Below are 144,179 nucleotides of genomic sequence, written 5' to 3' on the forward strand. Positions count from 1 at the left end.
ACAGACACTGGAATGCACAGGATGGTGTTGTTTGCTGTGCGTCAGCACGATTCTGCCTGGAGGCAGGAGGTGCTTCAAGAGATGGAACCTGTGAGACTGAAAACAGAACCCTGACCAAACCATCTCACATGTGCCAGACTGATCCGCACCGAACACACTGGGACGTGGCGAAGCGCTCAACTGGGATTTTTCCTACCAAACCAAAAAAAAAAGACAAACATCTTCATTTAAACGTGATGACTTGAGGCGCCGCCCCCTAAATCCGCCTCGGCTCATGAGGCAGTTAATGTAACGGCGCAAAACCCATTTCTTTCTATTTAGATCCCCTGTTATTTGGGGGGAGCTTCAGCAGCCAGAGCCCTCGACGGCGCTGAGAGCCCTGACGTCAATGCAGCTGCCTCCCAGGACTGTGTCATTTATAATGAAAGGAGTCAAGCAAAGCCCCCACACAGACACACACACACACACACACACACACACACACACACACGCACGCACGCACACACACACACGCACACGCACATGCACACACATACATACACACACACATACATACACACATACATACAAACACACACACACACACACACACACACGCACACACACACACGCACACGCACATGCACACACACACATACATACACACATACATACACACACACATACATACACACACACATACACACACAGATACACACACACACACACACACTGAGGTCAGATGCTCTCAGGGTGACAAATGACATACATCAGTCAGGGAGAAGAGGAGTGCTGGTTGGCCCACTCGTTTTCCTTAAGTCACCTTGTCGCTTCTTTGTGTGTGTGTTGCACAGTGAGTATCACACAAAAGGTGCAGCTTGTCACCGCAAGGTATTTTTTTCTTCTTCCCCGTCTACATTCAGAGCTCGACCATTTCTCACCAAGTCTCTTTTGTGTGCGTGTGTGTGTGTGTGTGCGTGCGTGCGTGTGTGTGTGTGTGTGCGTGCGTGTGCAGCAGCAGCTCTCATCCTGAGCAGTGCTGTGATCTCCCGCTCGGAAAGACGCAGTAGGATGTTGTCATCTCCCCTCCCCCGGTTGTCATGGAAACCATTGATGTCATTACAGTATACTTTGGCCTGATGAGCGAATAGGTCCTCTGATATTGTGATATTTTATTGGGGGAGAAGAATACGAAAGAGAAAGGAGAAGATTGTCTGTCTGTCTGTCCTCGCATCATCTTTCTTTTCTGTGTCTCTTCCCCCCAAAGAGTGTCGGTGAAACATTCTATAAATAACTTCCTTTAGGTGGAAAATGCTGCCGTCGCTCAGGGACAATTTGCCATGAGGTCGCTACTTTTCAAATAAAGAAGTGAAGTGTGTGAAAAAATATCCCTTTACATGTTTGTTTTCTTGTCATTCCAGAAGAGAGGGCCTTTCTTCCCTCCTTGCAGAGCACAGCTCATGGATGGATCCAATTTAAGCGCCGTTGTTTCGCTGCTCCTTCTTTTTTCTTTTCTTATGCAGCGTCAGATGAACTTTGCATTAAAAGGCGACGGATGCAAAAGACGCGAGGCTGAAATCTGATCCAGCCTCAGCGCAGAGTTCCACTCCTGCATGGTGTGAGTGACCCCCACTATCACCAGTAGCGGGTGGTGCACACGGTGTGACCCCTGTGACCCCCCCCCCCCCAGCTGTTCTCGGTCTGATCGGATCGACGTGTTCTCTACATGACAGTTTCCACACCACAGGGTCCTTTTGTCCTTTCACCTGCACATCTTCCTCTGACAATCCACCAGACCACAACTTGCAGCCCCTCTCCTCTCAGATGTGTTGTTGTTGTTGAGGGAGCAGCCAATCAGAGCAGGGCTGGGACAGGCCCCCCCCCCACTGCACTTTGCTGTCTTGAAAAAAAGAGTTTTAGTAGTTGTTGTTGTTTGTTGTTGATGTTTGATAAATATTGACAGGCGGTTGCCATGGAGACGAGCTCAATGTGAAGTTTGAATCAGTGATCTATATAGCCACTGGCCATGGCTCCAGTTTTGTGTGATCCGTGTTGGTGAACGATGCAGCCCATCCCCCTCCTGCCTGTTGCGTCAACACCACAGTTCTTACAGCTGCTCGGACGAGAGGAGCAGAGAGTCTGTTCTCTGGCTCGTGTCGTGTGCAGCACATGGGGAGATGTGCAGGGATCTACTAAAATTCGGCCTCTCTTGAGATTTCTGCCTCTGTACCCCCCAAAAAATGGATGTGAACACAATTTTAAATGTGGTGTTCACTGTTATATGAAAACACCCCTAATAATAATAAAATAAAACAAACAACAAAATAAATAGGGCTTTCAAAAATGTTGACAGCAATTATCCAGGTACAATATTGGAGCTCATTGTTTTGTTTTTGAATTTAATGTCTCCAGTAAATTTAAATGATTTTTTCTTAGACTATGACACTTGTGCAATTTCTATATTTATTCTCCATGTGCAACTATTGCTACCGCTCTGTTTATAGTATTTATCTATCATTTTATATTTTCTGTTATATTTTGAACATACCCATACATAAAATGTCTTTCTATATTCTTCTGTCCACTTTGCTGCTGTAATATCCAAATTTCCCCATAGTGGGATGAATAAAATTATATCTTATCTTGCCCTCATATTCCCATTGTTGTTGTTGACGTCTGTTTGTTAAGGTTTGTCCATATGGCCCAGAGATGTTGGCTTGTTCATTTTTTTGGGAAAGTGGCCTGCAGTGATGGATAGATGCTCATCACAAATCATGACCAATGAAACCTGAACAATCTGCTCAGTTAAGTGGGATAAATCCATTTTTCCTTTGATTTGACCAGAACGTTTAATGTCCTCTGAACACTTGTCAGATCTAATTTGTCTGGGAATCAAAACACTTTGTACAAACACGTGGGAAGGAATCGACTCTGGTGATATCTCCCCTGTGGCACAAGCTGTGGTTCAGGGTTGGATGTGTCTGCGTCATCAACTCAGCACATGCTCTTCTTTTTCCTCTCACCTATTCGTCAGACCAGACTACTGGAGTTCATTGCCTCAGGTAACTACTCTAAACATTGCACCTTTCCATCCCTATTCTTTTGTTATGATTGGAACATGTCTAATCATCACCCAAAATTGCAAACGTGCTTATTTGGTAGTTTAAGTGTTGCATTACAAAATGTAAATATTCAAAGAATGCCACAAAACCAGCCCGGCAGCTCCTGCCGCGTTGACCGCCTCGGTTGCTTTAGTTTCTGGTTGAAATGATTTCAGGTTCAGCGATGACTCAAAAGTTTATAGGAAGCACTTGGTGTGATTCATTTGTGCAGGTCTTTAACTCACGCCCACACCACAACACCCTGGGGCGCTGTCGGCCGGCTGCAGTTTGTCGTTACAGGACAAGTGGATTATGCAGAGGAGACGGTGGCAGGGTGTGGTGTGGTAGAAAATACTTAAGTGTCAACTCCATAACCATGTTTAAATAGCCAGACCTTTTTTAAACCATTGTCAATGCACTGACAGATTTTGTGACTCAATAGCACACGCACACAGTCACACGAAATAAAACACCCACATAATTTTGTTCAATAAACCTTTTTTTTCTTTCTTAAATCTCAACAGCAAGTTAGCTTATGTGTGGTCAACATCAATGAAGGTAAATATAAAACTGGATTTCTATTGATAGATGGATGTTTTTGTTTTATCAGCAGGAGGTGGAATTATGATACTTGGAAACACGTCCACTAGAATCTTCATGACTTTAGTCTTCAACTAGAGACATATTGCTATAATACTTTTAAATGGCGTACACTGATTGACCAACAAGAGAGAGCACAGTAGAGAAGCTGACAGAGAAGCTCCAAAACTCCACACGGTGGGTTGTACAGGGAAACTTCTGAGGGACTTTGGTTTTGTACCTTTGTAAAACCTGGCTCTACTTACTTTTGGGGGAATATACAGAAAAGAAAGAAGTAATTATAATAAAATAAACAATAAAAGGGTCCAACCAGAAATAACTGTTCTATTCAAAATCTTGAGTTTAGACTGAAAATTATGAAAAGTAAAAGGCACACTGAACACTTCACATTCAACACAAAATTCACCTCTGTGCAACTTGAGCGTGCACAGAAGATTCACTACATCCCTAATTTTGTACAAAGCACACTCGTCGTTAACTGAAGAGTGTCACTCCTCCTCACATTAAAATTCAACAGTCAGATGTTACTATGTCTGGTCTTTCTTTGAAAGACATGTGTTTTGTGTCCATTATTGGCGGGGAAGAGAGAGGAGGAAAGGTGCTTCCTACAGATTCGTGGCTCGTTTCATCTGCCAGGAAACGGCAGAGCAACACAGACCTTTTCCATCTCCACCGCGCTCGTCACCTCCTCCTCCTCCTCCACTCTCGCTACATCTCCCCTTCCCCTCGTTGTCAAAGTGCTCCAGTATTCAACTTCCACAGATCATCCTGTAGCTGTTCTCGCCTGACCACTGACAGAATGAAAGAAAACAATCATCAAAAATATTCACATAAAGGCGAAATCCACCCTTCAAATTCTCTTACACCGTCATGTATTTACAATGACACATTACCTCATGTTGGACCTGCCGAACACTCTTCGGTTCCTTCTCTTTCTCCATAGAACCCACAAACTGGGCGTGACCTTATTCCGGTCAATGAAAGCGTGTGAGCATTTAAAAACATATCCAGCCAGCAAACTATTCTTCACTCACTTCAGGGTGGAAACAGCCACGAGACCTGTTATGCAAGAAGTCTTGTGGCTGCAGTTCACTCTGGTCCACTTCGGCCATCGTTGATGGATTTATTAGTATCTGTCACAGATCTGCACGGTGACTTACAAAGCCAGATTGGATGGAAAGAAAAATTCCAGAAATACCGCAAAGTCAGTTATACTCAGGAATTATAACTGATAATCAACGTATCGGTTGTAGATTTTTTTTTAAACGTTAAAGTACCAAAAAGTGACAGAAATTAGTCTTAAACTGAATATGTTTGGGGTTTTAGACTGTTGCTCTGACGACAACCAATCTAAAGATGTCATCTTTGGCCCTGAGAAATTGTGATGCAATTTTTTTTTTGTTTTTTACTGTTTTCTAATATTTGAAGGATCAAACAACAATTTTATCAATCAAGAAAATAATGAGCAGTTAATTCATTAGTTTACATCCCTTATCTGTAAAACGGTAAAAGCGTTTTAGGGTGGATTTTTCCTCATAGCACAGGACTGCAACCACAGTTGGTCCACATTTTCTAACCATCATTAAAACTATATGAGTCCCTGTCCGACCACATCTGTTCTGAAGAGTCAGATTGTGGACTCGGAGAGATCTGCTTGGACCAGACTGAGAGCGACTGCCTCGTCTGGAAGCCGATCAGAATACAAACACTCACGACCGCTGACGACCACACACACAGTTGGGCAGATGGTCAGAGTCCAACAATCTCATCTTTTGCCGTCCTGCTAAAGTTGTTTTTCCCCCAACATTACTTTTTCAGAGAAGATACATCTGTGCACTTCAAGTAGATTGAAAAAAAAAAAGAAGAAAAAAAAAAGATCTTGTTGCTGGCTTGCTGTCAGTCAAAGAGCGGTGGAGAGACAATAGTCACAATCCAGTGTCAGGTGACCGACGATATTCTGCTGGTCTTTGTCTCACAGCAGCCGCGACGTCAGAGAGGAGACATTCGTTCATTACATCTAATGCAGGGAATCTTCAAGGGGTCATTTCCATCATCATAAACAAAAGTAATCATCGAAACAACGCAGAGACATGACCGGAGCATTGAGAATGTAAACCAGAATTAATCTAAAAGCTACGACTGTGCGCTGAGGGAGGAGCACAGTTTGTGCTGTTTTGAATGATGGCGTCGATACAGTGTTTCTCAGTAATGACTACAAACCATGTGATGGATGCAGAAAGATTTGAAGTCTGAATTGTGCAAACAGACATAATGTCACTAACACACACACACACAAAGACACCCCCACACACACACACACACACACACACACACACACACACACACACACACACACACACACACACACACACACACACACACACACACACACACACACACACACACACACACACACACACACACACACACACACACACACACACACACACACACACACACACACACACATTGTGTCTCCAGGCTTGTCCCTGCGCTTCCAGGGCAAAGGAACGAGAGATTATCTCCTGGTTACATCATCAGCTCAAGTGATGTCACTGCTGACGACTCAGAGGTCCCCGGGAACCAATCAGAGCTGGCTGTACAGGTGAGGCTTCCATTGATAATCCCTTGACATTAAGGATTAATATTGCTTCAGTATTGCCACAAAAATAGAATAATATTGACTGTCTAACACAGCAACTTCTCAACCAAACACATCAATTACAATGTCAGCCCTCATTTATCAGGCATGCGCATGAGCCACAATTCAGTTGTTTAACAGACACGTGGCAGTTTTGCCCGAAAAAAAAAAGAAAAGGTGGTTGTCCTCATTGTGTTGAGCGTCATGAAACCTGGCGAGTGTACGCAGTCGGATGGAAAAGTGGAGAAGCAGTTCAGTAGTGTAAGAAATAAATCAGGATCAGTAGTTACAAGTTACAAAAACCACGTGGAAAACAAACAAAACAACTGTATTATTTATGTCACATAGCCGACACAGAAGCCTGCAGCCATATCTATTATTTTCATTAGTTAGTTAAGTTAGCTATAAAAAAAAATAGCTTGGAAAGACCTGTTGTTTTTTGCAGGAAAACTCTGAATGTTATCGTTGAAAACCTACGCAGGTCGTCACGTTAAGCCATTGCACTCACATTAGTGTAAAACTGACACTGAACACTTGGAATTTGTGGCGACATCCATGGTACCGTGATAAATGAGGGCCATTTTCTCTAGTTCACTTGTCTTTTATCTACCGAAATTGAAATAAAAAAATGCACAAAAGTGATTTGAGATGTGTAGATGGTGTCCTTTTCTAAATACAAAAACAAAACAAAACACTGCCAGCCATTGTGCTTTTGGTTGCCAGTCAGTCAGTCTGAAACAAGTTCACTTTCAAACCATTTGTAGATGAAACACTGCACCCCGGCAGCCTCCAGGATGTGCAGTCCTCACAGGTGGCACAACGTCCGCGAGTACAGCCAACTTGCCGCGTCAGCCCAAACTCTGCCACATATCTGACCTGCTCCGGCCTCACAGAGCTGATGAGAACGAGAACAGAGGAGGAGGAGGAGAAGGGAGGTAGACTAAGGGAGGAGTTTGGTAGAAACGTTGTCTGAGGTTCATCACAACTAAGAAATTAAGTTTGTATTAGTTATACAAAAATTAACACTTTCCCTTCCCTGTTGCTATGCTTACGGCCTCCGCTTATATCTCCATTCTCCCCGGCTTTAATGCTAGGTAGGTTCTCATTGCTTAATACCGCTTTGTATTAACCACGGGCTCAGCTGGCTTTAGTTAACCAGTACGAAGCCATGCTGGGAGTCCACAGTCTCCATCATCTCACTGTCCAGGAGGGAGCTCTGCAGCTCTGGCAAGCTCAGGCCGTCTGACTGCCCTGGACCAGCCAAACCCCCAGCCTCAGCCTTTCCTGGAGGGGGGATGACCAGAGAGGTGGGGTCCAGCGGGAACTCGTACTGCTCTAGGTGAAAAGCCTCAGTTGAAGGCCCGAGAACCTGCTGCTCACAGCCTGCAGTGAAGCTGAAGCCCAAGCCGCCGGCAGAAGCTTCATGAGGCTGAGGGTGGTGGAGCTGGTGGTGGAGGTGAGATGCAGGGGGCATGTGCTGGGTGTAGAGGTGGTGGCTCATGTAGGGGTCATAAACCAGGCCCTCGCACGGTTCCATCAAGGGGCTTAAGCTATGGGGGTGGCTGAATGGAGGCGAGGCCTGAGGACTGCCCTGCTGCTGGGGTTGAGGCTGATGGTCGGCCAACATGGCGGGGCCCTGAGGGGAACTTTGAGACGCCGTGGGGTCCAGCGCAGGGCTGCCTGTTGGGTATGAGCCCTCAGCTATCTGCATCTGGTTGAAGTAGGCCTGTAGCCCCGAGCCCTGTGGCTGGTGCTGCAGGTACATCCTCTTCTGGTTCAGTCTGCGGGGGAGAGCAAAAGAGCCCACTTAGATCGGGATAACACAATCTAAACAAGAGAAAATCTTGCAGAATGTTAAATAAGCACTCATGGGCAAAATTTTGCATGACAATGGATAGGGAAACTGAAACGCTGAAATCAAACATGGTATTTTTATATGTGGGGGTGATTGTTAGCCTGTTCAAAAACCAGTTGATCACTGATCACCATTCTGGTCAGGGATTTAAAATGGTCTGGTGTGTTCGATGATGGTTGGAGAAACAGTTGACCAATGCTTAGTACATGGGATTTAAAATGGGGACCCAGTCTTTGTACAGTGGTAGGTTGTTTTCCTAGCAACATCCATGTAAAGATTGATGCAGCTGTACAAATACAGCATTTCAAGTCTGATTATGAAGCTATGTAACTGTGGCTCTGACTTTCCTTCTTGAGTGTATGAAAGTGTTCCGCTCTTTTTTTTACTTGGATTTATTTGCAATTGCCTCTTTCGATCATAATTCTTGAAGTGAAAGGCCGCCACTACTATTGAAAAAAACATGCAAGTATAATATAAAACGTTTGGAGCAGACATTTACAGCGTGGTTTACCTGTGTTCCTGCAGCTGCTGCTCTAAACTTCGCGGAGTCTCCTTACAGAAAAGCTGGCAGCTAGCTGGACTGTTAGCCAAGACGCTAGCCTTCTGGGCAGAAGAGAGATTGGGACTTATTACTGCGCTCAGGATAATTACCATGGTAACATGGCAGAGCTGATAATCATTACATTTCCAAACAGTGTCACTGAATGTTATACAAATCAGCCATTCGGCTTGATAAGACATGTCTGGTATCAGGCATAAACTTGCATCGCTGAATAAATTCATAGTGAGTGAGTGAGTATAGTTAGTGTGAGACTGTACCTGTAGTCTATGAGTGAGGAATTGTGTCTCCAAACTCTGTCTGCGGGAGAGGAGAGGTGGCTGTGGCGCGCCTTGGTATAAAGCTAGGCCCTCTTGCTGCTTGGATGCCTCACCCTTTGATCGAAAACATAAAGCGTTAGAACTTGGGATGTGCACGCCCATGTGTCTGGGGACATGTAGCCAAGATCCCCTCTCCTGTGGGTTAATAAAGCCGTGTCCCGGTCCTCAGTGCTTCATCGTGTGGTACTAACTGGATTACCCATGCCGTCTCCTGCCCAAATGCCTGCGTGGTGACTGATCAGCCAGATGCTTTTCTCTAAATGGCATGTACCACTGGGATTACACATTAGTAAAATGAAATGTAAGCAAATTAAATGGATGATGGGGACGGAGCATCATAACTAACAAAGAGCTGTGTTATTACATTATAAGAGATGGACAAGAGGAAAACAACTTGATCTTGTCTGCTTCTACGAAAGTGTTTTTGTTTTTTGTTTTTGGAAAGCCTATGGTTCTTTCCTCGAATGGTTCCCGTTGCTGTGTGCATCATTTTGTGTATATGTGTGCCCGTCTTTGTGCGATTGCAGCTTTGCCTACTGAGTGCCAGTCACTACTATGTGGGTAAGTCTGACTGCAACAATGGCTGCATTCACTTTGGCCTAGGCTCCAGGCCCCCAGGGACAAGGGGGACAGTAAACAAGCCACAGTTGGCTGCCTCTACTGATGTTACACAACAGCCTGGGTGCTTGCATTTTGTTTTTCTTCTGGGCAACATGGGATGAGGATAGTGGAGGAACAGGGGCTGAGAACGGGGTTGGGAGGAGAAAGATCTTGAATGTGTTTGAGTGAAGAATGTGTGTGTCTTTTGGGTGATTATGCAGTAGGACTAACCTCTAGGAGGTTGTGCAAGTGGTGCTGTGGTCCCAGGGGGCCCATGACGGCCCCTTCCCCAGAGCCCATCTGCTCCACCAGCATCTGCACTTTGTTCAGCTCCAGTATGCCTTTGGTCCTCGCCAAGTTCTGGAGATGCTGGCGAAACGCAACCAGACCTGGGAGCACAAACAAATCCACACAAAACAGAGTCACTTTGCAGCTGATTAAAATGAACATTTTCTCTTCATAAGAGGATGTGAAAGGCTCTATCCCAGAGAGAATCAGGCCCGATCCTCACTGACGTTGCAAGCTGGTTGACTGGTTAGCACTTTTCACTGCCCAATTTGACAATGTGACTGGATGTACGTCATGAGCCACCGTGGGTGTGTGTTTGTTTGTGCACATGTGACTGTATCTGTGTGTGTGTGCGCAACAGCAAGTAGCTCTGGTAAGACCCATCCAGTGGTGACGGGCTGTATCTGTGAACGATAGAACCTGACTCACTGCGATGGCGGGAGTTATTTAAAACCAGAGTCAGCATCTGACGCAAAAGAATCCACTGCATCAACAGTCTCCAAAGAGAATTATGAAAAATAAATAAATAAATAACCACAACTACCAACTGGGAACACACAGTTCAGGCTGTCAATGAGGACCTGGAGAGGTAACGTGCATTTTTTATCTATAATTATAGTATTGCTCGCAGGTGATTTACAACCAGCAGGCCCAGAATAATGTAGCTGTGAAGGGGGAAAATGGAGAGGTAGATAGATATTGTTTAACATTTCCTCTTATATTTTAGCTCCTCTTTCTCTCTGAGGTGGAGCAGAGGAAAATCCTGCCTGCCACAGACTGAAACTTACAGAGAAAGAAAAGCAGAAAAGAAGGGAGACGAGGGAGAAGGAGAGTCTGTTTAAAAAGAGAGGGAAAGAGGGAGAGAGGGAGATATGTGGGCTGAAACCTTCAAATATCTGTCCGTGATTCACAATGTGAATCATCACCGCCGCAGTCGTCACTGGAGAGGATGAGCGAAGGGAAGAGAGAGGAGGAAGAAATGGAAAAAAGAAATGTGTGAAAGAGGGGAGGGGGAGCAAATAAGAGGACGGGAATGAGGCACTTTTATCCAGAAGACAGTATATGTGTGTGTGTGTGTGTGCGTGCGTGTAGAAGAGTGTGCAAGAGCAGCTGCAGCAGGGGTGTTGCGTCTCTGTCATGAGAAACAGATCTCTTCTCTCGACTAGTGCTGTGTGGCCCCCGGAGCCTCAGACATCCGACACTCTGCAGCTCACAGTGACTGGGCTTAAGGAGATGTATCGGATCTGGCGTTTAATCGACACTTATATATGACTAATCAGTGATATCAATGCCTTTTTTCTCAGCCCGTCGAGACCGTTTCCACTTCTGACAGTGATTTTCTACAAGTTATCGAAACAGAAGTCAAAATGTCTTGAGACTGTTTTTCACTTTGTTGATTAATGCTGCATGTCCGAAGGTTTGAAGTCAGTCCAGGGTTTCCAAAGTTAATTTTTAAGACCTTTTCAGTACCACACAAAAAACTGTGCTAGCTGAAGAATGAAAGTTTGATGGAAAACCAGTAGAGACAATTTGGCCAACAATTATTTATCATTAAATGACTTTTTTTCCCCCAATGATGCCCAGCAATACATAATAATTTATAATGATATAATGAAATGAATCAATTTGACTTGAGTGCTGTAAAATGTAAAATGGATTAGCCAATTAAAAATGATAATTCAATAATTCAAAGTTTTTTTAAATAAACAATATTATGAAGCATGAAAATTATCTTACTGGTGACTTCAGCAGTAGTGGCAGTATTTGCTACAGGTTGACTGAAGCACCTCCTACTGCACAAAACATGCTGCCTACATTACCCAGAATACAACATGACCAACAGTGATTCAGGTGTATTATGATACTTGTAACTAAAGCAACTTTAAGTAAAGCAGAGATGAGAAGTGATTGATTCAAGTGACATCACTTTTTATCTAACTTTTTTTTTTGCATATGCAGGAATACTGTCCAACAAACCCACTGATTTGTAAAGATTTGTCTCTTATTTCCAATTGTTGGTGAGAAAATAAAATTAATCACCTTTTAATTTCCTCCTCACAACCTTGTAGCGTCTGCCCTGAAAATACAATGTTGCATAACACAAGCAGCAAGACTAACACTAGTTCTGACCTTGTGTGAGGGAGGTGTCGGAGGCACGGCGTCCTTCTCTGAAGCTGATAGGGGAGCGGTTGTGCGTGTCCCTGTGCTGGGATGTCAGGGCCTCCATTGCTGGGTTGGCGGGACGAGCACTCAAGAACGGCGTAGGAGTGACACCAGGGGCCAAGCTGTTGGCTGGTACCACTTCACCAAGAGAGGGAGGGTCCTCCAGCAGACCGAGGTCACTGTGCATGGAGCCCATGTCGTAGCCCATGTCCGAGTCAACGCTGCCCATGGAGGGGTTGTGGCCAAGAGTGAATAACTTACCTAGAGGACAGCTTAGTTTTAGCACTGGATAAATGTGAAAGAGTCTAAAGGTGTGTGTTTCATAAGGACACCTTGATACCTTGATACACCTTGATACCTTGGTTTGGTTGGTTGATGACTTCAGAGAGGGTGTGTCGCCGCTGGCCAAACCGAGCCGTCTGATAGGCCGTGAGAAGGTGGGGCGGATCATCCTCTGTGTCGGGCTCCTCTGTCTCGATGCCTTCATCGATAGACGTCTCCATCATGTTGCTAGGCGACGAGGTGGAGGACTTGCGGAGGACAGTGGTGGGAGGCAGGGGGTCCAACAGGCAGCCATTCACCTGGATGGGGGGAGAGATACAAGAGACAATGAGAGGTAGTGTGCAATAATCTTACATTCAGTATAGACTATGCTGGGGAAAAACAACTCCACCCTGAAGAAAGCAGGACACATTCACAGGCATCTTCACACAGGTTCCATACACAAACAAACACAAAAATCCATGTTTTGCACATGACCACTTGGACACGAGGCGACCACCATACCGACAGTCAGGGCTCCATTGGTTACTCTCCTCCCTCTATTTCCCATAAACTCACCACAGTTGGTCTGTGAGTTTGTTACAGAGCACAGGCCTGCGTGTGGCTTAGAGGTGGAGGGTGGGGATGTAGGAATGCAGGACCAGGAAGCGAGCTTTGACGGAAAGTGCTGTATGACACACACACACACACACACACAAGAAAAAAAAACAACACACGCATTCACTTGCACAAAGATCATCTGCATGAGTTGCTCCAGTAACCGGAAAGCCTGGTGTTGGTCTAGAAAGAGCAGCTTTGCCCAGTTCCCCATCTGCTTTCTGTAGTGTGTTGGGATAGGAATGCTGTTACTCAACTGACACAGAAAAAAACAGAGAAATATTTGACGAAAAGCGGAGGGGTGTGTAGAGAAAGGAGAGTCAAGGGATGTAGAAGAAAAGAAGAAGCTGAGAGGAAAAGGAAAAGGGCAAACAAACAGGAGGAAAAAAAATAGAACCCCCCCCAAAAAGAAAAGAAAAGATGAGCTGTTGGCTGATGGGCAGGAAGTCACGGCGGCGAGATCGCAAGAGCAGCACAGCAGCTTCCCGTCCATGTGTGTTCACTCAGCTCCACATTAGCTCACATCATCATCACAGGACCGCTTACATAACCATGCTCCATTCATGCAGATAACAAGCACTCAGTCTCTGCTCTGCTCTGCTTACCAGACAGACACATGCACATAATGTACAAAACAATGTACACATCCCTCTTTAGTGGCGCCAGGAGAGGGGCTAAGAGAATAAATCATTATGTCGTGCGTGTGTGTGTAGACCTGCAGGTGTCGGAGGCTGTCAACTCAGACCACTGGTGTCTGTGTTCTGTAATAGTCGTTCAGCTCAACAACAGGCCTGGAGGAAAAGGTTGCTGGTTGGCACGGATAAACAGAAAGAGGAAGAGCCCAGTGTGTGTGTCTGTCTAGGAGATGTGCAGGACGGGCAGCTGTCCTGTCTGATGCGAGTGGTGCCTGAGTGCTTACATAAGAGAACAAGTCAGTTGCACTCCAGCAGGTTGACGGAGCCAGCCAACGCTGGAAACTTCAGAGGAGTCTAAGCGTGTACTCACGCGGGCGTGCACAAACATTCCTGATTCACAGGGAGAGGGTACGCTTATCAAAGCAAATCACTGTCAAGCTCATCGGGATAATTCTTTTCAGGACATACTTGTGCAAGCTGATAATGACCGTAATAACTACGACTTCCATAATCAGAAGTCCGGATGTGAGTGAGCCGTCATATGATAACAGGGGACAAAAGCCCCAAAAAAATGCTTCCTTGTCTCTGAAGCTCCTGCTTTATTGGTATTGGACCTACTTTGGGCGTGTTGATGTCCTCCACCATGAAATTCTGCTCCAGGGGAGAGGCCGTCTGGGGGAAGGTGAAAGCATCAGAGGAGACTTGGGGCACTGCAGGGGAGCGCAACAGACGAACACCCTGCAGGAGCAGACCCACCTGGGCTGAACCACTGGTCGACTGCAGAGAGGGAGAGAAACAGGGAACAAGAGAGTATTTGACATTATAAACATCTCATATGAATGGCCAGTACTCAACAACATCCGGGATAAAAATACAATTACGCCAAAGTGGAGCTGTGAAGTGAATTGGACTTTATAATCCAAAGAAGACAAAAAAGCCAGATCGTAGAGGGTGAGGGAAATGAAAGAGAAATTACACAGAGTCGGAAGGAAGAGACAGTGCGCAAAGAAAAGAAAAATAATGAATTATGTAAGTGAGGGAGAGGCATTGAGATCAAGGCATGGCGAAAAAGACTGCAACAGAGCAGGTAAAGACAAGAACCAGTCTGGACAAATAAATGAATGTATCTATCCGTTTGTTTGTTCTCTGGGTGCAGGTGTGAAAAACAGAGCTTTGATCAGGGAGACATGGGGGATAATCTCTGTATACTTTATTCAGATCGCCCTCGTCGCCCCAGACGCCATGTGGTTACCTTGACGACGGTCTGTTCGGCGATGGTGCTGGGCCGTCGCTGGCGGGCATCGAGCCTCTGCTCGACGGGGAAGCTACAGCGATGGGCCTTGAGCCGCTCCACCAGCAGGTAGTAGATAGCAGCAAAGTGGTTGTAACTTTTGTTCTGCAGAGACTAGAGAATGACAGACAACATGAATGGCAGTGTCTGTAACTGAAGTCAGTGCTGAGGCACACCTCTTAAAAAAATGCTCAGATAATTCAGTAATTATTCCACTGTTACACTGAGTGTTTACTGCATCAGAGAATCGAATAAATGTAATAGCGTATTACAAGAAGAGACCGGACATAGAAGCATCAGGCTCATCATTTCTCTAATACAGAGAAAGAAAAGACTCAAGTGGTGGGAAGACCTCAGATGTATCAATGTGTATATTTTACTTTCCCCAATCAGGGCTAGAAGAAACCTTCAATGATCATGACTAATATTCTTCTGAATATTATAGAATGATTTTAGCAACAAAAGCAAACATTTGTATATTTACATTTGTACAAATATTTAAAAAAACATTTATGATGTATTACATAGCCGTGTACATCACCATTCAAATCCATTTAAGTCTGGTCCTAAATTTTAGTTTTTGTCCAGTTTCTAGTTATGGTTTTCATTTTATTATCTTCCTCATTTGAGTATGTTTATGCTGCTTGTTTTGTGGCTCATATGTGACTTAGTTGCTTCAACCATAAACAACTAAATAAATAAATAGTAGTAATTAGTAATATATGTCAAATGGACATTAAATAGACATACTCAGGTAACGTACAAGTACGTCAAAATGAAACAATAGTACTTGAGAAAATGTAATCCTGCCCGACTGGCTGGTCATTTTAGCATCCAGTAAAATTCTCAAGTAAGGGGGAGATTGAGGCACAAGTGTGGCCCCATGTTGGGGAAATCCACCCCTTCGCTCCAAAATACTGAGAAAATGATTCTACATGTTTTTATCCTTCTGGTAACCGTATGTTTCTGCATTACACTTCTGAACATACTATGTAGAGCAATGCATATCCAGTTTCCAGCTTCTTCACTCTCTGAAGCTTTGACCTTTACACCTCACCCCTTCTTTTCCCTGTTGAATAAATAAAGATGACTCCTCCCTCCAGCTCAGTCCTCACCTCTATTGTTTTGTGCTGGTCGATACCAAGGCTGTGCATCAGGCGGAGGACCTGTTCGCTGTACTCTCCCACAACTGCCTCGCCCTCAGTAGGCAGCGGCTGTTGGTAGAGGACAGGCCTCTGCACTGGAACATCCAGAACCATCCACTTGTGCTCCTTGATCTGGGCCACGGACAGACGCTTTGACGGGTCGAGGACCAACATCCTGCGGATCAGGTGCTCACAGTCTGTGAGGAGTGGAGGGAACAATCATGATGTGACAGCATTTTTATATCCTCTCATATTTTATATCACAGCTTTAAGAAAAAAAGGAAGAGGGTTGGAAGAGTTCATTCAAGTTTGAGACACGTCGAGCAAATTAAGCCACAAACCATCATGCCTTCATCACTGTCGCCCAGACGAAATGGAGCAGAAAAAACACTTAAGAGCTTCAAATCTGCTAAAATATTTTCTTAGGTCCTTCTGTCGTCACTTTCTGAACAGTGTCTACTTTCTTCTTTCCTCCCCTCCTAATGAGAACTCTTCACCTCTAGTTAGTGGTTAGATGAGTTTGACGTCAGACACAGCTGGGTTCTTAACAGGATTACAGCTCCCCTGGCTGTGCTGCTTTGGCCTGCCTGCACCCCTACTGCCTGCACTGCATTCCTGCCTGCCACACAGCATCCTTACCCATATACCCTGCTGCTACAGTCTCAAAAGTAAAACAGATGTGGTTTCAACAAATAAGCTTTGCAGTTGGTCATCATTTTCTTGCCCTTTAATGCATTAGTTTTTTCCGAAATGAATTTTCTGTACTTTCATTTTAAATTGAAGATGAGCATTTCAAAAATCTCATGATTAAATGACGAGTGATTCAAATTGTTGTCTTTTTGAAGTACATCTTAAAATCAAATTGTCATATTTTCTGTCATTAAATGTGCAAACTTTATAGGTAGAGAAAATAAACTTGCCAGATATAAAACAAACATCAAAGATCAGTCGTATTTGGTAAATATGATTTAACTCTAAGCAATTTTAGAAAGGTCGGGAGGTCAACTTCTCCCCTACTATTGCCCTGCTGATCTACTAATGCCTGCTTACATCACATTTTTTGTACCTCGTGCCTGCCGTTTCAGCCAACATAATTTGTTCCCCCTTCGTTATGAGCATAACCAGTGTGCACTTTGAACCCACACTGTAGCAACTGAGCAGCTTGTGCAGCTGCAACCTGCTTCAAAGACAATCCTGTGCATTACACTACAATTCGTTTGACCCAGACGTTAGTCAGGCTCTGCGTTGCTACAGCTGTGTTTACAGCAACATTCGAAGCTGAGCACATTTTTCAAAGCTACTAACCACTGGGGAGGGTTGGACTATGTAAAGGGGCCAACACTGCATAACCGTCTAGTTGATTGATTGGCACACTGTTCTTAGCCAGTGCATTACACCACCATGACTCAACCACAGAACCATCCCACTTAACACTTGTCCCAGTGGTGTAGAGTTGCACCAAGTCCCTCAGTGAAGGATACCAGCACTCTGTTTGCAGCTCCAAATGTCACTCAAAGCTTTCAAATATCATCAGATTTCACCTGAATATAAAGAAAAGGTCGGTGTATTGTTCCCGTGTGGGCTGTGATTAGCAAGTTTTACTGCTGCAATGCAATACGGAAGAGAAAAACGCTACGAGCAACAACGCAAGTGGCTGAGCTTTACAAGAAAAAGCTGTGTGTGTTGTGTATTTTGTTTATTTTCAACTGGGAGTCAATTAGCGCTGAACCAATTAGCAGATAAACTGACTTGTTAATCAACAAAACCATCTTGCAAATCATTTTGACATTTTGTAAAGCTTAAGTTCCACATGTGCTTTGTATGTCAAAACAAGAAACTTGACATCACCTTGGGCTTTAGAAAAAACAACAACTCTATTTTGTAGACCCAACAATTTATTGATTAATCAACAAGATACTAGTTTATGCGCTGACCTGGGTGCTTCTTTTTTCTGGAAGACATGAACATGATTACTGATGCTAGCCAATTCTGTACTACTATGTGCCCGTCCTGTGCAATATGCAACAGCAGCGGAAACATAAGACAACTACTGTACTTATTGAGTCAATAAGTTGGGAGAAGAACAAAACATTGTTGTTCTGGTAAAAGTTCACTGTGTGGTGCGAGGCTGTGCTGTGTGTCCAGTGAGAGGAACATGAGTAAACGAGATGGACTGTTCCTGTATGAAGAAATCGGCACACTCTGTTCTCCTTGTTCGGGGAACAGGGGCTGGACTGGGGGTTGGGTTTGAGTGTCAGTCTGGCTGAGGAGCTGACATTACACACCTACATTCCCCTTAGGTCTAACAGTAATTGTTTCAATGTCCTGAACAGAAAAGAAAAAGAAAAAGAGAAATCTGGTCGACTCTCTCACCGCACCCCCTGTGGATAAGTGCTACAGACTTGCAGATGGGATATGGAGAAACAAGATAAGAGAAACAGACGGGGCCACAGACGGACAGGAAGATGTCGCACAGACATAGCGTGAATCAGACAAACATGCAGGCAGGCAGGCAGGCAGGCAGATTCTCCTCTAAGAGACAGGCAGACAAACTGCTGGAAGGCTTCACTGGCCCTTCCCCAGGTTACATAAACAGCTCGAGCTCTGGACTTAATCTGTCGCAAACAGCAGGACTGCTTTGAGACAGTTGGCCAACCTGACTCACTCTGCAGCATGCGTGCATGCACATACACACTGACACATTACAGAGGACAATGGCAGAGTGTCTCTTACTGTATCCCCTTCAAATGCGTAATAATACTCTCTCGTTAATGAAATGACCTCTGACTGGTTACAGCCACAAGAGGGGCTGCCAGGGAACGATCAACATTATGGTGACTCAAAAAGTGTGATCTATTCATCTGAGCAGCAGTATCCCTCTTTCAATTACATTTTTGCCTCAGTTCAACTATGAACCAAGAGGAAAAGGGACTGGAGGATGTCTCACAAATACGCTGCATGCGTGTGCATTTACAGGAATGTGAGGAACTTAGGAGATGGGAGATGGCACCCCTCGTCTCCGGTTTTATTTCATGTCCCATATCCCCTTACCTTCAGTCATGAAGTATGGGATGCGAAACCTTCCTTCTAGGACTCTCTGTCTGAGCACAGGCAGAGTGGGACCATCGAAGGGCAAAGCACCACACACCAGCACATACAGCACCACCCCCATACTCTGTGAATATGAAAAGAAGAACATACATAGATCAAAGCCAGGGACACAGAAGCTTGGAAGATGAACCAATCAGAGGTTTAATTCACAAACTTATAGCCAGTACACACAAATGCATGTTCTTTCACACAATCGCACACAAAAATGTTGTAAATGATTGCAACATACAACAGGCTGTAAACTGTGGTTGGAAAATTACATTCCATATCACCACAGCACCATATTAAATATATAGATGTTTATCAAAAATTCCAAAAATGTACTGTACCACTTGATATCATGTAACTTATTAGAGTGAATGTCACACAGGGTCTCACATAAAGTCAATACATGTATCGCTGTAGATTTAAATAATATTAAACATGATCTGGTACAGTTATCTACTTTATACAACCAGTCGTCTTACCCAGATGTCAAGCTGCGGGCCCTCGTACTGCTGTCCCTCAAAAACCTCTGGAGCAGCATACGGCGGGCTGCCGCACCATGTCGCAAGAGGCTCCCCGGGCTGGAAGAAGTTCCCGAATCCAAAATCTACACGAGACAGAACACAAGGGGTGAGTCTGATAACTGACCACAGCAGTTTCTGCAAAAAGACAACTTCTAACTGACTGTAAAAAAGGGGGTAAGAGTTAGACCCTAACCCGTAATATGTGAGCCACACATTTTTACGTTGAGGAATTAGGCCTTTGAATGATGTAATCTCCCCTGGAGACAGACATGAGGTCATAAATGCTGCATTCTGATTGGCTATCGGTAGAACGGTTAAAAATCTGATTTTAAAGGTGGGTTGACATAGACGAGTCTAACACACACACACAATGCTGTTCATGTCTGCCTTTCATTAAAATCCAACTTAAAGCTGAAGTAATATCTGCCAAATCACAGTTAACTTGCGTGCCTGCAATCACTCAGCCAACCCCCCTCCCCCTTTTTTTTCTTTTCCTGTGAGTTCATATAATTCTCTCTCCTTCTCATCCAATCTCCCTGTTTCCCAAACCTTCTCCACTAAATGACCATTTGTCTCCTCTACTCAATTGGCTTAACAAGATTTGCTAGTGCTTACTTCTGGTGCTGAAATCATTAATCAATGACTATATTAATAAATGGTTAACATTTGCGCGTTGTAGCTTCCGAGATGTGAAGATTTGATTGTTTTCTCTGCTCCACGTGATTGTAAATGGAATATTTTCAACTTGTAAGGGGCACTGGCCTTTCCATCTTTAAAAAAAACCAACTAAATAAATAATCAACAAATAACAGATGAGGAAAATAATTCCATGCTGATTTAGTTCATTATCAGTGGGACCTTGTGATGGTGTCATGGGACCTGAAAGCTAAAAGAGCAGACAATCAGGCTTACTTAACCCTCCACCCTTTTCCATAATTCAAAACAGTTACTTAAACTGAAAAATATATTGCAAAACAATGAATAGCACTGATTAAAAAGAAAAAGAAATCTTAGTTACAGAATCAAGTTTGAAGTAATGGGGGTTCACAAAACACACACACACACTGAGCAGCATGAGCACAATAGGGCCGATTTGTGTAACCAATTCCCTTTTCATTGGTCTGTTCTACATCGTGATCCTTGACAATTGACAGGAAACAATCTACAACCCACCGTTATATCAAGACTCACACACACACACACACACACACACACACACACACACACACACACACACACACACACACACACACACACACACACACACACACACACACACACACACACACACACACACACACACACACACACACACACACACACACCAGATGTAGGATTAGTGCAGTACTAATTGAAAACGAAATTGAAAAAGCATTATATACACTATGTTTGTTATTGCATGTATTCAATACATTGAATTACTTCAGTGCAGGTAGCGGCAGGTGCGGTTTACATAAATTGTGGAGGGTAATGCAGTGCACCACAGTGAGGTATATTACAAGTATGTTTTGTCGTTTGATGCTGCTGTGAAGGTGAGATGCAGGCAGAGCGCAGCGGAGCAGTTCGTTTATCGTCAGAAGCTGTGACCCATTTCATGCAGCTGAATACTGAGCAGACTGGATGACGTCAAACGCTCCAGCACGCTGCAGGCGACAAACAGCACTCAAAGCTCAACAGGAAGGGCGGGGTGGGGGACGTGTGTGTGTGTGTGTGAACGTCACACACAACAGTATTAGCATAATATTAGCCTAAACACGTCACACTGGAATACACTGCAAAAAACGGCTTATAAAACTGTGTATGTGTGTGTGGATATGACAAGTATACGAGTAAAGATGACAACAACCAGCAGTTAAAATTGTATTGTTTCTAATAACTAGGTGTGAGCATTGATACAGTTATTGCTGCAGCTGAGGTTGCACTGCACTGTTCTCACTCTTCTCATTATTTCTCATCTCTTTGCTATCACCTCTAACTTTCCCTCTCTCCTTGTCTTCCTTCTTGTATTCTTCTGGTTCCCAAAACCTCAGCCACAGTCACTCTTATTACAAAAGGTCATGTCACTGTTTGGGATGAGACCTTGTAGCTTTAAAATTCTTCCCCTATCATGGAAAATTTAATTCACAAGCAATGAAAATGCAAACCTCCTCATTTCAATAGACTCAGGGGTTTTGCCAGTAGAGTCTTAATTGGTTTGGTATGACGAGTTGCTCATGTTGGCAAACTTTTGAAAGAAATGTCCTCATGGCACGTCTCCCTTCATGCACAAAGAAAACCTTACAGATGGTCCAGGATGGTCCAGTGCGTCTGGTCTTGGATCAATCTAAAAGGGCACATGTCACTCCGCTGCTCATCAACCTCCACTGGCTACCCAAATCAAATTCAAGTCACTAATGCTGGCCTCCAGTTACTTCTGGGTCTGCGCCCATGTACTTGAACTCAATCAAACAAGCTTTTGCTCCCTCTCGGGCCACTCCGTTCCTCCAAGGAACATCGTCTGGCGTCGATGTGCCTCTCTTCTCCCAACACCTCTAACACCACAACATGCATAACTCACATTTACTGTGCACCCGATCGCCTTGCAATTTGTCTTATTGAACAGATTTAGCACTTAGTTTGACTCCACTTTCAATTCAGTGCAGTCTTCTTAAATATTCATATTTGGTTGTGATACTCACACGAGCATACAAATTTAAGCCAAAGTCCAAAGTGTCTCTGTTATTTCGTACACACACAGATTTCTAGTTTTTGAGAGTAAAATTCTAATTCCAAAACACACACACACAAACACACACACACATATATATATATATATTTAGGTGTTAACCCCATTTCTTTTACTTTCTGTTATTGCACATTTATTAATATTTAATGTCACAGACAAACCTCTTCAAACGTCTTTGAAGCTTTTTAAATCATGTGATATCACTAAAAGATTAAAAAAAGCAGGTAAATGGGCCTATTATTACTGGGTGAAGTATGGACTATGAAGCTCAATGGGAATACATTATTAAGGGTAATTAAATAAGTTGATTAAAGTGAGAAACTGACTCCATCCCACTGTTGCTCACTGATCTGCAATGTAGACCACAAAGATCCAACATAATCAGAGATGATAAATGAATAGCTACAAAGAAGAAGACACGCCAGTAAACAAGTCTCTATCTCTACAACATCTGTCAATGATTGTTTACTGCGTGTTGTCATATTGTCCAACCCTTGTGTTTTTTCCTTCTTTTTTTTTTCACTATAGACTCCAATGGGTCTACAAGTAAAATGATTCTCCAATAGATCTGTTTGTACTCACCACATTGAGCATGAAACACCTTTCAGGAAAATTTGGGAATAATAGTTAATGAAGTCAATATATCCCTGTTGACACTTTTGGTTGTATGAGGCAACATACAAAATATCGGATCTTGTTTGGGATAGTGTTTCTCTGAGACCATATTTCTGGGACCACAGAAACTCCACCCATCACAACCCGAAACATCGGAATATATATATATATATATATATATGTATATGTACTTTTCTGGTAAGTCACAAAGGCTTGCCTCCTCTGATACAGCAACTCGCTTATGTTTTTGTTATTTCTGCTCTCTCCTTTCCCTGCAAATGTGTCAACTTGAACGTAAAAGCGCTGTTTGAAGTGAAAACATGAAGGGCACCCCCTGCTAATGCCGCTCCCCTCGCCTCTGCAGCCACCATGAGCATGACCTTTCTTTGACTGACCACTGCCTGGTTAAGCTTCACAAAGACTGATCAGCGGTGGCCTTAAGAAGGCGGGGTGGCATTACTGGATTGCAGGAAAACATAGGTACTCTGTCTGCACATGCATTTTCTTTGTATTATATCGTTGTAAACAGGATTTTATTAAATTTTAGACAGTAAGTCAGTAAGGTTAAATTACCAAATACCTAGCCCAGAGTAAATAATATGAAAAAATATATTTATAATATTAAAACTAAGATATCAAAACGTGGCAAACACCATACCATATTAAAATAAAGTTGATCTGAAATATAATAATATCAAATAAAAGCAATGATATAGACTAATGTAATCAAAATGTGATGATTTTAAAACTATTCTTAAAACATTTTTTTTTTCTTTTTTTCTTTAAATTGTCCTAAGATGGTGTCACTAAATGGAATCAGTGCCCCCTCAAGTAAATGAATCCTGTTGGCAGGACAAAACAACCAACAAAACAATTGTACAGTCAAATCCATCATTTCTAATTGCAGATCTATCCAATTTGCCTTTTAAGTCTAAAAATAATCAACAGATGAACTGATAATGAAAATGCAGATTAACTCAGCATGAACAAAAACAAAAAAGGACATCTTTACACTTCCCCTGGTTGAATGGATGTCTCAATGTGACTAATGCAGATGGGAAAATTGAGGAGAGGACTTTCTTTCTCATGTACAGAACCAATCTGACATTCTTTTCTTCATGTACCATTTACCAAAGATGTCAGAGCAAATTGGGGGTAAGAGAAGTACATAATGTACTTTTGCTGATTATGTCCACCCCAGGGATGTTTTCTCTAATCACAAGCCAGGTAATGTTCTGTTCATTGTTTTTTCCTGCTTCAAATCTAATCTGCCGTGCGGACAATCGTCTGTGAGTCAGACATGTTTGTGAAAATTACTGCTGGGGTAATAACATGGTTATCATCTTGGACCCTTCTGAGAAAGAGTGGAGGTGACGACGCAAGTAATGATGTAGGTGAAACACTCATTTCTCTATCAGTTATTGCACAGCTCTGTCTTTATCGGACTTTACCTCCTAGAACAGTTAAAAGCCACTGAAAACTGGCCACGACTTAAATGAAGGTTAACTAGGGTGCTCATCTCTCAGCCCCTCCCCAGGAATAAACATTTTTCTGACCAATAAACAATGGTTTTATTTGAAGTTCATGATCTAAAGTCCTTTAAGGACAAGAGGGCATTTTCCCCAGAGCACACCTACTTGTTTGGTATTCATTCACACCTGTATATTTAGTTGCCCTCATGTGATCAGCTCACCTTAGATGGATGTCAGAATCAGCTCTGAATAGAGCCTAAGATAAACCCGGGCCTCTTTCGGGGTATTGCCACAGCTGCAGCTCTAGCACCCTGTAATGCAACATTCTTCCTTCAGCCTCTCATCTGATAGTCTGTCACAACAAGTAGCCAATCCATTTTCTCACCTCTACTCCGCTACCAATTAAACCCAAATTCTTTCCTCCCACTCCCTCTCAGCCTCCACCTCCTCCACTCTGGGACGCAGTGGTAGGGTGACATTCTCAGTAGCTGGCTCTAAATGCCAGTTGCTTAATAATCACACTTTGAAGCTTGTACTATAGACCTCCAGCTTAGTCTCAAATCTCTGCCTCGGGGTCTATTCCTGTTTTTGTCCTTTATCGTTAATGTCTTGACATCAAAATTAAAGCTAGGCGTCACTGGGGAGGGATTTCTGATCTCCTCTGTTCAACGGTTTTGAAAGGGATGTCTGTGGTGTCATCTTTCAGCCAAAAGCCATCTCACATAGCAACCTCAGTCCACTTCTCAACACTGTGCAAATGGCCTGGGCAGGCAGTTAAGACATTTATGAACTTCACCGTCACCGATAACATGGCAGGCATATCCTATACCCTCAACCAGCAGTGAGCTTTTGAGTAGTCCTGCAATATGCCTTTATGGTACCTGCAATCTTAATGTTCATGTGGCCATCCAGCAGCAGGTTTTCTGCCTTCAGGTCCCTGTGGACGATGTTGCGGTTGTGGCAATACTCAACCGCCGACAGGATCTGCCAGAACTTCCTCCTGGCCTCTAGCTCACTGAGACGACCATGCTTTGCCAGGTAGTCTACAGCCAGAGAGAGAAAGAAAGAGACAGATTGAGGTGATGCATCAGGTTAGAAGTATATGCAGAAAATGCTTTACATGGACTTAGATAACATGGCTTGACACTTTCAACCCCAGCATAAGGTTATCACATTTTGTACAATTTAAAAGAATGAATTTGTGCACACACTTCATTCCACTGATTGTTGGTGGTTGTGATGAAAGAATAATTTACTTTTGATAAGGTGCAGGATTGGTGCTAATAGACGTTTACTGCTGCTCTTCTTCATTACAGCCTTCTTTGTGAAATGATTCAGTGCAAGATGTACGATTTAATTTCAGAAACCCCTATTCAAACCATATGTGTGTGTGTGTGTGTGTGTGTGTGTGTGTGTGTGTGTGTGTGTGCGCATGGATGAGTAGACAATGGTCGCCAGTGGAGAGTGAACTGTGTTGTCATAGTTGGAGGAGGAAAGGGGAGGGCGAGATTTGGTACAAGTTGGAACAGGGTACGAGCTGGGATGGGGTGGGGTGTGTGTGTGTGTGTGTGTGTGTGTAAAAAGTGCAAAACCAGAAATATAAACACATTTGACAATCAATGGGGCATATCAAGATGCCTATGTAAATATGAACCTGAGTTCTTACTCAAGGAGTTGCTGAGCACGAGATGTTTACAGAAAAAATAAGACAGAGAGACTTTGTGGTTGTTTATAAAGATGCTGGGGGGGGGGGGCGGGGCGCAAAGTCATTCATTTTACTGTCGTCATTTTCCAAGCATCCAGATCACTGACCTTTCTCACATTGTCTGCTAATAGTTTTTCAAACCTTTCACACTCATGTTCACTAATTTTTACAAAGTCGGCCTGATGGTCCCATGATCTTTGGAAAGTGTGGTGTTTGTTGCTGCCGACAGGGTTCCTCTTCACACCTCTCTGTCCAGATAGCTTGCTAACTCTTTAATTCACACTTTGTGGCAAACAAGATAGGACACTCTGTTGGTTTTCTTTCCAACTGGCATGGATACAGACCACCAACCAAACCTGACAACAACCACAACAAACCCGGCCAATATAACTACATATAGGAGAAAACAAAGTGTGCAAAACACATTAAATGCAATTGTCTGAAGATCCACTAGGACTATCTCATAAAAAGAGCAGTTTTGTATCTCAAAGCAGGCAGGGATTTGCAGGTTGCTTTAGATATTAAAAACAACTTTTTGCTTGGTCTTTGCATTTGTATGGAAACCTTCTTTTCTTTTCTTAAAAAAAACAAACAGTAAGTCATATTGCTGTGATTTCCCTGGTGTGCACGCACTGCACATACCAGGGAAATGTGCAGTACATTTGTACATTTGTGTGAAGATAAGATCACTGAGAGAATTTTGAAACTCAGTCTGTCAAAATACAAGGAGATGTCACATTAAGTCAATTTCACAGCCCATTAACATCAAAACCATTGTGCTCTCAACAAAACATGAGATATTTAAAGTAGAGCAACATATGTCCTGAGGCAAACAACATGCATCACGTCGTAATCACCTCATCTTAACAGCTCTGTATTGTCTCAGTTCAGGGTTGACCAAAAGGTCACAAAGGGGACAAAGACTGCATAATAAACAGGACTTAAGTTGCACTATTACGCTTAAAGGAGATGCTGCTGCTCCATCATCCAGTGTTGCTTATCAATGGCAAACTTCTGACAGTGAGGAAACCTGATTAGAGAGTTGCTGGCAAATTCCATAGAGGAGGCCATTCAATGACCAGGGCAGGTTTCATGCAATGCTGCTAATCAAAAAACACACTGGGGAGGGGAATGTGTCGAAGAGGTCCAAGTATGTAACAGGACTCTAAAGTAAAAAAACGCACACATTCACTTGCTTTTTAACCACATATTTGTGTAGAAAGTTGGCATCATCCTAATTGTTCACATGTGCTATGTGTGTTACTGGAGAATATATCAAGAGGACACACAAGAGAGCTCAACCAGATTTACTGATTGATGTAAACAATAAAAATGGCTATACTCAACGAGGTTACCATTTTGTTAATTCAAGGCAGAAAGAAGTGATGGCAACGCCAACGAAGAAATAATGGCGAGTTTATTTCCTTCTTGGTGAAATTGCTTGTCGTCATGTGGATGCGTATAGTGTTTATCCCGGAGGACAAGCACAACCAATGCTCCAAATGGGCTGAGTATGTGTGAAGACACCACCGCACGAGATTAAAAGCAAAGTGTAAAGTGTATCTGTGGCCGAACACAGTTATTTTCCTTAGTCTTTGACTACATTAACACATTTGGGGCTGTAAGAGACAATTATTTCTACAATTAACATAACTGATAATTATTTCCTTGATGAATTTGTTAAAAATGTCAAAAAATGTCCATCACAGTTTTTTCAGTGTTCACAACCAATGCCTGTTACAAATTCACAAGAATACAAAGAAAAACTGAAAATGTTCAGTTCAAGTGAATGAATAAACTAGTGAATTTATGGCCTTTTCAGCTTACAGTAGAACATTATTAAAACTTATCAAAACTGTGGCAGACTGAGCAATCAGCTGATTCAACTCTAAAAAGAATCCCGCCTGTCTGTATAAACACTGAAATGTAGTTAATGCCGAACAATGAACAGCAGTACTGTGTTGCTACTGCTTGCTACAGTAGCACATTACTGTTTGAGTAATCAACAGTGTGTGCCACACACACACACACACACACACACACACACACACACACACACACACACACACACACACACACACACACACACACACACACACACACACACACACACACACACACACACACACACACACACACACACACACACACACACACACACACACACACACACACACACACACACAGCGGTATGTTGCCCCAGTGGAAGGATGAGTAATCCACTGATTCAATGTTGGCGAGGGCAAGGACCTCAGCACAGTGAGGCATGCAGAGATGCATTCTGGGAAAGTGAAGAGAACAAGTATGAATCATAGGGGTTGTAGAAAACAGCTCAACAACTACTGTGTTCCACTTTTGCCGAGAGCTGGTTGAGGAGCTAAGTCTCTTAACAGCTGCTCAGGTTCTGATGGGACAATCATCATGGGTATGAACTGGCTTGTTGGACAGACCTCTGGCTGGACTTCAAATAACCCCACGGGGAGAGACTGTGATGTGTGTGTGTGTGTGTGTGTGTGTGTGTGTTTGGAAACAAATTTCAAATTTAAGACCAGTTAATTGGGAATTTCTTATAGAATTGGGGACAAATTCTGTGTCTTGTCCCCAATTGGAAAAAGGGTGGTCAGTATTAAGGTTACTAATCCTAGTACACAATTTTATTACCTAGGTGCGTTGTGTTTTTTTATTTCTAATACTGTATTTTAATGTTTTTGTACTGCATTATTTTATTCACTGATTTTATCTGCCTCACTCCTGCATGTTTAATCCTGTTTCAACCATGCAAAGCACTCTGTCCCTGTGTTTTGAAAAGTGCTGTATAAATAAAGTTGTTTGTATGTGTGTATGTGAGCAGAGAACAAAAGGCAAACACACAGTCACACACACTCGGTAACGGACAACACATCACACATCAGTAACTGATACCCAAACCACTTGAATACAGCAGCCACATAAAAGTCAAATCTATGTGCATGTTGATAGATGTTGGGGCTGATTTGATACTGGCTGGCTGCCCCCCGGGTTAAAATGGACCGGAGTCAGCTGGAGCTGAGCACTGCCCTTCCATCCAAGTCATAACCTGCCAAAAATCAGATGCAGCTACTGGTCGTGACACTTATTTTCTCTTCCACACTGTATTCTTGCAAGTACTCATTCATAAAATATTTTAAAAAACAACTCATAATTTACTGCTGCATAACCTGGCAATCCATCATACTCTTTCAATTCTCTAATCATGGGCCAAGGGGTGAGTAGAGTTCACATGTTCCTGTCGGCTGCATGCCAACATCCATTCAACCAACAACTTCTTTTGTATTTGAGGCCAAATTACCCGAATTTAATGAGAATTCCACCACCAGAATGTGCGGGCCTGCATCAATGGACTTTAAAAAACACAACGAAGGCTGGATTACTCTGGATTATGTCTGAAATGATCTAAAGAATTTTTTTTTAAAGTAATGACTCACACTGCATGGCTCCAATGTTCACTGAATGAATTCATTTATTCATATATGTCAGTGCAGACATGTCCATCACCAAAGCCCTGCACTATTAGACAGTGTAGATGTTAATTTTCCTAATAGAATTTAGTTAGAAAGGGTTGAATCTATAAAGCTAATATACATTGCACACATATTGAAATATTTTAAAATAGTGACAATGAATGCACAAAATGAATGTCATCAATTTTTGCAACTGGAAAAAAATACAATATGTTAACATCCAGATTTCAGGTTTTGCTATTATGCATCAGTTTGGAGACATTTATATATATCTGGAAATATTTGCTAAATTAAAGTGACCTTGCCGTGAATCAGTTTCATGGCATATTTGTTCACTTGAAAATGTATTAATTGAAGAGATAGAATATTAAGGCCTTTGACATTGTTTGGTACCAAAGAGCCCTTCCTTTATTGATTTTTTTCTTCTTTTGGTCCTTAAAGTCAAAGCTGCCACAACCTGTCAGCTGACAGATGAAGACAACTGACCCTGTAATATGAAGGATGGTTTGTGGTGAAATCAAATTGACATCCTAAGTATAAAAGAATGTCTCTCAGAAATAGCCGGAGTATTCCTTTGAAATCAACCAGCCTCCCTGTCTCACTCCCTTCACATCAGTCAGACACGAGATCTGCATGAGTGATTCTACTCACTGCCAGCTATTATACTCCCCTCTCTCCAGCAGTTCTTTCTTAAATATGCGTGCCCTACATTTCCCCACCACCCTCAAAATTCAGATGGATGTCCCCTGCTCTCGCCTCTATCTCCTCTCTTCTCTTGCTTCTGCTCTCTGCTATTCCTTCTTTATTTGTGGTTGACCCAATTTCCAGGTTTGATACATCCTGCGGTGTCCAGACAGACAGACAGAAACACACACACACAGATAAACAAACTGGCATGGATGCCTATGCTGTACCCAACCTGTTTCTTTGTCAGTACAGCTCCACACACACACACACACACACACACACACACACACACACACACACACACACACACACACACACACACACACACACACACACACACACACACACACACACACACACACACACACACACACACACACACACACACACACACACACACACACACACACACACACACACACTACACCATTTACTGTTGGTGGTGGGGGGGGAATGGTGGTCTTGGTAAGCATCCACAACAACTTCACAATCTCCCTCTCTGTAACCTATGGCAAGAAGCAGACCTTACAAATTCATCATGTGAGAAAAAGAGCCAAATCTTGAGGGCGGCAGTGAAAGACAAGGTTGGAGAGTTAACTTGGCAGCTTATCTGTTTATCTGAGTGCAGCATGACTGGATAATTTGAGCCATCTCCAGAAAGCATATTTGGAAATCAGAAATGATTGTTCAATTTGGTGAGTTTGAATACTGTAATACTAGTCAAGTGCCGCATCTACCAGCCGGTGTCTGCCTGGCTGAATCCAAGCTGCTGTTGCTGCAGCTGATGATGACATATGAACGCCTTATATAACTACTATTACATTGTGCAATCAGGGCAGAGGGGTCTGAGGAATCAGGACAAAATAGTTTTATAATACTCTGAGATGATCCATGAGAAGAGCTATGGATTATGGAAAAGTAGGTAGACTAATCATGATTGCTTATTGATTAAGTTATTGATAAGTTACAGTTACAGTTGAACATTTGGGGAAATATTTAAACTGTTACAGAGAGTCAGATGAGAAGACAGATGCCACTCTCATATCTGTAGGGTAAATATATAAAACTATAACCAGGAGACTTATCTGATTTTACCATAAAGACCAGAAACAGCTAACCTGGCTCTGTCCAAAGGTTTAAAAAATCCTGCACTTCCTCTAAAGCTCACTAATTAACATCTTATATCTTGTAGAAATGAAGGTGAAAATGAAAATGGCCTGCCGTCTCCCTCTGCTTCTAGTCTTTAAGTTAAGCTACGCAAACCATTTCCTGGCCTTCATATCAACACCAAAATATGAGTGTTGATTTTCTCATCCAGTTGCATGTCTAGGCTAACAGAACATGCTGCTTGGTTGGACAACGCTGAGCTGCAGAGGCTATAACATATGTACTGATACAGATGAACCTCTCTGCATGTCTGTATTTCCTGACCATTTTCAGCCACACTCTTTTCTCATTCATTCTTTCTGTTGTCTGCTTCCCAGCTCTCACTAGGTCACAGGAGAAGGAGTTGCTGCTGCTGAGTCAACATCACAAGTGGAACACTGGCCTCAGAATTACAAAGACACACACGCACACACACACGCACACGCACACACACACACACACACACACACACACACACACACACACACACACACACACACACACACACACACACACGACTATTAAATTTATCGTAGACTATTGCTGGAGTAAGCCTCTCGGCTACTGTGTCAGGAAGTAGGTAAGAGTTCAAACATTCTCAGACGGTCTAATAGGTGAGGTCAACAATCTATGTGGAACATGATCCACTTTAAGTCCACCACAGACAGGTCTAAACTTGTGCTGTAATTCTTGAAATATTTGAACGTAAAGTATTTCATGTTTGCACGGTCAGTACTGGAATGATTCTAGGAAATTTGGGATTATGAAAAGAATAATCCTGGGATATTTCATCTGAACATTTCTGATCAAATTTTAAAAAATATCTATGAACATGTGCTTAGGGTTCACGCTTTTGCACTGGGTTGGAGATTGCATTGTACACATTGTACAAATTGATGTGTTTGCAAAGAAGCGATAGAGTGCATGTGGCAGACTAAGATAGCTTGTTATCTTCATGTGCTATTCATGCTATGTTCTGAATTGTCTGTCCCAGCCAACAAGTTTCTTAATTTGCATTTTTACAGTAAATTATTTCTATGGATGTACAGTAAAAAAAATGATATATATTTATTTACTTTGTTATGTGTTTTGTTATGTGTCATGTTCATGTGGCAGATTTCAGCCTACTACCTTATTGGGCATTTTTGTCTCTAAAAAAACTGGATAGAAACTACTGTCTATAGCAAGGAAACAACATTATTTTTTTCAATCTGTCCTGAATGTCCAAAATAACGCTTCCTTTTTACAAAAGAGTCCAAATTTCCAAATCTAACATCATTTAAAATCATTCTGTACAACCATCAGGGGCCCCCAATGATTCACAGATTTGTTTATGTGATAGCTATTTATGCAAAGCACTTAATCCAACTTGTGTTCTGTATAGATTTCTGACTGGACCGTTCATGGTTCATATGCTGTAAATTTACAACATAGTTTTATGCCATTGTTGCATTTTTGAAAATCAAGAATACTGTATCAAGTTTCCAAGAAGATTATTTGTGGCGTTTTTCTTTTGCCTTCTTATGAGAGAGAAAACTTTAATCTAGCTAAAAAGATAAGATCATTAATCAATTAGTTGATCATGAACAAATCTTGATGTCTTTTTAAATTTATTTTATGGGTAGTTGATTGGGGAAGCATCTGATTGTGTAATGTCATGTTTTCACCTTTGTATGCAATTTTTTCATTTATTTTTTTAAGCTCTTGATTTGAGGAAGCGTCCAATCTACAGCCTTCAGTTCCTGCCATGTTTCAATTTGACCTTTATGATATTAATAAAGGTACATGTAAATGCAAAATGTGTTTGTGAAACAGTTTTTTTATTGCTACTTTTCATAGATCTGCTCTTTAAACATCCCTCAGTTAAAGTTAAAAGCAGAACAAGAGTTTAACTTACAGTGTACTGAATTTAATCTAAGTATCATGGAATGGTCATTGAACCAGGAGGAAAGACGCCGTTGTTCGTCAGCAGGTACAAAGTAATCTTTATATCTTGCATAATCTGAACATCTAAGCAGTAAACCAGTGAGCGGCATGTGATTCTGCCCCACATTCAGTAATAAAATCTGACTTTTTTTCTCTTTGAGGCTGCCTCTCTGTGGCCTTCAAAGGCCGTCAGTGATGTCATTTACATGACAGAAAAACGATGTCAGCACTTTTAGCATGGCAATTACTTGCCGCTAATGACAAGGACCATATTGGGACACTGTTCTCAGTTTTCCAGCTCTGACCTTTGAGATTAAGGCCAGGATAACTGTAAGAGTACTGCAAACTCAACAAGACTTTGATACTTCCTTGTTTGTCAAAAACTCGCCTGACGCAACAGAGCGGATTTTTTTGTGTGCAACTGATATGGGGAGGACATACAGTAAGTGAACTGGGTGGGGCAACATGTGTAAGATACTGAGGTCAGACTGATCTTGTACTTGAGAAGATCACTCACCGAAGATCTCTCCATTCTTGGCATACTCCGTGACTAAGTAAAGCATGTTCTTCGTCTCCATCACCTGAGAGAGGGAGGGGAAGAATGAATTGGGGTCGAAGGAGGAGAGAAAAGAGTGGGAGAGTGAATGTGAATACACACAGAAGACCACTTTTCAAAAGCAGCATCATTGGATATGAAAAGTCTCCTGCAACAAGACAGAATTGGAAAAAAAACTACAACAGATATAAATCACCAAAATATTACACATCTGCCCACAAGGCTCACACACACTGTGTTTAAACCACAGCTTCTGGCATCCACAAAGTCATGAGAGAAACAAAATGCATGAATGGCACAGGGTCTAAATATGGTAACCATGTAAGAGAATGGAGGTGGACGGCTGGTGTTGCAGAGCATATTTGAATGGTACTTGAAACCTTTCAGCCCTGACATGGTGCCGTGTTGTGTGGGAGGAAGAGAACCGATTTAGAAACAGAAACACTCGGGGAGATGAATAGAAATAAATGCGGACGGGAGAATCAGATGGAGAGGGGAGGATGAATCAGACGCAGTGAGCCAGACATTCACACTAGAAATCCCACGCTCATTGTTTATGATCAATTTTTCATCTGTTACACTGACCGATTCATGGATTTAGTATATGAAAGTCAATTTTGTTTTCCCTTTTGTCGGCCCTGGTTGTGTAACAATTACATTGCCTTCTTGGTATATCGTGGAACTGAAATACAACTGATGAATTAAGCACAGCATCAGCATCTAATCTGGCAAATAAGCCTTTCTTGCAGTGGACATTTGGCTTGTGGCAGAAGGAGAAGCACAGGTATAACTAATAGTATTAACGATGAATCTGTTTCATTTAGGTGTGCCAGTAAAACCAGCAGGTAGTCAAGCAAAGGCCCTGGCATTGACACACGAGTGGAATGCAGCCATTATTAACGTTAAAAGTTACACCTGTGCTTGACAAAATAAAATGTCCTGTGTGAGAGAGGTAGGCAGATCTCTTCGACAGTATTTATGACTTAAAATTAATACCAGATTCTTTACTTGCTTTTACTGTATTTGTTACTCATTGACAAAACAATATTATTGACGCGAGTGCGATGTGTCAGATTTATCTATTAGCAGGTTGATGTTACACATAAAGACCAACTTTCCATTTTACTGATAAAAAATAATATACTTTTTCCAGTATCTTACTGCAAACGTTATTAAAAGTTAAATGTTGTCTATTCACAAACTGTAGTTGGAGAATTTTGCCTGAATAAAAAAAAATCCTTTTATTATAAATCAGGAATTACCTGATCATTTCAACATGCAGTTTTTTTTTTATCATCCAGACCTGCTTGCAAGGCCAGATGTCCAGCCAATATAATGATAAGTACTTAACAGGATTTGCCTTTGGAAAAAATGACAAAATGAATGAATTGTAGAAGACAGACAGTAGAAAAACAAAGTGGCTCCTTACAAAAACTTCCATTTACATTACATGCCTGCAGCCAGCTACAGCAAACACTGACAATAATTACTGTAAGATTTCAATTCAGTGAAGATAACACATGTATACACAGTAGTACACAGTATTTTAATTACACAATATTTCCGGCTGCAGGAAAGTAAACAATTTGCTGTTTGTAACTGCTATTAGGCGAATACATGAATCCACATATCTGTCATGTTATAAATCCTAATACAAGTAGATGATTCATAGTTTGAATTCAATATGCCAAGAAATGCAAACTGCACTAAGTGTTCAGCTGCATGCCACATGGTCTGAAACTGCCTTTAGTAAAAGGTGCTATTTAACACGTTGCACAGTGTAAAACATGACTGCTTGTTCTGAGAGACTAACCAAACTAATCATTTTATTTATATGTTTTATTTTCAATTAGCCAAATCAATCAAACATAAAACACAGAAATAATAATCTCTTGTTAGGTTTGACATGATTATTAAGTTTGAGGACCATCTAAATGTGTTTTAGAGTGATCACGTGAATATCAAGCAGCGAGGTATGGCAGCCGTCGTCCCTGTGGTGAGTCACATGCTGTATACAGGCTATGCTTTTTGATGTTTAAATACCAGACTGTGATTGAATAATTCATAAATTTACATGTAATCATTTCAATGCTTTTAGCAATGTGGGCATTGATCGTAGTGTGGAGGATATTGACTTGGTGTCAGGATCCATTCAATATCCTAAATTTATTCCAAGGATTTCCTGTAACATGGTTGATATCAAAATGAAGTATGCATTTTGTACTGGCGTCACTAGTGTTGCAAGACAGTGGTTTTGTAATTTTGAAAACAGCATCCACTGACAATTTTACTGCTTAAAATCTTTGTTAAAATCTATCCAGTCTAGAATAACAGAAAAGTAGAAAGCTCAAGAGAATCAGATTGTTGCAAGATTTTCTAGGGGAAAGGAAGTGAGGACTGGGGTCAACGGAGAAGAGGCCAACTAGAGTGGGGTCCACCGTTTGGTTGTCTGTGTCTCTGTGTCTTCATCAGGTATAGGGTTTTCCCTACGGGCCACAAGGGCCAATCCCAGTTTATGAGACTGGAAAGGAAATCACAAATTGACCTGTGCTGATTGGATGGATGGGCCGTTGGAAATAATGATACATACTAAAATAACACTGCAGGAAGATGGAGCAGTGCCACATGGTTGTGTAATGATAATGAACACTCATTTACTTCCCCTAAACAAAGTAACAGGACCCAAAGGCTTATGTAATACAACTGCATAACCAAAATTGTTGAGTTATTGGTGGTTGGGCTATAGTGTGCCAGACAGTGGACATCACAGTAACTAGATGAAACAAGTTTGCTATTGCCTAGCTAAGACACCAATAAAGTGTAACAACCAGAACAAATTACTTTAGAATATAAACTATGACATGTAAAATGTATGTGAACTTTCCTTTCACACATTGACATGCACGCAATTACTATTAAAGCTGCCAAAGTGGTAGGACATAAAAATCCTTGAAGCACACATCACTCTACTGATAGAGACACTGAGCGACATTTTAATAGAACAATAACAAAGACCACCGCAAAGTAAGATTATTTCCTTCTCGACCTGAGAAAAAAAAAGGTCTACAGCCGGGACAAAGAACTGAAACATGAACTGAAATGTGGGACTATGCATTCTGAGGATACAACCTGGACCCGCCACTTAAATGAGCATAAAGGTGCGGCTTATTCAGTTACAGGAACTTCACCCAATCACCCAATTATTAGCTTAGTGATGCTACAGTGAAACTCACACTAGTCCTCAGACATCGATTCTCAACATGTCTCGATGAATTCCATCTTGTTGCAGCTCCAGCTTCCACCTTTCGTCATGCTCGTTGGGCAAAGAAACACTAAAAGAGCACTCAACGCTGTAGCATTGCCTGTTGTTGTTGTCCAGCCACAAAAATAAAGCACTTCAGTTCAAGCACATTAGATGCTTTAAAGACAGGGGGAACAGACAAGAATTAATAATGTTGGTTTTTTTAAACAAGGAACAAATCTTTTCTGGCCTAAATTAGACAATTTAAAAAGTAATACAAGTAACTCAAACACAGCATAAATAGAAACTGACACGGCAAACATTACATTTATATAGTCATACTAACATTTAGTTTTAATCAGGCCAGTAGCACCTTCACAAAGTTTAGAGACATACAGAGTGTGTCAGTCAGTCAGTCATTAACCAAGACTATGCTCTCATATCTTAAACTATCCAGTGGTGGCAGGCTCTGCTCTGCAGCAGTTGTTTGCTAATGCATCACAAAATGACCTGGATTGGTCCCGTGCTCCAACACCATGACCGCTAAAGTACCTAGAGTGAAGATCAACAAGGAGAAAAGGAAAATTCTGCCCCACGAAACTGATTTGTTCATAGATAAGCCAGGGACTCTGGTAATTCTAGGCCTCCTCAACAGATGTTAAACCCGGCCCACGCTGCAATGCTTATTTCATTAGTACAATATAACCCTGAGGGGGCTCACAATGCCCCTTAGAATAGTTCACACCAGACAACAAACCAAGAACAGGTGAGGCAAAAATAAGTTTGTGTGAACTCAGGCAGACTCTTATTCAGTGTCCAGATGGACACATTTAAGGATGGGAATTGCTAACATTTTTGATAACAATGACATTAACGATTCTGCCCATCTTAATCGATTTATTTTACAATTACTGATTCATTTTCTGTCTGGGAAAACCTTTTACCTGCGAGTATGTGTCTCAGGTTTGCAAAAGCTCCACTGGTTAAGTTTTCTTAGTCAAAGAAGAGACCTGCTAAGGCTGTCGGTGTGGCACAAATCTTACTATAACAGAATATGTACCCTGACTTAATACATTCTGCTCGGTTGGGAGGCGGTGGCACTTGTCGAATACCTGGCATTGCAGGTATTAAGGCCTATATTACTTAGAAAGATGTTTCAGCATATTTATGGTGTTTCAACTCTTACTTGAAACTACCATTTTACAAACATTACAACTAAGACTTCTGTCATCTTTCTTCTTGATATGATGCCATGCTTTGGACCGTTTCCTACTCTACGCCATGACTCCTTCTTGTTGTAGGTTTCTATCAGGTTATAGACGCATGAGTTTGTTTTAACTGTTGTTGTAATGTACAACTGTCAGAAAAACAAAACATGCCGGCAATTGATAAAAGCAATTAGCAAGCTTGGAGGCATATAATTATAATGGTAGGGACAATTTAAAACGGGTTCTGGATTCCCATCCTGGGAGAGGTTTTGTTTATGGATAATGATTTAACAAAAACTTCCCTATGTGTGGTATACTAAATGGATTAACTGCAGTATATATATATATATATATATATATATATATATATATATATATATATATATATATATATATGTCTTGTACGGGGAGATTCTTTTAACATCAGTGCAAGGAGTAATGAGATTTGTCAAAGACAGATATAAGCACCAAGACAAAAACAAATTATCTTTTCACTGACAAAAATAAAACCACATAAACCATTTATCACTAAACATCATTACAACATGTGTAACAGCAACTTACAAACATATTTCCATTACAGATAAACAAAAAAAGCGACAAAAGAACCGAGATAAAATTACAATATATATACGTTAAATCAGTGAAAGCAGAGAGAGGAAAGCAACACCACTACAAAAGATGATAAATGCTGTGCACATTTTGCATACTAGGCAGTGACTGTGAGAAAGGTATTGATAAAGTCACCTGATAGAGCTTGATGATGTGGGGGTGGTCGAGCATCTTCATGATCTGAACTTCTCTGTAGATCTTCTCCAGGTTCACAGCGTCCAGTTGTGTCTTGTCGATGATCTTGATGGCCACCTGCAGAATGATGGGGCAGTCAGTTTCTCAATAACGTACATCAGACTCATTGTTAGTTCTCATCAGACCTGGCAATATGAAAGACCACCCCACACTCACACGAACAGAAAGTACAGAAAACTGTTTAACATTCTCCAAGTAGCAGGAGGATACAGTGTGTTATTTTCAGCTGTGAGAGCAGAGAACTCTTTCTGAGACACAAGATAAACACCAAATTACAGCTTGTGCTGAAAGCATCATAAACAGTTTTAAAAATTGAGCCATGATGAAATATCATATGAAGGTACAGCAGAGGCAAACACATGCCTCACACACAAACACGCATCCACATACACACACGCTCACAACTCCAACACTCTTGGATTTGAGTAACGATGTCCGGTGCGCAGAGAGGCAACATCAACATCTCTCCTTCACGTGGTCTCATAAACAACATTTCATCAGTGTGAAAGTGTCCTAAGCTGAGCTGGAAAAGCAAACAACAGGAGAACCCAGTCAGTGAAAACTAAAACTAAAGACTCAACTAAAAACAGGACTGTGTTAAGGGTCTGCATAAATGTGTGTGTTATTACAGGCACTAGTCAGACTTGAGCTGAATGGATTAGTTGAGAACGTTGAGAAAATGAATCCATAACCTTTTTGATAATAGGGTTAGGGTGGCTTTTGGTGTGTTGGTTGGACAACAAAAGCCATCTGAAAATGTCTACTTGGGCTTTTGGGGAAATGTGATTGCATTATTCTCTAAATGATTAATCAATAACTGAGCATCTGCAGCGATAAATCATGAGGGTAACCATCGCTGCAGTTGTAGGTGAGACGATGAAACAGATCCATGAGTTTGAAGAATTACCGGTTACCAAAACACTGCATGGCAGTTTATAATACAGTCTCTTATCACATTGACGATCGTGTTACCCTCCATCTTGGCAATCATCATATAAACACCACAACTGCCCTGTTCACATAAAAAAAGTATTTTTACCAGGAGTGTGCATGTACTTGACTGAAATTCGTGGTGCGTTGCCCAGCTGACGTCACACACTACATTGAGGCAAAAGTTGAGCAAGGTGTAACATTTTCTGTTAGATTAACCTGCATTATTGTTGAGCATTCGTGCAGCGGCATCTTTGAAATAAATAAGTGGGCTGCATTTTTTTCTTTCATGCTGTGATTTTGTCAGTCAGAACACAGGCTTACGTTTGTTTTTAGTCTTCAACTGAGGACCGATACCTCCATCGCTCATTTATTTCATCTATTTGTAGTTAGCACTTAAAGTGCAGTAATGGCTGTTATGATGTTAAACACTTCACATTATAATCTCCCAACCCAAAGTAAAGATGGAGTATATTTGGCGTTAAATTCTAGGAAGAAATCCAAATATTTAACGTCACTCCAGCGGGAAGTCAATACCTCGACTAGAAACGTCTATTAAAATAACTGGTATAGTTGAGAGGGATTACAGTGCAAGATCTGAGCTAACTGATTACATTGTCAACTGTAAACACACAACAAACTACTTCTTAAAAGATCTCTTGGAACAAGGTTGTTTAAGGACAATTCAGTCAAAGGGGTATTAAGCCTATTTAGCATGATGCGTTGGTCAGGATGGATAATGTACGGGACCACATGGGAATGGAGCTGCACTATTTGAACCCCACAAGCTGCCAAATGCACATAATGGGATGAATGGGTCAAGTTATGCACACACAGGTATACTTATCTGGGAATATGCACACACATACACACAGACACATCAGATCTGCTGTTTAATGTGTGGTTAAACTCTGGTTTTCCTCACACACACTTGACAGGGCAGACTAACTCTCTCTTTTGCACTTGCATATTCTCAAGGCAGATGGCATCGCATAAAGTTGATGGCCTGCCTCTCCAGCTGACCTGGACCACTCTTAAAAAACAGTCTGACTCTGGCAGAGCCCAGAATTTGTAGTGTCCATCTGTACCAACCAGCGCTGAGTGATATCTACCAAAAACCAGCGGCCTGAGAGCCACCACCTTAGTTCTCCGTCGGCCCGAATACCACACCGGCTGGAGCAGGGGTGCAGCCATTCGGTGACATCACCAGGTGGATTGAAAACCAGCATTCACACAGCTGTTAGTGTTACACGGCTGCCGATTACCAGACTAGACTAACTAGGCTACACGACTTCACAGGCGTTAATAACTAGATTAACACCATAAGAGTATTATGAGCCAGCTATTTGTTAAACCTACCAAGAGTCTCGTCTGGATGGATGACGTAGATCTTTGTTTTTCTGTACAGTATGCTCACGTTCAATAACAAACAGCTGGCGGCTTTGGAGATCAAAGATCAAAGTGTGCAACTGTGTTTTCACATGCCCCCCCCCCCCCCCCCCTCTGTTTCAAACAACACAGGCTGGACACTCTTTACAGTCTCATGTCTCGGTCATTACAATAAAGAGTCAGGGCACTCTCACATGGCACGACACCATACATTGTCTCTCTGCACAGGGCGGAGATGGCACAAGAAGTACACTCAGGCAAATGAGAAGCTCCATTCTCTGTGTGCACATGCTGCATCGTCTGAGAGGTGACGGTATCAAACCCCTCTCCAAACTGCATGAGGACCCCCGGAGCAGTGTCAGCGGATCGCCGTCCGCGTGCACGACACTTTGCTTTTTCCAATTACACAGCTCTCCCTGGCATGCCCTGCTCCTCGGAAAGCTCGCGGCACTGCTGGCACAAGTCACCACTAAATCACATCATTATTTTGGATTACATAATGGGACCACCGACCCATGCCGCATGGCCCAGATACGGCAACGGGTGTTAACACGGGCCGGACTCTTGGAGGGGGCACACCGACCGTGGCGGCTGTCTGGGCCGTCGGCAGGAGGAGTGCAGGTGTGCGACGCTGGCGTGTTTCCAGCGTGCGCTTCCCGGCAGCGCCGGTGGTCAGACCTCTTACCGGCAGTGATGCTGGTCTGAGCGGGGGGTGAGCGCGCTCCTCTACCTGCACCGGGACCCGGACGCACCAGCTGTTGCTCGCGCCGGAGCCGGAGCCGGAGCCGCCGAGTGGCCGGCCCGTTACCCGAGCCAAGTTTCTATTGGCGCGCGACGGGGACAGCGTTTCGCTATGTCGCCGTGGAATATGTCTGGGGGGGGGGGGGTGTCAACTAGTACATACATACGGGAAAAAAAAAAAAAAGTTATGTAACTCGGCTGAACATTAGCCCAAGTTAGCATCGCGGGGGCTAACCAGTTCGCCAGCGCACTCACCTCGGTCTTGGTGATGCGGTGTCGGGCCAGCTTCACCACGGCGAAGTTGCCCTTTCCCAGCGTGCGCTCGATGTCGTAGAAGCCCACTCGGACCGGACCCCGGATCTGCGGTTTCTGGACACCGTCAGCCATGACCATGCTGTTCCGAATGGGACTGTCTGCGGACGGGTAGGACGAGGCAGCCACAGGGGACACGGGGGACACACGGGGGGCTCCGCGCGGGCTCGAGCGGCTACAGATAAAGACGAAAGTAAAACAAGCCGCCTGCCGCCGCCGCCGCCGCCGCTGCTGCTGCTGCCGGCGCCGCCGCTCGAAGCGTGTCCATTAAAAAGAGACAAAGTTGACGTCGCCCTGTCAGCCCGGACGCCAAGTGTGGCGACACTCTCCTTCCTCTCTCTTTCTCTCTCGCTCGCTCCGTCAGCGCGGCGACACGACGCAGGCCATTCGTTGAGCGACGGGGCCCGTCACGCCACGTTCGCCGCGACAATGATGTTGCAGCTCGAGGTGCCTCTATCGGCCGCGGCGCGCGCGGGTTGACATGCAGCGAGGCATCGTGTTCTCCGGTTGACGTGGATTGACGTCAGAGCCATGGGGGTATTTGTACAGGGGGCGGGGCCACGGGGCCGCTCCGCACTCCGGTGCCAATTGGTTGCCAGGACAACCAGACCCACCTCTTACGTCAACCGGTAAAATTGCTATTCTGAAATCTGCTCGCTCGTCTGCCCTTCTTGGTGGCACGCAGAGGTAACTTTGTCGTTTTTTTCCCCTGCAGGTGTTTCATTAGGCCTTTGTGAGGAAAATTATAGTAGTAATAATAATAATGATAATATTAAAAAAAAAAAACTGCATGAAGCTGCATCAGTTGCTCCCTCAGACTAATGCTCGCTGCAAATATGAATGGGAAAAAAATACATTTGAACAAAACATGCCAGGATTTCACAATATAAAATTCATTCTTTTAGTGAAATCATCTAGAAACAAGTACATTGGTTATTACGAATCCTAAAGGAATATATGATAACACATACCCTTATATAATTTAACATGCTGGTCCTCGTGTAACGCCAGACATTTTATCAACCCCAAAGAATTTGTCCAGCAACATACCGGCGCCATCTGTTGGCAGAAGTTGAAAATTGAAGCAAGGCCACACATTCCCTTTAGGCCGGTGTTGGATTCCAGGTAGAGTCCAGGGGATGTGAAGCCGGTTTCCCTGCTGATGTGTGAACACTCATCTGAACCCATTCTAAACAATAAGCCTAAGAAGCTGAGTCTATGCTTAACCTTGCCCCAACTTTGTCCTATCTCTGTCCACTCCTCAGCATTGGTATCTGATGTTTATCATTTCCTTTTTAAGAACTTGTGCTCAGTATAGTACAGCTACTACTTAAGAAACATCCGCAGACATTCTGCTACACAAATACACTTGAATTAACCCCTACTTTTGAGTGACCAAACTTTATTACACGCCCAAAAATCATGTCATGTTCGAGGTACAGCGCACATCCACGCCCAGTGGTTGTTCTCTTGAGCCCCCGCAGAGACAGTCAAACAGAGAACAGCGGATTGCTAAGCAGGCAAGCAGAGCAGCGCTCCAAAGGCCTCTGCTGTCACGCATAGACTTCCTGAATGTAAGAGTTCCAGATGTGCTTTTGGCATTTCCTGTCTAACATTCTCCAAGAACACACTCAGCCTCTCCTTACTGGGCTTACTACATCTTTCCAACACACCGACCCAACGGCCCACTCGGTGCAAACTCAGACATAACTGTGATATCTATACACGTTTATGAGACAGGTATATTCTTTTGCAAGAAAACAATGATGAATAAATCCATGATAAGTTCAAAACTGGTCTCTCCTAAATAATGTGTGCGTGTTGAATCAGTGGGATGTTTGAGTTTCTTGCACAGTCAAACGGAGACGGAGGAGGCCGCAGCTTCAAGGTTAGCTGGGGTCAGCAGAGTTCTGTCATCAGTGTTTCCGCACGCACTGTCCTGTTCCCTGACATCAGAGTCCAAACAGGAAGCCTTAAACGGCGTTCACACCGCTCTTCAGATTGAGAGAAAAGGTCAGAATAGTCCCTAAATAGGACATCTCCACAGCAGTAGAGAGCTAACACAATCTCTCTGTCCTCGTGCCTCATAGAGTGATATCTAGTGACGTTGCTGGAAAATGGCTGAGTAGTTTAATTTTGGATTGTTTACAAGATGAGTAACCTTGCGTGAGGCCTCAAACTTGTACATGTTCCCAGGGTTGGATGTGTCATCCACCATGCTAAATGTAGTAGCACTTGCTAGGCCACCACGCTGAACCTGGCTCATTAATGCTAAATTTAATTCATTAATACTACTTTGCCTCTATGCTACTTCTACATGACTCGTCAGAGATGATGGTTCAAAACTGGACAAAGGAAAGAACTATAGGTTCAAGTCAAATTGAATAAAAATGTATTTTCTTTACACTGTCAGAATAAGATTTCCTATGCTGACTGAAATTTGTTTGATGGATTTTTTAATAATACTTTATATTAAATAAACTTGAAATATATTAGTGTTGTCCATCTGTCCACCATTTTGGTCCACGATGAAATATCTCAACCACTATCACAGTAGATGGATGGCATTTCCATTAGCCCCACCTGTATCTAGGATTTAGTTAATTAGCAAATATTTGCATTACAATACACTAAACTGGTGGCTATGGTAAAACATAATACAAGTTAAATATCAGCTGGTTGTCGTTGATCTTTTTATGATCATCTGTGCAATGTTCATCATGTTGCAGCTAAAATCACAACTGTGCCAAGATTGACCCTCATATATCTGCTATCGTAACTGCAGACTTGTCTTAACAATTTCACAATTTGTTTGATAATTTGACCATGAGAATTGTCTATTGGTGGGGTTCTGGGAAGAACTGCCCCTAAATATGGAGTCACATTTTACCAAACATTAGGAAACACTGCATTAAGCATTAATGGGACTTGCGACATTGAATGCTGGATGCTCACAAAGCTGCACTGGAGATGCACACAGGCGATGGGTCTATCCTCAAATAACCAGGCTGACACAGCCGCCTGTTTAGTAAACTTACACCACACAAGTGACCAGTGGGGTTCAAAGAAAATGGGATGGAGAACAGTGTGTTCTTCTGTCTAGCTGGGTCACTTTCTTTAGCTGCTATGAGGTTGACAGACACCTGCAGAGACCAGAGAGGCACCAACAGTGTTATCCATAGATCTCGTTTTCCACCCAACCAGTCTGACTCCGGCTCTGAGCTCTGCAGGTCTCATAGATGTCGTTGGTCACGAAACCGCTCTCCCTGTACGTGCATGACACATTCTCATAATCGTCACACTGGGAGTCCTGGGAGGGAGCGCAGGGGTACTTTGTCATGATGTCTGCGGGCATGCTGCTGTCGAGGGCGGTGTGAGGCAGTTTGGTAACATCACGAAAGGCATAAGGTCCTTGTACGGGGCAAAGTGAAGCTGTTGTCGACATCCATGGTTGTGATGTGCTGGGATAGCTTTGTGTTTCTGCCTTCCTCCTGAATATAAAATAAATGATATTATAAAGAGCATGGTAGCATCATTGCAACATTGTACACTTTGTACTGCTAATCAGTGAAATAACAACTTAACAAGCCACATACACTGAGAAAACACATTTACCCTGCGTGACACAGGACACAAAAGGTGTACAGGTTATATACAGTATATCCTCAGGAAATGTGAACTTACATTGACCAAAACTAAATAACTACTTCGACAAGAGCGGCATCATTGTGCCATATTTTTATCTGCAAGAAAGACATTACTTATCTATTTAAAAGCAACTTAATTTGCTATTTTATTAATCCAGAAACAGCATGTTTTGTTTTTGAAGAACATGGCAGAAAGTACATGGCATGTTTTTTGTACGACACCTTACACTACTTTCCTCCATTTACCTCTTAGCATGCTGTTTGTAGCAGAAGATCCCAGCAGCTGCAAACAGCAGCAGCAGGACAGTTGGAATAGTTCCATAAAGGATGTAGGAAACATACTGGGTGTTGTCTGAGAGAGATACTGCAAAGGAAAGCACATTATTTGACATAACTTATTTTAACATGAGCTCTGCCCTTGATTATTTAGGGCAAGCCCCTGCACTTTCAGGACAAACCAATCAAAAATAAAATGTTTTTCTTTTCTTTTCTTTTCTTACCTGATGACTCAGGTAGCACTATTTTTGTCCTCTCATCACTTTCTGTAGTTGAGAATAATTTTGGCCTCAGGGATGGAACTGGAGCAATCAGGAATATGAGAAGACAAAATATGTCAAATGACATGGCTATTTAACCATTGCAGATTTGAACAGATTTCTACCAAAGGAAACAACAAACAAATCATGTGAGTGTGGTTTAATACAGAACAACAGAAGTATAACATCTGATAAAACCCATGTATTATACGTAGTTGTTTGAATTTCTGAAGATTAAAAAAAATAATTCTTGAACACTTACAAATTAATGTAAACCATACATGAACTTTACTACAGGAGACCTAAAGATTATTCAAAATACAAAATAAAACAAATACCTGTGATCAACTTTGTTAATCTATGTACTGTGTAAACACATCTTCTGTCACTTGTTATATACAGTATGTCTCACAGAAACATGATGCACACATGGAAAGTACTGTGTGCGGGGTTGTCAAGTGCATGTTGTACCTGCATGTGTCATGTTCCTATCAGTAAATACTGGTACCTTTTCTGCAAAAGACAGACGAGATATATGTCAGTTCACATCATTAAGCGAGATATTTTTCAACATTATGCAATTAATCCTGCCTCGTTCAGCTAATTAAAACACTTTAAATGCATAAAGACATGCTCAAAAACCATTTAACATTGGAAATAGAAAGTAAGATAAAGATGTATAGCACAAACATTTATTGAAGGTTTTAGGTTGTTAAAAAAGTGTGTACATGAATTCAATGATTTATTTTTCTTTTTTAGCTCCCTCAATAAGGATGATATGGATAAGGAGGACTAATATTTAGGGTAACAGGAACACCTTAATCACAAGCAGATTTATCTTTGAAGGTTGCCAGAGAGCAGAGCATTACAGTAATCCAAGCAGCCAACTTTAAAATTGTACATGAAATGTTTAGTGCAAACTGTTGACAGCATTAGTCACATTTTAGTAATTTATCAGATTCAGATTTTGTGAAACAAATGAACCCAAATTATTCCCAATAGCCTACTGCACAACCAGGAACAACAGCCCGGTCAGTGTCTGTGATCTGCTGGCTCACCTTCAGGGTATTTGCAGACAACCTTGTTCTTAGAGTTGCAGTTATTCCACTGGAACAGGAAATGACCTTCTTCGTCAGGTGGTGCAGATGGCTGGTCGTACAGAACCACGCACATTTCACCACGACAAGACGCTTCATCCCAATGCCACTTCCTACAGCAAATAAAATTCACAAAAATTTTGACTCTTATCACTTATCACTCATTTTACTTAATATTTGAATTTCTCAGTCCCAAATTTTGGACTGTACAGGACTGTACACATTCCATCACTCCCGCGCATACATCATTTAATCCAATAATTTCTTTTTAGTCACAGTTTTTCCTTTTTTTCCATCCCTTGTCCGTCATACATACATTAATTTCACTGATGCAGCTGAAAAAAACAGTGACATGTTGAAAGAAGAAAGAGAGAGAAAGACCTGTATTTGGCCTTGCTTCCATCCAGCCAGTAGTACTGCGAGGGGCAACCTGGGTTTGTGTTCCCTGCCCTGTAGCGCTGGGGGCTATGGCGGAGAACAATCCAGAAGTCTCCATCTCCAGCTTGCAGCTGCTGTATGAACCTCTCTATCAGTCGCTGCTCGCTTTCTGTTTCAATGCTGAGCAACTCGCCACCATCCAAGCCACAGGCCTGCCTGGCATCCTCAAAGGTCAGTCTCCGTCTGCTGTCCTGGATGTTGGACACCTTGTAGCATGGTCGCTCTGTCCCACGCCGACAGATCATTTGGCCTGCACACCACAGTCAGCATCAAGGAGATAACAAGATGATGAGTGCAGGGTTTTTGGTTTCTAAAGACTTCCCATTGGACGCACGTGTCAGAAAGATTATTAACTACCTAAAGTATACCGTGGACAAATTAGGAACCAGAATTGTTGGGTCACAGTGCTTTGCCTAATGCTTCCCATATTTTCCTGCCACATGGGAGGGATAAACAATATGGTAGTAAAGCTAGGACAAATACTATATTTTCAAGGGCTTAAATTATATATTTTCACTCTGCATTGCTCTTGTGCCAAATAGTAACTGATGCTCGAGTGCATCGTGACAGACAGTGAAAAGAAATTTTTAAATATATGAACCTGAACATGTCTGAAATGCCGTGGTTTGCTGAGGTTGTGCAATGTGTACGTTATTTTTGGGTGAAGTATGAAATATTTCAGTCATGCCACTTCAACAATAAGTGAATCTTGATTGTCTAAAGGCACATATTCACATATCTCTTGTAGGTGATCTTTTCTTTTTCATTTGCTATGAACATAAACAGAAAGACAAAACATTGCAACAGTTGTTCCCAACCTTTTTTTGTAATTGAGACCCCTTAATACATAGCCATGTCAAATTGTAATGGACTAGTTTCTAGTGTTTTTTGACTACCCAAAGCGATTCACACAGCGCTTTTTCTATCACACATCATTCGATTCAGGGGTTAATTGTCTTGCCCAAAGATCGAACCATCGAACCCTCTGGCAAGCCCTCTCGGATGACCCTCTCCCTCTAAGATAAGGTAAGGTAAGGTAAATTTAAATGAGATAATCCTTAATTCATCGCACTATGAGCAAATCTGTCGAGTTACAAAAGGAAAGGAGAGAGTAAAAAATAAGAAAGCATCAGTAATAAGAAAATAAATAAGTAAATGGGCAATGTGAATGAAATGCTGATCCCTTACAAGCCAGCTCCTCAGGTGGGTCTGTACTCGCCGTTCCAAAGTGGAGGCTCCAATCTAAGGGTCACCGAGCTTTCTTCATCAGGGCCCTCGACCTTGGAGGAGATAAGGCTGGCGGCGTCTGTGCCTTCTTTTAAGTCACTTTTAAAAACCCATTGCTATAGACTTGCCTTTAAGCGATGTCGTCTTTTTATATCGACTTTAATTATCTTTTTTTATACAGATATGTGACCTGAAATTTGTATGTTTTTGTGAAAGCACTTTGTGAAGCCACTTCTGAAAGGTGCTATATAAATAAAAGTATTATTATTATTATTATAACAAAATAAATATAAAAAAACGACACAGTTTGATGACAGCTCGATGATAACACCGCACAGCAAACAAATATGAGAAAAATGAGGGAAAAGTACAAATAATGACCAACTATTTGGTAAAAGTTATTCAAACATCCGTGATCGTGGGGAGCCCTTGTTGAGACCCACCCTCTTGCAGAACTCCTGGCCCCGGTGCCACTGTTCCATAACACACAGTCTGCTGTGCAGCAGCTGCTTGTGGGTACGTGAAAAGCGCTTCATAAATCAAACATATTATTATTATTGTTATTATTGTGCGCCGTGCAGTCCCACACTGGCGGACCGGGCCCCTCCACTGTCACGGGTTGCCAGTCGTCCACATCACGTGCCGCACGATGTGCGTCTGTTTATCACTATTACAGTTCCAAGTATTACAAACACACAATCCGCCATTGTTTCTAAATATTTCTTCTATTTAGAGAAACTTGGCTCGGTGGTTAAGAAGCCAAACAAAGAGGCAGCGGCACACGAACTCCTCAAAAGGCACCTTTTTTTTTCTTCTTGTTTTTCCTTCTTACCATTTACTTTGGAGGCGGATGCGGGCTGGAGGAGGAGGACGGCGACGGCGGCAAACAGCCTGACAAAATCCATCTCTACATTGTTCACGAGAGTGTCCCTCCGAAAGTCAAACCGCCTCGTCGGGAGACGACACTTCGGATGGTTCTGAGCCCCGACGACGACCGACAGAGGCAGAGGAGACGCTCCCACCGGGGAAGAGGGGCTCGCGCATCATGGCGCCTGGATGGGAGGGGGGGGTTGCGATCAAGGGTGAGACAAGAGTCGACGGGTTTTACTCCTTCTGTTGGAAAGCAGACTGTTGCTTCTCTTCCCTGTCGATGCAAACTCCAACCACCGAGGTATGAGTTTGTGCTGTGCAGCCTGTGTCCCCTTATAATTCTATTTAGTCATTATAATGGGCTCTATAGACTGCTTTGTGCATACAGCATGCATCATGCTCCCTGTAATCGAATGAAGGATGGTGGTGTGTGTGTGTGTGTGTGTGTGTTGGGGGGGTTAACAGCAAGCAAGACAGTAGAAACTTTTCAAAGTCAGTTTTCCTCTGTTTCTTTAAAAGCATGCTGATCTTGTGTGACATGCTGCAGCCGGAGTTTACTGACTGCTCGTCTGATGGTGGCTGGTGAGTCCCACAGTTATAACATACTGTACGCATTCAAATCTCATTTCAGCAAGCATAAGTCTGTGGAAGGAAACGGAGCTCACAGGCGTCCACAGGAGACGCAGCCAGGACAGACCTGAGATATGGTGACAAAGTGGCAGATGCAGAGGAAGAGAGTGGGAGAAAGAGAGAGATTACCCGTGGAGCAGGAAAACATGCAGGGGGAGGAAGGGGAAAGGAACTTTTTTTTTTTTCCCTCCTCAGAATCATACTTCCTGTTCATTATTGCTTTGGGTTGGTTTCCAGGCCTTGCAGCTTCATTTCCAGAAATGCGAGTGATTGTGACAGTTTGGAGCACTCATGTAAGTTACGCAACTGAAATAATTGTGTCTGGCCCCAACGAATAAAGAAGAATTACAGAGAAAACATCTTTTCGATCTTCTGCTCTTTGTTCTCTGGGCTTTGCTTAATAGACCTTTAAATGCAATTTTAATGTCGTCTTAATGTTTTATTTTTTTTATGCATTTCAATGCCTCTGTATAGCACTTTGAATTGCATGATGCCACAAATACATTTATCGTGCCTTGCACAAAATAATCATTTAAAAAAGTTATAATTTTGTGAGGCTTAACCCGGCAAAATTACCAGTATGAATCTTTTCCCACGTAAGACTTGACAAGTTAAGTGGAGGCCTGCGTCAATAACAGTGTTTGTTGTTGGTGTTGCCTTAGAAAATAATGTCTTCAGCACGCCATTGCTGTTAAACTGTTAAACAGGCTAAAGCTGTGGAAATAAAACTGTGTTGGATTTCAACGAGACCTTGTTTCATTTAAATGAGGCTGATTGTAACGTTTACTGTGTCTGTGTTGTTCATGTGGTCAGTTTATTGGACTTTTCCCAGCACTAGCAGCAAATTGTGTAGAAAAAAGATCAGCACGTGGGGTCGGCAATAGATATGTATATCTATTGTATCTAAATTATAAGGTGTAGGTGTGGTTTGAAAAAAACTTTTTTTTCAGATTGTCAATTTTCAGATCGACGGGCTGCTATTTGCCTGCTACATCATTATGGGTACAGGTCACTGCAAATGAATGCCGTTATTCGTTTTGATCAGCCTTTGTCCTGTTATATACAGAGTACAAGGGTCACTGACCGATTGGGTGGGTATGAAAATGTATAATGTGCTATGGGAGATTTTACCATCCAATTTATCAGCTCACACACCCTTCTTAACATAAACCACAAGTTCACGAGTTTCACCAAGCTACAGTATAATCGTATTTCACTAAACCTCACATTACACCAAAATCAATAATTACTGCCGCATCTTTATAAAAGATAGATGCCCCAACCTAACGCTCTATACACCAGACTGGTATACTGCCAGTAAAACACACGCCTCCCAGTTCAAAACATACAACGGAACACAGTCTGAAAATAGCCCTGAACAATTTACAGTAAAATACACGAGTGAGAAGGTTCAGCCAAAACAGCCACACGTGTAAATGTGGAAAATACAGATGAGGAAGGAGAGGAATTCAGGTAGCAAAACACGAAAATGATTTGTAAAAGAAAACTGAAAAAACTAGAAAAGAAGCTCAGAAGATGATGGTGGGTTAAACATTTGATGGAGATATGTTGGAAGATTAAAACCTCGTTGTTACGAGTCAAGGCACATCTCAGACTCATCCCACATGAGGTGAACTTTAATCAGCACAGGCTGTAGTTTATCCCACTCTTCCCTTTGTTGTGTGATTTTAATAACAGCCATCAACATGATGACCTTGGGAGCAGAGTAATGAACAGATCGGACAGACAGTCACAGGCTGTTTTTCTGTGTGTGGCTCTGTTGTCTGCTTCTCTCGCTCCACTGGATACACCAGTGTGTTTGTCATGCAGGAGTGTTGTTGTCAGATGGCGCCTCTGGATGCTTGTCACATGCTACCTGGAAATATTTTTCATATCTGGCCTTTCGAAGCCTCTGTGATTAATTTGATTATTGGCTGGTGCACGCAGAGGGTCTGTCATGGGAGGAAGAGTTGTGCCCCTGTGTTATGAACACTGCCCCTGTGGAACTTTTCAGATATCATTGGTATCTTTCCCGTGGGGCAACAGGGCTCAAAGATTATGAGTGCTAAACAGAAGTGCACCAAGGATAATTTCACAGCTGGATTTTAGTTCCCAGCTGTATATACACTTGTTTTGTAATAATTAATCTTGTAGAGTTGCATAAGAGTTTGAACATTTTTATAAACAAATGTATGAGCAGACTTTTTAGGATCTTTTTTGTTGTTGGTTTAAACACATCTTGCCTGCGTTAGATTGAATTGCAAGCTAAAATACTGATTTACTTTCCTCAGTGTGCAATATGCGCAGTTTTTATTTACCACCTGGACCTAGATTAGCTATGTGGTAGTTATAAGGTTATTAAAGATAACCTTAATCAGCACCTCAAGATCAGGATCCACTTCAAGGTCCTTGTCATTGTGTGGGATATAATCTCCCACAAATGTTCAATTAAAATTAGCAAAGAACTGTTCACTTTTTGTGATCCCCAGTTGCTCACTTTTCACATAATCCAGTCTTGGCCACAGAGTCGCTCAGTGATTTTATTGAAAACTCATTAAACAATTTGCCGCTCACTACGCTGAGTTCACGGAGGGGGACGTTGTGTCTCTTGGCTTGCCCTCCTCTGCAGGAGTGAATCATGAGTCTATTAAATCCGAGAGATCTGAGCTCTATCTACGTTTGGCCAGCAGATGACACCAAACTACTCATGAAACAACTTTCACTCACATTTGAAATGAATAAGTTATTGATGCCATTGATGGAGAGTGCCATGCACTGTACATGTAATGGAACTCTACGTCAGTCCCACAATTTCATGCTACTTTTTACTTCTACTCAAAAAAAATTCGGAGGGAAGTAGTCTCCTTTTACTGAACTACAGTTATCTTACTGGAGTTGTGATAATGGTTATGATCAAGACTTCACTTCAAGAACATATTTGATAGGCTTATAAAATACCACAACCGATGTTTCCCAATCTTTTTGACTGAATGTTTATTTACAGTGCTCCCCATTACACATGTAACTTAGTCAAAATCAAAGAAAATAAATCTGAAAATAAACTCATGAAAACTCACATGCACACATTCACAGCTGCACGGCCTCACTTTGTTCTTTCTCCTCGAGAAGCAATAAAAAAAAAAAATGTATCTGAATATACAGGGTGTTTACTTAACACCTACAGTCCTTCAACCCGTACCAGTATTTACTGAGGGATGAAACATACCGTGACTGTAACACCAGGAAATATAAATGATCATTTAGCTCCTTTTCCAAGCGCATTACATTTGTAAATCACTATCTGAAAGGTACGCATCGCAAAAGATTTTACTAACAAACAACTATGAAACTAAGCATTTTGACTAAAAAGAAACCCCCACCAGTTGGTTTAACCCATGATGTCAGCGATGACATCACCAACACCATAAAAACTGGGAAATGTTGTATGGGGCCTTTCTCAAACAATAGACCTGCATGGTGGCTCTGAACAAAGGAACAAACAATTGTAAATATGGACAGAGAAACAAACAATTAAACAATTTCCAAACCTGCAACTTAATAAAGATAACTGAAAGTAACTTTTTGGCTGTGTGTTTGCGTTAATTGACATAGGTTTCGATGTGAACTGTAACATAATGCTAACACAAACAAACTCGGGATAGTGAGTCAAGCAATGTTACCTTAGCAATGCTAAATTATAGAAAAATTAACACCTGTAGAAAGTAATATGATGATGTGCAAGATGACTTGTAGAAAGGGTGTTGGGTTCAGAGATCTCACCCACTTCGTCACACAATGACTGCTTAAAACATTTTAGAATTGTGTCTTTAAATATTTCACATGGTTTTACATAAAAACTGTTTCAATTTTGAGTTTCCTCTCTTTCCTCTCTCATATTCATAGAGATTCATATGAATCTCTTTCTCATTCATATGAGAGATTTATATGAGGCATATGTATATGGGTTCATATGTATATGGTACCCCTTTCGGATGGGCCTCACTCATTCCTTATTCATTCATCAGCATTAATAATACTAATCTAATGCTGACATATGCAATAATATATCAATTATCTGTGAGACACTGTTCTGTAAAATGACTGTTTTTTCTTTTAATACTTTAATACTTTTGCTAAAAATACTTTCACAACTTCACCTAAGTAAACATATTTGGTTGAGTTTTTGAAAGGTGTTTTACAGCGCTGTTGGATCAGAATTCTTCTAACTAAATGATCAATATAATCTCAGCAAAAGCTATTAAAACTGACCCAGACATAGGTTTCTGTATGTTTCAAGAATATACCAGCATTATGTGGAGATGTATAATTATCATATAATTAACATTTTGCTGTCTCTTGTTGGCAAAACAGAAAAAAACCTCATGTTCACCACTGTTTGTGATATTCACACCCTGAGGGATCATTAGTTAATGATCGGCTTTACTGTACATGCCAGTACAGTAGTCCCCTCACGAGCTTCCCAGTGTATCCTCTTTCCTCCAAAACTAAATCTGTGTCCTCCCCTGGGCCTTGTTTCATTGTTTTCTAATGTGTGTCAGTAACCACCGTTGCTGTTTGTGAAAGGAACCAGTGAAGATGTGCTCCAATCATTATACCACAGCACACTTTCAGAATGATAATAGTCTGGTCCTTCTAATTTTAGACTTTAGCCTATGAAGCGAAATGATTCATTTCAATCATGTCCTGTTCTATAAATTGTACATTCATGTAAGCATCATGTGTTAATAGTATGTCTCAAACTGCTGCTATTCTGACAGCTATACATTAAGTGCCAGTCATAATTTTTTTTTCAGTTTTGTGAAGGTACATTTGAAAAAAAATGATTGTGCATATCAGAACATTTTGCCACACCCCGTAAAGGAACACGTGCTCCTTCAGTTTGTATATCAAAGTCCCTAAAATTGGCTTAATATGTATTTTGTTGTGGAGCAGTGTTATTTGCAGTTCCCTATTTCATTCAGAATTTTTATTTTTCTATTTTTTTTATTCGGATCCATCAACCCCTGGACAAATGAATAGCATGTCCAGACGCTCTTACATAACCTGCCAATCATCTCTGACCCTGCAGCAATAAGGGATTATAGGAAGACAAGATGGAGAACGTGAATGCAAAAGAATGGCCAACAACATGGCCCGGTTCCAAACAGGTGTCCAGGGAGGTTAAATTCTCGCATGCAGGTGAGGACTGAAGAGATTTTAAAAGAGTGATGCATGCGTGGATAGTGTGACAAATGTCCTCTCTCACCACGGGCACTTTGAGAGAAACACTGACGCTCCTTTTCATTCTGTACTTCTAAGAGACAATGGGGGCTTCTCAGTTGAGCGGTAAGAGTTGTGGCCCATAGCTATGTAGACTACCCGCAGTGCAACTATACAGAGACAATAGAGGTTTGTCATGCAAGGGAAATTAACATTGGCCACCCCTGGTTGGCTGTGTGCTTCATTGCTTGTGGCAAGCATGATCACCTTTCATGTATTCAAGGTGTTAAATTCTCAGGACATGACTCTGTTGTTCAAGGCAAGGCGTCTCTGCACACACAATTCACATTGCTTATAATAAAGTTTTGAGGATATTTTGGTTCTGACTATACACTTGCAATCAGTATCAGTTATTAATAAAAAAAAAGGGGTTATATGATTGGTACATAAAATCAGCATATAACATTCAATATCTAACATTAATTCTGCATGTTGAGTTCCCTGAGTCTGTGTGGAAAGTGTTTCAAATGTGGAGGAAATCTGTCAAAACCCAACAGATAGTTTCAAAATATGCTTCTTTCCTCCATGTACTCCATGAACTTATTTAACAATAAATATGTACATTGGTTCTTCACTGATCGCTTTCGATAGATGGAAATGCGAGACAGCTGTAATAAGTAACTTGGGGGATCCATGTCACATTAATCTGCCGGGTGAAGATTTGACAGTGAACCCTGCCTGGAGCTGCTGCTGTCAAATAGAGAAGTCACAGTAGAAACACAGAGAAAGTGTGTGTGTGTGTGTGTGTGTGTGTGTGTGTTCTTGCATGGTCGTCTATAATTAGCTACAGGGAAGACTTGAGAGTCCCACCTCTATGGTCTTGAGGTCTAACACTATAAAAGTCACATCTCATGACTACATCTGTGACAAACACCTGCTCAGGTACCAGCAAGGTAAGGCACTCCTCTGTCGCGTTATTTTATGAATTATTGCAAAATTTAAAGATCAACAATTACAGCGAGGTAAAACAAAATGTCCAAAAAACTATTTGATACTGAAAATGATAAACATCATCAGAATTTTTATACATCCGCTCAGACTCAGTTGTAAATGTTGGTCAAGCATTTTCTTCTATCTTTTCTTTATTGTTGATATTGATATTCTTTTCTCCATATGAAAACAGGACAAATCAGTGTGACTTGACCTCCTCTGGGCAGCATGACTCTTTACTTGTGTCTCCCTCTGCTGGTTGTACTCCTGCCGCCTGCTCTGTGTCTCTACAACTGCTCCTCTGAGTATGAGAGGACCCCAGGTGGGTTCAGTGTAACTTTCACTGTTTATTTTTTAACATGCGCATTCAAACATTAGCATTCTTCACAAATCAGAGTTCCAGTGGAAAAATAATAAAACCTCAAAAAATTTCTATACCCTAAATTCTGTAACTCCCTCTGTCATAGACAACGCGGACTTGACAGTCGACTGTGGCATTGGCGTGATCACCCTGGAGATCAACCTGTGCACGGCTCAGTGGGCAGGCTTCAACACCACAGACCTGGCCCTGAACGGGGCCCACAACAAGACGGAGTGCAAGGGCTCTATCGACACTAGTGTGGACCCTCCAGTCATCCGTTACCATCTCCCAGTCAACAACAGTCTGGATAACCCCTGTCGCCAGTCTCTTCAGGTCAGAAGGTTTCTGGTAGAAGATGCAGAACAATATTGACAGATGATGGAGAGAAATGACAAGCACAGTGTGCAGATGTTAGATGGACAATCCTCTGGGTAGTCCTTTATTGTTTGGCAACACAAAAGAAGCCCGTGTGATGTTAGTGTCTTTTGCTGTCTCGTTCAGATTGTGGATGAGACCCCGGATCCCACAGGTCCCTTCAGCAGCTTCCTGAGCATCCAGTCAGTTATCATCACGGGGTACATTGACACGCCCAGATCTGACCAGGGGCTGATTAGCTACTCCACAGACCTCTACTATCACTTCTCCTGCCGCTACCCACTGGAGTACCTGATCAACAACACACAGATAGTGGCGTGAGTCATTAGGAACACTTACTTTGTGATTATTTAGGCAAGTTAAATATTGACACTGCTATGCACTTGAGGAACATTTCTCCCTTGCACCTTTTCCATGGATTTTTAGCTCCTCTGTCTCGGTGGCGACCAAGGATAATAATGGAACCTTCATTAATGCACTAAATATGGCTGTTTATAATGTAAGTATAAGCTGGCATTCAGGTTATTGAGGTACATTCAACAGCTATGTCTCTTAATTTATTGTTCACTAAACCTTTTTCTCCAGGACTCTAACTACATGCACCCGTTAGCAGTACCTTCAGCAGGACTTGAGCTAAAGACCAACGTGTATGTGGAGGTCAAGGCTGTTAACCTCACAGGAAAGTGAGTAAAACCCATTTGGATATTGGCGATGCTCCTAGTAAATATATCTATCAGAAACCATAATATTGAAGTCAAAGTGAGCACAGTATGTTCTTGTGGCAAACTGTAAGTTGTTGGCCCACTGTCCTGTTTCCAGTTTCAACATCCTGTTGGATCATTGCTTTAGTACTCCCACGCCTTACAACATGTCGCACAGTGAGCAGCACGTCTTCTTCACCGGGTATGGAAGCACACACCATTTAGTAAAGCCGCAGGAGTAGCGGGGGGGAAATATGACTTTCACATGACTTTTTAAAATATTCTCTGAATAACTCTGCTCTCCACTAGCTGTTCAGTGGACCAAGGGACGTCTGTGACAAGCAATGGCCTCTCCATGGTTTCCCGGTACAACTTTTTGGCCTTCCGCTTTGTACAGCACCGTGACCAGGCAAAGTCCAGCCTCTATCTGCACTGCTTAGTGAGACTCTGTGAGCCCAATAAATGTCTACAGCTGCTGTCTGTAAGTCAACACACACACACCATTTCTTTTCAATTTCCTCATCAAATAAACAATGAAGTCACACATTACTTCTTAACCCTGAAATGTAGATTGGAAAGCTGTACATACAGTAAATATATGACTTCAATATGACTGATCAATTATGACTTCAGGCTTGTGGTTCAAGAAGAAAAAGATCTATTATTCCTTTTGGAGAAGAAAGCCAAGAATCAGCCACTGTTTCCGTGGGACCTATTTTCACTGCTCAAGAAGGTATGAGGTTTAAAAATATAAAATAAATATATATATGTATACTTTTTAATTTTTTCCTATCATTTTCAAACAACACCAACATGATGAACTTTTTCAGTGACTCTTTTTATCTTCCCTCACAAAAGACAGGCCATTTGCAGCTGCCTACAGTGAGTAACCTTTATTCACGCCATATATTCAGAAATACATACAAAATATTGGAAGGATTTGGTTTAACTCCTAAAATAACCTCCATTAATCTCCTCCCTGCCTGCTTCAGGTAACGGCATGGCACCAGAAAAGGATGACGTGAATGTGACGGGCCTGGTGGTGGGCGTGGTGTTTGGCTCAGCTGCTGCTGCGTTGCTGGTTCTGGGTGGCTGGTTTGTCCTGAAGAAGTTTTACTGGGCGGGAGGGTTACATGCCTTTGACTGACGGATCGACCAGAAAATTGTCTTTGCCTCGTCACCTCAAAGCTCATAAAATCTCTTGTGATTTTTTGGGTAATAACCTGATGTTCTTGTCAGGTGACTATGGAAACAAAGTAAATACTCAGGTATCTTATATAAAACCATGTCTTTCTTTACTCATACAGAAGCATGAACCATGAAGTATGTATATAAAAAAATAACTGTGGAAGCAACTAATAAACTGAGTAATTTTTAAAATATTTTATAAAAGTATACATTTGACAAGGCCATTGAGTCTGCCAAATCCATTTTTTTCTACAATTTTACGTGTGTTCGGGTATCTTGGACAGGATTTTGATGGCATTGTTTAAATATACTTCAATAATTTGAATATGGAATATATGTTTTGTACAGATTCAAAATAAAGTTTGAACTAAAGTTGATTTTGCATTTTGTGGCTGATTACGCAATTGAAAAAATAACAACAGGTCATTTGTATCAGCAATAACTTTACTCTCCACAGGCAGCATCTTTTCACATGATACAGTAAACAAACACTGACACAGTCATTCACACAGAGAAGGAAACAAGTACATCAATCAAATACATACATTTATAAATATTTACATAAAAAAAACCCAAACCAACAAATTTACAGACAAAAATCACTTTGATAGGGCAATAATTACAGTTGATATATATATATATATATATATATATATATATATATAAAGCCCAGCTTTCTCTGTCTACACTGAGTGCAGAATGTCCTTAATCAGAGCAGAGAGTTTGGCAGAGAAGTCCTCCTGCAAAGAGCCACCAGGCTGTTGGGACGAGGAGGCGGGTGAGGGAGACAGGCTGGAGGCTCTCTGGTCCTCCAACTCCTCCTCCAGCCCCTGAAACAGCTTCTCCAGTCGGACCTGAAACACTTGGTTCTGCAAGGCGGCCTTTTCGCAGAACATCTCCACACTGGCTGTCACTTCAGCCTTAAGAGGCCGTGCAGTTTCTGGAAGAGCTGCAAACTCTGCTTTGAGAGCCCCCACCCTGTTCTGGGTCTCCACCCTCAGTAAACTCACTTCTTGTCCGAACCTGGAGCTCATTAATCTGGCTGCCTCTTCCTCATCAGCACGGATCTCTGTCAAATGTTCAATCACCCCGACAGTCTTAGTATGGAAGTCGCTGATGATGTCAGCCAGCTTGGAGCTGCTGTGCTCCAGGGCTTGTGTCATCCAGTGGACGGTTTCCTGGTAGCGAGCCGGACTGGCCTCTGTCTGGACATCAGCTGTCTCCAGGCCCTGGAGATAGAGGCTCAGCTGGCCACACAGATCTTGGGTGTTGGTGCTGAGAGAGCTCTGGAGGTGCTGAGTGAGGGGAGCCAATCGCTCCCTCATGCTAGCCAGGGTGGAGCTGAGCTGGGCTGGAGAAGTGGACAGCCTGTCCTGCAGCTCGGCCAGCTCTTGGCGCAGACGACTACGCAGGCGCTCTGACTCTAAGTTGAGTTTGTGCTGCATCTCCACTGCCACAGGGTTTTTGTTGTCGTCGTCATCCTCTTGCTTGTAAAGGCTACTACTGTCCAGGTGACTCTTGTAGAGATTACTGTGAAAAGACACACAGAAACATTCAATTATAAAGTATTTGACATTTCAAACAGTGTATGGACTGACATTTATTTGAGGTAACAGAATGGTTTACAGTATTTGATTTGGTAAACTTACTCCACGTCCTTTGAGAAGTCTGTCTTGTCATGAACCTGGTTGGCTTTTGAATGATTCCAGGTTGCTTCCCTGGTGTTACGTTGGAGTGGGTATGCTATAAACAAAGAATCAGACATTTGAAAAAAACTCACTTCAAATCACATATTGAATAATATTTAATATATATATATATAAATATATACAAATATATACCTGAAATTGTCACGAATGACAGGGCGAAGATCACGACTTTTAGGTGCATGTTTATTTTTCTGTGGAGGAGCAAATGAGAGAAATATATAAGAATGTCACACTAGTATTAACAAATGAAACTGAATACCGAAGATGTTAATAAATTATGTGAAACTCCTTGGGCATAGATTCCCGTCTCAGCCTAAGAGTGGCTGGTCTTTACCTGAGGATCAGAGACCTGCAGAGTGACTTCTCTGCTCATCTGACTTATAAAGGTCCTTGTTATCAGAGCGGCTGCCCAAACTCTGCCTGTGTCAACAGTCAACACGTGGAGGGTCACACTGATGACAGGACACAACATGCATATACACAGAGAGAACAACACACACACACACACACACACAAACACACACACACACAAACACACACACACACACACACACACACACACACACACACACACACACTGCTGAACGCTCATAAAACATAAGAGCATGTCAATAGGGATATATCACTTTGAGATAAGGTCTCAAAGGGAGAGAGTGCCTTGATAACTAGTGAGAAAGATCATAAGTAAAAAAAAGCTTAAATTGGGTGAAAGATTATTCGAGTGACCCAAAACGGTTTGTATCAAGTTTGTATGCTCACCATCAGATAAGACATTTGGCTGGATTTCTGGCCTTTTAAGTCAAGAGCCCAGTCTTCCATGCACCAGAATTATATACATTTTTATAGTGGGGTCATATTGGTTCATTGTTCCTGTTGTGGTTTTTAAAAGCATTATGCAAGACGTGGGTTTTCATCTTTTGTGTGCTTTAAATTGTGCAAGAATTATCCAGTTTTCGCCTTATAGTGCCATGATTGTTATTGCTTGTTTTGGATGCTTGAAAATCAACAGATTACACATCATTGTTTGTGCTGCTGCTGGTCAGAACAGGACAGCCCAAAACAGCCTGGATAAATATTGCTGATTATGCTAAACTCTGTGTTTTCCCCTCTTAAAATAACAAGTAATAGCAATTTACTGGACAGCTGTAGGTGCAATATTCGATTGGACGCTTCTGTTTGAACGATATAAGGTGTTTTTGCTTTTTCTCATTCCATACCTCGTCATATAATGGATGTATGATTGCAGTGATCTTCTTATCTAATGATGCTATGTGCATTTGTAAATGTGGAAGGTTTTTCCACCAATGACATGGATATGTGGGTGAGAGTTGAATCCTCTTCAGTTAGGTAAGCTAGCAGTCGTCACTGCAGGATCATAGTTCATGGCTAGCGTGATGAAATAAGTAGGTTATTCCAGTTATCCAAAGTCCAACTTTTATTTCAATACAATAACAGTGCAGCAGAATGAGAAAGGCATTGGTTACTATACATAAAAACAGACCTGACCTTTGAACAGTTCACGTACATTAACATACTGTGTGCGCTCACAGAAGGGCGTTAACTCTAACCCTTGATGTGCTTGACTAGACAGCTATATATCATAGTGGGATAGAACAAAACTCCCCTGTCAAATTGGTTCATTTGCAAATGAATTTGAAAGTTGCAGGTGGCTCAGATGAACGCAGGTATCTGAGAATTCTCTGGGAAGTTCTGAGTCCTAATATACTCCTCTCAAGCAAAGCTGTGTTGATGTAAAGTACATTGGTAGGCAAATCATGAATCAGTTTCATGGTACGATTGAGAAGAACAAATGCAGTAATGTGATCCGTCAGCCAAGCTTTTCACTGCTGCTTTCCAACAGCAACTAGTCCCGAACCCTGTCACTGTCACTTTACCTCCTGGGCCTCATAAATCATTCAGCAAGTCATCGAAAGTCGTGCAGACTAACAAGCCTGCTACTTACCTTGCAGCTCTGTTTTCCAACGGTCAGATCAGGTAATGTGTGCTGAACTACGGCAGACATCAGAGGTTTATTGAGGTAGCAAGTTAGCTGCGGCATCTCTGTAACTACTTTCTTGGCCAAAACAAGACAGGCCTCTAAGGGGCTGTTTACACAATTGGATGAAGAATTACAACTATCTCCTTGACTCTGGACATAGCACTCCGTGTCTCATTCACCTGCCCTGTACTTCAGCAGGTGGACATGATAATGCAAAGGACAAGCATATACAAGAGTTCCAGGTGTTTGTGGTTGCTGTTTGCTTATGTGCTGCAAACTCCGGCACATGGAAACAACTTTACTCAACGTAACCAGGAGAGGCTGCCCTGCCAGCCAGGTAGGCCATCCTAACAGCATTACACGTTTTTGTAACATTTAGAAAAAAGGGAAAACATATACATGTTTGTGTGTGTGTGTATATACATATATATATATATATATATATATATATATATATATATATATATATATATATATATATATATATATATATATATATCAAGAATCAAAATGAAGTAAAATGATGGGGATTGCAATTAATATTTGTTTATTTGTAGTATTTGTACTTTATTTTACTTAATATAATCATGTATAAAATTATTAAATAAAAGATCCCCATGCACAGCAGGACCTCTTCTGGGTGCCAGCTGGTGCAGGATCAATCACAATAAGGAAATAGAAAATTGCAGCGCACACCTGGATGTCAGGATTGACACTATTTACTCCATTAACATTTTACAATACGACAGATGGAGCGCACAATGCATTTTGTATATCGCTTCATTATGTATAACATCAAGTTGGTCGCTGAGGGATATTAGAGACACAGTGACAGTAGAGCAAGACAGGAATGGGAGATGGTATGTGTCTCACACCGCCTTCAGGATGCCCCCCCCCCCCCCCCCCCCCCCATTGTTTCTGGTAGGTTTCTACTGCCCAGTGGGGAGCTTCACGTCAATACCCTGTCCTAAGGGGACCTACGGGCCGACAGCGGATGCTGTGTCCATAGACAGCTGTCTGAAGTGTCCTCCTCACCACTACTGTCCTAGACCAGGCTTGTCTACATCCCTGCTCTGTGGTGCCGTGGCTCAGCAGCCTCTCTCTGGCCAGGACACCTGCATCTGCCCTGGGGAGGGTCAGAGTTTTCAGGTGACAACGTGTTTTCACACCATAGAAGGATTAACCCAGTCATTTCTGGAGCATGTATGTTTCCTGTGTTTTTTAAAAATATCAGCACCACTACCTCCCACTGTACCAGTGGCCCATACTTCAAGGGATAGTGTGAGCAAACCAATACAGTTGCTACCTCACTGTCAGTAACTTTAGACTGAACAATCTGTAGCTACACGCTGAAAGAGATGTAGATGAAGTTACCACGCAGCAGTGTCTCGTTTTCTAGTCTGCTGCAGTTTGCATGAGCCTTGAGTCCTCCACTCACCGGCACATAATCAGAAGAATGAGATTCTTCTTTTTTTCTGGGGGGGGGCTGACTTTTCGTGAGTATTGGTGGGAGAAAGTGAAATGAATGAATGATGAAAGTAAGGAAGGAAAACACATGAGACAGTCAACGAGGGCAGGGAGCAAAAAAGCAATTAATGGGAAAGTGAAAGGAAAGAGAAACAGAACAGAAGTATTCATGGAGAATGGAATGAAGGAAAATGGCTGACTGAATTAATGCAAAAAACAGTGAAGAAAAAGGATGAAGGGTCAAAAAGGGAATCACTAAAGGAAGATGTGATAGAAGGAACATCATAGCAGGAGGAGAAGAAATGAGAAACAGAACAAGCAAAGATGAAATTAAGTAAGAAAGGAAGGAAGGAAGGAAGGAAATAGAGTCTGTGAATGAATGACGAAATTTGGATATTACGTAACTATCTGACCGCAATGTGCCCCGTCTATACCATTACCCAACAGCGTTTGAATGTCTGAACTTTGCTGCCTTTTCTTCAGACGAGTGATGGGCGGTGTCAATGTACCATCGGCTACCAACCTACAAACCATGGAGATATGTGTGTGCACAAACTGTACGACGTCTGCAGAGATGGACAAACACGCACACAGTATGGAGACTGCCTGGACAGACATCAGTGGTCATTTCACTGTAGGCTGCAGGTCAGTCACATACAGAAGTATGCACTAGTGGAAGAAAGTAGGACAAAGGCAATTGTCACAAATCGACACTTGACAAGAAACTCACCCCGTTTGAATGATGCTTCTTCTTCCCTGTCTTTAGTCTGTAAAACTGGTCCTAGTGTTTTATCATGTAGATCTTTGTTGTTCTTTTCTTGTTCGTTCTTGGTTTTTGGGATATTTTTAATGCACAGCACTTTGGTCAACTGTTGTTAAAAATCTGCTAGATAAATAAATTTGATTTGATGCTTGAGAAACACAAAGGAGGTTGTAATCTGCCTGTGGTCTGTTTGCAGGAAACATTGACGAAAACAAACAGACAAGGGAAATGAGCACAACCCGCACGCTTTGCCCTTTTCCTTCATTAACCTCACATGAGTTTATCTTGCACTGGGCTGTATTAGCTCCAAATAATACATTAACCATAAACGGTTTCCTGTGACTGTCGTTTAGCGAAGCCTCAACTGTTCTCCGGATGCAGTGTTTATTTTTGTCAATGTCCTCCATAGTGCCCTTTGGTACAAAAGACCTTTCACCTAGTTATACACTCAAACTGAGCATAAGTTATTAGATAGATAATGCTGCCAGTGTTTGTATAAGTCTGCCCAAGCAGTGAGTAGAATAATTAATATTTGCCTTGTTTGAAAAAAGGTTTTGAGTTCATTAATAAAGTCTTTTGCTGATACTAGCTTCACACTGGTTACTCAATTACTGCAGGTTTGCCAATCTGCAGAGGACTACCGGGGCTTCGATGGAGAGCTGGGTCTGTGTGTTTGCAGAGAGCCTCTTGGAAAACCTGCATGTGGCAGCATGTGCAGGAGCAGGTCGACTGCAGCTGAGCTGCAGCTCCGGTGCCAGTCCAGCGGAAACTTGGAACTGGTGTGGAGCCGTGACAGTACGGTGAGCAACACACACACATAAAAAAAACATATCCTATTCATCCACTAAAGACAAGGATCCTGAAAAGAAAAATGGTATTTTGGGCCAGTAAAAATGAGATACAGCATATATGCATAAGTGTTTTTGCTACTCATGTTAACCCATACCAATATCTATACAGTAGCTCCGCTAACAATGTCTTTGAATGAACACAATGAATAGTCTAAGCTATTCTACCTTGACTATACAGACAATGCATATAAAGCTTTAACACAATTCGGTCTTTATTGCACCAGCAGTGAAAGCTTCAGAGAATTGGCTCTTGTGTTGCAGTGACCTATAAATGGTAAACACTTTTATTGTTTGTGTGTGTGTGTGTGTGTGTGTGTGTGTGTGTGTGTGTGTCTGTGTGTGTGTGTGCGCAGGTGTCGGGCATCTCAGGCAGCGTGCTGGAGACAGCTTTTAAACAGTGGGACCCCCAGGGGACTCTGCAGTGCAACAGCCATCTCAACTCCCATCGTCCTGTCTACATTGTTCTGACAACAGGTGGAGAGACACACATTCACTCGTGCACAAACACACACAATGGCTTTTCTGTCCTGCACTTTGTCATCCTTTCTCCACGTCCTGTCTCTCTCCAGACGCAGGCTTCCTTGGCCTCCTGAGCGGCCTCCCCAAGGAACTCCAGCAACAGTTTCCTGTCACCACGCACGGGGTCTCCCAAAGCTCAGCCGGTTTGTCACATCAAAACAATGTTTTCTCATCATTAAAACATTAATGACAATGTACACGTGATCACATTTTGCAAACTAATGGATAACTCCTGCAGTAATGGAGGTGCCGTTCTTTTGAATTTTAGAGGACGATTCTGACTTTCTGTGGGAGGTCACCAAAGTTGAAAATATCAGTCATGAAGGTAAAGAAAGGAATTCCAGCAGGACGAGGGGAAACAAGAGTGACGTGAAGGAAGACGTGAGAGAAGTAACTGGAGTTCTGAACCCAACAACATGTCTCCATTTGGGCGACGTTATATTGTTTACTGTCGACACACATCACTATCCTCAGTACGATCTGTAAGTCAGGGGATAAGACTTTCATGTCCATTTTTGTGTTGTGAATCTGTGTCAGGACAATCCTCATGTCTTTCAGAGACAGCCTGTACAACACAAACAGTGACTTTGACTGGGGTGCGTTCAGACAGCTCAAAGAGGAGCTGACTCTTTCCTGGACTCCTCCCAGCTTCTTCTCCGTGGTCTTTAGCCAGTCTGGCGTGTATGTTTTTACACTGAGCAGCCATCAGCACAAACACTTGGTAATGTAATGGTTTGAGTATATTCACCAATGAAAAGATAAATGTCAAATTAAATGAATTAGCAATGCCTAATTAAAATATTCCCAAGTACTCTTCCACTTCCTACCTTTTGTAATTTGCTGTGATATGAGGATGAAAGGAGGGGAGCTGTTAAATACAGAACAGCTTTGCAAACCCTTGATTTTAATTGAGAAATGATCACATTCTAATAAGTATACGGAGATAAAGACAGAAATGAAAAAAAGATAGATAGATAGTTAGATGTCTGTGGCTCAGATGGTGGAGAGAGTCATCCACCAAGCCAAAGGTAGGCGGTTCGATCCCTGTTTCCCTCAGTCCGCATGCTGATATGTCTTTGGGCAAGATACTTAAATACAGTCCAGTCCATTTACCATGAAATGATAAATATCCATCAGTGTGTCAACGAAACTAACCCTTCTATTTGTTCTTACTCAGTATGTTCGGGTGATGCCTGCAGGGTGCCAGTGTTACGAGCTCGGCCCCTTCTTCCCCACCATCCCTCGTCATGTGACCAGGGTGGGGATCAATAGAAGACGCAACCTACTACTCCGGCCCGATTGGTTGGTGACCGGAGGATTGCTATTTGGAGCTGTGGTCATCCTCTGTTTATGTGTTACAGTCCTGGTTAGTGTAGATACACAAACACGTCCTGCCACTGTGTGCAATATATACGACACATTCAAGAATCTGTCCCACATGCAGATCCTGTTTCGTGAGTACGGATGGCCCGAGAAGAAACCAATCAGAGTAAGGTATCGCTTGTTGCAGTTGGCCTACCACATGGATGACTACTCATCAAAAGGTTCAAGGGTGATCTCACGTAGGAAGGCTCACCGCAACCAACAAGGTCGAATGACACAAGACTCCATTCAAGCAGGTGCAACGCTGTGACCTTTAACCTTGGATATCACACACAAACACGTGACCATTGCTCATTGAAAGCCTAAAGGCCAATAGTTACATAACTTACATTCAAACATAATCTGCACTGCACCTGCAGCTTGCACACTTGACGGACACAAAAACACACACATACACACACTGACACTTTCTCGCTCTCTGAGGGCCGTCATGGCTTCTTATGTAACACTGACAGTGACCCATGGGCATGGCTCCCACCCAACCAATTACTGATGAAAAGGCTCTAATCATAGACCTCGTATCATGTGCCATGACTATCAGTAATAATTACAACAGTCCAATTGTCACAAAGCTAGTGAAATCACTTCAAATGACAATATCTGGAGATATACACTATAAAAAACATTTAACCTAGCTTCAAAGAGTCATTGCCTCCAGAACAGATTTCCACGAATCGTGGTGGAAGGATGGGGCAATGGCCAAGAAAGAACCCGTTTACATTTTGGCACAGATCTGGACAAAGGAGCAGATCAAAAAAAACATTTCCCAGGGAATACTTATGGCAATATCTATAAATGCGTAAGAGTGACGCACAGTTTTGCGAAGATAAACCTTCCAAAATAGCCCAGTGAGACAAGTGGAAGCTATTTGCTTGTAAAACATAAAAATATTTAGCATAGTTTATAAAGGTCACACATGTTCCAAATCCACACCAAAAGTGAAAAGTGCACCAAAACATGCAGATTAGACTCCTTTAAAATCTGTTTTCCTAAAATTCGATGATCCATGTCTTTCTGTCTCTCCGTGGTTCACTTTCGGAATGGTAGTCTGCGCGGACACCTTTGGGGAGTTCTGGGATTATGAGCACCAGGTGGATCTGGAGGCATTCAACAGCAACACCTTCTACAGCCTCCTGCTCAAACAGAGTCTGTCTGTCACCATGCAGCTTGGACAGCTCACCACTGAGGTCAGCATGCTCTCTGTTGATATGCTAAATAAACATACAGTTCAATAAGGGAATGAAAAGTAGCTCCTCTTTGCCTTCACATGTGCACTGAAGCATCCTTCACTCTGAGGTTTCTCTATCATGTGAAACATCAAAGTTTCCCTTTGGAATATTTCACACACAAAGGGAATGTCCAATATTATCCCTTATTTTCTAATGTATAGTTTATGAATCGTTGAATGCAGTTATATTATATTTTTGTTTGCATGATTCTAATAGTAGCAGGGATAATAGTAATAGGATACATTCCCTCACACATCACAACAACCAATCAATGTACTTTTTGAATGCATACAGTATGTTGGTCTAAATTTAAGTGTTAGATGGTTGTAGCCCACGGAAAGCTACAAGTTAGAGGTTATGGCCACAGAGCAACCTCTGAGAAAAAGTTAAGTGAATCTAAGAATTCACAAATGACTCGTTCATATGCAAGTTTTGAATTTTCTGTGACGGATGGCTTTCTGTTATCTTCTTACTTTGTGCTTCTTTGTGTTATTTTTTTTCCATCTTTGCCTCAGGCTAGGTTCCCATTGCCATTGTTCATAGGTAGATACTGTAACTCACTAAGTGTCTATGACTCAGTTTGTCCATTTACAGTGAAGGAGGGCAGAGCATGCACATTGCATATCGAAGCTTCATGGTTAGTCTACTTCATGCAGTTTTCCACATGCGTTGATCCAACACAATTCATCCTTGTGCTTCTAATGTTTCCCTCTATTTTTTCTTACACCTACTACTATCCAATCTGTATCTTTATCTCATTCATAAAGTCCTTTGAAACGGATCGGGTGTCACATCTGGAATGCCTCTGTGTTTACAGGCATGCCTCTTTCTTCCGCCTCCTTCCTGTTTGTATCATCAAATTGTTGCCTGTCGTGTAGGAGACGGAGGCTGTTGTTACAGCCCTCAGGGCAGCTGAGGTGATAAAGATGTAAGAGGAGATGGCACATTTTGCACCTCTGTGTTATCCCATAAACCTGGATGTCTCGTCAGTGTTTGTTGCGCATTTGCGCTCCCTGATTTTGGTGGAGTGAGATGTGTGATCTGAATACTACTATCTTACGATGCTTGTGTGACAGTTAATTTGTTTTCATGTATGTGTTCTGTGTGTATCAAGGTAAAGGTGCTATACCAGGGAGTGCTTGGTAAACTGCAGCTACTTCACCCACGCCTGATCACTGAGGAGAGGATGGGGGAGGGTTGTGAGAGGATGAGGAGGGAGGTGGAGAGGGAGGTGGTGCGACGACAGACTCTTGCCTCACAGCTGAGGACTCTGCTCGACAGTCAGCTACAGGTTTAAATTATTCCTGTCTGAACATCTTTCAATATCCATCCTGAGAAATAAGAATTTTAGATTTCCTCTGAAAAAGGAATAAATGTGTTCCAGTTATAAAAACAGGGAAAGAGGTGTGTCTCAGACAGATTATAAAGAGACAAAAATCTGTCTTGGGCTGCAAATAAAGTAATATAGTGAATTAAACTGTAAGTTGTGTCAGCGATTAATTGATTAATCATTCGGTCCACAGGGTGTTTAAAATAGAAAAGTTCTTACCATTTAGGAGCTACAATAGGAAAACACAAAATATATTTACTTATTCATTCAGTCATTTTCTGTTTATTTTAATTTTATAATAATTTCTTTCAAAATCTCCCTAATCATTTCTGTGTAAGATTGGTAATGACGGATTTGTTGTGTTTTTCTCCAGGTTCTGAGGCAAGAGCAACGGGCCCAGCAGAGTGTTCACAGTGTGTTCACAACTCATCTCAGAGAGTGCACCAGATTACTGTCAAAGATTCACAATCAGCCATCCTGTGTACTACACCAGCCAAAGTAACGCTTTTTCATTTATCCTTATCAAAGTGTCACAGACCACAAGTAGAACGCAGTAACCCCTCCCACACATATTCAGTATGCTGTTTCCCGTCTTCAGTTGGATCCAGAAACTAACGTCGCTGGTGGATGAGATGGGAGAGCTGGTATCAGCAGAGTGTCAGCGTCAGGGGGCCTGGGAGTTACTGGGTGAGGCCACAGGGGCCAAGCTGCTTTGCCCTGACACTGGAACTGTGCTGACCAAGGACCACATCTTTGGTGAGTCCATCACAAGCCAAGCACTCTGACCTTGAATCTTGGAGAAACAACACCATCCATTGGTTAAAGTGTGCACTACAACAACAACATGGCCTCAGAAGTAAAAACAAACAAACTGTTTCTTAAATATATATTGGATATTGTACTGAAATTGTTGAATTCAGGGAAATTGTACTTTTCATGTATTTTTTTGACCATATGGCTGCCACAAACTAAATTACTTCCAAGTATACACCATGATTAAAAATAGTTTTTTTCTACCTATATCAGCAGTATATTTCACAAAGTTCAAACATTTATTACGCTGATCTCAAAATATACAGATACACCTAACTTTTTCAGTATTTCTTCATCCCTATAAAGGTCCTTACATTAAGTCCTGTAATGTGTCCAGTCCCACAGTCTGAGCTGAATGTTCTCTGCTCATCTGCATCACAATAGGATACAAAAACAACAACCCTGACATTAAAATTGAATTTGCCAAGAAATTCCACTGGAAATTGCTTGCTTGCTTGGAAAATTGTCTGATTCGAGGAAATATAATTATTATTAGTCTCCAAAAACAATTTTTCCCATGAAATAAATATGAGCACTTATTCACAGCTTTCCCAACAATGTGATCAGTGACACAGGGACATGATTTACTGCGTGATTCATGCTTCTCCACACAACAGTGCTCCATTCAAGGAAGAATATCAGCATGCAACTCTGCATGCCCAGCATGTGACTGTTCTCCATTATTATGATCGTTTATGGTTTGATGACTGCGAACAGTGATCTCTCCCTCTGCCTCACTCCAGGTCCCGATGGGGGCCTGCGTGTCCGCCGGGCTCTTCATTGTGATGCAGTCACAGGCCTCATAAGGCCAAATGCTCACACCCATATGCTGCTAAGCAGCTGCCACACTACAGCAGTGCCACCTGATTTCTTCCTCCACCCACACACTGGCCGAGTTATGCCCATCGCTGACAACGTGGCCTACAATCCTGCCAGCTCAACTTTGGTGTTTACGACTGGCTCGTGTACAGGTAAAATGACGTGGTTGTGTGCTGCGGAGCACGGCAGTAGTAAATTAAGAGTGAGGAAAAAGTATTTGATCCTGAAATAAAAAAAAAAAAAAAATACATATATTCCCTAATACACAACACTGTAAAGCTGCTACTGATTATTGACCCTGAATTTGCATTGACATCTCGGGATAGGAAGTCAATTATACAATATAATAAATGGATGGATGATTTGATCTGAAAAGTGGCCAACTTAAAGGTATCGCACACAAACCAGTGAGGGTTTGGGATGCCTATATATGTGGCATATGCTGGATTACATCTATGCTCCGCCTGAAAAATTACATAGACATTTTCATCATGTTTTAAAGTAACTAGAAGGAAATGAGCCATAGGTGCTGAGGTTTAAGTTTGAAATTGTGTAACTGAAAGATTTTGTGGGAGTCAAACTGTAGAATAGACAGGAAGTACCTGCTGCAGCAAAATAACAGATTGTCCTTTTAACTTGCACATGTAAGATAGTTCTGTGGAGAGATCTCAAATCATTTGACACCGTATACTGTCAAATTTTTCTCAGTCATGATTATTGTTATAATTCTATGATTTTTCCAATTCAAATTTGATACATTAGGTTTATTTTCCTGCCCAATATTACACCAGAGTTATGTTTTAGTGCAGCTAAAGCTTAGTTTAAAGACCCTCAATTGTAACCAGACTTAATTTCACTTTCTCGTGCATCATTGCCTTCATAAACCATCATAGGGGAGGATAGCTGCATGGTTTAATGCACAGACACGTGCTTTAAAACAGACGTAGGTTAGAAAGGAAGTGGCGTTCCAATAGTCTAGATGATTCTCACCTAGACCGGAAAAATAGTTTAATTACTTATAGGTAAGCCCTCCGAAATGCCAGAACCAATTATTATTCTTCACTAATAGAGAAATATAAAAACAACCGCAGGTTCCTCTTCAGCACTGTAGCCAGGCTGACAGAGTAAAAGCTGTAGTGAACAGTCTTTTCCTCCAACTCTAAGTAGCAATGATTTCATGAGCTTTTTTACGAATAAGATTATTACCATCAGAGAAAAAATTTACCAGCTTCTTCCCCCTAATAGCACAGACACACTGTCCAGTACAGTAGCTTCTGAACCAATAGTATCGCCTAATTTATATTTAGAATGATTCTCCCCTATAGATCTGGCTGAGCTGACTTCACTTGTCACTTCATCCAAGCCATCAACCTGTCTTTTAGATCCTATTCCATCAAGGGTATTTAAGGATGAATTACCTTTAATTAATAATTCCATATTAGATCAGATAAATGTATCTATACTAACAGGCTATGTACCAAAGGCTTTTAAGGTGGCAGTAGTTAAACCTCTGCTCAATAAACCGACTCTAGACCCAGATATCTTAGCTAACTATAGACCCCTAAGAGTAATATAAGTCATGAAATACATTACTACATCACTCAGATTGATGACATAAGAGGATGGTGGAGCTTGATTTAAAACATCTATGCCATTGTTTATCACAGGTGACAACGGAAAATGGGACAGTCCCCTCCTTCCATTCATTCCCTACCCAACGTCCTGCCACTCAGAGCAGCCATTGCCTAGCACTCACCTCAGAGGCCTCAGACCCGGCCAGAGACTGCAGCTAGGAGCTCCCATGGCAGACCCAGACACGGGGGTTCCAGTGCCCATTCTGGCTGTGACCATCCACCCTGAGACTGGGCTTGTCTACCCACTAGGAGGAATGCATGTCTGCCCCATCACCCGCCTGCCTCAGCCCATACAGATTGGTTATCCAATGCTGGACTCAAGGACAGGGAACGTTGTGCTCACAGTTGGGGTCAGTTTAGATCCGGTAACAGGTCAGTGCTGCTGGTGAGGCCCGAGTGAAGCCCGTGTGACGGTCCTGTACCTTCAATGAGTTAACCTTGTCCCATTTGACCCTGTAGGAGCTGTGCTGCCAGTAGGTGGAGTCCTGCTGGCTGAGTCTTTCATCGAGCCTCTGAGTGGGCGGATGGTAAGAGTTAGAGGGGCCAGCATTCGAGCCGGACAACTGGTGCCTAATGCAGGAGGATACCAAGCTCTACTAGATAGCAAGGTGCTTGATAACACAAATGTATTATGATTGCAATTACAAAATTATTTGGAAGTTTCCAAATTTGATGTGTGACAAAAAATGACAAATCTCTCCTTGGGCTGGTTCCACTTTATATGTGAATATAAACAGTAGGCTATTGCATATAATGTCTTCCCTCAATATATCGTAGAGCCACAAGAGAGAAAAGACTCTTATATACTTAAATACTGAAACAATGTAAAGTTTGTTAAAATTGTTAAAATTGATTTCTGTCAGATTTAAAAGGCTTGGAAAATAATACTGTTGGTCAATGTATTTTCATTCTAAGTAAATTTTTTTATGTTAGTTTAGAGTTACATTTTATAGTTATTTTAATTCTGAAAAAAACAAAAACAAAACCATACCCATTAAAAAAGAAAGAAAACGATGTCTGCAGAGATTGATCAGATTGATGAGAACGACTGATTTTCTTGGTGGCATTGAATCAGGAGAAACTGGAGTACAACCAAGTCCAGTTGCTCCTGAATCAACACCCTCGTGGATGAGTTCATGATAATACAGATCTGTCAACGGAGAAGATTCTTGGTCTAACTTGCACACATTGAGCCAAATCAAAAAAGCTTCACGTACAACAGAAAGATCTCAGTATCATACCATATGGGAGGGAGAAGATAGCAAGTTTAGGTCACTAGAAGTCATGTCAGGATTGCTGTTATCTTCTTGAGTGTGGACAGCGTCTCAAGGCACATTTGTTCCCAAATGCCAGGGACAGGATGGCAACTCCTAACACAATCATAAAACATCCTAATCTAAAGTGTTCGTGCAGAGGCCTCCAGACCTCTCAGGTTAACCACATGTGAGAAATAACTTTGGTCAGGCAACATCATGGACAAATACTTAAGGTATTAAAAGATGCAATAGTCTCCGAATACTTTGACAAAACCTATTAATGCACTTTTACCGGATATTGCTTATTTTTCTATTGTTTTCTTGAACTTGTTTGTATTTATTAACGGCAACAGCATTTTTCATGCTGCCAATTTAGCCACGTCTCCTGTTTAAATATCGAAGGAAAAAAAGAGGGACCTATATGACAAATGTCCTCTCATAGAAAAATGTTATCTTGTTGCGTAATTGAAACCAGCTAAATGTTCTCAATCAGGTTCTGGCGGCAATGTCCAACGTTTTGGAGCTCCTGAAGCCGATAACCGAGGAATGGGCTTCAGATGCAACTCTGCAGCGTCCGCAGCTCCACCAAGGCAGTGAGAGAGGCAGTGGTCGACAGGATCATCTTCTCGCTGCGACCAAGGAGCTCCAGCAGGCCTGGGAAAGGAGCCTACATGGTCAGCTCCAGTTACAGACCAGGTTGGAGATCCTGCTGGACTGGGCCTCGGCTCTCCAGCAGGATGGAGGGACTCTGGGTGAGTAAATCCCAGTGAGGGATTGAGTGGATATGAGGAGTCTCTTGTGGGCACTAAATTACAAACTTTCATCATCTCCCGCTCTGCCTCTCTGTGTTGTTCCACTCATTGCTCTCTTTTTCCTCCACTTTGCAGTTATCTTTGTTGAGTGTTGGTATCCGAAAGCGGAGAAAACACTTGTTTCTATTTTCTTATATTTCAACCACTGCTTGTCATCACTCTGCCATAAATCTGCCCGTTGCCGAGCAGAAATATGCAGCATACGAATACTATTTCATATGCGCTTATCTTCTTCACCACTTTTGTTGTGATATGTAAAGACAAATTCATAAAACAGAGGCCTACTTTTGAAAGTGAGATAAGTTAAAGTTTTGTTTTTGCGGTACTGCACAAAAGAAAATGCATTATCTTTCACTACCTTTTTTATCTCCTTCTGGATGTTCCAGTATTGTCTGTAAAATGGCCACTGGGACTAAAAAAAAAACATTTTAGGCATAGCGTGTTTTTTTCCAGTTTAAAATGAGCTTTGGAAAGGATTTATGAGCCTAAGGAGAATGACCTTTATTTGTCACAAGCAACAACCCTCCACAGAAACCAAGCATGTGACCTGTTTGTCCAACATAACCCCATTACATTAGGACATCCGCTAACTAATTTGCAGGTCATATCCCTGTTTAATGATACGGGATAACACAGAACTGCTGAACCATCAGTATTTCCAGCACAGATACTATTATTCCAAACAATCCAGACATCACTGCCGTTACACACTGAACATCAAATTACCCGTTTAATAAAAACCTCATTGCAATTAAATTATGTAAGTGTGAATGTTAATTATATGGTGGACATCGGGCAGCTTGTGTTTACTTTTGCTTTTTATGGTTGTTGGTGCTCCTGACCCATCAATAATCAAATTATGCCTCTCATCGTCATGATGAAAAGCTTACCATGGCTTCTTGCAGTTTTAATATGCCAGATGTGTCTAGCAGTCCCAATCCTGTTTTAATGTATCCTACTTTTTCTGTACTTATTTTTGCATTTTCATTTGTTTAGAGATTGTTTAATCTTTGTCAAATGAACCAAGAGTATAAAGTGTGAGCATCTTCTGTGAAATCCATTAAAGTGAAAAAACTGCCATAACACTGGTCAAAAACATTTCGCTTCCCGGAGTCTGCTCATCTCGAACTTACCATTAGACACAAAAACATTTCCGAATACCTTATCATATTTTGTTCTTTGGTTCTTGTTCTTTCTTCCTCTTCGCTGTGCAAACCCAGGGGAGATGCCTCTGTCTGGCTCTGATATGACTGTGCCAGCTCTGCTGGGAATGGACTATCCTGACCCCATGGGATCTGGTCTTAGTGTGCCGGTGCTGGGATGTCAGACTGATCTTGTCTCGGGGATTACAATACCTTTGGCAGGGACCATGGAGGACCCCGCTGGAAAAGGTACTGTGAAAAAACATGCTATTGAACAGGTCAGTGTTCACCGGACAATGTTGATCTAATCCACTTTTCCAATCCAATACTAAAGAAAACAAGCCGTATTCTTTTCTGTGTCTCTGCTGCTTAACTCCACAGGCCTGGTGGCGATACGTTATGCATCTCCGACTGTCGATCCAGTGACAGGGGTGTTGGCTCCGGTGGTTGGAGCCAGGCTGGATGTGTGCAGTAAAAACATCCTGCCTGTAACACCTTCCTACTGGTTAACGGCGGCGGATCAAACTGACAGTGTGCAGGTGTGGCGGTAAATGAGAGCGATTGCTCACATGAATGCTGTCACACCAGAAATCTTTAATTTGACCATGGAGAATGAAAGTGATACGACCGCCACTGGAAGGAGTTTTGTGAACTTGTTGAAAGTGGTTCCACTCTTTCTGCGTTTAACGTTCAGGTTTTCTTTTTGCGCCTCACTAAATTTAGTGACTCTTCCTTTTGCTGCTGCCAGGTGGAGGCGCTGCAGAGAGAGGTGTGCGTGCGGAACACTTACTGGCAGCATCAGAGGCAGCGTGAGGAAGATATTCTCTCTGATCTGGACTCGGCTCTTTCCCTGCATCTCGTCGGAATCACAGAAGTTCACTCTTCCCAGGTTAGCAGGTGGAATTTGCCGTTTTGTTTCTTATAGAGAATCTTATAGAGTCTGGCCTCTTTAAGTATTGAGGTAAAGCTCTTTGAACATGTGGATACGATGAAGGGGATATGAGATTGTCAAATGGAATTAAGACAGTGACTAGAGGAAAGCTTTTCACATCCTGTCATGCACAGCCAATATAATCAAGATTGTGCACCACGAAGAGTTTGCAAACAGCTGATTTTCTGTATCTCTATGTATGACTGTGAACATGCATGTTTCCCATGCCTTTGTTCCTTGAATTGATTATGTGTGTGTGCGTTCCAAATGTAAATGTGTAATCTGCAGGATGTCCAGAGGTCTGGGACTCAGCTGAGGGAAGCAGCAGTGGAGCTGCAAGAGTCAGCTCAGGCCGAGGCCCAGAGGAGAGCGGCTCAGCACTCCCACCTGGCACTCATCCTGCCTCCATATGTTTCATACATCCTCACACAGGGTAAACATGTTGCCAAACTGGCAGCGTGAAGAGAATGAAGGAAATTGCAGTCGCGGCCTGCGCCTCAGTTACATTCATCTCTCTCCAAAAGAGAGTGTCCGCATGCCAGCTTCTCTAATCGCACCCTACAGTTCTATAGTAATTAACATAATTTCAATGTTCAGTATTTAATTTGGGTTGGCAGCACGTCTTCTGTCTGTGTATAGGTGACGAGGAGGAGTGGGATCAGCAGAGTGTTTGGCAGTCAGAGCTCTTGTCAGGACTTGAGAAGGTGGATGTGTGTACGACGCAGCTTCAACAAGACCAAGAGAAGTGGACAACACGGGGAGGAGATTGGGCTACAACTCTGCACGCTATGGTCAGAATACTGGCTTTGTGGTTTATTAGTGGGCCGGTAGTCACACACTAAGGTCAGGTGTTCATTTACCTGTTTGGACACCTATGCCAATGTCTCAAGTTCTAGAAATCTGGAATCTGGAAGTTGAACTCTGATGTCAGCTTTGTGCTGTGAGATTCTCACTGTAACGTTGTTTTTTTGAAGATAAATTCAACTTCAATGCTTCCTGTTGCACAAGCCTGTGTTGTTGTTGCCGCTGTTTTTTGTGTCCTGCAGGACAGCGAGCTGAGCCAGAGAGAGCTGTGGGAGCAGTGCTGTTCCACACAGACAGAGTTGGAGGCTGCCGTAACTGCTCTGCACTTTGTCCGACACCTTTCCCAGCTCCGCGCTGACACTGCTCAGGTCAAAGCACACGCACACACACTCCAAAAATTACACTTAATATAAATAAATACAAGACTACACGACACAGGGGAGTTTGTCTTTTACGATCAACCCTGCTGCCGTCGAGTTTGTTCAAACTCATGCTGAACGCTCAGAGAAAATTGAGGAGGGCTATCAAAATACTAATACTAATTTGGATTATCTCTGTTTCTCATAGTGTTATTTTGACCCAATTTCTCTCTTGGTGATGGTCTAGGCTGTGCTGTGTGGGAACTTCTGGTACAAGGAGTATGGTCTCGTCCAGTGCCGCGGGCACAGACAGACTAAGGTCATGGGTTTGCTTCAGCAGAAGGCTCTGCCTCTGCTGGAGAGACTAAACCAGCTCCTGGAAGAAAAACAGTCGGCTAGCCTCTCCCCCAACACCTGCAATCGACACATCTCTGGTACTGAAGTAGCAACAGGAATATAATGTTTATCACATTCTACTGTAAGGGTACATGACAGGTGGCAAACATTTAGATGTACAGTATGGTTTGAATAATGGCACTTTTTTTTGGCAACGATACAAATTTTCTGCCTGTCTCTTTGTCATTGTATCTGTGAGTTTGCAGCGTTTTGATTTACAATCTGTGAAATTGCTCTACGGCAGCTCACATTTCCTGGTACTTTCACTCCATGCTCGCCTGTGAATTCCTAGATCTAAGGCTATTATCTGCCCTGCGTGAATATGGTGCATTAGAGAGTGTTTGTGGCAGCAGGATGGTGTAAGTGAGATTAACTCAAAATATTATGGAGCCCATGTACATGGCAATTAAGGGCCGTGGCATGGAGTGCAACACTGAGGGTTATTTATGTGTTTTCGATTATTTTCTTCAATCGTTTCTGAAAAGCGACGGAGCTCCTTTCCAGAAGAAAAAAAAAGATCTACACTATATCAGGCAACAGAGAAAACTTATAAGTAGGATCAATCTGATGTCTTCTCATTGGACTTCGTGACACATAGGATTGAAAATCGCCAGGCTTGTTCTTTATGTTTGATTTCTGACATGCTTCAGGTTTATCAGCAAAGCAGGCGTATGGGTTGGATATTGGCTCCAGAGTCTGGACTGCCTCAGTGCCTGTGGTGAAAGGTATGCACTTTTCAACATGCTCAGTCCTTGTGATAGCATGTTTGCGCAGATGTTTGTAGAAAGACTATAAAATGCCAGGAAATATTGTGGAACTTGTTGGTTGTCAAAATGCACCAGAATAAAGCAGTGAAAAGGGAAACACACACTGTGTTTGTACAAATTCAATTGTTTGTGTCCTTAAGTAAAAAAAACCAATTTGTTATAGCTCCAGGATGTTGTTGTTTCTCTATGTTCTGCTTCTTTACTGTCTCTGGAGAGTTGAGACGGAGTAGATATCACATGAATATAATTACGCCAAAACTTAGATTGTATATGTAAAGATACAGCATATGGCCGGTACTGAGTGAGTTTTAAAATGAGAAAACATAAAGGGTTCATGTTTTTTGTTAAAACTAGCCCTCAACAAGTAAAGTGCAACACCTCAAAATAATATCTCCTGGGTCTTTGGAGAATGAACTCTGTAAAACAAAGTGTCACGGCTGCTCGAGGGAGACGCTTTGATGGCTCTCAAATGAATCGTCTTGATCGGGGGCTCGCAATGTTTACAACGTCTCTAACAGTTTGTGTTTCTAAAGGAAACTCCACCCAGTCTTTGAGGGAGCCTGTCAATTTAGCTCAATCCCAGGAGAACGCTCTGCAGGCCAGCTCAGCACCGACACAAAACTCCCAAAGACACACGGCTTCTGCTGCCCTCCAGTCCCAGGGTGAGGCGAAGCAGGAATTGTAATTCTGAATGTGAGACCCCTTTCACCCTGTGTCGTTCTGTGCTGGGCTCTGCTGCAGCGCTGCGTGTGAGTGAGCTGCACTGTTCATTACCTCTGCTGTGTCTGGTAGCAGACTTCCAGGAAGGGCATATCCAAAGTGCTCATAATTCTAGCTGTACATAGTTTGGTATTTTGGAAAATACTCTGAGACACTACATTAATATCTGTCCATTATGTATGAAGTTACAGCCAGCAGCCCATTAGCTTCTGGCACAAATACTGGAAACAGAGGAAATCAGCAAACCTCTGTCTCTGAAGCGCCGCAGCTTGTTATCTTGACCCTCCAGCTTATGTATGGAGGAACCGAAGAAGATATAGTGAATTAATTCGTGCGCCTCGGGGTCATCGTGCGAAGATAAGCTAATTGTCTGCTGGCTGTATGAAGAGATTAGTAAAAGCATTTCCTAAGAATATCAACCTATTCCCTCAATGATAATGAATCATTTCAATCTTGATTTCCTCACAGAGAACCAGCCTATGAAAGAATGTGCTCAGCCCACACATATCTCTGTCCCCACAGCTCCAGGTAATATCGTGATGAAAAATGCTGCTGAGTTAGAGTGTGTGACATGTGACGGGTCACGTCAGCGCTTTGTCTCCCATGTTGCTTGTATTCCGCAGAAGAGGAGTGGACCAAGCTGCTGGAGCTCTCTCCTCTGTTCCAGCTGCTGAAGGTGGTGGAGCTGCAGCTGAAGGACTGGGCCTGTGGGGCAGGGCTCCTGAGAGGAGAGCTCACTGGTAGGTCAGATGGCCTACATGCACCCACTGTATGCCCCAATTCCCATAGACTTTATACACATTTGTACACACACACACACACACACACACACACACACACATATATAACAATCTAACCAACACAGAAAAACCTTGAATTACCTCAAATATTTGTTTTTTACTGAATAAAGGTCCAATCATCTGATGATGACGTAAGTTTGTGAAAAGGGCAGATCATAACCTTGTTATTGTGTATTCTTCAGATTTTTGTTGGAAACTTTTGGAGTGATTATCAATTGTTTGCTGCTGTTGCTAAGGCAACCAGGGCTTAAGTGAGCTTGATGTGGACAACCCGACATTGGCTACTGTAGATCAGTTAAATAACAGCATGTAATGAAAGCATGGAGCTATATATGGTTGCGGCTGTGTTGGAGGACCACAACACGATTAGAGATCGCGACACGATTGGTTGTACAGTTGCTTTGTATTTCCGTATCCTCTGAGACATGAATCATGCGGGCGTCCTCCTTTTTGTACAAGACAGTGATTTTTGTCAAAAGTTGATGAGTTTTTGCAGCTATGACAGTAGGCTACAGCAAGAAATGATCAACAGTTCCTGTAAATGATTGTGTTTTGTCTAGACAGAGGCACGAGTTTTGTCGATATCCTTGATGCTCAATGGGAATGTGAGGGAGAGCTGATCCCTTTGGACCCGTCAGTCCTCAACCCCAGAGAATTCCTGGTCTACCAACACGGACTATTCCTGATGCAAACTCTGCATAGTCTAAAGCTGGTTGGTGCCTAGGTTTTGGCCTGACTTCTTTTAAAATGTAATTTCTTGTGAGCCCCTGTGTAGGCTGAACTTATCAGACAGGAACACTTTTGACAAACACTGTGTCCCCCGCGCTAATCTGTTAAATCTCATCTTGAAACACTTTTTCTTTTTGGGTTGTATTTCTTTGATGTCTTTATCTGTTATAAACATATTTATCTTGTGTTTGTTATTTTGATGTTTATTATATATATATTTTCATGTGTACTGAACTGACATATTTCAATGGAAAATACTCAGCTGTTTTCCCCCCCCCCAACAGACCCCAGTCATTTCACTTCAGATAGCTGCTAGTCTCCCAAACAACAACTTCTTGAACAACGCCTTCAGAAATTCTTTTTTTTATCAGGTAATCCTCGAGCCCCCGTTTGTAAAAGTGAACTAAAAGTCTTATTTTGTACCAGGACCTGTGCAATTGGTTAATTGTGTTTTCTATACGTGCTATCAACAACATACAGTGCTAGTGTAAATGACACAGATTTTGATAGGAATGATTTACTGCAAGCATGCCGTTTTCCAGATGTTTAACTGTGCTTCTCAAAATAATCTGTTCAAATTCAGAACAGCTCTGTAAAAGTTGTGAAATAATGCTGTTGACTTCAGACCAGCAAATCCCATTCCATTGAAGTCCATTTGGAGATCATTATATGCATTTCCTTGCCTTTTTACCCTCTTTTAAATGGTATTTATTTGGGATATATACTACATGTTACACAATTCAAATGACTAAAATGATTTGTGCCGTCATTCAGATTATATGAAAGGATATGGTTTTAACAATACAGATTCTTGTAAGCAGACAGCGGGGAAATGGTTCCCTTTCCCCCATTTAGTGTCCCAAAAAGGAATGGGAGCACTGACCTCATTTCAGAGCCATAGATGCAACCCAATCAACAACACCCACAGATAACAAGGCTTTTTATTCTCACTTGCACAAAGCACAAGGGTAAAACCATTCGAGGAACACACTAGACTTACTTGCCATTCATTTTGAACTTGTTGAAATATGCTATTTTTAATAATCTATTAAGTAAGAGATTACTGCCCTTACAAGCCAAACATTCCACAGTGACAGGTTTGCGACAAGACAAGAAATAGCAGACTGGAAAGGAGGATCACAGCCAGAAAGGACTGTCTTAACAATGTCGAGCACTCAAACATCAAATCCAACACGTCCTGTGATATTTATGACGTAGGATACTGCAAGGGAAGTTCTTAAAGGAGAAAATTGGGTAATGATTTTAAATGCAGCAGAAAGTAACAAATAGTGGAACGACTCTCAAGAACCGTTTTCCCTCTCAACAAACTTTATCAGTTCCTGAAAAACAGCTCAGGCAACACCAACACTTCTGCTATTTACATCCTGTAGGAGCCCATAATGCAGGAGGGGGGGCTGTTCAAGGGGCTATTCAGTGAACGCTCTCAACCAGTGAAAGGTTTTATTGAACATCCTCTCCCGCCCTGCTGGTTTCGGGACCCAAAAGATTCCTTCTCTGCTCACATTCCTCTCTTCACACGGCAGAGTGGTCAGAATATTAGACTAAAAGACCCCTCAAATCAGTAAATATCTTATATTTCCACGTCCTTCATGTTTCCTGCATGAGCTCAGGGTTATGAAGCTTGTCTCTGGAGTAGGTTTTGCTGTGTCCTACTCCCTCAGAGTTCAGAGAGAGCCACGCGACCAGGAGGTCGCCAACTTCAGACTGTGGGCAACCATTTAATGCCATGGCCGTAAATTAAGAGTTTGCAATATTTGAAGTATAGCCCTATTTCATATCCACTTATGCTAATGCATCAAATCTAGTGTGTCGCCATGCATGCTTTCTGTCAAAGAATTATGCATGTATAAATCTTTGCATGTCTTACTCAGAATAACTCTGAGTAATGCATGTGAATGACTGCTCTTTTCACAGGAGGCAGAGGAGATGCTCTTTGTCCGTCGCCAGAGGCTCCAATCGGTTGGAGGCTTCTCCCTGCTGCTGCTCCACTGTCTGTCCCATGTCAAAATAAAAGACATGAGCTCTGACTCCAGTCCCGCCTTCCAGAGGATTTTCTTCAAGGTACAGACACGCACTCAAAGTGTGAATGATTCATTCACTTTTTGGGCGGAAATATTGCAGAGAGAGTATAGTTTTTGATTTCAAATTTGACTTCAGCTTTTAAATTTGAGATTTTATTTAAAATGGGTTTCCATTGGCTGACATGAATTCAAATGATGTTAGTTTGTTTTATTTCATATCACAGGTGCTCCAGGCATGTCTGGGGGAGCTGTTTCATGTCAGACTGGGCATGCACCCATTAGGACAGGAAGCCAATTTGAGTGTGTTGTTTCAAGATCAAGAGGCGCCTTCAGGGGACTTAGATGGGACTCTGTCAGACGTTCACGCTGCCTGCTTGCTATACAGGGTTCGCGAACCAAGCCGAGGATTGCTGTCTGAAGACGTAAGAACAGAATATTTCCACTAACCATGGTTCACGTGCTTGCCATTATTTCTTTTTTTTCCTTCTTTTAGATTGTTCAGATAGAAGCACGTTTGTACATTAATTAGATTGCTTGTCAGCATTTCTGTATAGAAGGGTACAAGGGAGGGAACTCGTGAGAGTAACCTCAGCCCCATTGCCTTGCTTGTGTCTTGTTGTGTGTCTGTTTGTGACTTTGGTCTCTACTCTCACATCTTGAAGGACTTTTGAGAGAGAAGAGCTCTGAGGCCACGGAGAAATGTGAAGACCAGATTGGGTAAACATTTAGAGACCGCCTTCTCTAACTAGATCCTGTGCTTTTGATTAGATTAAACACTATAGTATGAGGAATTCTACACTTTGTTTTGGATCTCAGTGAGAAACCACGAAATGAACCATAAATCAACCCTGTTTCTCAACACTAAAAAAATGTTCCAGTTCTGCCCAGCCCAGCGTTTTAATTTTTCAAGCCTGTATCTTTACATCTTGTGTCAGGCAATACATTTTATTTAAATTGGATACAAGCCAATGCAATTGTGAGACCAAAAAAAAATAAATCTATTTAACTGCATTTTAGATTAGTATCCACTTAAGTTTGCTGCATTTTAGTCAAGCGTATCAGCGAGACACTGGTTGTGAAGTCAACTCAGTTGCTTGTTTCTCTGTGCCTCTCAACATTTGTGGAGCATTACATGTCTGTTAATGTCTAGTAATCAGTGATCACAGAAAAGTCTTGTTGTACTGTTTATTTTTTTGGCAACAAAATAATGATTCCATTCTTAAACCAATCAAAAGATACAGCTTGGCCCTATTACAAATCACACATATTTTTTATCTTTTCAACCCCGAGCACTTTGATTACATAAAAGCAAAAGCTGCACAGACAAACATATGTGTGCAGTCTGTGTCCGCGTGTGTGCACATCTGTTTCTTCTCAGCCGTCCTAAATGTGGGGGAGGGAGGTCTTTTGTGCTAAGATTCCATCATCTCTGACGGCAACAACTGACAATTTCGATGTCACTCTTCACTACATCTGAGTGGCTTTGAGAGCAATCAAAATGATGAGAATAATTATTCCACAGACAAGCCCGATGACATTCAGGATCTTCGCTGTCCTCGATGCATCCTGAGCCATCGCTGCATCTCCAGCAGCATTAGCATTTTGTGCCTTTGAAAACAATGAAAAAATTACTTAGGGTTAGGCTTAAAAAAAGAAAAGTGGTTTGCATTGCTATTGATACTAAGGCATCTCTTAGAACACAGGGGGGGGGGGGGGGGGGGGGGGGGGGTGTTAAAGCAGCAAAGAAGAAAAAAAAGTTGTATTCATAATGTGATATTCAGGAAAAGTTACCTACTCTGCAGGAGCAGACAATTGCAGCAATCCCAAGAGGCAAACAACAGCATAAAGTGTTGACGATGGACCATCCAAGGTATGATGGAGCAACAGAACGGCTCTGGGCTGCTTCCATATTTGCTCTGTCTTTCTTCGAGTAGATAGGAGTTGTACGTTGCTGGCTTGTGTCTGGACTGAATGACTAGTGGGGCGTTGCTATCCTCGCTGCTTTATCCTTCATGGGTGTGGTTTAAGGTTTAAGGGGCTCGATCTGTAACCTCCGGAGTGCAGAGATGAAAACACATTATCCCCACACTGAAAGCCAATTATACTTTTGATTTTCTCTATTGGGACTTAGGTTTTGATGGGTAGAGTGGATTTAATGTACAAGAGGAGAGGAGAAATTCTCAAATTACTCGTGAACACCTTTGAAGAGCCACACTCATCAATGACATCTGTGTTTCACATTTAGTTTCACACATGCCAACTAAGTTCTTTCTGCTTGGATCATTTTGATAAACAGCAACACTTTTATTCAGTGGGTTAGTTTGCTAATTACTTAAATCATATCGTGTTATGTGCCTGTAGTTGTGAAGAATTGTAAGACAAGATTATAACTTCTTACGTATAAAATAGAAACATCAAACTTAAAATGGACTTGAACCTAAATTGCATAACTATTGTATAATATTGTAAACCAGCTTGTTTCTATAGATAACAGGAATGTACCAGAACACAACTGTTCAAATTGAGATCTGTACACTGAAGACACGTTTGAAATTTAGGTTTGTACTCCACATCAACATACTTTCTTTCCAAAAGTCCATCTATGCATGTTTGTATTAGTCTCCACTTGTAGCATCATTCATTCAAAAACATTTAGCATCTTCCTACCATGGATCCTTTGCATGCTCTGTGAGTAAGATCATCTCATCATCAGCATGCATTCTGGTTAGTTACAGAAGTGCAGTTTTGATTGTATGTGGGTTATTGGTTTCTTCATTGTGCTTTGAGTTTGTCGTCAATAATTATGCCACTTGTTTGCTCCTGGTTACCATGTGAGATCTAAAAAAAGTTAGAAACAATAGTTGGAGTAATTATCATCATAAGTCCATAATGTCTAATAATATCATCATGGCAGTCCTTTTCAGTGCGAATACATTTTTTGTTTTTTTAAATTTTGCAGCACATTAAAGTTAGTTTAATGTGTTTTTGTTATCTGATTACTTTTCTTTTGCTTTTGAATTTATCATGACTCAGTTGTTGCACTAATAAAGACATGTAATAGGTAATATCTGAGCCTTAGTATTCACTTGAACCTCAGTGGGCTTCAGCACTTAGCTGTTTACATTATACACTGACTGTAAGACAGTGGTCGTTAACCGGGAAGGTCTTGCAGTAATGCATGATTCCCACAGGGCTCCTTGCTTTTTCCATCTTACCCTTTGTTGTCTTACTCAAGTAATTTTGAAATAACCATTTTAGACCCATATGGGAATAAAGGATACAAAGTATCTTGTTTATTCTGAATATGTCATCTCATGCATATTTTTTTGAAATATGTTTCAAGTGCCTTGAGATGTTTGTAATGTTAATACATTCATTCCATGTCTGGTTAACAGTATATTGCCCCTCTTTTTTTAATTGCATTTGCTTTTCATTCTTTGATTGCATCTCCAAAGCAACTTGCATCGAAATATCACCTGTATTATTATTTTTCATTCATCAATTGTTCTAATTAATGTGTGTTTTTTTGCTGTTCTGCATATTTCTTTTATTTATTTATTTACATTTGAAATCAGTTTTTCTTTTCTTTTAGGTGACATTCTGATTCCAAGATGTCCAGAGGACAGCAAACATATGGATCAACTGCATCAGGATCAACATTATCAAACAATTTATGAACTGACTGTATATTTATTTTAGTGTTCCACATACCACAGACTGTTGAAGAGACACCATGTCCAGTACATGTCAGTCATACAGTCGTTTACTTCTAGTGGCATGAAAAGTTTTAAAAAAGAGCATAGCTTTACTGCAAACTACTTTTTGGCTTGTAGTGCAGTTTTAAAGCAGTGGTTCAACTTTTGAGATAGTTTCAGAAGAAAGACTGGGGCCATGAGCAGATTTATTGTGCAGAAGCAGATAAAGAGGGGAGCATTTAATCAATGACAGCGTTGTGCTGTCAGTAAATGTCATCCTCTGAGGCACGACACTGTGGCATCTACAGAATTTGGAGTCTGTCCGAGGACAATCCCGTCTGAGCCATCACCAAAATAACTCCATACATCCAGTCCCGCTTCAATCTACACATACTGCAGCGTAGTAGAGTTTATTATTTCTCAACAGCTGCCGTGCACAATGAAATCTAGCAATTATTCTGACACACAATGCATTAACAGCAGCGGGGCATTTAGTTCCACAGGCTAGATTTGTTTTGAAAGCAATTACATATTTCTATTCACATCGGCAAGTTGCTTTTCTTCCTGGACGTGTTGGATTTGATGTTTGAGTGCTCGACATTGTTAAGACAGTCCTTTCTGGCTGTGATCCTCCTTTCCAGTCTGCTATTTCTTGTCTTGTCGCAAACCTGTCACTGTGGAATGTTTGGCTTGTAAGGGCAGTAATCTCTTACTTAATAGATTATTAAAAATAGCATATTTCAACAAGTTCAAAATGAATGGCAAGTAAGTCTAGTGTGTTCCTCGAATGGTTTTACCCTTGTGCTTTGTGCAAGTGAGAATAAAAAGCCTTGTTATCTGTGGGTGTTGTTGACTGGGTTGCATCTATGGCTCTGAAATGAGGTCAGTGCTCCCATTCCTTTTTGGGACACTAAATGGGGGAAAGGGAACCATTTCCCCGCTGTCTGCTTACAAGAATCTGTATTGTTAAGACCATATCCTTTCATATAATCTGAATGACGGCACAAATCATTTTAGTCATTTGAATTGTGTAACCTGTAGTATATATCCCAAATAAATACCATTTAAAAGAGGGTAAAAAGGCAATTTGTAATTTTTTAGCAGATAATTTAAGCACATAAAAGCACCTAAAAAAGACAACAACTAAAATGTAACTCTAATTTGAATATTAATTTGAATACACATTGATGTCACCTGTTAATTCTCTGACATAGCTAGCATAGCATAGCTTTGGGGCCAAATCTTCACTTTATGTTTTTCCAACATCTCCTCCTTAATGTTTTTCCATGAGAATTTCTCGTGCATATCCCCCACGCCAATGAAGTGAACGGCCCAGATAGGCACCAACAGCTGACAGCCATATCTGGCGTGCCCATGTCACACCATGAAAAACATTTAAATATGCGGTGGCATTTGATTAGAGGACAATGCCCTGCTACAGCTATATTGTGCCTTCTAAATGTGTTAGAATGTCTCATCTCATACCCACCTCGACAACGATGCCATGAGTTGTATTGTTGACAGTCAGCGAATTCTGTGAAGTTAACACTTGACTTTCAAGAATGCTCTTAGTCATCTGTCTTAGTCTAAAGACTTGCCAGTGTAGTTTTGGTATTGTCAAAGCTCTACTGCTTACTAAATATCTCATATAAATAATGTTTTTCTACTCATTGTGCTTGTGCAGTACGACGAAATATGGCTAGTGTAAGTAGTTACTGCAGAAGGGCATCAAAACAGGTAAAAACTTTGATATCCAAATACAGAATCCATGATGCACCATAAAGCATTAGGCTCATCAAAACCTGTGCTCTCTTCTTCCGCTGTTCATTTTGTGACTGTCTTTAACCAAGGCTGCATGGGAATCTGTGTTCCCGTGGCTGTCTATCTTGTGTCTTTAACCACAGGGAGGCAGTGTTGAACCATTACAGAGAAAAAAAAATGTAAGGATGGAGTTCAAATTGTAGGTTCACTGAAGTGCTGAGATCTGTACATGATGTTCAGGCTTTCTTCACAGAAGTCAAAGCACAGTGGGGATGCACAGAACGCGTGTGCATGGATGGGAGGCCCCTGAGGCACTTTACATTCTAATGAAGAAATGTTAGCCATGAAATTATTTATATTGAATCATATACATGTTGCTGTTGACAGAGTTGTGCTGTTTTATGACCTTCCAAAACCCAAGGTGAGCGGTGCTCACTAGCGAGCGCACTCTCGACTTCAGTTCGAGGGGTTTTACGAGCGGCCCGTGAAGGCGTCACGTCACCATGGCAACCTCAACGCTGACACTCGAGAGTCGCAACAAGCCGTTTTCAATCCTCCTCTGATCGGGATAGATCCACGGGCCTTTGACGGCTGGTTTTGATCTCACACAGTCACGTCAGCCACGACCTGAGAGGAGCTGATTCAGAGTAATAAAGCAAACTCGAAGGGGACAAAGCATGACGGGAAAACACGAGGACTTCGAGGGTTTTTTGAAGAGTGTCGACAGAATAAGTGAGTGATTAAGTTGTGAACTTTATTATCTATCTAACTGGCACACGAAGGGCGGTCCTGTTAGTCCCGTGATGTTTCACCCTCAAACACTTACCAACTGACTTTGTTAGGCAACATACTGCACATTGTAAACCGAACCCACAGCTGGGAAATACCTATTACGTTGTGTATAATGTGGGACATTTAATATTTGTATGTAGTGTATATATTGTAACATGCAGTATAAGTTATATGTACATAGTTTACAATGTAAAAAAATGATGTACTTAAAGCTGCAAGATCAGTCATTAGTTGATCAACAGAAAATTACATGACATCATCTAGGAATGTGGTAAATACTGACTTTATTTGCAGTTTTTTTTTTACATCTTCAAGACTAAACAAATTCATCAATTCAATTGAATCAAGAAAAATTTACAAATTTATCGATAATAAAAACAATCATTAGTTGCAGCCCTTTATATGAAACTTGAATCATTTCAAAAAGAATACGGTTGATATAAAATGCATACACAATGTACATTTTAGCGCATGTGTGATTATCATGGATATTAAACTTGAACTGAGGGCTGTGTTCTGTAAAATGAAGCTTTTATTTTCACTTTTCAGGTGAGCTGGTGAAGGATCTGAAATCTTCTGATGTTGAGGTCCAGCAAAAAGCAATGGAGGAAGCTGATTGCTACATTGCTGCCTTGGATGAGCCCTGCAGGACAAAAGTCAATAAGACTACAATCAACAAAAACCCACCACCACTCCAGCCTTCCTTTGTAAAGTCATGCACACAAAGTCATCCACAGACAGTTTCACACCTGCTTTCTCACTCTGTCTGTACCCCTCGCTTCCTGTTTGTCTCTCTGTCTCTCTCTCTCTCTCTTTCTTTTACTGCTTCCATCCCTCAAGCACATATAAACAAATAACAACTTGTGGGATCTTTTTCTTTACATTTTCCTAATTGTTTTTCCCTCACCTGTTTTACAGAGTCCGCAGAATGAAAGTCCAGGTGAGCAACAATGAAAATATAATCTCTATGCTTGTCCCTTGAAATGAATTGAAACAGACTTACGTGTCCCCATTGTGCATGGTAAAAAAAAGACTCACCTAAAAATGTATTACTGTTATTATTATTATTAAAGTGTCAGTCATCTTTTTCAACAATAAACCGAGAATACAGCAAAGAACTTGAAATATGTAATCAGTGAATATGTATTCAAGGGTGGCTGTGAAAATTTTTTTTTTGCTGAGTGATGTGCGTCACTACACTGCTCAAGGCAACTGTAAGACATGCAGTCTGTTTCACTTGTGGTTTCAGCAGCAAGTGAATATCAAATATCCTTGATTGTAAATAACTCCTTGCCTGGCTAATATCCCCCAGTTTCTGTGAACAATCCATGAGTTTGAATCGTAGCTGATTATGTTGACGGCAAAAAGGTTTATTTTTAGTCTCCCATTCCTGTGCCACAGAGGATTACTGGGATTTTGGCCTGTTTTTATGAAGTTTACTACAGATGTGAAATTGATGTTTTTGGTGACTGACTGTGCTCTATAAGGAAGAGTGATGCACAAGGTGTGTCATGGTATTACAGTGGCCTGACCATGTCATCTGCCACTTGCCTACTCAGACCAGTTCACATGCCTCCTCATTTTGTGCTATTTTTGTTCATTTAGTTAGCAGAGGGTTGTTAAAAATTAATTATTCATTACTTTATCAAAGCACCAATATGTCATGGTGAAGAGTTTAATGCTAGGGATTAACACTTTGAATGTGTTATTCCATATAAGAACTTTTCATCAAATCAACACTTCAATTTAATTCTTCCCCAAGTTAAACTCACACATACAGTATTTGTGTGGAACCACTAGCGATGGGCACATCATGCATTCTATTCACTAAGAGAGGGAGAAAAGGTAATCTTGTGCCTGAAACTCGGGAGACAGCAAAAAGTTTTTACATTACCTCAAATTGATATCTATTAAAAATCTCTCTTTGGTAGAACACTTTAACAATCACACGCATAAGTTACCCTGTGGGGATCTGTACAGTCATCAACGATGACTTCTAAAACATCATTTTCAAAACTGCTTTTGTAGCTTGAATTTGGTATATTGATGAAAGACTGGACTTCAAAACGCACACTCAACGTATAGCACACTTCAAAATCGGCAACAACTTTTTTCTTTTTGACCAGAGAATTTCATGAAGATTATGGAGAGAGATGCTGAAGACAGGAGAGCAAAGCGGATTGATAGAGAGAAAAAGGCAACTGGTAAGTGATTCTCTGCTCTTTAAAGATGCTGTTTGATGTGAATGTTGGGCTCTGTTGAGCTAGCCGCACGTCCCTTTAAATGTTATACTGTGTGAGTCACTGCAGCACTCAAAGACAAGGGGAATGAAGCTTATGCCCAAGAAGACTATGAAACTGCTGTGAAGTACTACAGTGACGGCTTGGCGGAACTACCGGACATGCAGCAGTTGTACACCAACCGAGCACAAGTGAATATCTTCAACCTCTACAGTTTTTCATTGTATAAATGATTCATCGTGACACAATGAAGATTTGGTTTTCGAAGACATATTAAGGCAACTTGCCGGCTGCCATCTGTGGATTTAAATTTTTATATTATTATGGCCATGTGCAATTAGGTTAATTGTACAACCGATATATCAATATATTTCTTGAGACCCAGCATCTTGCAACTCTGCACTGAGGTTTATGAATAACCAAACAATGCTTTATTTGTGGGACCAGAATTATTTTGTTTTGTCTGTTTTTGATGTCCACTTACCAGTTGATCTCCAATGTCTAAATCTACATAGGCCAACATCAAGCTGGGGAAGTACAAGGAGGCCATCGGAGACTGTGAATGGGCCCTGAAGGTAAGGCCTGGCTGGGCGCTTGGGTCAGGCAGTTTGCTGCCTCATTTGTCAAAGTGACATTTGAGGCATTGTTCTTTGTGAACACGGGAGCTCAGCGGACATATATGTGGTAGGAAAATGGGTTGGATGAGTTCACGTGGGCTATATGCCTCCTCCTGTACTGCACTCAAATGGTAATAGGTACAGGATACAGGTCATCAGCAGTGCAAAGATGTTTTTATGAATACCGAGATGTGAAGAGAACATTCCATCGCAAGCAATGAATAGGGTTTATGAGTTTCAGGCGCGCATTCCAAACACTAGTTTTGCATGATAAATGGTTCTTAGAGCAACTTTTCAAAAATATTTTCTGCAGTCATGTCACTATCTCTATCACCAAGCCTTGTCTGTAAAATTCAGATTGGATATTTATTTTTTCACTGTGCTAGTGTTGTCATTGCAGAAATGTAAAATCACCATATGTAGATGTGCTGCTGATGAAGTGATTTAACTAATACACCCCCACAATCATTTTCCCTCTGCAAGTGTAATGAGAGGTGCACGAAAGCGTACGTGCATATGGGCAAAGCGTATCTGGAACTGAAGCGATATAATGAGGTGAGAATAATTATCTCTTTTTATATCTAATCACACCTGCTTTTTTACACACTGCTCTCGTATACAACTACGCTTGGAATCTTATCTAACTATAGCACAGGCATGACTACTTCAAGAAAATTGTATGGCTGGGATAGAGAGCAAAGGTAATGAGAAGTCTGAGGTACATATAGGCATGTTGCATAGCACAGAAGCAGTCCTATTCTCACAGCAGTCCTCGTAAGATTTGTATTCAAAGGTGTTGTAATCCCTTCATTGGAAAAGAGGCTTCTATTTAACATTGTTTTAACTGGTAAAAGTCTTCAATATTCAGTAATTGCAATGCGCATCGCACATTTCTGTATTACTGTGCTGAGATATTGTATGCTTTTGCAGTGGTGAGGATCATATTGATGTAAGAAGAGACCATAGTGAAGCACATCATACAGCATAACCAGTGACTTACCAATTTTTTTTCCTCTTTTTCAGTCAAGACACTGCTTTGAAAAGATAGTGGAAATTGAGCCTGGGAGAAAGAAGATGGTAAAAGGTAAAGAAAAACTTGTTAGGTTAGGAAATCTTTGATTTGTTTTAGTCATTTTATGTGAATTATCTTATATATTATATTATATTGGTCATGCGTCATATCACATCTAGTTTTGGTACACTTACAATATGTTGGCATATATGCCACGCAAGCCCATCCAAAGAATAGAGAGGCTCTCCAGTGTGGTACAGTTGATTGTCAGCGATGTGGCCTCACCTCACTGACTGCAGCCCATTTAACAACGAAGCTTACAACCTAAAGATTGATGTCCTGCCGCTGTTGCCCAGTCAAAAGACATTTTGTTTTCTCCCCAGTGTAATTATGTTTGGTACTGAAGTTCTTTATTCACAAATACCTTTGAAAATGACTCATGGCTTAAAACTCTGAAAGGGTCTCTACAAAACCAATATTCGGTCAGAAACTAGTTTTCCTTTGCTTTGTGCCTACATGCACAGCCTTTTGCAGTCTCTTTGCTATTTTCATATGTAATCTTTTAATGCAGGGGTTGTAGCTTTACATTTGTGATAAAAATCTACTTATAATAAAGGATACAGAGTTAAATCTATCTGCACATATGTGTACAGCTAAAGGTCATTGCACGGTGGCTGCTCTGCTTTTTTCTGTGAGAGTGAAACTCCGGTGAAACTGCAGTTACTGCGATGGAATGCATTTCTGTCCTATCAGTCTTCTTTCATCTATTGTCGCTTCCCTTTGTTTTATCCATACAGAATACCTGACACAGGTAGATTTGGAAGAGGAGAGGGAGACTCAGGAGATGAACGCAAAGCAAGAGTTTGACGAGGGGAAGGGGAAGGGGAAGGGGACAACCATGCCCCAGCTGCTGGAGAAGCTGTCGAGGCCCGGCCAGATTCCCCTCTTCTACTGTGGAGGATTGGGAATCCTGTTACAAGCAGTTACTGACTGTGAGTGTTCCTCTGGGAGCCGCTTCACACAATTACCTTTCTTTTCTGATCTCTTAGTGCCACTCTTTCCTCAATAACCTGCTTCACTAGTCCACCAATTCCCTTTTTTTTGGGCTAAGACAATTACAAAAGAGCAGCAGGGGAAGTTTGTAAGACTTGAAGCAGTAAAAGAGTGTTAATGCATCAATAAAGTATTCCCAGCAAACACCAGGGCATCAGGTGAAGAGACAAATTAATTTGTTATAATTTTTGGTTCTGTGACAATTGTTCTCCATTTACTTGTCATAGTAAGCAAGACCATGGAACCACACCTGAAGAGCCAAACCTCAGCCCTGCCTTGTGATCCACTGTTTAAAGGATAAACACTTTTCACCACTAAACACTATAAAATGATACAAAGCGCACAAAAGTGACACGGAAATTGAATTTCTAGAGCTGGTATGATTTGATTTGTGATCTGCTTCTGATCATCTAATTTAGAGGAATCAGACATTCCCATGGCCCTTAAATGCTGAAGCAATTTGGCTGCTGAACTGATGATTGGACAGTTCAGAGACAGCACTGACAGCTGTGCCATCAGCCAAGTAATATTGTTATGAATCATGAATATTTAAACATGTGTACTAGCTTTTAGTATTGGCACAGAGCTGTGGAAGTATTGTCAGCTGCATTTGGTGCCGAGAGACGAGAGAGTAAAGAGGATGGTTACTGTGGGATGAGAGCACAGACACTATTGAGCCTTGTGAAGTTGTCTAGGTGACAATTAAATGAAACATCTTTGAAAGCAGGTGTCTGTTCCAAACATTTCGTGGCATACCTGCACTCAATCCCTATCTATTCCTATGTAGACTTATGAAAGCCTACCCTGAAAGCCTCTCATCGATCTTTATTCGATCTACCTATTGTCCAAAACCATTGTACGGATCAGATCGTAATTTTTGAGCCACGGTTTCGGTTCATACATTCTTTTGCATCAGCATAATGACCAAAATTTGTTTTATACTCGCAACATACACAGGTTAATGTAATTGAATAATTAATTTGGGGATTTACAAATGTACATATTACTTTGATTTTCGACCTTGGCTTCAGTAACTCTACACCCATCATGCTTACATATATATTTTAGTGCAAGAGTGACCCGAATTTCTACAGTAAAACTTCATAAAAGTACTACAACAAATTACATACAGCAAAATAATAGGGGGAATGGTTGCAGAAGACAAACCATATGTAAATGCTTTTGCTTGGTTCTGACACGGTGTTTGTTGCTCAAGGTTACATCTTAATCAAATAAAACAGACATAGCAGGACATGTGCTTTTATGGGCCAAATTTTCTTCTCTGCAATGGAAAAAAGAATTGTGATCTTGTGCCCCCAAAGTGGAACGTCTGAGTTATTTCACCTCGTGCGCCCATCTGATAAAAATGACATCAGGTTGAAATGTGCCTGATATGTGTTGACTAGGTCCTCTAACTTTTGCAAAGAGGCCATAGTGGACAAGTAGCAGTTGTTCTCGACCGGGCTGTTCACCCACCTCTGGCAGCTGCTGATATTTTTGTGAATGTGTTTGACCCAACAAATGACTTTGAAACCGCTCACTGCTAATATAACTCATTTTTAGCTATTGCCACGAGGCAGATATTGCAGCTTTTTCTAAAAACAGCCTCGCAGTACAATTCATCAAGGTGAATGGCCCGCTCAGCAGTATTTATTTTGTGAAATTTCAGCTAAGAAAAAGCCATATATGACTTCAACCACACTGTTGAGGAATTGATGGACTGAACATTAAGTTATGAGAAAAATGTTAAATCATAGTGCAATGTTAACTCTCTATTCTTGTTTTGTCGTGCATCACCATTTGCAATTTACTATATTTGTTGCACTGGCTCTCCTCTGAAGAATGGGAAAATAATTGTTATCCAATTGCTCTTTTCTTCATTTACTTAATTGAACGTGTACTGATGACATAACACCTGTCTTACACTGCCATTCAACTGAAAAGGGCATAACTTACATAACTCACAACTGAGCGGATCTCAGCCGGGGCTGATATCACAAACTTTTACCCCTAAAAGCACTGTCTCACTGCTCTGCTCTTCTTTCTGTACAAAACATTTGTACCTTACTCTCAACACATTTTATTTTTATTCTTTTCTCTCCTGACTTTGACTGTAAACAAGGCAAGCTGAACTAATAGGAGAGGTGTTGTGATTCTCCTCAACCTCGAGGCTTCCCAAGGATGATATATCGTTTCCTGTCGTCTTACACTATCCACGGTTGTCTTCTAACAGGTGCAGCCCAGACCCTTTTCAGACTGAACAATGGCTTTAGTATCATCAGCGGCAATGACACAGTGAGGAGGTAAGGAGACCAGAGGGAGAGGTAGCTGTCAGGCCTCTGAGGAGCTTTGACAGATGGACCCAGGGACGGGGGCATACAGAGACAATGATGGCCTAAACTGAACAGATCATTCTCTGCCCTCCCTCTCTCTGGTTTGTTTGTGTTATTCTCCAAAGAGGAAAAGATGATCACACTGGAGATTGAGACGAGTGCCCGGAATGAGCAAAGGCTCTGTGTTTCGTCCTGAAAGAGCGAGTGTTTTGCACAAGATACCAATTATGACTCCCTCATGTCAGATCAGTAAGGTTATTATTAACTTGCCACATACGTTCCATGGTGTCCATTGTTAGCAGTCTCATTATTCAAGTTGGAACATAATATGCAGGAAGTATAGAGAGTGCAAAAGAAATTGCTGCGAGCCAGATAAACCGACCAAATTATGTGAGCCATGTAGCAAAGACGGCCAGTGCCGTTGTTGCCACTAAAGTCCTCCATAATGCTTGTAGTAGTGAACCTACAACAAACAGCAATGTTGAAATGGCAATTAATAACATTTTTAAAAACCTAACAGACATTAGGATAAGAAACCAGGCAACACTGACCTTCAGGAAACAAGTTGCAGCATATACAGTCTTCATCATGACAGAGATTACAGTGGCATGTCTATTGCACACACCTTAGTTGGAAGACATGCGACTTATCAGTCGACGTGGCTGATGACCACAAGCTGCAAAGTGCTTCACAATGTCCAACTGTAATATCAGTGCTAGTTTACCCAATGCTCTTTTTTTTTTGTTGAACAATATATGTGTGAAATATCTGCCATCTTGCTCTTGGGAATTGGGTTGAATTGTTATTAACTAACAACTGACCATGAAGTACATGTTATTAGTTATTATTTTTCATGTGTAACACTCTATTTTTGTAGTTTTAATTTTGTTTCCAAACATTTTTCTCGGGGTACATAATTACAGGCACACTCCGTGAACTGTAATGAGCATTTACATTTTTTTACGACAGTAAAACTTCAACTTTGATTTGTGGCAGTTAGAGGATGACTAAGCAAAGATCAAGAATTAATTTATTTTCTCCACAGATGCCTGTCGCAGGAAACAAATGATGCAGACAGCCAAGACTTATGCGCGTCTGTTCTGAAATTATGGCGGGTTCTTTGTCATGGAAATGGTATGTAGCTCATTGAGTCACACTTCATTTTCTCTCTTTGTCCGTTTAACATTGGGCTCTCTGATTCAGCAGTAAATAGAGGTAGAAAATAAGTCACAGAAATACTTATATTATCTCGTCAGTATGTCCTCACTGCAGAGCTCAACAGTGTAATACTTCAACATTCTCTCTTATCGAGCCTTTATTTGTTTTTGAATCACACAAGCTGTGTGGGCTTCAGCCCCTCCGCTATTTGTGCCAACTGAGAAGATTTGTACACACAGTTTGTATGTATGTTAATATGTAAACAACAATGCACATATTTTGTGTAGCAGCTCAATAGTCATGTGATTGTGTTTACAGCATAGGGCGTGTGGCACTGCGTCAAGTGAACTCATCCTTTGTTTTCTCATCTCTTTGTTTGCTCTTAGATGAAAACCAGAAGTCGTTGATGGCATGCCCAGTCACTAGACAGGCCGCCGTTCGTTTGGTAACATCAGAGCATGATGCAGTAAGGAAAGAATGTCTGGCATTACTATATGTCTACTCACAGATGCCACATGGCAGACGATTGGCCATTGACAGCCTGGATGTGCAAATGTAAGACTTTTTTTTTGTTGCTTTTATGCTCTTCCAAACCCAGGAACATCGCAGGATAGAAATTAAAGAGTATATCATATAGACAAAGATGTTTGTCCAATAGTCATATTACAAATAAGATGTGATATTTTATTCTATTTTCTATTCCCATCCCAAGTAGGTATTTAAATATTATGTATTTTACATTTTATCCACATGATGAAATAATCAGAGGGGCTGTAGGTGATCCCTGGGGCATATGTTTTAAAATTTTTATCGCTTTGTTATTAGCTTTATGTATGATAATATTTGAGCTGCAACAGATTGGATTTTTAGAAAGTTCGGAAGAATGTGTAATATTGTTGCAACATTTTTGCATTGTCATCCACCTATTGGTCCAAAGGTGGACACCTCCACCGTAAAAAATATTCATGGATGTTTGGGTTATATTCAATGAGAACATGTCATTTTACAAAGCTGACTCACTTCCCCTCTCGTTCTCTTCTGTTTTCCTCTCTCATTCTCCACCTCGCTCTATTCCTAACCTGGCTCTAAAGGTTAGTGGGGAACCTCATGGTGTGCATCTTAAAGCCAAAGGAGCAGCAGGAGAACGCAGCAGTCAACATTCTGGAGAACTTCGCAGCAGAAAACAAGTATTACTGATAAACAGCCGAACAAAAACTATGCCATAAAATAATATATGCTTTATCTCTGAAGAAATACATTTCAGATATGAATTGATATGGATGATATGATCCACAAGACAGACTAGTATCTATCTATCATATCCATATATATTAAAAGCACTTTTAAACCTTTCGGTGAGGAAAGGTCCCTGAGAAACAGGAAATGTGACCTCTTTAATAAATCAACATGTGCTATACAAGTGTTAATGTCACTCAAAGGCAAAAGGGCATTATGAACCTTCATCCCTCTCTGGCGCCTCATAAAGACAGACATGAAAGGACAACCCAGGCTCTCGAACACAGCGGGAAATAAGTCGAGGTGTCAGGCTGTGAAATGGGGAGATCAATTTTCCCTGTTAGTAGCTTGAAGAGAGTTACTCAACAAAAATGCGCTGTATCCTACTTCTTCTCTTCATTGTTGAAAATCGAATGGGTCAATGTTGGGCTTTCATGGATATTTTTGTATTAGAGTAAAGAGTTAATTCACAGCTGGTCCAAATTCCAAACAGGCCTTTTTGATGGCAGACATTTTGACAAGTCACAGTAAAAAAGACTAACGCGTTACCGATAACATTAACAAGTGATCTGTTCTAGTCAGAGTCCCTGAGTTCATTATTAACATCTGTGCTTTTACTACTGTGAAGTGTCAAAATTTCGTCTGTGATTAAGGCCTGTAGCTTCCATAATTTTACAAATCTCTTTTTGGTAAAACATTTACAGAATGTTTACAGATTTGCACACATGTTTTTATGTACTTAACATTATGTATATGTGTGGCATTGACCATAATAACTCTTGTTTTGTTGCTGGCATTGATGCATTATATTTTTGGGTTGTCCGTCCATCTTTCTGTCCCCTTTCCTTTGAATGCAATATCTCAGTAACGCCTTGAGGAAATTTCTTAAATTTCTTAAATTTCTAAATAACTTTGATGGTTACTGTGACAAAAAACGATTTTAACCATAATTTAAAACTTCACATGCTCATTATGCTCATCACAACATATGGAGAGGCAGCTACATCAGAGAGACATTTCTGAATGTATACATTTTTTATCACTAATCTGATATAAAAAACGAACAATTCCAATAAAAATTCTGAAAAATACTAAATACAGGATCTGATAATTGGCCAGACTGATAATCAGTTGAGACCTAGTATATACTGTACTACCACTGTTTAATAGTGTGAATATTCATAAACATGCACTCAAACATTAAACATAGAATTTGTGTCTGACAATTAATTCATTATTTTTCCTTACAGATTTTCGATTAAGTTGAGGAATGATTTGACTGATTCTGTCATTGTGCCATTAACATCAATACTGGTAAGATATGTAGATATTTGCATACAGCCAGAGTGTTTCTATGTGTGTGTGTGTGTGCTTGCGCATCCTCAAATGAACATCTGTTTCTCATTCTTCAGAGGAATATCAGCGAGTCCAATCGTCATATCCTTCCTTCACTGATATCGGCCATTGGCTGTCTGGTTCGAGACAACGTCATCCGTCACAAACTTGCTAATGATCCAGAGTGTTGGAAGGCCTTTCCGGTTGCCATTGTTAGTATGATTACGTACTGCTCAGAAAAGTGCATATTGCTTATTCATGGGGTTTTTCATTGGAGTTAAGGTGCCTCATGGGATAGAAACCTTCAGTTCACTGTTGATATCTCAAGAAGACATAATAGACGTCTGTCTTGGACAGTAAAAGATGTTTTGTTGTTGTTTAAACTCGCTCATTTTATTCAGCCCCGAATGTGTTGCCTTTTCATTGCAGAGGCAGTGCAGTTCATATGAATACAAAGAGATCCTTTACCCCATACTTGGATTGATCATCAACCTTTCAACTGTGACCTCTCCAGTCATCCAGGTAATACTGCTGACGCCTGCCCAGGTTTATCATGAGTACACTGGACTCCTTAAAATCAATAGACTGTAATATATTCCAAGCATAATAGGAGCAAATGGACAAGGGAAGCGGAGGGAGTATTTGTGTGAACCACGACGTGTGATGTCACCCATCAGAGGTGACATGTAAGTGAAAATTGTCTCACCACTTCTCCGTCCCTGCTGCTTTGTAGGAGCATGCTGCCTCACTCTGTGACTGCTGTCAAGGCCTGTTGAGGGACAGTGACGGAGGAGTCATAACTGTGAGTGAACCTTACTTTAGCGGCACACGACTCGGTACTCCGAAGGGGGTTGAAAAATGCTTCACGTTGCAGGACTTACCCTTCACATCCGTCACATCCTTAGTTGCTGTACTGCATCATAATTCCCATAATGTTTTCATGTTTGTGTATATTTTTGTGTTTGAAAAATATAACTTTGGGAGATTTGAACAGTTGCTTCGCTTTTTTGTTTTCCAAACTTGTGTACATCCTATAAAGCAAAAGCCATTTGTTCAGGTAACAAGACGAAAAACAACAGACATTTGTCTTGAGTAATGGACCTTTTACAGAGCTTGTGAGCTCATTGGCAATGTGCTCCAGAAGGAGGTAACAGCAATTCACAATGTTCAGAGGATCCTGTATGTGTGTCATCACAGTTGATTAAAACTCCAGCTCCTGGTGCTGTTGCCTGTGCTAATGACTGTTACAGCAGTTTCACACTGCCTATGCAACACCCCCAGAATACCGCACGTCCACCATCTGCCTCCTTCTGTTTTTAGTTTTTACTCATTGCCTGACTGGCAGGTTTTCTTCCTTGTCACCTGATGTCATCATAGTTCAAGTTTTTCCTCATTTGTTTTCCCTGTTCTTGTCTTGTCTTGACTTTGCTTGCTTTTAGTTTTGCACACATGTCAGCATATTCAGATGCTGTAGAGGGAACAGTTGTTCTATAGGGAAATGCACAGTGTTGCCCCTTTCCGTTTTGCACAGCGTTAACATCGCCTCGCATGATTTCACATAGGAAAGCAGAGAGCCGAGAAGCTGGTTGGATCCTTGGAGCTTGATGTTTTAGCTCAGAGTAATATCCACCGTGAAGGTCAAATCTCACAGCCATTTACTATCACTGACTTCCACGACAGGTTTTCCCCTCATCTCCATGAATAACTTTACCTCTCACCTCAGTTTGTAAAACCTTGTAAGTATAATTGTGCGACTCAGCCCCTGCGCCTCACAACGGTGACCCAAGCTCAATCAGCAGCTCCTCGAACTTCAGGCTGTCTGGCCCTTTGCTTTTGATGAAATGTATGGTGCTAACACAGTTGTCATTGTTGTGCGTCAGACTCTCTTGATGTATGATGCAGTGTTATACTGAATCAAACTCACTTGTGTCGAGACGACATTTCTTTTTTGACCAATGCAGTCCCTGCTATCCCTTTAACATTTTGTTTTATGGGACAATCAATGCCAGGGCACCATCTGTGGCAAGGCCATCTAACTTTTCAAGAGCTAGAATACAATTTGTAACTTACATCAACAAATCTTCACCTTGGATAGGGGCATGCATGGCTTACAAGAACAACATCAGACTTCTTGGTGGTATTTATTATGTCTGTTGTTTCATCCCAGGCAAGACAGACTAATAGGACATTTCTTGTGGTGTCCTTTAGTGTGTTTATTAATATCATGTGCCATATCAGTAATCAGCTCCGGGCAGCCCTTCAAGACAAACTGACAAATTCTCCTTTTGTATGAGGTTTCAGTCAAAATGCGGTCATGTAAAAGCTGCAGAGACTCTGAGAGCGATAACTCCATTTGAGTGCATTTTTCTCACAAACTCATTTGCAGCTTTTGAGGCGTAACGACATTCGACATGGGGCCTTTTTCATCAACGTGAAAGGGCACAAGTTCTTTTACTTCAACCTTTTTTTTTTCCGTCAGAGATGACAACGGCTAGATGTGTATTTCATTAACCTTGAATGTAAACTGACAGGCACACAGCTAGAAGGGACCACTCTGAAGAACTCTACCAGTTTATCTTTTTCATGGGAAACTTTTGTATTTCTGAATAGCTTTTTTTTGTATACATTACACCTTCTTGTGGGCCTTATACAACCTGGAGGGCCAGAAGTTCCCCACTCCTGTGCTACTTTTTTTGCCAACTATCACTAACCTTGTGAGTGTGTCATTTGTTGCTGGGTTGTTAGCATGCAGTGGGTTAATCAGCCTATTTTGTGAAAATGGCTGCCTGCTGCTGCTATGAACACAGCTGAGGAGAGCACTGACACTAAAATGAAAGCTGTATTGATTGAAGTGGAGGTTTTATCTAATCCATAGTTTTTAATCAATTGTTCACACAAATTAGTAATTTGTGCCTTCATTAAGCGTACTCATTTTGTTCCCTCTACTTAGCAATTCATATGCTCATTATCATTATGTGCAGTGATTTGAAAGGATTGATTTAGTCATTTGAGGGCACAAATGTCATTTAAGTGATTTATTCAACAGATCCTGCCTGCAAATCACAGCAAGCGCCCGTGTGTCACCTCTGAATCACATGCTTGTATTCAAGCTTCCATTCTTCTGCTTGTTCTTCTCATCTTTAGTCGTCCTATCTTTAAAAGGGTCAACAATTTGATGTAGCCTCAAACACGCTTTAGTACAACTCTCTCACCATCTTTACAATAAACCTTCAGTACTAACTGCTGACATGCTCTATAACACAAACAGATTTCATGTCTATTTTCCTATTCTCTACTCTTTTACCACCGTGTCATTTTTTTTGTTAGTTGTCTTTGCTTTTTCTCTTTGTTTGCTTTCTGTCTCTCATAGCTGCTGTCTCCCCCCCACCCCCATTTGTTTTCCCATCTATCTTTCTCCTTATTTTCTTTACTCCGTCTTCTGTGATCTCCATAATGCCAACATTCTTCTGTGTCCTCCAGAGAGCCACCGGTGTGCTGAGCACTGTCCTCCCTCAGTCCTCAGAGGCTGTTCAGCGTATTATTCAGGGGGATGTGGTTCGGACCATGTGCCGGTTACTAAAGGTACATCATTTACATACTACAGCCTCTGTGAATACAGTGATTTACTCATATCTTACATGTGGAATGATATGGAGGATGTTTTTGTGGTGGCACCTTCCACAGCTAGTTTTCCCCTGGAGAATATTGATTTCTTGGCTACGTGTACGATGAACCAGGGTTCAGCTCGACAGAAACCAGACAATCTCGCTCATGTGTTACATACTGTAAACCCTTAAACTTCACCGGGAGTGATGAAAGCATGTGGATGAAAAACAAAAACTACACTTTTTTGTATGAATGACTTAACATTGTTTTTATTCTTCAGTACTATTTAGATGACTGGGCAGTGCTTCTTATTCTTACTCTGTGTGACCTGAATGTAAAATGAGATTTTAAAAACATACATGCTTCTTTTTTTTTTTTTTTTAAATGTCATTGTTATTTTTGTGTTTGCCTACCCAGGGAGCAGGGCAGAACGCCACTAAATATGCCATTAAGACTCTGACAGTGTGCACTGCTGCTAGCCATTTGGCTCGGGAGGAGCTGGTGAAGTCTGATAAAAGTGAGAAATGATTGACATGTTCCCATTACTTTTACAAGCTCCTTCATTAGTCCATGAATAATATTTAAGTGTTGACCTCATATGCAAATCAACTGTGTGAGTGTGTGTGATATGTGTCTACACTGACATGCATGAGTGTGAGTGGAATGTACAGTATATGGGTTGATTTCAATCACAGACTTGTTTGTAAATGTATTTCCATTCCTCTTTGCTTTTCCTGTATTACTCAACACAGAACTGTCCGTTTTACGTCATTTGCTGGGATCCAGTTCTGATGAGTTGGTGTCAGGAAATGCAGCCCTCTGCTTGGCCCACTGCCTCGAGTTGGAGGGAATTGCCAGCAGTCTGCTGGGCACTGATATTGTGCTGCTGCTGCTACGCCATGCTGCAGGGGATGCGAAGAGGACAGCTGTGCAGCAAAATGCAGCGATTGCCCTGGGGAAGCTTTGTCGAACGGAGCCCAGGTGCCCTCTCAATCCACTAAACAAACCACTCATGACTTTAATTACATTCAAGAAAGTAGTCCGAAGGAGCAATGACAGAATCGAAGAAATGCGCTATATATTTCTCTTATATATCTATATATATATGAACGTCATCACAACCAACAAAACTAATAGTGTAGAAACATCTTAAAGATGATTACCAGAAATTAGAGGCACCTAAATGTGTCATAGGGTCTGTATATTCATTCAAAATTTCAGTTTTTCCCTTTTGAATAAATTTCCAAAAAAACATAATCACTTACTCTTCACAGGAATTGTTTTGACTTTTAAAATAAAATTTTATAACAAAATTTGAAAAACAAACAAACAACAGGTCTGAATAATTTCCCGGTGCACTGTATAACTTACTGTGGCACCACTCCGATTGTGTGAGTATAACCGTTGTGTTGTAGTTTCCTTAGTAATAGAAGGTGGCAGCAAGAGACATGTCTCTTTGTTCCTAGGGAAGACATTTACTGTACCTCCAGGCTACAGAGCTCTGCTGCGACTGTGTTGAGGATGTGCTGATCTTTTGTTCCCAAGCTCAGAAATTCCCAAATTGTGGTTTCAATTGAATGCTAACGCGCTGAACGCACAGTCACCATGTTTCCTCTCTTGTCTAAATCTCCAGACATATGAACAGACTTCGAGAACTACACGGCTTTGAGGTCCTGCACTCCTGTATGAAGCTCATCGCGTGATCTCATGACAACAACATGCTTTATAATGATGCTTGCCTTAGGCCGAGATGCCTAACCACCTTTTGGGGAAAACAGCATTCACAAAATGAAAATAAAAGTCATATATTCATCATATAGTTGATCATTGTTTGCATTTCTATGTGAATAAGAGAAAGAACAGAAATATTGTTTTTTTTAATTTTTTTTTTCCTTTTGCAATTCATTCAATTTGAATAGATTGTGCTCCTAATTGCTTAATCTAGATAAACAAGGTTAAACATTTGCAATGGCGGTCCTTGTGTTTCATGCCCATGTGAATGGGCACCCTTCATTCCCATGAATACAGTTACTTGAAGGTAGGTCCAAGTGCAGTTTTTAACATGTGTCTGTAGATGAAAATATTACAGTATCAATATTTTATGACAGTATATAGATAGATATAGTTTTATTTTACAGTTTCTTACCGTTCTTTTACAGTCTTATAACAGCAGTCCAAATATTTGTCCTGAACCTTTAAGAAAATGAGCGTTTGTATAAATACATCATAGAAACACACACAATGGCCAAGGAGGGATGGATGTCAGTGGTCAGAGCAGATAAGAATGACAAAGAGTAAAAATATGACAGAATACACTGCCTAAAATAAATAAGAGTCCATTTCTACAGTTGTATATAAAATGTAATTGTTGGATTCTAACCGATATTGAGCCAGCAGAATTATACTGACGGTATTTGAACCGAGACATGGATTAGGGAGGTGTGCCCCTGCGGTTGAAGCTTTAAATAGAGGTAGAAACCTGGCATTTAATCATTAAAGGTCTCCAATATACCACAACAAATTATGCAGTATACACTTAGTATTACTGGTGGTCTCATCTGCTGCTGACTAATTTTAGAATTTGTATACCCTGTATTTGAACAAATTGGGACACTTCTTTATTGAAACGCCATGTAAATATAGTACAGTTTGAGATTGATTTGTCAATAAGTTGTTGGTGTTAGTTTACAATACAGTTTATTCCATTAGCGAGTAATATATACAACTTCTAAAATATTTTACAATTAAAATCTTCAGGACCTTTTGACTGCATCATACCTGCAGTGACCCTGATAGGAATGTTTACTGAGGAATCTGATCAATGTATAAATGAGCTGCAGAGACAAAATCTCCCAGTAATGGATGACACCATCAGTGTCTGTTCAAACAACCAGTACCTCTGCTCAGTTAGATTAAACAGTAATAAGAACACATTCACTGGGTCTACAACTGCAATACTAATACTACTACTACTACTACTAAATAAATACAATTATGTTAAAATAATAAGATGCTTTCATTTCCAACTCTGACTTCATTTAATCTGTGAATCTAATAACACACAGGTGTTGTCTTTGTTCCCCCTAGTTTCTCATCTGAGTTGATAACTGATTTGATAAAACCTGAGATTAGCCACACACAAGAATTCAATTAGGAAACAGTATATATTATGGCTACAGTTAACAGGGAACTGTTTTAGGCACCAGTCACCAACTAATGGGCGTCAACATCATTATCTTCTTCTTTCTCACTTTGTATATGCCACAGCAAGATTTATCAAATCGTTATCAGCAGTACCCTGTGGAGTTTAAATGTAAACTAACACATTTCTTTCTGTAGGAAAACATTTTTTCTCAATGCAAACTATGTAGTTGAATCGGCTTTGTTTCCTTTCATATTTCCTTCCCCAACACTCTGCATGTGGAAGTGTTTAAAAGTTTCAAACCTATTACAAGTAGTCTCACATTATGGAGACCAAGACGATTGTGATCAGTCATTTAGGCTTCTTAATTGTGTTTTTTTCAGGTTCAAATAGGTACAGATTTATATTTTGTAGTCTTGCACAGAAACTATACTATTGTATTATCCCTGCATTATTGATAATTTAAGAATGTAAACTTTATTATGTTGGGATTCTGCTAAACATCACATCGTGATTATGTACCACCTAGTGTTGGTGTTACTGATATCAGTTCGCAGGTGAAACCCCATACTGAACCATAAAACAGTTCCAATGCTGCAGATGAATAATAAGGGATCAGACAAACAGAAATGTACTTCATTTGATTTCATCCCCATTCTCATTGCATAGATGAGTCCATGAGGAGCAAGTGATATTAATAATATTGGGAGCAAGTCTTGTGGTCGAAATCCCCCCAAACCTTAATCTTGATAATAAGACTTTAATAAGACATTTTAAAAGATACCCTAATAACCAGAACTAAGGGCACAATATTATTAATTGTACTGTAATTTCTCCATATGGCCTCCAGTGGACTGTATTTTTAAACTGCTAGAACTCTAGGTGCAATTGCAGACATCTAAAATTACTATTTAATTAAAAGCCATCCTAATTTATCACCCAACGCTCTCCCCAAGTGTCCGCAATCAGTGAGGGGGATAAGCACAGATTAAGTGGCGGCAAGAGTCCTCCATTCAATCATCAAAAGAGTTTTATATACACAACTGACCTATTCAAAAATTATGTAGTAATTTTAGGAGTAACTTGTATATTTGATGAACTCTTCAAATTTAGTAATATAGCATTGATTTGACAAGATTAATTATTCTCAATTTATTTTTTTTCTACACAATGGTTTTTAGGAAAGACAGCCTTTGGGGCAGAGCGACAAGTTTTGCTTTTTTCTTCCTGGTCAGGGCTGGAAAAGATTTCCAAGGTTACCACACCGCCAAACAAAAGGCACAACTGTCACAACAGATCTGCTTTTGAGAAAGGAAAAAACAATTGGTAACGGCACAGAAGCAATAACTATAGAGAGTAAACACCGACACACTGCGGGGGAAGTGACTGCCGAGTTTCCAGGGGTGGTCTTGTTTGACACCAGACCAAAACGACCTCATGAGAGAACACAAATCACAAATGCATTGGCTATAATTGCCTCACCGAGCAGAGAGCGTTTTGTTTCCAGAAATGGGCAAAATTCTCTCACACCAACGGGAGACAATCCATCAGCTATGAGGATACACACTGACTCAGAAACCCCATTGATCTCTAATTATGAGAAGATTGTTTACTCTTCTACACAAGCTGCATTTGAATCAATGATGAATGACACCTCCGAGCCAGAGGTCCATTTGTCAGCAGATGCAGTGAAAGCCTCTTTTTGGCTTCACACTCTGCTTGATGAAAGGGATCGGAGAAACACGGACTCTCGCACATCTGCTGTCAGACGGCTGGTAGTTCCAGTCCAATCTGCATCTCATACTCGTGTAATTGATAACCTGGCTGTGCAGCGCAATGACAATGATGACAATAGGTACCAAGGCAAAGAGGAAAATGGGATTTCAAACCTGGGAAGAAATGAGCATCTGTTGAGTACGTTGCAATCCATCTTCCAGAATGATACAGTAGAGGATTCAGCGAGAGGAAACACTGTGACAAACTAGTGTTTGACCTGCCTGAAGGATCGAAGAGGGGCCACTGAGAATTCTCTGTGGCTCCACTGTCACCTGAGGCCTCCTCAGACTCACTTAGTACAGAGGGGCTCGCTTTGGATTTCAATCAATTTACAACCGCAATACCTGGTTTATGACAACAGTCAGGTGGAAAACTACAAGAAATACTAAACAGAGAGATAAGTCACCAAAACGTTATCAATAATTCTAGTTTCGTTGTGAGAGAACAACTGTTTTTATCCTTGAACAAAACTAAAAAGTATTTTGAATAATTCCCTAATCAAATCCTTTTTTTTCCTGACAGTTGCATCTGAAACACGGTCTTTTGTTGATGTCCTCAGTAACACAAGACAACACCAGTGGGTCAGTAAATACCACGCCTGTCAGCACTGAAGCAACCCAAAGTGTTGAGAAAGAAAATTATTGCATCACAATTTAACTGCAAGAATGAGATTGATTGAAACTCATAGCCTTTGGCAGTCAAAAATCCAGAGTTTCATTCTCTGACAGGAAGAGATATGTTTTGAAGAGCCAAATACCATCCACACCAAGCTTACAGACCAAAGAACCCATATTGACATTTGGACTCACGGATTCTGCCATCAGGTTTTCATCTGTAAACACAAAGGAACAGACATTTATGACTTTAAACAACAGTCTGTTGTTGATCCTTTGACACTAGGAACTCCAAACTCCAAACTTTAAAACAAAACAAGTTGTGGCGCCTGTGAATTTGTTTCTTTCAGAATTAAGAGGGGACTTTGGTGATCACTCATTTATATTGATGCTAACAGCACTGCCAAGCAAGTCAGTCTCTGGGAGACTGACAATGACCAGACTTTGAGGGAATCCATCAAAAGTCCCCCGGGGGACGGGGACTTCTGTTGTTAGCAGTGATAACCATGTGGCACCAATAAACCAGTCTCTTCCAAAAAATAACAAGGATTTAATAGAGTCTGTAACAGGCCACAATATAAAATTGGGAGATAAAAATGAGCAGGTGTTGACTGTGGCTGCAGAAGATTAAGTCAGATAATACTAAGAAGGAGGGCAAGCAGGACGGCGAAACTAAAGGGACAAAAGAAATACTAAAGTTGCAAGGGGAAGAGGTGAGTGGGGAAGACAAAGAGGTGGAGAGCAAAAGAGAAGAATTGTTAAGATCAGATAAAAACTGATAGTAGAAAAAAAGAAGAAATAACAGATACTGTAGTTGGGATGAATCAAAATACATACAGGGAGGGCAGAACATTTGAAAATACAAAGGCCAAGACGAATCAAGAGGAAGGTGGGGACACCCTAAGGGAGGAGGGTGCAACTTTGAGATGCAACAAAGATCCAAGAAAAGAAGAGGTGAGAGATAAAGCCGGTGCTGGAGGAAAAGGTGTGACTAGAATAAATACACAGAATCCCACCAAAGATGTATCTGAAAAGCACAGAGTATTAGACAAAGGAAGCAGCAGAGGGTAAAAGAGAAACAGCAAGAAAGGAAGACATCATACATAACAAGGAGATTCAGAGAGAGGACATGACAAATGTTCCCCTTGGACCAACTACTAATTCTCAAGAACTTAATAGAGACGAAGGGCACACTGTAACAAACTCATCTTGCTGCCACAGTTTGATTAAACCGTTGGGGGCCACTGAACATAGTCACATTCATCTGGGTGAAAATATTGCAAAAGTTGCTCAAAGGAAAAGTAATCCATTTTCCTACAAAGAGACAAGCAATCACAGACTTCTACACTCAGCTCCGAGGTATCAGAGCCCAAAACTATCAGGAATGACATCTCTTACCGAAAAGCGATACACTAAAGATTAAAGCTCATATGTCTATCCACGGGGCTACGCTTACAAAGCACGGAGACACGTCTTCACTTGCTAAAGAAAGTACTCACAACAAAGTTGTCGAGGCCACATTTCCAGTGAATGCCGAAGGAAAAATGGTCGCACAACTCTTTCATAAGTTTGTGAAGTCAGATCTTCAGAGTTCGGTGATACACTGAAGCCAAAAATGTCACCGCTCAGCGGGGCAGCTAAATCAGTTCACCCTGGAATAAACAGTATCACTAATTTGTTGTCACTCACCACCCCACGGTTGGGAGATCAGACCCACTTTAAAGTAAATAGTTCTACTCTCTGTATATCAATTATTTACAGGGCTTCAGATCATACGCGTAACTCGAATACTTCAGTTTTGAAGGCAAATTCAGTTTTACAGACCACAATTGAGAATGAGCAAGCAAACACATACTAGCACGTATATATGACTCCAGAGTCCTTTTAATCTCTAACATGACTGAAGAAGTACATATATCTACTTCAGTGAATCCTGCTCTGCCTCAGCGGATGTATAACGACTCATCTACCAGGCCACCCGCTGCAGCAGCATGGTCATCTGAGGACCACATCTCAATAGGCCAGTTGCAGCCTCACCAAGGGCAGTCTGCCCGTCAGATAAGACGGTCCTCCTCCCCTTTTGAAATGACTTCAGGCTGACCATGCTCATTCGAACTGTCAAAGTGGACAGCCCATTCAGAAGCTTGCATTTGACTGTTGATGATAACAAGCAGAGATCTGTACCATCTGAGTCTAATGGCATCAATGAAAATACAATCATTTTCCTCTCAGCAGCATGTCACCACTGCTAAATCTCATGCTGTTTGGAGGTGACAGTTTACCTGGCACCTACAGGCTCAGGGAGCTAACAAGAGCAGCCTCAGACCAGGAAACATTCAAGGCTGACTCTGACGCTGAATATGCAAATGGTGGAAAGTGGCCATGCTGAGTCCTTGTTGGGGACTTCTGATGAGACATATCAAACTGAAGAGTATGAGAGTGTGCAAACAAGTCTGACCTTGACTGTAAAGCATTCAGATGCAGCCACAAAGCAAGTGGCAGAGGACAGAGATGAAAAGAAAAGTTCCCCTTTTACAGCACAAAAAGGCTGACAGGAGTAAACACCATGCCAATAACAACACATTTCAAAATCTTCTTCTACAACATACGTATGGAGAAACTAGCTGTAAAAAACAAAACACTAATGAGAATAACCATGGTGACCTGTTCAGGGTAGCTGGCAAGGATGAAGCAAAAAATACAATGGAAACATCCCTCCAGGATAATCATCTTTCACAGAAAAAAGGTTATGATGAAACAAGCACTAAACCCGCCGTGTTTACTACACAGACCACCGACAAGACTGAGCAGGCAGTGAGTGAGGATTTTATGCCATGTCACAAATTATTTTACAATACCCATGCTTGACACAAATGATCGAAGTGGCACCACTGCAGTCTGCCCAAATCACAGCCCAATGATGTGAAAAACATTGCCATTTCTGATGTGGAGCACCACGGAGCAAAAAACAATTCAAGAAACAAAATGATCATCAGATTGCTGACCAGATAATGAAAGTTACTCTGGAATTTCAGAAAACCAGTGCTACGACCGATGATTCTAGGTCTCCGGCTCCAGTGGCTGGCATAAGTGCTCCCATTTTGTCCTCAGAAGCTCATGAATCAGTGCTGACCACTCGAGAAAGTAAGCAAGTTGTTTATGAAATGTCATCTCAGTCTGCACATGCTGAGCATATGGTACATTCCAATAGTCTAATTGAGTCTTTGCCGCCGAGAGGGCCTCCCACAACTGTTGGCAAACTTAGCCCTGCTGTGAAAGGAAAAAAACACAAGAGAAACACAGAGCGTAGAGCAGCTTGCACATGACATGTCTGCACAGGATATCAAACAAAGCCAGCATGACCCACTTGGTATGATTACAATGGCACCTATCACTCAACCTGTGCAAGGGCGTCCAACACGGTTTGTTAGAGGCTACCCACAGAGCTGGAGCGACACATGACAGAACATGCACCATGGCTGCAAGAGTGGAATATTCATCATTCAAAGACATTAAAACAGCTCTGACAACAAACAGTGGCTTCAAAGTCAAATATTCTCTACACGAGAGGCTGAGGGGAGCAGTCCAGCATAACAAGCATCGATCACCTGAAAATACCTCAACAAGTCAAGTGATACTTGGAGCTGTGACCAATTCTGTCCCACCAACAGGGAGCTCACCGACAGAGTTTATTATAAAACCATCTGCAGCACAATTTTCTGCGCTAAGTCAGGCGAGACTACTAAGACAACAATTGGAGCAGGTGAGATTGATCATACTGCTCCAGAGAAAATGTATAAAACACAGGCTGGGACCATTAGCAGAGATCATTTCAATGCAGCGCACACGTCTGAAACAAGACCAGAAAATGGCAACAGCAGCACCGACTGTCCTGCATCTGGAAAAGCTACAACACAGGACACCAACCTCAACAATGCAGTGCTTTCACTACCTGGCAGTAAATCCCATCATGATGCCACTCCTGATCAGACCATGACACATGAAACTTCAACAAAAACACAGGGAGTACTTGTTAAAGTTGATCATTTGGAGAGAGGTGGGACACCCGAGCAGGTTCAGCGAGCTGAGAAAACAAAACAAAGAAACTCTCACAAAGAGCCCTCTGAGGCTCAGGAGGCAACTGCAACAAAGGTCACCTTAACTGAACCCGAAGCAGCTCCAGCACAGACCAATATAAAGTCTACTGAGCGGACTCTGCTCGCTGAAAAAAGATTTAAAAACACAATTAAACAGAAGATATTTTTTGAAGCACAAAATGCCACCAGGTCAGCACGCGCTGTGGCAAAGGGAGATGTGGCAGTCTGGGCGTAGGCTGTTACTGCCGGAGATAAAGTCTGAATCACAGCTTCTACGGCTGAATCAATGGAGACGGACCTCATCCCACCCGTATCTCTTTGGGTTAACTTATTTTGCAACCCTGATACTCTAACATTATGTATTAAACAGGCATTAGCAAATTAAATAGCCATGCTGTTTGTTTTCTTTTGCACGTGGTATGTTATTAAGTAGATAATCCATTTTTAATTTTTTTCCTACTAAACTACCTAAACTTATTCTGCCACATGGTAATGGAATTATAAGGCTCAAATCTGAAAATGCTTCTTGATGGTGCATTTAAGTCTGGAATCCAATATTTGGGAGTCTGAGGGCAAGTGTTGCAGTCATAATGCCATCCTTTAACTTTTCCTCATCAACATATTAATTCAGCACTTTGATTTATAACCGATAGCTGAAAAGCTAATTACATTGCCATAAGCCTCTGGTGTACTTTATGTAGTGTTCATTATCAAATGTTAGCACACTAACACAACACAAACCATTTCAAATAACTGGTAGGTCCTTATTAATTAAAATGCTTATCAGATAACCTGACATACGTGAGACATCAGTTTCCTTTTCCAAAGTGCACTAACTTGAATGTATTGCCAGTGTAACAGCAGTTCCAGATGAACTGTGTGGCAGTGGCAACTACACAGCAGAGATGAGTTTTGCTCCTGGGGGGACGTGCAGAGCCTGGTGGTGCTGTGCCTGCCCTGGGCCACCTAAGGGGGGTTATCAAACTGAAGACAAACAACGGTCGGGTGAACCATGAGGTCACCTCCTGTTGCCTATCACTGACCATTGAGCCCGACCTCACCAACTCCACCTGCTGCCTTTTCTCCAGGTACACGGGGAAGTCTGAAATACGGTACCTGGGAAGAGTGTTGTTTTGTTGTTGTTGCTGTTGTTGCTGTGTACCCTTTATTTCAAGGTTTTAAAAAAAAGGTTAATTTGAGGAAAATGATACAAGGACAAGTAGCTCAGAAGAACAAAGTTCATTTCCTGTAGAATAAAACTAAATCTGGGCTTCATTACATGGAAAAAGGAAGCTCACAGTCTTTCATTTTGGGGGTTATGCAGCCTAATATGTAACAAAGGTTTTTCAAAATTAATTGGTATAAATATATCAATACAAACTTGTTTAAAGGATAGATCCATGAATAAGGCAATTTTCCAACCTCTCTGCCAGCACAGGTTTGCCAGACCGTCACTGCTTACAAATGTCTTGACAAGAGAAACACTGTTACTATAAGTCATATCAGTCCAAGTAGTTGCAGTTACATTGTAAGGGCTGGATACTCTCCGATCAGTAAACAGACGACTGCTGTGTGTTGATGGTGTTATCTCTCTGAGCCAGCATCACTCAGATAGATGCAGAGTGCTCCTGCACACACATAGGCGCAGCAGTATAAATGTACATCTTCCACAATGTGGCAAAATGTGAATGGGCTGGCTGTTGACTTTTATCGCGCACTTGAAGAGGAACACTTGTAAAAAGTATGTTCACCTGGGAAAAACCTTTTTTAATACAGTATGTTTGCTCTTCTAGGAGGAGAGAAATAAAAAGAAAACATAAAATGCTTAACATCTTCCTGAAATCATAACAAATCTATCCTCCGATGCAGAGTAAATGGGCCTGGAAAATCAGCATACTGATGAATAAATTCTACATGATAATGTTGAATTTAGATGATTCACACAGCATGAGTAGCCGGACAACACCATGAAGTGAAAGCTGACCTTTAAATAACATGATTTCTGTTCTCTTTAATTCAGTTAAATAGCACATATTTATAGCAAGCCTGACAGCTTCATCTCCTTTAATGATTATTGATCTGTATTGCTTCAATGGCTGCGCAGAATTTACCTGCATTTTACCCCATTTTCAACATTTCTTTTTAAAGGAAACAATTCGGCTGAGGTTACACAGTGTGTTTTTGTTCAGGTTAGCAGCAGAGCCGTCTGGGATCACACTGCTGCTGCCCAGTGCCGTGTCAACCAGTGCCAGCTTCTCCAACAGCCTCCTCCAAATGATTAATTACTCAGCAGTGTACCTACACTGTGATCTCAGAGTCTGCTCGATAAAAACCGCTCTGACTGTGAAAGGGTAAGACTACAGAGGGTGCACACTGTAATGAATGGGAGAGGATGAGAGAATGAGCAGCTGCGGGTGATTTAAATTTAGTGACACAGGCTTTGACGCTGAGAAAAACAGGGAGACAGAGAGAAGGCGCCAACAGGCTGACGTAAATGGCCCGGGGAGACGACCCAGAAGGGAGACCAAGGTGAGTAAGCAACTGGAGAGGAGGTGAATGCATAGACGATTATGGAGAGGATAAATAATTCTCCTGCACTAGCAGTGAAAGGGGAGCAGCACGATTACACCATCCCACCACAGGCACAGCAACTTCTAAATGTGAAAATGTGACTGCTGCTGGCCAGGCCAAAGACACGCAGCCTGAAGAATCTATCATGTCATCATGCACGCTGAAGGTTTTTTGCAAAGTTACTGAATAACACTTCCAGAGTAGCAAAGGACGCTGATACGGTCTCCTGCTGTTGTGGAAATGAGGCCTGTGATTTAATGGGGAAACCTGAATCATCTGACAAGTGCGTGTTAGAGGCTGGAGGTGAAACAGAGGATAAACTCCCGAGACTTATTTTTATGTCTGCCTTCATAGAGCTCTCCTGCATCTCTCCCAACAGATGTTTCCAGTGTCCTCTCATGTTGTCGAGCACTTGAGCGATTCGTTCTCTACGTTAAGCATTTTTTCCTCTGGGAAATTGTCAGTTTAAATCCAAGCAGCATAGTGTCTGCACTGGTTTAGTGATGTGTAAAATGCATTTCCCGAACAAATCTATTTCAGGTGTATACTTTCATGTTTTTCCACATATTCTGCAACTTTTGTCTGCCAGCATCTATTGATCTTTGTTTTCTAATTGCTCCATGAAATTCTTTTTCTTTCTTGGCTTTTGATGTCAGGGTATACATTTCCCCCGAAACATATTATCAATGTATGAGCTATGCGTTACATCTCCACTACCTTGTCTGAACTGCTGTGATTCAGAACGGGCTGCTACGATTAAAAGGAGTGTTGCTTTCAAGTAACAATCCCATTTCCAGTGCTCCTTCCCTTTCATCCAACGAAAAAACATTGTAAAGGAAAACAGGTTTTAGACAAATCAGAGAGGTGCACCCGGGTTATTTCAATCCTCATTTCTTTGCATTGTTTGCACTATCTTTGATAACATACAGGAACACCTTTTCAAAATGAATGACCTGTTGGCTACATATCATTTTTCATGGACATTCCCCTTGTCCTTTTTTTTTTTATAGCAGCACCTTCAGCAGAGGAGTGCATTCGCCTTAGAGGCTACGGTCACCAGTCGCAGGAATCGCATATATCCTTTGGTCCCATGTTGAGAGAGGTGAAGAACCTACCAAGAGAAGAAAGGTAATTATTGTCTGTGCCTTTAAACAAAAACAATCGGTCAAAACAGAGCATGCACGAAAGATGCTGGTGGACAGGAAATGAGGAATGACCATGCCATTTATCTATAGCTTGTGATCTCTCGGTGTGGAGATAAATGTACTGTATCTTCCACACTATGAAAGACATTTTCTCTTCAGTGAAGGCAGGGTAAAGTGAAAAGAAAACTTTTTTCTCCTCTTCTTCTTCATGATAGCACAAGGACCAATCATTACAACAGCGTTAACGCCGGTTGTCTTTGTTTGATTTTCAGACTTATCATGGTTTTGGTCGTCGTCAGCCTGGTGGCTGGCTCCACTCTTGTCGCGGTGACGCTACTGCTGGTGTGGCTGGCCTACCGTCGCCGGGCGAGCTGGTCCGCTCCCCTCAGCAGCTCCGCCACGAGCCTGCTGTGGCTGTCTGAGGTGACTTGATCCTACCGTGACCAAGGAGGAGCCACGGCCAATTAGAAGTGATCACGTTCTCACCAAAATAACGGCAGACAATTACATTAGTCAACAGACATTGGAACAGTCAATCATATTAGCCGTAGAGCAGAGGCGGCCACTCGCATCAGCCACTATAGGCCAGACTTGAAGTGGAGAAGCAATCCAATTCACACCTCCTCTCACAGGTGACACAGCTGTTGCAGTCAAATTTCACACTTAACCAAGAGCAACCCATTATCATTCACTGAAAATAAACACCTTCCCCCGAATAGAAAAGCTGCTCTGAGCCCTTTATTTTCACTCAGTGGCAACAAATCAATTCTCTATGTATGAGATTTGCTGCTTGATACAGGTTTATATTTAAAATATATGCATTCCTGGTTTGGCTTTTAGAGTTAGAGCCCCTGCGCACATTTACTGAATGTAGACACATTTACTGCATGTAAACATGAAGCATGAGACATAAACCTCCACTGAGAAGAACAAAAATACTGGAAGTCGAAAACATATAAACATATATATAACAACATATAATACATAAAACAAATATTAATATACTTTTTTCATTGTGTATCATTTTAAATCATTGCAGGCTTGACTTGCCCTATTTTTGTGATGTCCTCTCATTTCCACTTCCTCTTCTACAATAGTTTATTGCCACCTGAAGAATAAAACTCTAGGGAGTTTTCCACCACAGAATCTGCTGAAATAACCCCCGACCCCACCAGCTTAAAACCAAACCTTTTCTATGAATAAGAAGTGGATCAGTATTTATTTTGTCAAAGAAGTTGCAAAAGGCTCAATGTTAAATTAAATGCTGTTTCATAGCTATCTTAGCTCATCGCCACAGAAATCAATAAATGTGTGCATTCAATCAAACAGACACAGCAGGCAAATAATGTATCCAGGGAAATTAAAACAGATACTGCTGTTAAATAAAATTAGCTTTTCAGTATCTCAAAGGCTTCTAATTTAGATGATGCAAAGATTTCAACCAGTGCATGAAAGACAAATATATTATCATATTGGATTATGTTTTCCTTTTCACACAAATGCACCCACAAAGACATCCTGTGCCTCATAATTGAAATGTCTCCATTGCTCTGTATAATACACGTGGAAAAAATGCATAGTATAGGATTTGGATCAAAGACGTTATGAGCTACACAGACACCAATAAATGTTCTAGTCTGAAACACACAGCTTACACACTTCAAGCATTTACCATAGCACATAGCAGATCAGATCCCCAATTCACCGCAAATATGCCTCCCCCACATGCTCATCTCGCTTAGTTTCGTGGAGCTCCGTCTATGCTTACAGAATGTAGATCAGCGACACTGGAGTAAAACTTGTCAGTTGTTGGAGAGTACACAAGGCGCAATAAAAAAGCTGTTGGCTCCAGCTAGTCAGCTTATACAGTGTGGTGGAGCCTGCTAATGCGATTGGCTGAGATTGGCGAGATGTTGATGTTCCATCAGTGAAGACAGACTTCTCCTTCGGGTAGCCTATCAGGAATCTGATCACGACATGGTTCTCATTGGACCATCAATCCGCGAGTCTGTCCTATATAATAGTGTGAGTGAGTAAAGCGTGAAACTATGGCCGTCAGTGAATGTTAAATCCATCTATCATCACGCCCACATACATGAAGGGTTTGGAAATCATTGTGTTGCAAGGAGTTGACATGTTAATTAATTAAAGAAATCTGCAGAGCACTGCCCAATAAAATAAACAGATGGTGTATATGCAGTGTACACCTATGATGATGAACAGGTTTAAATGTGGCTGTGTTTCACTTGTGAGGAGACAAATGCTGTTCAGAATCAAACAGAACTGTCTTTTGTATCTAAACAATGATGCTCTTCCATGATTTTGCGGTTGGCAATTCTGTCCACATCTTCAAATATTTCAGCTAAAAATAAAGTTGTGACAGCTCACCATAATGATCTGCAGTGTATGCTGCAAAAATAATTAGCCTGGAATCATTCGAAGCTTCATAATAATGTTTTGATAGCTTGGCCATGGGTCTTAATGTAAATCATCCCACAGCTGTGCATGCTCTCCCTGCCTCCACCCTGCAGGGTGAGCCAGCAGATTAAAAGGAGCAGGAAGGGGAAATCCTATTGAAGGGGAAGTATTAATGAATATAGCGAACTGAGCCTTAGAGATGAAACGTTTAAGTACGACCTCAGTGCAGAGAAGAAGAAAAGAAACGACTGGAGAATCCTGACCTGTTGCTATTCTCTGATGAGACACGTAATGAACCAAAATCCTATTGAATCACAACTACATAACGTATACAGTCCGTAAAAGCTACAGAAAGACAGAGATGATGGGAGATGGACAGCTGCTTAATGGGGGTTACAGTTGTGAGCTCTGCGGGGGAGATTTGCTTCATGCTCTCACCAGGAACTCTATTGCATCTAAATGTGCTATGTGCAAGAAATGAAGAAACCCAGGGGACATGGCCCAGATATTTATATGACTGCCAAAGCTACCAGTGGCCCACAAGAACAATTTATATAGGATGGGGTCCAAGAAGAGACCACATTGGACCCCCACTGTATGTGCATATCTCAGTTCATCTCCTTTAAAAAAAATTTAAAAATCTCATGTCCCCAGATAAATTTGGCCGTAAAGGAGTTTGAGTGGTGCTAAAATTCAACTGACGGGCCAATAAAACAGAACAGCAGGCGGGAATAAAAGGGAAGGTGGTAGAGGACTTCTTTGTTTTACCATCTTCTTGAATGAGAGTCTTATTTCCGGAATCCTCTCACATAAACCAGGCAGTTTAAATCTTGTCTGCCAAAGAACACCCTGCTTTAATGATACAGAAAGATGAAATCCACAGTAAATGTCTGGACACACGCAGAACTGAAATGGGCGCAGCTCACAAATCAGTTCTTTAAAGCATCAGGAAAGACACTCAAAGTCATCTCGCGGGAAATTCTGAATTTACAATCCATCTTGAATAAATGCTGTGTGCTAAATGAGTGGCATGATCAGTTCCAGAACAGAGTGATTATATGTTAAACATTTATTGAAAAAGTCCTCACAAACACTAGGGCAGTGAATATAATGGGAATCCAATAATTCGCTTCTTGATGTATTTTGACAAAAAGTTCAAAAACATTTGATCGAATTTTGTCTTGTCTGCAGCTCTGTTCCTTCATATCTTGCTCTGTGCGGGAAAACCAGCCCGACTGACTGTAAATGATTGGTATGTGAGAAATGAGGCCCAGCTACTGTAATGTTACTCACAGTAGATACTCTGTTTACACATCATGAGTGCAAACAAGTTTTAAATTAAATTTGCAACTCAATTCAATGCAATATACTAACCTCTTGTTTTGAAATCATACAAATCATTTTTTTTTATGAATATGATTTTTTTGGGCTGTTTGAATTTTGTCTAATTATTATATCTGAGCTTTTCTGGAATTGCTGCCACGAAAAGAAATTGGTTTTGTGCCTCACCTGTATAACAAAAAAGTAATCCTTCAGAGTTTGTAGAAAAGTTGTACATACGTAAATGTAATATCTAATTTGTTCATTCCTTTTAAATTCCTTTAGCCCTCTCACTCAATTGCAACTGTGACACATTATACACACCTTTTTCCCCAAGGTCTGGTCCCACCTCTATATTAATCCGATATTTTACCACACTCTTCCCGGCTGGACACTGATTGGCCGGCAATAACAAAATGACACCTGATAACCCAATACACAAACAGAAAACGGACCAGATGAGTTCAAGGTCTACTTAAAACATGGGACATTTCAACACATTATCCAAATACATTTCTCTGTATAAACTTATTTACCTATCAACAGAAAACAATGTGTCAACAAAATTAGTAGCACACTACACTTGTTAGTAGATGTGAATTTTGCCCTTGCTGCAGCCACACTATTGCAGGAAACAGTATAGTAGTGATTGGCAGCTCTCTCAAAGCTAATTACATTTTTAATCAGCTGGTAATACCCCATACTGTGGAAAGGTTTAACAATATATAAAACTGAACCCCGTAATTGACTGACTGTGAGAGTGGATATTATCTTCTTATTCCCGTAGCTCTTAGCAAGAAACTGAATTAACACATTGAGCACATTTCCCATTTGGAGTCAGGTTATGTTAAGCAGAGATTTCTACTTATATAGGACACACACACACACACGCTCTCGTACCTCTATCTTAGAGAGGACACTCATTGGCATAATGCATTTCCTATCCGCACTTTAACCATCACAACTAAATGCCTAACCCCTAGCCTTCACTTTCCACACTTTTACACGCAAACACACACACACACACACACACACACACACACACACACCACAGATAACTGCCCCTCTCTCAAACTCAAACTGCAGACTACTGAGCCATTCCTTTGGAGCTACAGGGGGTTAAGTGCCTTGTTAAAGTGTAATTTGAAAGTGGATGGTTCATTAGGCAGTTCATTTACTGTATATACAGGTTCACATTGCAGTTGTTATCTGAGCTACCATAACTCATACTCTGTCAGTGCCGAATTCACACATTTCTGAAGAACAACTCAGTTTTCAGGGCAACATCAAAAATTATACCGCCGGATAAAAGCCAGGTCAGCATTCGCAGCGGCTAAAAAACTCGCTCAGCCACATTCAGTGCAAACCAGTTCTGCAGATCACACCCACCCACTGTTGTGGGAGGATCTTTCAACTGTGTGTTTGTGACTTCACATGCCTTTCACACAGCCAGCTGCCAATGATTTTACTGTGTCCATGTTCTACTACTTTCTCTTCGCTGCGTGAGGCTCAAGCTCCTGCGGTGCCTACTGATCGATACTGATCTGCAGGATAAGCTCTGTTTATGTGTAGGATTAGAGAGTGACTGTGTTGTGGGGGCTTGTGTCAGAGAGGACTTCTGTACTCGACTACTGTATGGATTGGTTTGAGGGATCCCCTGGGCAGTTCAGGGACTTCAAGAAGGGCGACTTCGAGGCTAACTGGATTAAGCTGGCGGAATGCAGATTTAATCAGGTGTACCAGGTCAAGCTCAAAGTCTGGCGGGAAAAATGTGCCCTGAAAAGCTTTGACACAACGTTGTGTGGAAACAACTTTTACAGGTGGGACTTAAACTATGAAAACTGTCTCAAAATGTTTGGTATATTGGCACAGTTGTGAATGACTACTGAGCATGACAAAGATCTTGCGGTTTGCTCTCTTTGCCTTTACAATGTTTGACACAGAAAATAATTTCCACTGGGCGAAGTTCCCAAAGCCCCTCTGCTAACCATTATTTTTTTCCATCACAGAAGAATAATAGAAGAGGTGTCCAACATGGCCAAAGTGAAATTCAAGTATATTATATCAGTCTACGGACTGTGTAGTGAAGCGACGGCTGTGGTGATGGAGTACATGAGTAATGGATCACTGAACAATCTCCTGGCCAGTCACACGTTGATGTGGCCAAAGAAGTTCCAGCTGATTCATGAGGCCTCCATGGGCATGAATTTCCTCCACAGTATGAAACCTCCGCTACTCCATCTCAACCTCAAGACGTCAAACATCCTACTAGACGATCATCTCCATGCCAAGGTCAGTGAAACTGAAAAAAACAGCATCAGACTGGAAATGCTTTCAGTGACCTCTTGGCATTTCTTAGCTGCTGCTCAGCAATGTATGATAATGCTGTGTAACTGTGGAATTCTTGTTTTTTTCCACTAAGATTTCAGATTTTGGTTTGATCCACTGGGAAGAGGGCACGAGCAAGAAGTCGTTCATGGAGCATCTGACAGCAAGAGGGAACATAAGCTACATTCCGCCCGAGATATTCACTCAGTGCCCTGATCCTCCAGGAACTTCTTTTGATGTTTACAGGTGACTTGCCAAGGGCATTTTCAAAATTGCACCATCACAGTTACTTTTTTTTCCAATTCAGTGCACGACCCCCGATTCACAAAGGGTATCATTGCAATCTACTATATAGTTTTCCTGTAATATTTTTCACAGACAGACATATTCCATCTATTCTACTCATGTTTGACTCACTCTTTCTTCCCTTTTTATATACACTGTTTTTAACAACAACAACAACAACAACAACAAAAAGCACTTCGTTTTTTCATGGAACAAAAAAAAGCCCAAAAAGTATTTTTAAGAGACTTTTAAACGTTTCCTGAATACAGGATATGAAAAAGTGCGTCTTTCTGCTTTGATCTACTACAGCTTTGGAATTATGATGTGGGAGATTCTGACGCAGCACAAACCGTATGCAGGTAGGTCATGAATTAATTTGAAATGTCACATCTTCACAAAGGATTTGTAGGTGTGACTTCAGCAAGTGATCACGCTGTAGTTTAGTGATTTGTCATTCAACATTCCCACTTAAACACCACAAAGGTGGAGGCATTTCCTCTCACTGTTTCCAAATTGAAAGCAAGACATCTAAACAAATGTTTTGTAATGTCCCAAATGTTGTATGGAAACATGGAGAGTAGCACAAAAATGACAACAACATTGATGGAACGATGTGACAAAATGAGCGGAGACACAGGATGGCAGTTCCCTCCCCCATCGTGCAGAACATTTCCAGAAGACTCACGACGAATGAGTGGGCTCTCCACCCAGGCACCAACCCTCGCCTGAATGAAACTTTCCTGCTATTGCGAAAGCGTCTGTCTCGGACACTCTCCTGCAGCCCAATTTTCCAGACACTTCCCGAGTTAACAGCCTGAGGCACTTTATTGGTTGGTTTTACCTTGGTTAAAATTGAGCATTCTGTCCTTCATCCTTCAAATCAATTCATGGCACCCACAAAATCATGGTTAATAAACAGCCGTTTATCTAACAATGACTGAAAACTCAACCTTTTGGTGAACTGTCACTATAACCGCAGCCCTGATCAAGCACAAACAACGCGAACCCAATATTTAATTTCATTTATTAAAAAAAACCAACCTGTGAGTTTAGGATTAAAAACATTTTGGATAAAGGCTTATTCCCTATTTTGTTAAGCGATCGGCAAAACTGTCACATCTGTCCATTGAAGATGAAGTCAATGGACTGTTTAGCATAAGGACAGGAAATGGGGGAAACCTACACTTGCTCTGTCCAAAGGTCCAAACCAACCAGCACCTCTAAAGCTCAATAAATGAATCAACACTTTATATCCTGTTTAGTTTGTACAAAAAAAAAAGACACAGAAAACCACAACAAACCATTCCTTTAACACAACGAACAGGTCAACATGGTGTCTTCAGTGAATCTAAAAAATGCTGCTGTATGATTTTTAAACATAATTTGGCCTGGTTCCCCCCTCTGGCTAAATGTTTTCGTACTGTGTCGAAACGAGTAAAAACCTGCTCTGCTGCTGTGGGACTCGTGTCTGACATCTGTTTTGTGGACCCAGGGTGCAGCGTGACCACAGTGCTCTTGCAGGTATCACACGGGAAGAGACCCTGTGTGGAGATGATACCCGATCAGAAGCCCTACGAGTGTGAGCCAATGATCAGCATCATGCAGCAGTGTTGGGACCAGGATCACTGGAAGAGGCCACAGTTCTCAGGTGCAGAAGTCAAAACAAAAATTGAAGAGCAGAGCTGAATTGTTCTCTGCTGACTTTCTTATATAGATTTAAAGTTCTCAATGGAACTGGTGCTCTTTATATCATCAACTATATACTACTACTATACTATATATCCACTGAATTCCCAAAGCTTTTGAGTTGTTTTTTTATTGAAATGTGCATTGAGATGACAAAAGAAACAATTTTATGTCTATGATCTTGAACAAGTCTCAAAACACACATTTCGACAACACCAGGAATTTTTTCGCAGTATCCTTGAATAATGATATAATAGTAGACTTCTTAAAGCTTATTTGTACAAGGACTGGTCTGACTGCTGTATAACTGTACGCCCTTAACATGCAACAAAATATATGTGGGATCGGATCACGGCACGCAAAACATCTTGGCTGCTTCGTTGAAAGAGTGCATTTGATTAGATTTGTATCATTGGGTTAAATCTAAGTTCAAAACAATTTCAGTAATACTATTAGTTATTTTCCCTACATGAGATCAACACAAGTGGGTAGATGTTTTTCATTTGATCCACATATGAGATGAAGAAGACAACAAACACAAACAACAAAAATGTACACAGCAAAAAATCAAAAAACACCACGTTATAAACCTTGGAGGCTCTGTGTTCGATTATCAAGTGAAACACATTCAAAGTGGGTCATGTTTGTTTAAATATCCACTAATAACTTTATAAATTTGTTTTATTTAGCTAAATCAATGTTATGTTGGTTAAAAAATGTCTTCCAACACGGTTTGTGATGTTCACAAATAATGCTATTATAATCTTATCTATGAATGAATTCACTTGTAATTCATGCCTTACTGCTTGTCCACTGAAGTGATGCAATTAGAAGATTCAACTGTTCTGGGCATGCACTTGTTTGATTAGGCCAATTCAGATCAGTCTTTCTGAATTGTTTTTTTTGGCAGATACTGTGATGAAAACGGAGGCTCTGAGTGAAGTCATGAAGATCGCTGGACCAATCCACAGCCACCAAAACGAAGATAGGGACCAGACAACAGATTATTCTTTGCTGGTTCCCCCAGTACATAAAGTGTGTTCCACCTGATTTCATTAATTTATAGAATTTAGAAATGTGTTGTTGGTTATTTTTAATTTTGGATTTAATTATGAATATCATTGAATGGAGGAACTGGTCTCTACCAATCCTGTTGTTCTGGATTAGTGTATCAAATTACATGAATTTGTTATTTGGGAGACGAGTGGTTTCCTTTTGTTGCCATAATGGAAAGTAGAGAGGGATATTTTGCTGCTGGAAGTACAGCTTGTGCTTGAATTGGAGAGTACCTGCACAGTGCTAATGAACAATTTGTGATACCATTGGTTTTCCACTAGGCTGTGAGAGTTAAGCACATTAAGTTATTCTTGCAGTGACACGGTTTCTTGATTGACATTGGTAAGAAGGGTACGTCTGCCATTGAAGAGCTTTTACATTGACCTTCTCAATCTAGTCATTAGGTATTTTATTTCCTTTTTGGTCTTTTCGAATAAATATTATAATAGATTTGCCAAGAAGTAGTGTAGAAAGTCTCGTGCCTCGAGGCTACCATGTACTTTTACATTTTTTATTACTGCGAGTGATATTCTGGGTTTTTTGTTTTTCCATTTAAAATGAGTAATTCAGCCAAATGGGAGTGGGAGTTTGGTCAAGAGTTTGTAGCTACTCAACCTCTATTTTTTTAGTTGAGGTCTGAAGTTGAGGTTGTAGAGCTCTGACATGTATTAAAGCCTAAATATTATATGTTCGTTGTGTGAAGTGGGAGGGGGAATCTTGAATTGTAGAATCTCGAACATCTTCACATAGTGGTATTATAGTTGATTTGATCCTGTTCATTTTTAAAGTGTGAGAAGTTGGTTAAAGTGTTGAAAATTTACCATAGTGACACAGGGATTTTGAAAGTATAGCAATACATAATCTGCATTAATTGGCATCCTGTATACCTGAGATAAAAAATGAATGGGATCATAAATAACAGTAGGTTTTCATCTTTTAGAGAGTGTGGTTACAAACAGAAAAGTACAAACATGATTTGCAGGTAGTTAATAACACCAGTGTTAAACTGCTGAGTCACTCGTACCTTTGAAGACCCACGCTCATACAGTGTTGATTAACATATGTGTTTATTAACCACTTGTAATGACTTCTGATGTATTTACTTTCTTTCTTTTCCATTTTAGATTGCTTTGCATGATATGCCTGCTCTCCCCTCAGGTAAAGAAAGGATAGAAAATGCAAAACATGGCGGGCTGACATTTAAAAAGTGCTGTTTACAGTGCTCTCACATTTTTTTATTATTACCATTAGTACTGAAAAGCAAAGCCAACCATCAGTGGAGGAGGGCATTATGAAAAACAAACATTTTTTGCAGCCCCCAGATGCTTTCTCTCTGAAATGCTGGCTGAATTATTGGATAGGTGATTCACAGTGTGTTTTATTGATCCATTCATTTCTGATTTTCAAGTAAAAAATAGAAAGGAATATAGGTAAATTTGTTCAAACACTAATGCACGAACATTTCGCTGCAACAGCTGATATCGACTGAGCAACACAGGCTCCAGATATCTACCATGATATACACAAGCACACAATTAAGTGAGAAGACTGAACTGTAGTAAGGCAAAATTCATGCAAAAAATCACTATAATCACATTTTCATTTGCTCTCTGTATCATATAAATCCCTCTGCTTTAATTTCACAGATGACCAACATGCCACATATGGCATCCTCTCTCTTTTGTCCAAGAAGGACTTTGGTAGTTTCAGACGGTCTGTGAAAAGGGAGCATGTATGCACACAGTTTTCAGGGGAAAGGAGGCTCCTTCACTACACGGTAGCCAGCGGAGATGCGGAGAGTGTCGAGCGAGTCCTAAGTCTGGGTGCTGACGTCAACTGTGCCACTGCCAGGGGTTACAATCCTCTTATTATTGCTGTTCTGCACAGGTCTGTATAAAGGAAAATAACAATAAACTCCTTTAAGAGTGACACGGGGAAAAGTCATTTGTGCCAGCAAAGTAGTTTATATTTCAAGATGGTCACGTAGCTTAGGATAAAAACTTGAGTCTCTGCTGGTTGCCTGGCAACATCACAGTAATGAGTCCTGGACTCGTCAGTTCGTCGAGCATATGTCATCGGCTAAAACCACAAATTGTTGTTTTGACATTTTTATTTTCACAGGTAAAAAAATACATGTTCATACAGTTAACAAATCTTATACAATGGACAGACATAACAGTGGTATCAATGCTCTTATTTAACTTTATTTAAGAAAGTAAATAAGTGTATTTCCCCAAATTTCAAACTATTCCTCTGAATGTAAGAGAGTTCTCTAAAGATTAAATGTCTTTTTTACAGGCTTCATGATATCATCCCTCTTTTGCTGGAACGCGGTGCATCAGCTACCCAGGGAGATGAGGACCAGTGGACAGCTCTACATTTTGCTGCTCAGAATGGCGACGACAGGACTGTACGTCTCCTTTTGGACAAAGGAGCTGTGGCGGATGCCCGGGAAAAAACAGGCTGGATGCCCCTCCACCTGGCCTGCCAGAACGGCCATGAGACAGTGGCGCGCCTGCTGATTTCACGGCTGTCAGAGGTAGTAGTCAGAGAACGGCAGGAGGCGCGAGGGAGGACGGCGCTCCATCTCGCCTCTGCCTACGGGCATCTGAATATTGCCAAGCTCCTCCTCACGAAGGGAGCAGATCCCAATGTTACCGACTGCTCTCTTTTCACTTCTCTTCACTTGTCAGCTGAGGAAGGCCATAACAGAGTAGTACGAGAGTTGCTGAAGAGTGGGGCGAGTGCTGAGAGTGCAGACAGCAGGGGATACACTGCACTTCACCTGGCTGCTCTGAAGGGTCATACAGGCATATGCAGGCAGCTGTTGTCAAACGGAGCCAGCCCAGACTCCAGGACCCTCCAAGGCTGGACTCCCATGCACCTTGCTGCCCTGAGGGGCCATGAAGCCACGGTGGTCCAGCTGGAGAGTCACGGTGGCTGTGTTAATGCTACGGGTGAGAATGGATGGACCCCACTCCACCTTGCCTGCCACCACAGCAAATCGGAAGTGGCGGCAAAGCTCCTGCTAGCCAGAGCCGACCCAAACGTGCCGGAGGAGCGTACAGGATGGACCCCGCTACATGTTGCTTGTAGCAGTGTCAGTTTTCCATGTGTCCTCCAGTTGATATCAAATCATGCAGATGTCAATGCAGTAAACTCGGCAAAGGCGACACCTTTACACTTGGCTGCCCAGCAGGGTTGTGTGCCAATTGTAAAGGCTCTGCTGCTGAATGGAGCAGACAGGACACTGCTGGATTCTTCTGGATCCACGGCTCTCACTTTGGCTCAGAGGTGTGAAAAATGGGAAATAGTGCAGCTACTGGAGAAGAGCTCTTGGTAAAGCAATTTGAAAGGAAAGGATAACGATACACTAAAAACATCAGTGACACAGCTGGAATATCATTATCTTTTTGAGATTTAACAAGGCACCTTTAAGAGAGATTCAGAAAATATTTTTAAATTTCTTTTCTTTTTTAAAAGAAATATATAACACAGCACAACTGAAATGCACAAATAGCATTTGAACCATTGCATCTGTCTATTTATCCCAATTCATTTCTCATGTACATATGCCTTAGAGCCCCTTACATTTTGTTGTCAAATCATTGTATAATAAAAAAATTTTGCTATTTTGTTTTTGAAAAAGCAGCTATTTTTTAATTCATCTAACTACTTAACCTATAATGTTTTACAACTGATTTTTGCCAAGTCAGGCATTTCTTTTGAAAATAATCCTGTATAATACCCTGTAAAACCCCACAGGGTGAGTCAACACATGGGGTCAGAATCAGGTGAAGTAGACTATAATGGCAAAAATACATCGATTCCCCTCTTTGAATCACCTTGATTATTAATGTTTGCTTTCCTCGTGAACAGAGTGCTGCTCCCACATATGGTCTAAAATGAGTCTATAAATATGCTGCTGCTGTAATGACTTATAGAGATTTATTTGATTAAACCTGTCAAATCTTATGAAGGTGTCATGTGTCTAACAATCACATGAGAGAACTGCTGGATCACTGTTGCTGACAACACTGTATTAACCAGGATCTATTGGACTTTTCCCAAATATTATTGCATAGCCTACACAGTGGGGTCCCCATTCTGGGTAAGTGGTTTTATGACAAGGCAAAAATAATTCCGATAATCAGTCATTGCCTGAAAACTGAGGTAAGCACAGTCCAGCTTGTGCCACACTCATTTACAACAGTGACACCTTATTAAACTGAAATGGAACGCACGGATTCAGGGGCTGAATTGATCTGTGTTCACAGAATGTTCCCTGAAACCATGGCGGACTGATTCTGATGGTGGGGTGGGACCTGAATCATATTACTGTGAATGAAAAGGGCAGAGACGACTTGGCCTTGGACTGATCTTAGATGTCTCTCTTTTTCCCCCCTTTGGTTGCTAAGTGAACGCCTGCTTTTTAAATGCAACCTTGGTTATAATCTGTTCTGTCTGCTACCTTGTTTGGTTTGTCTCCAACACAGAGTTTCTTGTTGTGTGTTGAAATCTGACCCCCACTAAAAAGACACTGTGTAAATCCAATCTGGTGACAAATAACTCGTGAAAGTACACAAACACACTTGTAACCTTAACTAAAAGATAACTAACCTACTGGTTACTGCACAATAGAAGCCAATAAAATCTAAGAAAAGTCACCACATGAAGTTTTATACTTTGATAGAATAATAACATAAAGTATTCTTTCTCTTTTTTAACCTCACAAAGTAGCACTCACTTGGGCTGCCTTAGTTTTACCAAATCCTGATTTATTATCTCACATGGTTTATACCAGGGGTCTGACAAAGTGAAGTGTCTGCTGACCCTGCTCTCACTGTAATTTATACACCGGAGTTTGAAAAGCACCTATCACATTATGGAAAGCGTCTCTCTGGAGAGGACTGTGTGCCTCAGGTTGGGTGCAAGGATTTGTAATTGAAAGTGTCCTTTTTAGCGCATTACTCTCATTTGAAATTCATGAGGCTTTCAATATCTTAAAACTTGGAAGCAAAACACATCTGTGTGATTTTTGACTACAGTAAACAGCCTGATGACAATTTCACAGATGGTAATGACACAGCTCTCTGGATTCCACAGAGCTGTGTCATTGTGTAACTGGTCTAACAGTGTTTTTGTCCTAACGTTCAAATCAAACTAGCGTTTGTGTCTAACTGCACCACCGTTGTGATGCCACTTCCTGAACATCTAATCAGGCTTTCCTAATTTAATGGTCCTGCCCCAACCTTTTTACACATACGGTGACACATCCGATACCTTCTACTGGCCAGTAATTGAGTTTGCAGGTGCCTAAGCTAATTTTATTTTCCAACAGGGGGACAAGGAGGTAAAACAGAGATGAGATGTCGTGCAAGTTGCTCGTACAACAAACACAGAACTAAGAAAATAAAGAGAGCTTTAGTTTGGTGTTTTTTATTTTGTGAAGGGACAATTGCCTGCTATATTATTGATTAGTTTTCCTCATCACTAGAATTGTTTGATATTATTCGTACAAAATAGAACTACAGCCCAGATCTCTGTGCCAGCTCACATCAGCTGACATCCCAGCTCATCCTCTTCTATGCATTTGACGAAAGTTCATATTTAGGATGCTAAAGCACTGCAAGCCACTCCACCCCAGCACCTTATTTTCATATTGTATCTGACTTAATCAATGTCATGTGTTGTCATTGATGCCTGCTCTTATCTGCACCATGGGTCTTCAGCTGCTGTCTTACATTTGGTGAAGTGCTCATGGAATGGTAGGGAGGTGTTCTCTCCCTAGTTCAGGCTTTCCTTGTATGCATGTGGCTATACATACTATTTATTATTGTTGAAATTAATTCTTTTTGACTATAGTGGTCCTGACTGAACTGTTTTAAATTACTCAGAAACTTTTCGTCCTGATTGCTTTGACTGAACTGGTTCAAAAGCACTACAGAGTACAGCTCACCATGCTGTATTTTCATCTGCACAAATTAAAGATTCAAAGGCTCTGGAGTCTTTGTTGCGAAACTCATTAGGAGCAATTTGCATATGTAATAGTATTTTTTAATAAGTTACACATTTCTCATTTGGGCCTGCTATGGATGAGCCATTTAATTTCATTCTCTGGTGTTGCCTAAACCTCTGTACACTGTTTAGGCTGTACCAAAGCTTAGGCGTACACGTTTATACATGTTTGTATAAAGATTTTGGAATTTTATTTTCTTTGCACAGAAACCTCTGACACATTCACAGCCCCTCATCTTAATGCTAGTTAGCCATCTGGCTACTCATGGGCAAGGTTAGCTTCGCAGCAGAGAGCCATTACGTGCTCTCTACAAAGCCCCTCGAACTGGCAGGATTAGACTCACAATTGATCTGCCCCCTGTGGTGTTAAGCCGCTGCAGTCATGAATGCTGCGTCCGTGCCTTTTGGCCCAGCTGTGCCACCCCAGCAAGGGCAAGCAGGGGCAAGAAGGCATCAAGGCAGGCAGCTCTGGTCCTTGCCACGATTAGAGATTGAGTGGTCTCTTCTCACTTCGAAGTATAACAGTGGAAAAACACAACATGTGGGTCTCATTAAATCCCCAAGGTACAGTATAGGTGTTGCTAATGTGCAAGTGACTGCTCTTTTCTCACCTTGGTGAATCTCCACTAAGGTCACAGAGTGAAAAAAAAATTCAATTGAATGACTCTTATCACAAACACTGAATAAATTACCAGACATTAATAAACTATACACTTGCAATTCCCACTACACTGCAGAATGTTTCCTCAAAGCTATTGAACTACTGCTACTGAATGGCCTTGTTTTCTCCCGTGTATTCTTATTATTCCTTCAGCTCGCGTCGCTTGGTGTTGTCATGTTCTTGTGAAATGATTAATGGTGGATCTCATTGGTATCTCCCTTGCGCGTAACAGAAATCCCCCAACGCTGAGTATCTTTGCACTATTTGAATACCCTATACAGTAAAGTACAGTATGAATACAGCGTGTCTTGGACACGGGAGGATCGTATGTCCCAACTGTGCAAAGTTCGTAAGAGAAATCCAGTCCAAGTGTGTTTATTTTATGCATTAAGTTAATTTGTTTCTCGTCTGGTTTTTGCTCAGAACATGACGTCATTTGGCATTTTATAAAAATAATGAATAATCCACAATGACTTGAGTTTTCTTTGGTCTCCTTCTGAGTTTGCTTCTGTAGTGTTGTGTAAAAATTATTCCCGTGGTCCCGAAAAGTGTAATTTGCACAAACAATGCAGAAAAAGTCTGTTTTATGCTGTTTTGTAATGTGTTTTTCTATTTGTCTGGTATTGGCAGGAATGATTGCCTTTGACTGCTTTCAGTGTAGCACTGCCCCTGCAAACTTTTGTTAGAATGGATTTGTTTGTTATGTGTTTAAGGATTTCTGGACCCAAAATGCAGACAATTGACAAAGGCAAGATCATATAATGAAAAAACAGGCTTGAGAGGCAGGCAGGAAAAAAAACAAAACTTTAAATATTCTCAAATCACAAAGGAACTGAGCTGAAGCAAAAGGTAACAAGGGAGATTAAGAGAAACACACTGTTAAACTGGTAAACTAAAGAAGAGGACTGGGAGCAAAGAGACTAAATACACAAGGGAGGCATGGATAATTGGACATCAATTGAAACACACCAAGGCGAGGCAGACAATCACAAAGATGGGAAACTATAAAAAGACAGGAATGTTTTCATTTGCCAAGCAACAAAACATTTGAGTCACTTTTGGGTCCGCGAAGGGACAGATCATAACATAGTTGTTTGTGGATATACCAAAGCAGACGTTACTTTCAGTTATCTTTATTAAGTTGCAGGTTTGGAAATTGTTTAATTGTTTGTTTCTCTGTCCATACTTACAATTGTTTGTTCCTTTGTTCAGAGCCACCATGCAGGTCTATTGTTTGAGAGAGGCCCCGCCCAGAATTTCCTGTTTTTTATGGTGTTGGTGATGTCATCGCTGACATCATGGGTTAAACCAACTGGTGGGGGTTTCGTTTTAGTCTAAATGCTAAGTTTTATAGTTTATTGTTCATAAGTAAAATCTGTTGCGATGCGTACCTTTCAGATTGTGATTTACAAATGTAATGAGTTTGAGAAGGGAGCTAAATGATCATTTATATTTCCTTGTGTTACGGTCACTGTATATTTCATCCCTCAGTAAATACTGGTACGGGCTAAACGAGTGGAGGCTTTAATTGAACACCCAATATATTGAGTTGCATTTTCTTGATTCTGGGGAAGGAAGAAAGCACAAGGTGCTGCCTGTGAACATGTGCCTTTTGTTCGAGTTTTCATGAATTCATGTTCAGATTTATTTTTCTTTGATTTTGACAAGTTACACGTGTAATGGGGAGCACTGGAAATAAACATTCACCTTGAGTCAACATGTCTGCTGAGTCTGCCTACCTAGCACCTTCCTTTGACACTTGAGCCAAACTACCTTACAGTACACAGTTAAAGAAAAATGATAATTGTTATGATTGTTATTTTTCAAACATTCTATAGATATCAAGACTCGTGATAGTATTATTTTGGTCATAATAATCATGTAATGATTAATCTGATATTGTGACAACCCTAATTTGCAGTCAAGCTGTTGACATAACTCAAACCAGTTTAGTGAGTGGGCCTTAAGTGTATAAGTCTGGTATCTAATTTCTGGGGTCCCAGTCCCACATTACTTTGATCGGCCCTGAAGAGGTATGGCGTGGGGGCTTTGATGTTGTGATTTAATATAGCTGTGTTTTCTGTCTCTAAATTGCTTCATGGACCATTTTTGCAACAAATATATATAAAAGGAGAGGTCATGCTGGGCATTTTGTGAACTTTTTAGACTAAAACTCCTTCAAAGTTTATTCTGCACAGATTAATGACAAAAAGATATATTGCTACCGTAGAGCAGCGGAGATCACGGCATCATAACGTCCAAACAATTCTCTCCTTGCACAAGCTGCCAGGAGGAGCAAAGCGACAGAGAATTAAATACGGCTCAGATACTGTATGTATCTGTTTCATTTCCTCCTGCCTTCACCTCTTGTCCTTCAGGCTTCAGTAAAGATTACATCCAACTTCTGCAAATGAACGAGTACTGCTCTCATCACAAGCTGCTCCCACCCTTAAAACAACACATCTCAAACCACCAATTAATACAATAATAAAACAAAAAAAATCCATTAGCATCCTGCCATTACTTTACTGTTCAATTAGAATTGTTTTCATGACTTGGCCACACCTCCCCTGAACACAACAGTATCTCAAACCATCAGTTAATGCTGCAGATCACTCTGTCGCTAAAAATCCCGTAGGGCATACAGCAATGTCACACCACATGATCGAATGCACACAAATTTACTGCACTACGTGAACTGAAAAGGCATTTAAGGGATACTGATGGCACGGCATGATTAAATGAAGCCTAGAATTTCCATAAGAAATACATTGGGGTACAAAAGTCTGAAACCACAAATCAAGATACAAATCATCCACTGTTCATACTGCTATTTTTGTAGCTCACCCCAAGTTTTTGGCCTTGTTTCCCCCCCTGAGAAATTGCTACTCATCATCTTACACCACTTCAAGACAGACTGTACTTTTGCTGATTGGAGTCTTGCGTTCTTTATTTAGCCTGTATCTGAGTTTGCTTTTCTATCTCTGTGGGAACTAAGCTTGATGTATTGATCTTTTGATGGTGTGGTCACTTTTGGTCTGTCTGGTCGTGCTGCAGATACAACTGATCCAGTTTCTGCAAAGCATTTTGGAGTTACATGCACTGCCCCCTTAGAAACCTTCATTCTGGTTCTGTTACAGTTTAATAAAGCTAATAACTCACAAAGGCAAATACAGTATGATGTTGTATTTTAGTTGTGCTGATAACAGTGTGGCCTCCTATTTTAACTTCATATGAATTCCTGAAAAGGTCATATGTTATACTTTTGAAGTTCACAATCAAATTGGGCAGAATCCCTTTCTAAAGCACCACAGCAATTCTCTTGATATTCTATGCAGCAGTGTAGAAAGGTAGGTTTTCTGTTATAACTCTTCCACACTCCTTCATACTTGTCTTAAAGGCAAAGATTAGCAGAGAAAATGAATCAATACATTCAATACAAGTGTAGATTAAGGTGAGACTGGTGTCTTAGAATGAATTGGCCACTCTATGTGCTGCCTGTGTAGAGATTTGTGCAGTAATAAATAGTTCTAATATTTAGAATAATGGTATAAATATTAAGTATTTTCCAGAACCTTTTTTTGTAAGAGAAATATTGGCTATTAATCTCTATTTTCTCCCTCTTTTCATGTGTACCAGGATGTAATTTACCCACATAACTAGGTGACAAATTGCCTCATGGTAAATCACCTACTGACTGTCACGCAGTATCAACAATACGATGCCTCAGTTGTAAGGATGTTGATGATGTCTCAAAAGGATGTTCACAACATGAAAGCTGATAAATGCTTCTCAAAATGTATCGGCAGGTTGCACTTGGAATTCAGGCAAACCGGGGTAACAGAGCTTTCAATCTGTTTTACACGCCCTACTTTGTGACCAGTGAATCAATATGCATTAATTGTTTTTACCTTAACAGTATGCACCTTTTAGTGAGATAAGGTTAATCATTAAACGACTTCTTGATGTACACTTTTTCATTGCAGAAATAGCTGAAGTAACCCTGCACACAATTCCAGTGTAGTGTATGACTAAAAAAACTAAATGAGATAGATACACTTATGTCATTAGTTCTGCCAACACATCTCCAACTACTCCGAATACAAAATTTTGCCATTGAATTTTTAAGAGAAAATCCAAGACCTCAGTGTGCTCAAAGGGAGCTGCAGTTCTGGTAAGAGCAATAGGCTAAAACCAACCAACCAACTAATTAAAAACAGATTTATTTTTTTTACTATTTCTGTGGGTCAGGTGCATCACTCCAGCTTCTCCTTTCCCTGATTGTAGAGGGGAGTAATGAGAGGAAAGGGCTGGATGGAGTAATGTGCAGAAGCAGACAGAGGAAGGCATTTAACAGGGCTGAAGTGGAGATAGAGAGGAAGGAATCATCTCCCAAAGAATGTGATTATGACTATATGCACCAAGAGTGCCCTCCAGCCTCTTACTTTCACTTTAAGCACATCACTGCTCCTATATCACCAATGAGTTTCTGATTTGACAGATTGTGTTCAGATTTAGATTGATACTCTGCCTATAGGGGATAAATGATCACAAATGACTCTGGTCTACTGTATATTCACAGACTTCTATGAAAGCTGAGAAGAGCCAGGTGGAATCCGTTGGTAAGAAATAGGATGGAAGGAGAGGGGGTTGAGTTGAAAAGCTCAGCTCATTGAACTTCGCTTCAGCCATTTGATTTCAACATCATACTGTCACACATATCAAGCCAAGTTTGAAGAATCAGAGAAGTAGAAAAGATGTGGAGCATATCCAATCAGTCAAATAATATCCATTGCAATATTGTCTTGCCTTACAATTCCGTGGCCCCGAGGCACACTGCACGTTTAAACAACTTTCACATTTTCAAGCTTCACTGTGTGCTTGTTAAGCACTTTTAATTAGCTTTCATCATACTGATTTGCTGGTTTCACCGTGGAAGTGGGACTGCTTCCTCCCTAATGGCATCATAGTAGGGAACGGATTCACCTCTAGTGAAGGTGCTAAAGATCCAAAGTAATACAGAGTGAATGCAGATACACGGGTAAATAACCATTCATCTTGACAAACAAGTTGTAACATTACATGCATAATTTGGAGCGTACACCTCACATCAAGTAGCAAATTTGCATTGCCGATATAAATCCTCAAAAAAAGTAATCAAGACAGAAAGTTTGAAAATCTGGTTATTATTTAAGTTGTAATTTGGATTTTGATCATTTAGATTTTGTCTGTCTGAGCTATAGATTTCTCATTTATACCAATCAACCAAAGCGTACCCCAGGGCTCTGTACTTGGTCCCCTCCTATTCATCATCTACATATGCTAACCCCTTGGTCAGATCATCCGCCTCCATGGTCTAAACTTCCACTGCTATCCTTAAGATCATTCTGGACTCCACCCTCTCCTTCCAGTCTTACATCAAATCCATCACTCAGCCTTCCTTCTACTACCTCAGAAATATTTGTTGTCTCTGCTTATCATTCGCTGATTCTCCTGCAGAGACCCTCATCCACGTCTTCATCCCTTCCCGTCTGGACTACTGCAGTGGAGTCCTGTCCGAGGTACGCAGCAAGGACCCGGACAGGCTCCAGTATGTGCAGAACTCAGCTGCTAGGTATCTCACCCAAAACAAGCCCTGACGGCATATCATCCCCACCCTCATTCATTACCACTTAATTGAAAAATATTTTAAATAGAATATGTGTGAGAATCGCAAGGTTGATGCAAAGTTTTAGACAATAATCAGCTATTATAACGGGGAGAATATTCATTCTTCTAACAGACATTTCCTTCATCCATGTGCAGTATTATAAGTCTTATTTTAATGCAGTGATTTAATTATATTTGATATCCCATAGAGATGCTTAAGCTTAAACTACTCCAACAAACATGCAGTAATTCAAAAAAGTCATGATAAGAGCTTCTCAAAGTGTGGTAAGTGTTTTTTACTGGAATCTGACTTATTACAAAGGAACACTTCTTGACAGTATCAGCTCCCTGACAATTAGCGTGGGAGATCAACTGAGTGCTTTACATTTAACAAGACAATGCTGTAACAATGGTAATACTGAGTGCTATAAATTAAATTAATACATGCTACAAATTTAATGCTATCCCATTATCCATAGTGAGGAGCACACAAAAAGTCCTGTAGCTCAGATCCCCACACAAAACACTAATGACTTCTGGTCTCTTGTAGTGATGCTAATACATCTTTAATTAGATGCAACGTCAGAAAATCAGAGGCAGTGCTGTTTTTGAACGCTATTAGATTTCAAGATTTACTGACAATATATATATTGTTTTGTTTTCAATTTTTTTAGATTGACTCAAATGACTAAATGGACGGATGACCAGCATATAACACAGACAGATATTATGCATAATACCATGGCAAGACAGCTAATACAAGAACAAAAAGGGAATACAACTTTTTCCTTGTTGTTACACAGTATATTTCTTATGTTTCAAATAACAAGATATGCCTATTTTCAAATTAGCAAGTGCAATACTCTATGGCCCAAAATAACTGCACACCATTTCAGAAAAGAGAATTACTACCAACCAGGCTCCTTATTAAATATTCAGATCCCTTGAATTGTAATAGAAACTGAAATATATCCACTGGGCGGAAAAATACAAAAGCAAGTGTAGAAATGTTCTTGAAGGCATTGGGATAAAAACTACTGCGGTGACACAGAGCGAGCACTTAGTGGTTATTTTACAAAATATTATGCAATTTTGAAAATAGATAACTAAAATATTAGTTAGTAAATGGAAAGCAAACGGAAATAAGTTTCACAAAACCTTCATCCACATACTCCTCAGAAAGCAGAAAATTAAATAGTCTCTTTTAAAATTTCTCTTTGTTCATCTGAGCAGGCAGAGCAATGGTGTTTGCAGCAATTTGACATTTGCAGATAACTAGGAACTTCTTTTTAAAAGGCATTACAATGCTGTGCAACTTCTCATTGAGCACATGGCCTTGAGGGACTGAGAAAATGCTGCTGTTTGATAGTCCAGCAGTATTGACACTTAAGGACTCTGTGCCTATGAAAAAGGCAAATTTAATTATTCAGGAAAGCTATCGTGATTCAGTTAAATAAGAATCTCCTCATTGCTTTAACATTCAGAGCACAAAACCTGCACCTCGGTCAAAACTCTCCTTCTCCAACTCCTGGGACTATTTTTGTACAGTGATGATGAGGGGGAAAAAAACACTGTAGATTAAAGGGGGACACGAAGAAGACAGACTCAAGTTTCAACTCAGAAACTTTGTGTTTCATGCTGCAGCATCTCCCTCCAAGCCAAGGTTACCAGCTTTTTAACTGACATCATATTTGATATCCCTTGCAGCAGAATCAATAATAGTGTGTATCATCATAAATCACAGATGAGTAGCAATGTTTGGCTGTGTCATTTCAAATGCAGTATTAAGAGACAGGGAGTAGATTGACTACAGAGGAGGTATAGAATGTGTTATAGATGTATGATGTGTTGGCTGAAGAGCGTGTATTTGTGTTGTGGGAAGTAGCTACGTATGGATATTTAACGTTCTTTCATGTGGAGCCCGAGGGGGTCTACAGCAGGGGTGACATTGGGGGCAGGCTGGTCAGCGTTCAGATATTTCCCCTGATGTAATCAGAAATTTAATCAGGAACATGGTGCTGCCCTGCAGCAACAATGATAAAAGAGGGATCCGAAACATAGTTATTTACAGACCGACAAAAAAAGACTGAGTAAAAAAGACAACATTACAGTTTAAGTGCTTCTGTGTTATACGGAGTAACCACTGTCAGATGTGTCTTTGTCGGAGTGCATTCACTGTTACACTAGCAAGCACTTACTTATTCATAATCAGATGCAATTCTAGTGTTGAATGTCACTGAAACTACATTCAAATATAAGATAGAAATAGCACGGATCTCCAAAAGCATTAAAAATGCAAATTGCGTGATTTAAGGCTACACTACAACTATGCATGTACTGTATGATTAACCGACAGGCCAGAAAATTAACTCTCATTAATAAATGAGAGTACGGTTATAATGTTTACATGAACAACTGCTAATTACTATGATTCATTTGCTATTATGAAGACAGGAAGAGTGCCAACACAGAGTGTGTGTCAGACATGATTGGTGCTGGTCCAGTATGCTGGCGTGGAAAATTCCCCCAAGGGATTTTATTATGGAAATATCATATATACATGTGTCACACAAGACAATGGAAGATCCATATATAGCAGAGAAAATGCACATTGATCACATTTTGATATATGCTTGTGAAACAGACATAAACTAGGCTGAAGAGGATTACATGTGACTGAAAGGCACAACAAGACATGCTTTTTACACATAAATATTTCAGACAAGTAGGTCAAGTTCTTTACTGCCTGGTGTGACAATAGAAGCATTAAAGTGAAATATGAGATTTCATTGGTTGTGTTAACACAAATGATTTGTTTTTCTCTCTCTCTTTGTCCTCAGAAAATACACAAATGAATAAATGAAACAGTCTCGACTCTTACACAACAACTTTACTCTGATAGTGTTTGCCAGGGGGCAAATACAATCCAAATGTCCTCGGAGATTGTGCACGTCCATTAAACTGTGTCACAAAGTACATCACATCCATCCTTCACTGCCTGTAGGGACTCAGTGGAACTGATACCCTCTCTACTACTTCTGTTATTTTACCACAAAGAAAGAAGGAAATTAAGAGAGATTAGAAACTTTTCAGCTGTAATGAGGAATTTATAACATATTCAACATATTGTATTCCCTGTACCTTGTCAGTTGCTGGTATGGTCAACCAGGAAAGAAAAGGCAAACAGTACATGCAGTTAACACACAGGGTTCGGGTTTTCACTTTGGACAGAGCCCAAATATTAATTTCCCCTGTTTTGGCTGTTCATATTAAGTTATGGTTAATTCAGCTCCAGCTTCATATTTATGGTCCATATGTGATAGTGACAGTGGTATTTATCTTCATCATCCCGAGGATGAATATTGGATTTAAAATCCAATAACGT

At 41.2% G+C, this 144,179-nt stretch overlaps 7 protein-coding genes and 2 long non-coding RNA genes across 20 annotated transcripts; 6 read left to right on the forward strand and 3 right to left on the reverse strand.

Moving 5' to 3' along the window:
* Nucleotides 1-3,561: 3,561 nt before the first annotated feature.
* Nucleotides 3,562-43,153, reverse strand: sik2b (salt-inducible kinase 2b). Of its 9 annotated transcripts, XR_007031656.1 has the most exons (16): nt 42,580-43,153; nt 39,205-39,321; nt 33,970-34,033; nt 25,370-25,531; nt 19,635-19,759; nt 19,108-19,231; nt 16,027-16,253; nt 14,873-15,025; nt 14,239-14,397; nt 12,465-12,687; nt 12,074-12,367; nt 9,887-10,044; nt 8,996-9,109; nt 8,688-8,779; nt 4,574-8,102; nt 3,562-4,471 (listed from the first exon to the last, which is right to left on the reverse strand). XR_007031656.1 is itself a non-coding variant. In XM_035623547.2 (15 exons), exons 1-15 carry the CDS (start codon nt 42,715-42,717, stop codon nt 7,469-7,471), a joined length of 2,781 nt encoding a protein of 926 aa, XP_035479440.1. In that variant the 5' UTR covers nt 42,718-43,153; the 3' UTR covers nt 3,562-7,468. The 9 variants fall into 9 exon arrangements, 8 of the variants coding, with proteins under 8 accessions (XP_035479440.1, XP_035479439.1, XP_047191357.1 ...); XM_035623547.2 differs by having other exon boundaries at nt 3,562-8,102; nt 8,688-8,776; XM_035623546.2 differs by having other exon boundaries at nt 3,562-8,102.
* Nucleotides 43,154-44,018: 865 nt separating this feature from the next.
* laynb (layilin b) lies at nt 44,019-50,628 on the reverse strand. The gene is made up of 7 exons (XM_035623555.2): nt 50,414-50,628; nt 48,298-48,604; nt 47,878-48,029; nt 47,291-47,332; nt 46,784-46,861; nt 46,530-46,647; nt 44,019-46,127 (listed from the first exon to the last, which is right to left on the reverse strand). The coding sequence occupies exons 1-7, from the start codon at nt 50,484-50,486 to the stop codon at nt 45,809-45,811; spliced, it is 1,089 nt and encodes a 362-aa protein (XP_035479448.1). The 5' UTR covers nt 50,487-50,628; the 3' UTR covers nt 44,019-45,808.
* On the forward strand, nt 50,614-51,825 carry LOC118299658. Its single transcript, XR_004789914.2, has 2 exons — nt 50,614-50,752; nt 51,083-51,825. It is a non-coding gene; the product is annotated as an uncharacterized LOC118299658 (long non-coding RNA).
* A 5,386-nt stretch (nt 51,826-57,211) lies between these two features.
* Nucleotides 57,212-60,289, forward strand: LOC118299881 (zona pellucida-like domain-containing protein 1). The gene is made up of 11 exons (XM_035623966.2): nt 57,212-57,254; nt 57,485-57,613; nt 57,759-57,985; nt 58,154-58,344; nt 58,454-58,526; nt 58,613-58,710; nt 58,847-58,930; nt 59,038-59,209; nt 59,362-59,461; nt 59,587-59,610; nt 59,721-60,289. Exons 2-11 carry the CDS (start codon nt 57,520-57,522, stop codon nt 59,873-59,875), a joined length of 1,218 nt encoding a protein of 405 aa, XP_035479859.2. The 5' UTR covers nt 57,212-57,254; nt 57,485-57,519; the 3' UTR covers nt 59,876-60,289.
* Nucleotides 60,290-60,339: 50 nt separating this feature from the next.
* On the reverse strand, nt 60,340-62,014 carry zgc:162608 (uncharacterized protein LOC100037332 homolog). Of its 2 annotated transcripts, XM_035623967.2 has the most exons (4): nt 61,960-62,014; nt 61,758-61,816; nt 61,566-61,659; nt 60,340-61,446 (listed from the first exon to the last, which is right to left on the reverse strand). In XM_035623967.2, the coding sequence occupies exons 2-4, from the start codon at nt 61,804-61,806 to the stop codon at nt 60,600-60,602; spliced, it is 990 nt and encodes a 329-aa protein (XP_035479860.2). In that variant the 5' UTR covers nt 61,807-61,816; nt 61,960-62,014; the 3' UTR covers nt 60,340-60,599. The 2 variants fall into 2 exon arrangements, with proteins under 2 accessions (XP_035479860.2, XP_047191824.1); XM_047335868.1 differs by lacking the exon at nt 61,960-62,014 and having other exon boundaries at nt 61,758-61,942.
* A 1,596-nt stretch (nt 62,015-63,610) lies between these two features.
* si:dkey-103g5.4 lies at nt 63,611-89,725 on the forward strand. Of its 3 annotated transcripts, XM_047335764.1 has the most exons (35): nt 63,611-63,961; nt 64,550-64,773; nt 65,575-65,736; nt 66,472-66,654; nt 67,059-67,179; nt 67,275-67,367; nt 67,493-67,706; nt 67,783-67,945; nt 68,402-68,590; nt 68,669-68,843; nt 69,655-69,794; nt 70,951-71,127; nt 71,540-71,664; nt 71,765-71,922; nt 72,723-72,950; nt 74,466-74,804; nt 74,892-75,040; nt 76,182-76,440; nt 77,721-77,891; nt 78,024-78,181; nt 78,391-78,531; nt 78,862-79,006; nt 79,213-79,364; nt 79,620-79,745; nt 79,984-80,170; nt 80,783-80,857; nt 81,433-81,561; nt 82,088-82,147; nt 82,243-82,359; nt 82,980-83,131; nt 83,433-83,519; nt 85,084-85,230; nt 85,415-85,612; nt 85,853-85,907; nt 88,783-89,725. In XM_047335764.1, the coding sequence occupies exons 1-34, from the start codon at nt 63,829-63,831 to the stop codon at nt 85,859-85,861; spliced, it is 5,286 nt and encodes a 1,761-aa protein (XP_047191720.1). In that variant the 5' UTR covers nt 63,611-63,828; the 3' UTR covers nt 85,862-85,907; nt 88,783-89,725. The 3 variants fall into 3 exon arrangements, with proteins under 3 accessions (XP_047191720.1, XP_035479356.2, XP_047191721.1); XM_035623463.2 differs by lacking the exon at nt 85,853-85,907; XM_047335765.1 differs by lacking the exons at nt 81,433-81,561; nt 85,853-85,907.
* A 1,425-nt stretch (nt 89,726-91,150) lies between these two features.
* Nucleotides 91,151-107,843, forward strand: ttc12 (tetratricopeptide repeat domain 12). The gene is made up of 21 exons (XM_035623467.2): nt 91,151-91,378; nt 91,988-92,145; nt 92,357-92,378; nt 93,565-93,642; nt 93,748-93,869; nt 94,194-94,253; nt 94,779-94,850; nt 95,319-95,379; nt 96,105-96,299; nt 98,594-98,663; nt 99,739-99,827; nt 100,238-100,406; nt 100,943-101,038; nt 102,338-102,401; nt 102,500-102,634; nt 102,852-102,944; nt 103,156-103,224; nt 105,903-106,004; nt 106,446-106,545; nt 106,781-107,009; nt 107,662-107,843. Exons 1-21 carry the CDS (start codon nt 91,324-91,326, stop codon nt 107,729-107,731), a joined length of 2,109 nt encoding a protein of 702 aa, XP_035479360.2. The 5' UTR covers nt 91,151-91,323; the 3' UTR covers nt 107,732-107,843.
* A 10,183-nt stretch (nt 107,844-118,026) lies between these two features.
* On the forward strand, nt 118,027-120,199 carry LOC118299540. The gene is made up of 3 exons (XR_004789892.2): nt 118,027-118,186; nt 119,239-119,356; nt 119,646-120,199. It is a non-coding gene; the product is annotated as an uncharacterized LOC118299540 (long non-coding RNA).
* Nucleotides 120,200-124,555: 4,356 nt separating this feature from the next.
* Nucleotides 124,556-132,441, forward strand: ankk1 (ankyrin repeat and kinase domain containing 1). The gene is made up of 9 exons (XM_035623783.2): nt 124,556-124,931; nt 125,121-125,403; nt 125,534-125,685; nt 126,034-126,083; nt 127,217-127,372; nt 128,321-128,445; nt 129,591-129,624; nt 130,113-130,353; nt 130,765-132,441. Exons 1-9 carry the CDS (start codon nt 124,747-124,749, stop codon nt 131,807-131,809), a joined length of 2,271 nt encoding a protein of 756 aa, XP_035479676.1. The 5' UTR covers nt 124,556-124,746; the 3' UTR covers nt 131,810-132,441.
* Nucleotides 132,442-144,179: the final 11,738 nt, after the last annotated feature.

The sequence above is a fragment of the Scophthalmus maximus genome, chromosome 11, assembly GCF_022379125.1.
Source record: "Scophthalmus maximus strain ysfricsl-2021 chromosome 11, ASM2237912v1, whole genome shotgun sequence".
Lineage (NCBI taxonomy): Eukaryota > Metazoa > Chordata > Actinopteri > Pleuronectiformes > Scophthalmidae > Scophthalmus > Scophthalmus maximus.

Excerpts from the sequence above, each read along its gene's own strand:
- laynb (XM_035623555.2), bottom strand. The coding sequence starts at position 50,486 with ATGGATTTTGTCAGGCTGTTTGCCGCCGTCGCCGTCCTCCTCCTCCAG. Across the intron at positions 47,333-47,877 it reads TGTCTGCAAATACCCTGAAG|AAAAGGTACCAGTATTTACT; the intron begins GTGAGCCAGCAG and ends TGTCTTTTGCAG. Across the intron at positions 46,648-46,783 it reads AGTGCTACCTGAGTCATCAG|TATCTCTCTCAGACAACACC; the intron begins GTAAGAAAAGAA and ends TTTCCTTTGCAG.
- si:dkey-103g5.4 (XM_035623463.2), top strand. The coding sequence starts at position 63,829 with ATGATAATGCAAAGGACAAGCATATACAAGAGTTCCAGGTGTTTGTGG. Across the intron at positions 67,368-67,492 it reads GGTCTCCCAAAGCTCAGCCG|AGGACGATTCTGACTTTCTG; the intron begins GTTTGTCACATC and ends TTTGAATTTTAG. Across the intron at positions 67,946-68,401 it reads GCCATCAGCACAAACACTTG|TATGTTCGGGTGATGCCTGC; the intron begins GTAATGTAATGG and ends GTTCTTACTCAG.
- sik2b (XM_035623546.2), bottom strand. The coding sequence starts at position 42,717 with ATGGTCATGGCTGACGGTGTCCAGAAACCGCAGATCCGGGGTCCGGTC. Across the intron at positions 34,034-39,204 it reads ACATCATCAAGCTCTATCAG|GTGATGGAGACGAAGAACAT; the intron begins GTGACTTTATCA and ends TCCCTCTCTCAG. Across the intron at positions 8,103-8,687 it reads CAGCAGCTGCAGGAACACAG|ACTGAACCAGAAGAGGATGT; the intron begins GTAAACCACGCT and ends TCTCCCCCGCAG.
- ankk1 (XM_035623783.2), top strand. The coding sequence starts at position 124,747 with ATGGATTGGTTTGAGGGATCCCCTGGGCAGTTCAGGGACTTCAAGAAG. Across the intron at positions 128,446-129,590 it reads TGGTTCCCCCAGTACATAAA|ATTGCTTTGCATGATATGCC; the intron begins GTGTGTTCCACC and ends TTTCCATTTTAG. Across the intron at positions 129,625-130,112 it reads TATGCCTGCTCTCCCCTCAG|ATGACCAACATGCCACATAT; the intron begins GTAAAGAAAGGA and ends TTAATTTCACAG.
- LOC118299881 (XM_035623966.2), top strand. The coding sequence starts at position 57,520 with ATGACTCTTTACTTGTGTCTCCCTCTGCTGGTTGTACTCCTGCCGCCT. Across the intron at positions 58,931-59,037 it reads CAGCACGTCTTCTTCACCGG|CTGTTCAGTGGACCAAGGGA; the intron begins GTATGGAAGCAC and ends GCTCTCCACTAG. Across the intron at positions 59,462-59,586 it reads TATTTTCACTGCTCAAGAAG|ACAGGCCATTTGCAGCTGCC; the intron begins GTATGAGGTTTA and ends CCCTCACAAAAG.
- zgc:162608 (XM_035623967.2), bottom strand. The coding sequence starts at position 61,806 with ATGCACCTAAAAGTCGTGATCTTCGCCCTGTCATTCGTGACAATTTCA. Across the intron at positions 61,660-61,757 it reads GTCATTCGTGACAATTTCAG|CATACCCACTCCAACGTAAC; the intron begins GTATATATTTGT and ends CTTTGTTTATAG. Across the intron at positions 61,447-61,565 it reads GACTTCTCAAAGGACGTGGA|TAATCTCTACAAGAGTCACC; the intron begins GTAAGTTTACCA and ends GTCTTTTCACAG.
- ttc12 (XM_035623467.2), top strand. The coding sequence starts at position 91,324 with ATGACGGGAAAACACGAGGACTTCGAGGGTTTTTTGAAGAGTGTCGAC. Across the intron at positions 92,146-92,356 it reads CACCACTCCAGCCTTCCTTT|AGTCCGCAGAATGAAAGTCC; the intron begins GTAAAGTCATGC and ends CCTGTTTTACAG. Across the intron at positions 103,225-105,902 it reads GTGACGGAGGAGTCATAACT|AGAGCCACCGGTGTGCTGAG; the intron begins GTGAGTGAACCT and ends TGTGTCCTCCAG.